Source organism: Marmota flaviventris, chromosome X (genome assembly GCF_047511675.1).
Source record: "Marmota flaviventris isolate mMarFla1 chromosome X, mMarFla1.hap1, whole genome shotgun sequence".
In the NCBI taxonomy this organism is placed as follows: domain Eukaryota; kingdom Metazoa; phylum Chordata; class Mammalia; order Rodentia; family Sciuridae; genus Marmota; species Marmota flaviventris.
The window spans coordinates 111,773,058-111,917,236 of NC_092518.1; the positions used below are offsets into that span (position 1 = coordinate 111,773,058).

Genomic DNA, 144,179 nt, shown 5'->3' on the forward strand with positions numbered 1-144,179 from the left:
AAATCCCGGTGACTCGAGAGGCTGAGACAGGAGGATTGGATCATGAGTTCAAAGCTAGCTTCAGCAAAAAGCAAAGCACTAAGCAAGTCAGTGAGACCCTGTCTTTAAATAAAATACAGAATAGGGCTGGGATATGACTCGGTGGTTGAGGGCCCCTGAGTTCAATCTCCAGTACTCCTTCCCCCCAAAAAATCAATAGTCTCAGTACCATTTAGTGAATAATCCATCCTCTCCCCACTGATCTGAAATGCCACATATTTTGAATATCAATTTTCCATATATGTGCAGATCTGTCTTGAGGCTCTGGATTCTGTTCTATTGGTCTATTTCCATACTACGTTTTTAATTATATAAGTTTAAAGTCAGTTTTGATATCTAGTTAAGTATACATTCTGGAGCAAGTATATAAAACAATTGAAGCATTTGGGAAGAATATTTTTGTGGCTGTCAACAAAGTAAGAAAGTCAAAGGGGAGATTAAAGCCAATAGAATTTATTCAGGAAAATGCAGCAACCCAGATAGGACATCAAGGGCTTACAATTAAGTGATGGCAGTGTGAAAGGAGAGAAAAAGGATCAAAAAGACATTCCAAAGAAAATATTAACAAGGCTTCTTAACGGTTTGGATACAGAGATTACGAGAGGGAAGAAAGCATGTGGTTTTGAGGTTTCAGGGCTGGGTGGCTATCTGCAATGATGAACTTGTTTTGTCACACAGTGTTCTTTTGACAAAGTGATATATTAGGTAAGAGGTCTAGGTCAGGGATATACACTGGAACTTTGCTTGCTTAGAGGTGACCCAGAGGGAATGCAAAGAAGGAGCAAAGGTCTGAGGTTTGAGAAATATTTCAATTTAGGAGTTGGAAAAAAGAAGAGGAAGGGTAGAACACCTGATAAGTGAGAAAACCAACACGGTACATCATAACTTTAATAAGGGTGTTTTTTCTTTTGTTTTTGGCTGTATGATGCGGATTCTATTGGTCCAACATGTTTGAGTTCCCTCATAGGTATGGCCGTGTTCTCTTTCTATAGAATTTTCAAAGTCCTCTGGTGCATTTGAAATATATTCCTTGCTGGATGTGGTCAAGAAGCCCCCAATCCCTTGGGTCACTGGCTGTAGTTCCCCATGTTGGCCGCAGGGGGCGGAATCTGCGGCGGCCTGGAAAACTGGCTGGGGCGAAAGGCGCCGCTCTCTCTCTCTGGTCAAGCTCTCGCCTCCCGGCTCCCAGCTCCGACGCGGAGCTGTTTCTCAAACAACGCGCAGCAGAGGCGGGTTGGTGTCAGGACGCTGGAGGCAGTGTCGTTGGAGCCACCCGCAGTCCGCAGCCCCACTAAGCCTGCAGGCCTCCGGGATGGAGCCGCCGCTCCCAGTCGGAGCCCAGCCCCTTGCTGTATCCGCCTAAGAGAAAGGGGGAGGGGAGGCCGCAATGGGCCGGGGGTGGGGGTCTGGGGGACTGCGGAACACCGCAGGGCGGGGGCGCTGCGAGGCCCTGAGGCTGAACCTAGCAGGGGAGAGGGCCAGCACTGGAGGCGATGTTTGCGGGGGATGGGGAAGGACGGCCAGGGGGGCGGGAGACTCCCACCGCCCCACATCACGTTTCCCCTGCACAGCTGCCCTTCTGAAAAGAAGACCCTTGACTAGCGCCTGCATACTATCGAGGGTTTGGAGATGAAGGGTCCTCTCCGGGAGCCCTGCGCCCTGACCCTAGCCCAGAGGAACGGGCAATATGAGTAAGTAACCACCTGATTCCCACAGAATGGAGCCTTCCATTACCTCCCAAGCTTTACCCGCGACAGGCCACCCACCGTCCTCCCACTGAGGCCATGCGGGCAACAGGTTCATGCCCCAGGTGTGAAGTGTGAGTGCTCTCTAACCACGGGGCTTTGTCCCCAAGTTGCAAGCCAGTAGATTGCTCCTGGCAGAATGGTTCAGTGGAAAGACTCAGTGGGCGGGGTAGCAGGAAGCCTGGGTTCTTAGTTCCTGCCCCTGCAACTGATGTATGTTGTGTAACCTTGGGCAAGTCGATAGGCTTTTTTTCTGCGCCCCAGTTTTCTCATCAGTTGAATAAAAAAAAAATCAACTACCTTGCTTTATAGCCTTTGGAGGTATATCTGGGGAATAATAAATGCAAACGTTTACAAAAGTAAAGGTCTATGGAAATGCTGCATTGTAAATGTTACAGACTTGTCTTAATCCCATTCAACTGGTTCCTCCAGTCCCCCCACCCTTTTATTCCACTTGTTTGAAGGCATATTCATTAATTCAGTAGTGGGTTAGTGTAGCCCAGTAACTGCCTTACTTGACTGTTGGGAAGAAAAGGTAATGAAATAGGTAGAAATATAAATTATATTTGGCATTCTGTCAGTGAGTGCTACTTCCCATTTGTCCTGAACATAGGAGCTCAGTATATACTGTTGACTTATTGAGCAAATGATCATTTTGATGAACTATCACCATAGTTATTCATCTTACTTCCTTGCCACCAGCTCTTCATCTTTAAACTATCCATGATGACCATTACATTGTCATAGGGCCCTATCCCAGTCCACTTCCCTTGGTTGTTCACTGGTTTCTTAAAATCACATATTTTCACGGTTTAAAAATGGATAATCAGTTAAATCTTCATGTCTCCTAATATTGAATTCTTCATAAAAACTATTTTCTCAATCCCTACTTTTTAATCCTCTATTTATGCAAATTTATGTAGAAGAAATTCCCACTAGCCTAGCCTAGCCTGCACTTAGCTAAAACTATTGGTGCCACTATAATTGGACTTCAACTGGTTCTATGAAGTAGCTATTTCCTAGGTTTTGCTTGGTCAGTTCTGTTGATGTGAGAAATTCATGCTGTTTTTCCCAGATTTCATCAAATCCTTGAAGACCAGTGTAATAAAACTAAATTCAACAGGAAAGTGAATTGAAGAGTGAAATACCACTTCCACCTCTAGAGTTTAGAATGGAGTGGAAAGATGTGACCTTTGGGCAAACCAGTAAATTTTTTTGTGTCTTCTGTAAAAACAAAATTGCAAGTGATGAATAGAATAGCTACATTGTTGAAATGATCATAACCAAATATGTAGTCTCTTGGTTTAGTAGGTTTGGAACTCCATTCAGCCAATAAAGAGTGAGCAGCTGGCCTGGACATAAGTGCCTCATCCTATCTGGGCTCTTGTACTAAAAGAATATCTCAACTTGGAGGGGTAGTTCTCCTGACTATTCGGGTCCTTCCCACAGAGTAATTGAATTCTTGAGTTCTAATTTTGTTAACTTATGAGAATGTAGCAACTATTGACAGTTGCTTTCTTCATATGGGCAAGATACTGTTTAAGGCACTTTGTATTAATTAGTTAATTTAACTCATAATTTTATCATCATCACCCCCCCTTTTTTACAGATACAGGAATTGAGGCACAAAGAGGTTATCACTTGTTCACAGGAAGTATCATAGCTGATATCTGAACCTGTGCAACATATTTCAGAATTACATTGAGAAATAATTTACTGGTGACACCTAATGCCATACTACCATCTATAATCCTCAAATTATTTTATCTTAAGTGCCTTCTCTGGCTTGGGTGTCCAAAACTTTTTGCTTTTTTTCCATTTTATTCTGGGACTTGAAACCTGTCTTAATTTTTAGATCTGTGGTTCCTACTATCAATGATAGAAGAAATTTACTTAGATACCAATTACGAATAATTTTTTTAACTAATCACACACTAAGATTCATTTTTTCAAGGCTAATAGTTTATGAGAGAACCTGTTATTTGACCTTTAACCTTTATTGAACAAATCTTAGGGATAATGCTGGGTTGGCATTCATAATTTGCCACTTTTTTCTGTTTGAGAACTCCTAAGTTTCTATTTCTATTGTTTTGCCATATGCCTATGTATGTATTTTTTGTGGTACTGGGAATTGAACCCAGGGATGCTCTACCACTGAGCTAAATGACCAGAACTTTTTATTTTTAATTTTGAGATAGGATCTCACTAAGTTTCCCAAGTTGGCCTTGAACTCTTGATCCTCCTGCCTCAGCTTCCTGTCACTGGGATTATAGGCATGTAACCCTCACCCACCTATGTCTATTATTTTGAATCACTCTGTTTGTAAATGAATAATTATGTTTCAATAGATTTGTATGTTTCTCCCTTGCCTTATTCTTTTGCTACAATTTATTTAGTGGTTAACATACAGTGTATATTCAATAAATGTTTGTGGAATTCACTTAAATTCTCAGCTTATCTTTGTTTGTGGTGTTTTTAAATAATAATAAAGCTTAACTGCGGAGAGTTAACCTTTACTACTGATGATCACCACCTTTTCTAATCTTCATATTTTGAGATTCTAGTGGTTTGTATTTATTTTCCTCAAAATAAGCTCTTCTTCCTTGACCCATGTTTCTTCTCAGCCTTTTATCTAGTTTTGGGTCTCTCTCTGGGTTTATAGGACTCTGTTCAAACCACAGACTTTCTTCTCAGCCTTTTATCTAGTTTTGGGTCTCTCTCTGGGTTTATAGGACTCTGTTCAAACCACAGACTTTCTAAGTTGAAAGAAGCCAGCCCCAAATTCCTGTAATCACTTTAAAATATAAACTCTTATAAATTAGGTAGACAGTATCAAAGCAGAAAAACATCATTAATACTTGTATTTCCCTTAGTTCTATTTAAGCGATTTCCCTGTGTTATCCCCTTCAGAGTTGACACATCTGAAAAAAAAATCCCCAAACAAGAATAAATCCCTCATAAAGTCAAACAAATAGAAAATAAGGCCTTCAAAACAATGACATTTTTAATGTTGGAAGTTGAAGAGTTATATTTAGAAATTCGCCTCTGTTAATATCTTAATTAAGCTAGTTCACTTACTCAGCCAGTATTTATTGAGCATCTGTTAGGCTGCAAACAAAATAGAATATGATAGGACCCTTGCTTTCAAGGAGCTCAAATCTTTGAGTAAGTGCTCAATTAGAAGGGCAAGTAAGTTGGTCATGGTGGCACATACAGATAATCCCAGCCGATAGGGAGGCTAAGGCAGGAGGATCACAAGTTCAAGACCAGCCTCAGCAACTTTAGCAAGGCTAAGCAACTTATTAAGACCATGTCTCAAAATAAAACATAAAAAGGGCTGAGGATGTAGCTCAGTGGTTAAGTGCCCCTGGGTTCATCCCTAGTACAAAAAAAGGCAAGAAAAGTGGATAAGGCCACTTGTTCTACTTGTGGTTGTCAAAGAAAGCTTCACAGAGGAGGTGATATTTGAACTGGGTCTCAGGGGGAAAAAAAAGAGTGTTCCAGGTAAAAAGAACTGCCTGAAGAGTGCTTGACTTTGGAGAAGCTAGTTAATATTCAGAATGGCTGTTTACGCAGTAGTTTATACCTTTATTCTTGGCCACTAATGATAAGTAATAAGTGAAAATTAGTATTTTAGGAGTATAGGTGGACTTAGAAGTCTTTCATTTCACCTGGGGAGCCAAGTTCAATCATGTTTACATAGAAATACCAGCATGAAACTGGAAACCAGAGTAGAAACACAGGGGATGTGAAGACAATCTGGTTTTGACATCTGGTATGTTGGTCACTGGAGTTATTTTGACTGATCCAGCTGATTGGGTACCCCTTCATATTCCTCTGTGAACCTGCATGTTTGTTTGAAGAGAGAACCATTCTTTGGTATAAAAAAAAAAAAACATAAGGATGAAATTTGAAAGCTAATGTATCACTTTTGAAACTTATTAACACATGTAAGTGTCTTTAATGTGCCAGACTCTGTGTTAGATGCTAGAAATACTGTGATGAAAAGACAGCTGTAGCCCTCACCATTGTGTAGTTTACATCTAGCTATCCATTCTTCACTGGTATGCACACTCTGAAGGTATATACTTTGCACTTCATGCTCTTAAGACTGTGCACCATTTTTAGGACATAGAATATTATATGTTCTTTATGGCATATAGGACTCTATGGGTGTTCAGATATTGATCACCATAACATCCTTTAACCCCAGAGAAGTATCTAGCTGTTATGTTGTTCAGATCCAGGGAACTAGATGCGGAAAATCTAATAAATGCAGATTAGATTTGTATACCAAGTCCAAACAATATTTTGTTGTTAAACATTTGGATTTTTCAGTAGGTATTCATTGATGCATTTTTCTGTTTCCTAGGTTAATAATCCAGTTGCATGAGAAGGAACAGCATGTCCAAGATATCATTCCTATAAATAGCCACTTCAGATGTGTTCAAGGTACTAGCTTTAATTGCTTAACTAGTTTTATGTTTTTCCTTCATTGTTATTACATTGTATATGCCATACAAATTTAAATTTGTCACTGCAAGTAAAATGAAATATATTACTCTTTGCATAACAAGTTTACCTTACTAATTTACCACTGAGAAGATAAGTGATTTGTTTAAGAGTGCTGAAGGGTTAATATTGAAACATATATAGATACCTACACCTGTTTCCCTAGCTGGGATTAGAAATGTATGTCGTCTATTACCTGTGTAGGTAGTCTTTTATGTTTACTGACCTATATGTAGATTTAAAATTAAATACTTGGCTTAATGGACACTCAGCTCATTATAAAGTATCAAGGTCATTTGGAGTCACAAACATTCAGTACTTTGTTCCCAATTTAAAATTAAGACATTTGGCAATATGCCTTCCAAACTGTAATACCTTACACTCCTATGTTGATTCCCAAAACTTAACGTTGGTAAATCAGAAGTAAATCAACTCTGGAGAGGAAGTATTTGGCTTTCCGCCCTCAAATATGGGGACTGAGCACAGAAAATCTGTTACAATGAAACTCCAAAATTGGGAGATTTGTGTAGGATGTGTTGCTTCTGTCATCTCACGTTGCTTTAGAAAGGGAATTGATTACTTGAGAAGAAATGCATTATGTTTCTATCATGTCCAGTGGTTTTATCAGGCAGAAGTATTCTGTATCAATGGTAGCTTCTTGGAAAGCTTTAATCCTACCTTGCATAGATTCTTTATATTGACTTTTTAAAAATCAAAACAGTAATATATGGGTATATACATAGATATATACACATATACTGTCTAAATATAATATATATGGTACACAAACACACACTCTCTGAAGTTTGGAAAGAAAGAACAACATAAAGAAAATGAGTCACATAAATTTCCATCCTTGAGATAAATGCCTAGTATTTTCCTTTTTTTTTTTTTTTTACACATATAACCTTCAGGGTAAGTGGGACTTATATTTTAAATATTTTTGTCTGTCCATATGCAATTATTATTATGAGTGCTTTCTATGCTATTGATGGCTATATACTATTGTTTTAAAAATGTAATTAATCTCCTGTGATTGACATTTGGATTATTTTTCACTAATATATATGGTAATGTGATGAAAATCTTTTTATAAAATTTTCATGCACACCTTATTTTCTCAAGATTTATTCTTCTGGGCTGGGGATGTGGCTCAAGCGGTAGCGTGCTCACCTAGCATGCGTGCGGCCCGGGTTCAATCCTCACCACCACATACAAAGATGTTGTATCCGCCGAAATCTAAAAAATAAATATTAAAAAAAAATTCTCTCTCTCTCCCTCTCTCTCTTTTTTTTTTAAAAAAAGATTTATTCTTCTAACAGAAAATAGCAGGTGTGACTTTTAAAATTATTATTTTTTTAATTTGGTCTAATTAGACAATGACAGAATGCATGTTTACACATCATACATAAGTGGAGTATAATTTCTCATTCTTCTGGTTGTACATGATGTAGAATTACACTGGTTGTGTAATCATATATGCACATAGGGTAATAATGTCCTATTCATTCTACTATCCTTCCTACCCACATACCCCTTCCCTTCACTCCCCTCTGTCTACTCTCAAGTATCTCTAGTCTTTCCTAGCCCTCCCCTTATTGTGAATTAGCATCTGCATATTAGAAAACATTCTACCTTTGACTCTTTGGATTGGCTTATTTCCCGTAGCATGATATCCTCCAGCTCCATCCATTCACCAGCAAATGCCATGGTTTCATTCTTTTTTAAGGCTGATTAATATTCCATTGTGTATACATACCACATTTTCTTTATCCATTCATCTACTGAAGGGTATCTAGGTTGATTCCACAATTTAGCTATTGCGAATTGTGCTGCTATAAACATTGATGTGGCTGTGTCCCTATAGTATGCTGTTTTTTAAAGTCCTTTGGGTATAAACCAAGGAGTGGGATAACTGGGTCAAATGGTTGTTCCATTCCCAATTTTCCAAGGAATCTCCATACTGCTTTCCAGATTGGTTGCACCAATTTGCAGTCCTACCAGCAATGTAAGAGCATGCCCTTTTCCCCACATCTTTGCCAACACTTATTGATGTTTGTATTCTTAATAGCTGCCATTCTGACTGGAGAGAGATGAAATCTCAGTGTAGTTTTGATTGCCATTCCTCTAATTGCAAGAGATGTTAAACATTTTTTCATACATTTCTTGATCTCGATTGTGTATCATCTTCTGTGAAGTGCGTTCAGTTCCTTAGCACATTTATTTGTTTTATGGTGTTAAGATTTTTGAGTTCTTTATGTATCCTGGAGATTAACATCTATCTGAGGTGCATTTGCTAAAGATTTTCTCCCATTCTGTAAGCTTTCTCTTCACGTTATTGATTATTTTCTTTGCTGTGAAGAAGATTTTTAGTTTAATTCCATCCCGTTTATTGAGTCTTGATTTTACTTCTTGCACTTTAGGAGTCTTGTTAAGGGAGTCAGTTCCTAAGCTGACATCTTGGAGATTTGGACCTACTTTTTCTTCTGTTAGGTGCAGGGTCTCTGTTCTAGTGCCTAAGTCTTTGATCCACTTTGAGTTGAGATTTGTGTAGTGTGAAAGATAGGGGTTTAATTTCATTTTGTTACGTATGGATTTCCAGTTTTCCCAGCAGTGCCATTGTCTAGTATGAGATAACTGTTATTCATGTGAGTTTGTCTCTGTGCTTCTATTCTGTACCATTAGTCTACATGTCTGTTTTGATGTCAGTACAATGCTGTTTTGTTACTATAACTCTGTAGTGTAATTTAAGGTCTGGTATTGTGATGCCTCGTGCTTTACTTTTTTTGCTAAGGATTGCTGTGGTTATTCTGGGTCTCTTATTTTTCCAAATGAATTTCATGATTACTTTCACTGTTTCTATGAAGAATGTCATTGGGTTTTTTTTAATAGGAATTGTATTAAATCTGTAAAACACTTTTGGTAATATGGCCATTTTGATAATGTTAATTCTGCCTATCTGAGAGCGTGAGAAATCTTTTCATCTTCTAAGGTCTTCTTCAATTTTTTTCTTTAGGGTTCTGTAGTTTTCATTGTAGAGATCTTTCACCTCTTTTCTTAGATTGATTCCCAAATTTTTTTTTTTTGAGGCTATTGTGAATGGGGTCATTTTCCTAGTTTCTCTTTCAGTGGATTCATCACTGATGTGTAGGAACACATTTGATTTATGGCTTGTTAATTTTATATCCTGCTACTTTGCTGAATTCATTTTTTAAATATTTTTATTTGTAGTTGGACACGATATTTTAATTTTATTTATTCATTTTTATGTGGTGCTGAGGATCGAACCCAGCACCTTGCACATCCTAGGCAAGTGCTGTACCACTGAGCCACAACCCCAGCCTCTGAATTCACTTATTCTACAAGTTTTCTAGTGGAATTTTTTGAGTCTTCTAAATATAGAATCATGTTGTCAGCAAATAGTGATAATAGCAGGTGTGACTTTTAAGATGGTATTTTGAAAAGAAAAGACAGTATTAAGAATTTAAAATACCTTTAATAAATAGTTTCTTCATTGTCTAGAAGAGTGAAGTCATAGCTATTTAGCCTGCCCTGTGTGAGTGAGACATATTAAGCAAGGTACCTGCATACCATAGTAAGTTGCTGTGGTTGCCTCACTTTTCAAGTTGTATCTCTGCACAGAAAAGTAAAAGAACTTGACTTCACAATGTATCCTATTTGTTTTTTACCTTTTTTACTGCTTCTAGGAACTCGTTTAGCCTGTTTCTCTTAGTATTATTTTTAATAAGAAGCAGACGGCCAGATTGTAGTGATGCTTCTTGGGATCTGGAAAATATGAGCAAGCATACACCATAGTTCCCCATGGAAAAAAAATGTTTTGTTCTTAAGTTTTTACTTCCTATCTATTTGGAAAGCTGAAAATGCTCAGGTTTTACAGAACTAAAAGGTACCAAAGAATAGCCATGAACATGTAATACCTATGTCCTGATGTCCAATTTGCTTCATCATTGTAGTAATAGTGTTGAAACTTCATTGTAATACTAAACAACTTGGCTCCTTCACAGTTACTTCTATTGTACCTGAATAATGAAGTTAAATATAAATTGAGTCTTGTGAAGAAGCTAGAAAAGTCTGAGGCTACTCCATCTTATCAGCAGAGAACCAGGCTAATCCCAAGGAGCTAGTACCCAAGGTTCAATTAGCTAGGAGATTCTGGTAGGGACTGTTGGTCAAATCCAGAGAAGTCAAAGAGGAAGTTGTGTGTAGACACTAGAGGCAAGGAAAGCCTTTGAGAGAAAAGAGAACTCTGAAATTTCAAACTGCTTTGTGCTAGTTTTTTCTTCATTGACACATAATAATTGTATATATTTATGGGGTACTCTGTGACAATTTGACACACATATATAATGAGTAATAATCAAATCAGTAATTAGTAGTTCCTTGTGTTAGAAACCTTCCAACTCCTCTCCTCTAGTTACATATAATAAATTGTTACAATATGTAGTCATAGAGCACTAGAACTTATTCTTCCTTTCTTACTGCACTTTAGGACCTATTATCCAGCCTCTCTATCCCTCCTCTCCCTATCCTTTCTAGCCTCTCATGACCACTATTCTACTCCACATTTATAGGAGATCAACTTTTTTGGCTTCCACATATAAATGAGAACATTCAGTATTTGTACTTCTGTGCCTGTCTTATTTAACAAAATGTCTTCTGATTCCATTCATGTTGCCACGAATGAGAGGATTTCATATATTTTATGGCTGAAAAATATTACATTGTGTATATATACTACATTTCCTTTATCCATTCATCACAACATGGATACCTCAGTTGATTCCATATCTTGGCTATTGTGAATAGTACTCAATAAACATAGGAATGCAAGTGTTTTATACTTCTTGTTAGGCGTGGTAGGCATTGGAGCCACAAGTGTGAACTTTAGATATTCTCTGCTACTCTACTTTTATATAGGGTGGGAGCAGAAGTAATGAAATCACTGGGAAATTTTCAAAGACTGTATCTGAGTTGAGAAAATAATTCAACTTGAGGCCTGCAGGGTCACTCCTTGGCTTTTTATAACAAGTATCTAAAGGACACACATTATATTAAATCAGTATGTTATAGTTGAGGGGAATTAAACTTGTCTTCATTTGAATTAACATTGTGTTATATTCCCTATTATTAATTTGTCACTCTTAATTTGCTTTGAGGAGCTTCATTTAGTACTTATTCATTTCATTTTTCTCTTAGTTAAATTGCTCAAGTCTTTAGAACCTAGTGCTACTAATATTCTTTTTGAAAAAAAATGCTCAACAAAAAAGGAATTTTTAATGTGTTCTAAAACTGAGGAGTAGTGACTGAGAGAAGCAGTTATTTAGTTAGGCGTATACTTCCTTTGATTGTGATGAATGATTTTATCTTCCCTTATCCTGTTCTTTTTTCCCCCTCTCAGAAGCAGAAGAAACTCTTTTGATTGACATCGCTTCAAACAGTGAGTATCTTTCCTAATGAAGTTGATTTTCATTCAATAAATATTTATTTGAATGCTCACTGTATTTAAGATACCTTTTTTGGGTACATTTTCTATTTTACCATCTTATCCTGTAGTTTACATTTTCTTAAGAAAACCATAAAAATTAGCAATTGTCTTCCACAAACATTTAGGCTGAGTCTGAAGAAAAGCATGTGACTGATAAGAATCTTTACAAAAATTGAAAGTATGGTTTGCTTTTCTAATGCTGAACTTCTTTGAGCTACCAGTATTATTGCTGTTAGTTTAATCATTGCTGTGGAAACTGATAATTGTGGGAAGGGCTAGTAAAATGTTTTTTAAAGCACTTAAGGTTTATGGATGTTTTTTTGGTTACTTAAACTGCTTTATGTTTTAAGGTTTTCTCCTGCTCTCGTTATTTTTTACGTTAAATGATAGTGTTTTCATTTATCTGTTATATTATTTTGGGAGGCTACAGAATCCCTTCAATTGCTTCTCTAGGCATTCTTTTTATTTCTTAAAATAATTTTGGTCTTTTATTTAAGCCTCAGCCCCTCAAGGCATCCCTTTATCAGAGGGAACATGGTCTTCCTTTCCACTGTTTCTGTTCTCTCCTTTTTATCTGTTTGAAGCAAATCATCATCCACTTTCAGTGCAAGCTGTTCTTTGTTTATCATCTAATTGTACTGTGTTATGGAGAGGAGAAAATGAGCACTTGACTGCTACTGTGACTGCTGTGTGGTTGCTATGGAAAAAGAGTATCTGACCACATGAATCTAAATCAAATGGTTGTCTTATCTCTTGGTTGAGTCCTTGTTGAGTGGGACTTGGCACTTAGCTTGGGGCTACAGGTTATACATAATTTTGTTTAGATGCAGTTATTCCCCTGGGCACTATTAATTTGTACTGAATGATTTAGGTAGGCTTTTTCTAGTTTGGGTTTTATTATTCTTTCCTTTAATCATGGATTTTGGAAATCTTAAAGACTGATCCTGAAATTCTAAGTAAACCCAGCTGCTGGCTTTTGTCACAGGATTTAAAAAGAAAACTCAATATCTATGTTTTATTGTACTTAGGCAGGAGAAGACAAAACTAAGACTAAAAAATGGAAAATCAGAGGAAAGGCATTTCTACAGGGACTGATATTGCTGTTGAAATAAGATATTAAAACATCCTGTTCTTGATGTAGAAAGGTATTTGATCCCAAACTGAGACATTAAAATGAGCTGTATCTTTTCTCTTATAAACACTGAATTTATGGCATTGGTTTTGTTGTAACTTCTACATAGAAATTGGTCATTCATTTCTGTGTAGAGTTCAAGTTACTGGATCATAGCAGTAATATAATTAAGTGACTAATTATAAAGTCTTTTGGTATCTCTTCCTATTTAGTAATGGGCTTCATACATAAACGCTTAGAGCATTCAGTGTATTACAGAAGGAGGACCCTGAGTTTATCAGATAGGTTTGATTTTAGTGTAAATATGAATTTCCCCATTGTCTGGTTATTGGAAATAAACACCTTTTTCCATATTTTTATTGGTGCATTATAATTACATGTAATGGTAGGATTTGTTATATATTCATACTTGCACACATGTTTTTTTCTGATTATAGAGTTAATGTATCTTCATTATGTATAATTTATAAAATCAGAAAAGTTTAAAGTATCAAATTAAAGTTATTGCCTGCAATCTAGAGATAATCATCGTAGTTAACGTTTTTTTATATATTTTATTCTGGTATTTTATTTATATTTTTGCATAATTAGAATCCTTATATATAGTTTTTGTTGTTGTTTTGTGAGGGTTTTTTCACAGTGGGAACTAAACCCAGGGCTTTTTGCATACTAAGCATGTGCTCTACTACTAAGCTATACCCCCAGCATTTTACATATAATTTTTATCCTACATTTTAATTGAATAGTATATTGTGACACTTCCCATGTCATTTAAGCTTATTTTAAGACATTTTAATGACCAGAATTTCACCATATATATGTCAAATATATGTATTTATAAAGATGTTATTAAATTAACATATTTATAAAATAAAGTCACTGTCAGGAAACATTTTACATCTCTCTATTTGGTCCTGTTTTATATTTTTCAGTAGAATTTTGTAGTTTCTTCAATATCACATTTTTAGGTTAAATTTTTATGGTAGATTTTGTTTGCTGCTTTTATGAATCAATTTTTTTCTGTTCTCTTCCAGTTGTGTGTTATTAGTATACAGAACAAGTAATGAGTTGTAGATACTTAGCTTTTATCTGTCCATTTCACTGTTGATTTAGTCAGCTTTTTCACTTCTGTAACCAAAAGATCTGACAAGAACAATTATAGAGGAGGAAAAGTTTATTTGTGCTCACTGTTTCAGAGATCTCAGTCTATAGATGGACAACTCCATTGCTCTAGGCCAGAGTTGAGGCAGAACATCATGGCAGAAGGCATGGCAAAACAAAGAAGTTCAGGACATTACCAGGAAGCAGAGAGAGAGGTGGGGGGCATCCTCTCATCACATACAAAAGGCACACCCCAGTGACCCACCTCCATCTGCAACCTACCTGCCTACAGTTGCCACCCAGTTGATCCCTATCAAGGGATTAATGCACTGATTAGGTTAAGTCCATAAGGCATCATTTTACCTCTAAGCTTTCTTGCATTGTCCCACATGTGAGCTTTTGGGGGACAACTCGTATCTAAACCAAAACAACTGTATTTTTACTACACTTGGTTGTTTGTTTGTTTTTTTCCATTTTGGTAAATAGCCTTAATCATCTGTAAATTATAATTAAGTCTCCTTTCTATTAGCTATAACTGAGTTTTGGTTCATGTCTCAATACACCAGTGGCATTTTAGGGGACCAGTATTAAATCCTTATAAATACACCCCAAATTCCATGAGAATTGCTTCGGTGGTGCTTCACAGTTAAGGACATTTTTGCCTGCTGATTTGGCAGGTTTTTTTTTTTTTTAAACAAAGCCTATATTAAGAAATTCCATTTATTTCAAGTTTGTGTGTTCTTTATTTTTTGTTAGAGAAAATAACTTTTATTATTGAATAAGCATTAAAACAGAATGTGATGCACATCACAGAGGATTAGCTAAGAAACTACAAAGACAGAAATAAATCTTACTCATTTATGTATCCAAACAGATACAACCCATGATGCACATATTTGCAAGATAAACAATAACTAATTTTCAAGAAAGAGAACTTGATGGTATCACATATGTCACACAGTTCGTGCTAATTTTACCTGGTAGTTTGAGTGACTATCTGCATTATTTGACTGACTTTATCCAGAGGAAAAATAAATTTCCCATATTTTTATTGGAGGGGCCAGCTTTGCAATTTGGAGCAAAGTTCCCACAAAAGTTAGACTCAAAGACATGTCTCCTTCTTGGTCATATTGTGTGTTCTTTAAAAATCATGTATGTATACTGAATTTTATTTAATTTGTTTTCATTATTTTATGGAGATGGTTATATTTTCCTTGTTTTTCTTACCTATTAATGGACTGTATTGTACTAACAATGTTTTTTGTTTGTGTGTTTGTTTGCCATCCTGGGGATTGAACCTAGGGGACTCTACCACTGTGCTATACCCATAGTTCTTTTTATTTTATTTTGAGAGATTGTCTCATTAAATTGCTCTGGCTGGCCTTAAACTTGTGATCCTCCTGTCTCAACCTCCTGAGTAGCTGGGATTACAAGTGTGCAACAATATGCCTGGCTACTCTACTAATTATTAGTATTACCCTTCCTAATTTATTATTTAACAAATATTGTTGAGTACCTTCTATTTGCCAGGCATGGTTGTAAGAGCTTCAGAATCATCAGAGCACAATATAGATAAGGTTAGTTCTCCTGCTTTGGTTCTTCTTGTGTGATATTTGGTATGACAGCCACATAGATACCTATAATTCATTAATCCCTTCCATAAAAGTATGAATACATTTTATGGCCAGGCACTGTGCTAGCTCTAGTGATTTAGCAGAAAACAAGAAAATCTTGATAAATTGTGGATTTTAATACAGGAAACAGACTTTAAACTGATAAGGTACAGACATTAACATGATTGCAGTTTTGATAAATACTGTTAAAAAAGGGTATAAAGAGTATGTAAGCGGGATAACTAGATTAGGAATGGTAGCTAGGGAAGGACTCTTTGAAGAAGACATTTAAAGTGAGAGCAGGGGGGCCAATAACAGACAGATGCATACAGGAGAGAAAAAAGTATTCCAGGTAAACCAAGGTGGGAAGTAGATTCACAGTTTATTGGAAGTAAAAGATGACCAGTATGCCTGGGCTTTAGCACCAAGGCAAAACAGGCTAGAGCCAGATGCAGCTGAATCTTATAAGCCATACTGTTGAATCAGCATTTTTAGGTTTTAAGAAATGAGAAGACAGCAACTCGGGAGGTCAAGACAGGAGGATTGCAGGTTTGAGACCAACCTCAGTAACTTAGCAAGACTCCTTCTCAAAAAAATTTTTTTTTGTGTGTGAACACTTGTTTTCATTTAGTTATGTAAATACTTGCATGGAGACAACTTTATAAGAAACTCTTGAACTGTTTTTCCAAAGAAGTTGCACCATATTGAATCCCACATTGATTTCCAAGAATTCTGTTTACTCTGAATTTTTTAAATTTTTTTAATATTTAATTTTTAATTGTAGTTGGACACAATATCTTTATTTTATTTTTATGTGGTGCTGAGGATCGAACCCAGGGCCTCACATGTGCTAGGCGAGCGCTCTACCGCTGAGCCACAACCCCAGCCCCTTTACTCTGAATATTTACCAGCATTAATAATAGTTGGATTTTTTGACATTTAATTCTCTCTTCTAATTTTGCAGTAGTATTTAATTGTTGTTTTAATTTTCATTTTCCTAATGATAAATGATGATGAGTATCTGACACGCTAATCTGCTCTCTCTCTATCTTCTTTTTAAAAAATTTGTTCTAATCAGTTATACATGACAGCAGAATGCTCTTTAATTCATTGTACCCAAATGGAGCACAATATTTCACTTCTCTGGTTCTTTTTTTTAATATATTATTTTTTAGTTGTAGATGGACACAGTATCTTTATTTTATTTTTATGTGGTGCTGAGGATCAAACCCAGGGCCTCGCATGTGCTAGGCGAGCACGCTACCGCTGAGCCACAACCCCAGCCCCACTTCTCTGGTTCTAAGACACCTTCTCAATTAAAAAAATTCCAGCAGCTTGAGAGGCTGAGGCAGAGGATCATGACTTCAAAGCCAGCCTCAGCAACTTAGCATGACCCTGTTTCTAAATAAAATACAGAAAGGAATGGGGATGTGGCTCAGTGGTTAAGTGCCCATGGGATCAATCCTCAGTACACCCCTCAAAAAAAAAGAAAGAAAGAAATGATAAGAAAGTGACGGATTTTGTGCTGAGGTATCATAATTTTCATAGAAACAGAAAGACAAGCAAGTTGGGAGACTTTTTCAGTAGTATAAAGTGGAAGTATAGTGGCAATAGATATGGAGAGAAGTAGAGCTGATAGATGTATATGGAGGTAAAATCAATAGAAATTGGTTTGGGCATAGGAGTTACAGGAATAGAAAATGTCAAAGATGAATTCCAGGTTTCTGGCATGAATGTGGATGATGGTACCCATCATTTGCATAAATAGGTTACAGAAAGAATGAGTTTTCCTTTGAGAGAGTGTTATGAATTCAGATTTAGCTGTGTTTAGTTGAGACAGTTGACTGTAGATGATAAACTGGCAGCTAAATGTATGCATCTGAAGCTCAGAAGAAAGATTTGGGCCACTAGCACATAGATAATATTTGAAATCATGCGATGGCTGGGTACCATGGTGCATGCCTGTAATCCCAGTGGCTCAGGAGGCTGAGGCAGGAGGATCTCGAGTTCAAAGCCAGCCTCAGCAACTTGGTGAGGTCCTAAACAACTCTGTGAGATCCTGTCTCTTAACTGAATACAGGAAAGGGCTGGGAATGTGACTCGATGGTTAAGTGATCCTGGATTTAATCCCCGGTACCAAAAAAAAAAAAAAAAAAAAAAAGAAATGAGAGGACTGAGGATGTAACTTACTGGTACACTGTTTGCTTAGTACTGGTTCTATCCCCATACTGGAATTCCAAACAAAGGTGGTCTTGGTAGGAAGAAGTTTCTTTCTTGTCAGAAAGGAAAGGAGTACAATATGTAGTTTTCCAGGTGATGGCTTCTTTTTTCTGAAATATGAGGTGAAACAATCTGCTTAGAATGAGAGGGCATGAGAAGAGAAGATAAATGAGAAGGTTAAATAATTATTCCAGGTAGTAGTGGAAGACTAGTGACTGTGGAAACAGATTGCCTCCTAGGATAGAGGGCCTCGTTGAGGTTGGCAATTAAGAATTTATAATGATAGCGTGTGAGTGTATACACATATGTGTTTACTATCTGTGGTTGCTCAGTTATAAGAATAGAGAAGGCAATTAGTTGGGTTTTTGAGGGTTGGAATTTGGTCAGGTGGTGCCTTGGGTGACCATGGGTAAGGCAGTTGTAGGTTTTTGGACAGTGAGAAAGTGGAAGAATCAATGGGCTGGAGGTTCCCATGAGGGTAACGAACAATTACAGTGGGGATAATAAGCAAGTAAACAGGAAGGATTAAGAAGTCGGCTTGGGATATTTGTCATTGTGGGTTTTTTTTTTTGGGGGGGGGTGGTACTGGGGGATAAATCCAGATGAACCCAGGGATGCTTTCCCACTGAGCTGCATCCCCAGCTCATTATTATTGTTGTTGTCGTTATTATTTTGAGACAAGCTCTCACTGAGTTGCTTAAGTCCTCACTAAGTTGCTGAGGCTGGCCTTAAATTTGCAATCCTCCTGTCTTAGCCTTCCAAATCTCTGGGATTATAGGCATGCACCACCAAGTCCAGCTGGCATGGGATATTTGAATTAGAGATTTGTGAAATGGTGATGTTTCTATGATTAAAAAAATCCAGGTTATAACTGATGGAGTCCCAGTAGGGACTGAGGGAGTGGTGGCTGAGGTAGAGAGGGAAGGCCATTGGATGAAGAAGTTGAAAGTGTCCACAGGGTTTTCTGTGGTAATTTTAAAGAGACCCAAAATAATGGCAGGAGTTTGAGAAAGGAAAAGATCTTACATATTGAGTATTAAATTCTAGATTCCGAGGTTTTTAAGAGGTGGTGGATGGTCTTATAGAGGAGGAAAGGCAAGAAGATGATTCAATCCAATGGGTAAGCACCAAAGGAGAAAGGGTTTTTCCTGAGGAAGGAGAAGATGAAATGGTTTGGAGGTGGTATTACAACAAATAAGGACACCAACTTTAAATTCCATCCAGTGTAAGCCCAACAAGGTGATACGTGCCTATAATCTGTGTGTTTGTGTTTGTTCCATCAGGTGTGAAAGAATATAAGCAGCCTCCCCTAAGAGGACCACAGGGGAAGTGCCCCTCTTAGAAACAAGCCAGTTTGCAGTTGACTCTGATTTTCAATCTGGATACACAGTAGAATCACCTGGGGAGTGTTTTTAAAAACTGCCAGTGCCTGGGATTTATGACCAGAGATTGTTTTAATTGTGTTGGGTGAGGTCCAGGTGTCAATATTTTCTAAAATGCCTCTGATTATTGTAATGCATCCATGATTGACAGGTACAGGGAATGTTTAATGAAATTGAAGATATAATAGGGTTTGCTGTTCACGGAGGGTCTGAAGAGCTTTGGAAAGGGAAGAGAGTAAAGGCCAGGTTATGGGATAATTTGTGCTCTTTTCCAAGAAACATGGTGAGAGAACATCCAGTGATATTTTATAAGCAATTTCTGGCTATTAAGTAGGTCAGTTTTATATTTTCTAAAATACATCTTTCAAGACTTGTGGGAGAAAGAAAATGTGTATTCTTGTTCTAAATTTCTATCTGGTAGAAGCTGCTCCTTTTAAACTATTTTGAATAAAAAAATTATCTGAGAAAGGGAGGACTTAGTATGCCCTAAAGGAGTTTTCCTCTGTATCTTCAAGGCTGCTCCTAATTGACACTCTATTCATTCTCCTTCCTTTGTTTTCCTCCTTAGAGGCGCCCATTTGGATGCCTTCTTTCACATTTTTCTTAATTTTTACCTTTTTTTCCTTCTTCTGATCAGTAATTTAATTTTCCTTTTAAAAACTCATTATATGAAAATAGAAACAACAACAACAAAAAAAAACAATTAGAGGACAAAAGAGAACCAAAGGTTCAGAAGTGAATTTCCACCACACACACACACAAAAAAAAAAAAAAAACTAGGATTTTCTTTTCATTTCATTTCCTTTGCAATTTACAAGTGTGGAAGAGTCCAGTTCAATACTTATTTATTAAATGCCTTTTGTCTATGAAATCTGACATCACTATCACCAGCAGAATAGTTTGCCTGGGGTTTTCTCAGTTTTAACCTTGAAATGTTGAATTGTAGGATGTTGCTTAGTCCCAGACAATCCTGAGACAGTTGGTCACAGTAGACCATGGAAAGTATTGGGTAACCTGTATATGCAGCCTGCCCTTTGTCCTTAAGGAGCTCATAGTTTGGGGAGGGAAGGGGGAGCAGGAATCAGCATACCTAGTCAATTTGTTAGAATAAGAATGTAGCAGGGCGTGGTAGCTCACTCCAGTAATCCCAGTGGCTCAGGAGGCTGAGGCAGGAAGATGGAGAGATCAAAGCCAGCCTCAGCAATTTACTGAGGCCCTAAGCACTTCAGTGAGACCCTTTTCTCTAAATAAAGTACAAAAAAGGGCTGGGGATGTGACTCAGTGGTTGAATGCCCCTGGGTTCAATACCCAGTACCAAAAAAAAAAAAAAAACCAGAATGTAAACCAGTAAGTATATAGTTTTCCTGACTCACTATATCCAAATAGTTAACTTAAATAATAACTATGGGGCATCAGAAAGAGGAAGATAAGATGTTATACCCATAAAACATAAAAGCCCAAGGTAAATTTGTGTCTAGTTGGCTATATTTGGACCAAACCTCTCCTGGACATAGATCATTATATTGCTTTTGTAAGTTCATGCAAAGCATACATTTTTCAGTTGAGAATGAGATGTAGATGCTTCTTTTCCACATACTTCAGGCCAATTCCACTATTTTTAATGAGTTCATAAATTTAATTTACCCTGAACCTATAAACAACCATTTTATTTCCTTTATCCTCTTCATGCTTCAGATATTCTTACTATATTATCTGGATTTAAAATGGTAGGAATTTTCTCTTGTGAATAAGAGGAGAGTGATTGAGGAATTTATCTTTTCCTAGAATTTGGATGTTTCTGCATTGTCATCTGAGAGAGAGATCAGGTTTTAGTGTGTCTATCTCTAGATCTGGCCGATCTTTAACACAGTTGTCATCCCTGAGAGTACTGTCTTCTTCCCTTAGGCTTCCCTTCTTGATTCATCCCCCACCACCACACCAAATCCCTTGTACATGTGCTTCCTATGTTAGAGGTCTGGAATCTTTTGATATGGACTTTCTGATAACCTGGTAAGTTGAGAATATGATCTCAACACAGTATTGTATCCTATGACTGTCTGTGTTTGGATTTCAATTCTTTTTAGGTGGCTGCAAAATTCGGGTTCAGGGGGACTGGACCAGAGAGCGTCGCTTTGAAATCCCTGATGAGGAACATTGTTTAAAGTTTCTCTCAGAGGTCCTTGCTGCTCAGGAAGGTAACACAAGACTCAGTAATTTTCTTTCTATTATTTTAATGGGAGTGAAATACTGACATGTTGGTTCAGAGGCAAGTGGCCTTTAGCAAAGTGCCTCACCCTTGAGCCTTTATAGTTAATTTTTTTCTTCAGGAATGAACCTAGGAATAAGTTAGGGAACTTGTCTATTTAGCTATAAGGGCACTGAGCCAATTTCTAGAACCTTCAGTGTTATGTCATGCAGTTTACCACACATTGCAATCTTCCTTCTGCCCCCAGATGACCCTGGAGCTGCCCTTATTTCCTTAGTCTCTTCTATTACTTTAAGAAATTGTGCTGGCCCTTGCATTTGAGGAGTGTTGAGTGAATTGCTTTTGCTTATGATAAATTTCATTCAGAGCCTGGCTCTCCAGTTTCTGACAATGACCCTTATCTTTCCAGCTCAGTCACAGCTTCTTGCTCCAGAGCAAAAAGACTCATCTAGCTGGTACCAGAAATTAGACACTAAGGACAAACCTTCTGTTTTTTCAGGTACTGAAAGGATTCTTTTCTCCCTGGTTGCTGTGATCATTTCAGATCATTTAGATTTTATTAGGCCAGATGAGATGATATGGATTAAAGCCAATGTCAGATACAGACTCCTGTGGAGTGGTTTTATTGAGTTTGTGGCCACTGACTAATGTTCACTCCTAATCCTTTATGTGGTTTAGTAGCTCTTCAGGAGCCAGCAAAGTGGTAACAAGTACAAACTCCAGAGCCAGACAGCCTGGGTTTGAATCTCAAGTCTGACACTTACTAGTTATATGATCTTGGTCAAATTACTCAACAACTCTGAGCTTCTGTTTCCTTTTCTATAACATGGGGAAATTCTTACAGTGCCTACCTTTAGAGGTTTTGTGACGATTAAGTGAGGTAATGATATAATCACTGTCAAACAGTGCTAACTCTTTAATAAATGTTAGCTGTTATTATGCAGGTTCCAAATTAATGTAAACATCTGTTGTTCTAGTTAGTGTGTCAGTGCTTCAGGGTTGATATCCTTCTTCCCCCAACCTAAGTAGTTATGACCTTTTCTGTTCAGTAGTACTGCTGCAAATCAAAGCTGTGTCTACCCTGGCTATATGTTAGCTTTTTTCCCCATTTGACTTTGGGTTCTGGTCCTCAGGGCTTCTTGGATTTGAGGATAATTTTTCATCTATGAACTTGGACAAGAAAATAAATTCACAAAATCAGCCTATGGGGATTCATCGGGAACCCCCACCTCCACCTCCTTCATTGAATAGAATGTAAGTTTTACATTGAGGCATTTCCCCAGTAGGAGACTTATATTTTAGGTAATTTTACTTTGAATTCCTCGTTTATTTGCTAGGCTTCCACGTGAAAAAGAAGCTTCTAACAAAGAACAGCCCAAAGTGACCAACACCATGCGGAAGCTCTTTGTACCAAATACCCAGTCTGGCCAGCGGGAGGGTCTCATCAAACATATCCTGGCAAAACGAGAAAAAGAATATGTCAACATTCATACTTTCAAGTTAGTCTCTTTTCTACTTATTGAGTCTAAAATGTTAGGTATAACATGGTCATTTGATTCAAGCCCCTGCCTCGATGCTGGTCAATAGTATGATATCCAAAATAATGTAGAGGCTACAGTTTCTCTTGGTTTTTCTACCTATTAATAATGTCACATCTACTAATGTTTCTATCCACTCTTAGGGAACAAAATCAAGCTCTCATATACTAGTGAATTGTTCCCTAGAACATTTCATAAGCAAGTATGTATATTTATCTGGCCTGCTGAATTTTTTTCCAGTTAATATTGGAAAATTAAAGTTCACCATTACTTCTTAACTTACTTTGGTAAATTAAAGAAAGTTACTCCCAGTCTTCTTGGTTAAAAGGTCTATCAATGGGATTCTTTCCTCTGTATTATTTTTCATTTCACCTTTACTTGTTAATATACTCTTCTCTGGACCTGATATAGGTGATGTATGGCATCTATCCCTAGTATGTGAAGCAACAACACCTCTCTTTGTTATTCATGAAGAGAATGTCCATGTAGTCTAAGACTCCAGTTCCATCTGCTGTCCTATTATGTCTTTATTCTAATTCAATCATAACTATATCCTTATGAAAACTTTCAGTTCCTCATATTCCACACGAATATTTGTATGTAAACACTTAAGACAGCCCTTCTGCTTTCCTCCCTTAATACTATATCTGCCTCATCAGAATTTCCTACGCAGATGTCCTTGTAATCCTTTGGGAAGTGAGTTTTTGGATGCAACTACAGCTCCTTACAGAACAGTTATCCATATTAGAATAGCTTGCAACATGAAGATACCCCTTTGCCATCCATAAGCTCTCCATTCAAGTAAGACTTTGGATGGGTTTAACTGAAAGAAAATGTGGTAGAGCAATTAACTTTGTGTTTTTAAATTAGAGACTTGGCTCCTGTTGTAGATTCTTTCAATGTAAAATTTAGGGAAAATAAACCTACTGCCTTTGTACTCTACATGCAAGAGCTTTTTCTCGTGTGTGTGTGGCAAAACACTTTGAGGAATTATGTTGGCTTATTGTGAATATACCCTTGTGTAGAAATGACAAGAGAAGATATCTGTTTGTTCATACTTGACCCTTTTTTTCAAATTATTTTTGGTATTATGTATTAGATTTTTTGTTGGAACTTGGAATGTGAATGGCCAGTCTCCAGATAGCGCGTTAGAACCCTGGCTGAACTGTGATCCGAATCCTCCTGATATCTACTGCATTGGGTAAAGAACACTTCTAGAACTCCCTTTTGGCTATGTTTGGTGTTAGTTTACATAATGTTTACCTTCTTTTAAAACATATTTTGTAAAAACCTACTGTGACCATATAGATGAGAGTTACTGTGGATCATATTTGTGAAATCAGAATGAAACAGATACCTAACATGGTGTAAAGAAGAACCTGGTCCTCTTGAAATTCATAGAAAACTATATTCTAGATAGAAAACAAGACTTGAGGTCAATTCTAATAATGATTTTTCCTTTGTTATAAGAGCAAAGCTCTGCCAATATCCCTTGAGGGAGGTTTGATTTGTTTTCTGTATACCTTATAAATAACAATAGTGGGGATTCATTCTTTAGGTAAAAAAGCAACTTACTTAACTTACTGATAATCTTACTTGTTTAAATTACTGATAATCTAGGTCAACAGAACAGTTCTATAAAATTTCTCTTTCCCATTCTTTATTGGTATAATGTCTCTCAGCAAGGAAACAGGACAGGTAGCCAGAGATAATTCGGGAAAGGTATAGATCTCATTTCTTCTGTCTCTCAGATTCCAGGAGCTGGATTTGAGCACAGAGGCCTTTTTCTACTTTGAATCTGTGAAGGAACAAGAGTGGTCCATGGCTGTGGAAAGGGGTTTGCATTCCAAAGCCAAGTATAAGAAAGTAAGCTGCATTTAATAATCTTTTTTAGTATATGACTAAATAGAACTCACTGAGAGTTATTCCATTATCTGTAACTTCTTCTAAAAGAATGATTTAATTGAATTCTCTCCTGTGTGATACTAAGATAGGGCAGACTAATTATTCATACTTATTTCCTAAGAAAAAAGATTTCCTTAAGTTTTCTGACCCAATATTTTCATTGCTTAGATAGGCTTAAGGAGAAAACAGTTTTATTTTTCTCATATTGATAATTAAAAACAAATACACATTAACACAGTGCTGTCATTCCTGAGCTCTTTAAAAGGAGTAATCTGAGTAATTACCTCTCTATCTTTTAGCAGTTTATATAGGAAACATAACTCCTAAAGATATTATTCTTCTCATATAGGTTTTTGATTAGTACATCTCAAGGGCTAGGAATGTGACTTAGTGGTAGAGCATTTGTCTAGCATGTGCAAGGCCCTGTATTCCATCCCCAGCACCACCAAAGACAAACAAATAAACATCTTACACATATTTCCAACTCTTGTTCAGAGGTTAAAAATAATCAAAGGAGGGCTGGGGTTGTAGCTCAGTGGTAGAGCGCTTGCTGAGCATGTGTGAGGCACTGGGTTCTATTCTCAGCACCACATACAAATAAATAAAATAAATGTCCATCAACAACTAATTTTTTTTTAAAAATCAAAGGAAAAAGAATTATTGTTTATAGATTTAAATTTAATAGAAAATTAGAAATCAGAAACTAAGAAGGAAAAGTGGAAGGAAGAAACTGGGATAGCAGCCTTGTCTTTGTTATTTCATTTTTTTAATATTTATTTTTTAGTTGTAGGTGTACACAATGCCTTTATTTTATTTTTATGTGGTGCTGACAATCGAACCCAGTGCCTCATGCATGTTAGTCAAGCGCTCCACCACTGAGCCACAACCCCAGTCCCTGTTATTTCAATTTTTAATGGACTCTTGGTAGGCTAAACAGTGATTAATAGATCTAGAGTTGAATGTACTTGTTGTCACTCAAGGTTTTGGGTGTGTGTGGGGAGGAGATACTGGGGATTGAACTCTACCACTGAGCTATATCCCCATCCCTTTTTATTTTATTATTTTGAGACAGTCTTGCTTAGTTGTCAAGGTGGACTTTGAACTTGCCATCTTCCTGCTTCTGCCACCAAGTCTCTGGGATCACAGGTGTACACCACTACACCTGTTAAGGCTTTTAACTCTTATTAGCCAGCCTTATTAGAGCTTCCCCAGAGAATTTTGTTTTCTACTTTATGGGATCTGGTGAGAAATCAGAGGATTGGATTCAGATTTAGGGATCAGTATATCATTTTGGTGAAAATATTTATTTTGGAAAGTCAAATATGCAGTAAAAAGTGGTATTACAAACCCTTTTAACTCCCGGGCATTCATAGGTTCAATTAGTTCGCCTTGTTGGGATGATGCTCCTTATATTTGCCAGAAAGGATCAGTATCGTTACATCCGTGATGTTGCTACAGAAACAGTTGGAACTGGAATCATGGGGAAAATGGTGAGTTACTTTGGAAATGAAATTGACTATTGTTTATGTCCACAATAAATTCAATTTCTAGTTGTTGTGCTAACTGAATAATTACTTTTGCTAACAGGGAAACAAAGGTGGGGTAGCTGTGAGATTTGTGTTTCACAACACTACTTTCTGCATTGTTAATTCCCACCTGGCTGCCCATGTGGAAGACTTTGAGAGAAGGAATCAAGATTATAAGGACATCTGTGCAAGAATGAGTTTTGTGGTCCCCAATCAGACCCTTCCACAACTGAACATTATGAAACATGAGTGAGTGGCAAATCTCCCATGGCCTTTGAATATAGACATAAGAAGAGATTAAATGTGGGGAGAAATCATAGAGCTATGAAGAATAAGGGATTTCCATTTAGGAATTGGGGTCACAAAGAATAGAGGATCTTTTTTAGGAATAGCAGACTCATTGAGGTAGAGAAATTAGATTTGCCATCAAAAGAAAGGGTAGTGGAATTAGTGGAGCATCTAGAATAATGCTGAAGGGATCTGTTGATTCAGTCAATTTTTGTTTTTATTATAAAATAGAAGTGTTCATTGTGAATGTAATAAAAGATAAGATTAACAGTAACAATCCCTCATTTCTCATCCTTTACTCTCCCCAGCCATCCCAATCTCCAAAGGAAACATTCTTAACTGTTGGGTGTATATCCATCTATATCTACATTGTCCAATATGATAGCCAATAGCCATATGTGGCTATTGCACACTTGAAAATGGCTCTCCGAGTTTGAGATGTGTTGGAAGCATGAACTGTACACTGGATTTTGAAAACTTAGTAGGGAAAAATGTATCCCATTTCAACAATTTAAATATTAATCACATGTCAAAATAAAAAATTGGATATGTTGGGTTAAGGGAAATTTTTTTTCATTTGTTTATTTTACTTTTTAAATGCAGCTACTAGAAAATTTAAAATTTTATTGTGACATGCATTATAATTAATTCCATTCAACAGTGCTATCCTAGACTTTGTACATATATAAACACATACATGCTTATTGTATGTGACCATATCATTCTGTTTATTATGGATTTCTCTCCAAGTCAGTGCATACAAATACACATTACTATTTTTAGTGGCTGTGATTATTAATAGGGATGGCAGAAAGAGGTTAGTGAAGAATGGGACTTAATAGGGATAGAAGCAGAAATTCTTTGAGGAATTTATGGGGTGATAGTGGAAAATGATTAGTTAATACTGGTCATTAAATTTCTGAGAGTGTGATTTGGGATAAGTTTGAGATGGAAATTAGGAAAACAAAGGATGATTTAGGGGTATTAGAATCAGTAGAGAGGAGGATACTTGAGGAAAGATTAGGGAAGGGTAGTGGTATTGGAATATTTCCATATTGTTTCAACAGTTAGGATCATATATAATTCTGTTTCAAAGTGGTAAAGTCAAGGCCTTGAAATTTATGCTCATGAAGTTGCCCCACAATTACATAATTTATTTCCTCATTATCTCAAAATTTTCACATTGAATTTGGAATTGGTGCATTACTCATTGGGAACTTGATAGCTCACAAGAGAATCTGTTTTGATTTGATAATTTTAGGGTCTCCCTTTCAGCACATCTCAAAGGCTTATCACTGTCATTGGGAGCTAAGTATCCCATGGGATTCCAGTCTCCTTCTTAACTGCAATTTGGCCCTCAAATCTTGGGCAGGTGTAGATAGGTTGGCTATACTGGAGAGCCCTGGACCTAATTTTCCTACTGGGTCATCTCAGAGAGCTGTCCTGACCATGCAGACCTTAGCAGAGTCTGAAGAATCTCAGAGCTCTGAGAGTCAAAAAAAAAAAATGTTCAGTTCTCTTCTCCTAAATACCTGGCAAGCAACCAGGCAAAACTTTGAAGCTAATCCAGCAAATAAACCGTATTCTTCTCAGTCCATTAACTCCTTGGCTGCTGAATCCTGTATGTATACTATATTTCCCAGTTTTGTTCTTCATTTACGGAATACCTGTTTTCCCACCTATTTTATAATCCTTTCTCTCTCAGGTGTTGATGGTACTTGCCCCCAAAGGGTTAATGATAGTTTTAAACTTTTATAATGATGAATGAATCCTTGTAAATAATCTACTCATTTTCTTTTCTTCATTCTACTCTGATTTTTATGCTGATCTACTTCTGTTCAAATATTTCTTGGTCCTCAGTGTTGTAATTTGGTTGGGAGACTTGAACTACAGACTTTGCATGCCTGATGCCAGTGAAGTGAAAAGTCTTATTAGTAAGAATGATCTTCAGAGACTCTTGAAATTCGATCAGGTAAGTAAAGTTTCAATGGCAGAGATTATTAGGAGTATGAAATAGACACATGACAGGCATGTTTTACTCTAGGAAGAGATGGAAAAGTCATACTGTCTTGCAAAAAGTGTGACTAGTGATGAATTGAGTACATACTGTATTTATAGTGTTTTGATTAAGTGTTTGGATGGGAAGAGGGGAAATAACATTGGTGATAAAAAGTAAATATAACATTAGCAGGCAGAGATTTGTATAAATGAGTTGGAGAATGGGTGGGGTTAATTGGAGAACACTTCCTGGAGGAAGTGGGCCTTCATTTCTGTTGCTGTGGTTTGGCAGATGGAACAGGGAAAACTGTTCTATGAATACTTGGCAGACTGAGCAACAGTTTGGAGGTTATTTAGAAAAAAAAAAAAAAAAGGAGGTCCCATGAGGGAAATTGGGAAGCACCAAAAAGAGATTTGTTTGCTGGGGCTGGGGTTGTGGCTCAGTGGTGGAGCGCTTGCCTAATGTTTGTGAGGCCCTGGGTTTGATTCTCAGCAACTCATGTAAATACAAAAAATAAAGGTCCATTGACAACTAAAAAAATGTTTTAAAAAGAAAGATTTATTTGGGAAAAATAGCATAAGCTATAATCTGATTTGAACTGATTGATAAGTTGGGCCTTAGCTTGTATATAGCTGTTTGTGTTAAAACCTGTGGAAAAGGCACCAATTCTGTAACATTCAGGTAAAACCTGATATTCAGGAATCCAGTTCCCATATATGTGAGACAGTAAGTATATTTTCTGCTAGATCCAGCATGTGACTTAAATTTTAACTTCAGTGTATAGATACTGGCTATTACAAGTTAGTGATTTTTTTTATGGTGGAGTCCAGTTTATTCCATAAACATATTTAGATTCTGGTAAAATAATTCTAGTTAGAGTCAGTGTCAAGTAGAAAGAATGAACACATTTTCCTTTGTCTTGAAATTTTCCTTTTTGAAAAATCTAATTCACCCAAGGAAAGGATGATTGGTTACCTAAACATCATTGAAGAATGAAATCCTTTCCAAGATTGTTTTTATTGGTTTATCCAAATGAATTATACAGAATGGTGGGTTTCATTGTGGGATATTTGCACATACATAAAAACACAATTTGATCAAGCTTTTTAATTTTTTGATTAACATGCATTTATTGTATATATTAATAATGTTCAGTGTGATATATCAACACATGCATGCAGCATGTACTAATCAAATCTACCCTCCCCTCCACCCTCCCCAGCCTTTAGTATCATATTTTATATTGAGGTTGCCTTTTTTTTTAACTTCCACATATTAGAGACAACATTTAGTATTGTCTGTGTCTGGCTTACTTCCCTTAACCACATAACGACCTCTAGTTCCATCCAGTTTGTTGCAAATGACATGATTTATTTCATTCTTCATTATGGCTAAATAATACTCCATTGTGCATATATATCACATTGTCTTTATTCATTCATCCATGGACACCTAGATTGATTTTGTATCTGGTATTGAGAACAGAGCTGCAATAAACATGGGTATGCAAGTATCACTTTGATATATTGATTTTATTTCCCTTGAATAAATACACAGAATATCACGATACTAGCATAAGAATGAATGCTTCTTATTGAGAAAAGAAAATGTTTTCACTTAATTCACATGTCTTTAAATCTTTGTGGAGAACCATTTTGGCCTTTAGACATGGTCAAAGTTCAGATGTTTTACTGTAGTATGGTTTTTGTAGGGAACCTTTCTTGACTGTTTACCTTTGTATTGAGTTTGGCTAATTTCTTTGCATTTCTTCCTCTTTCCTGCCTCCAAAAGGAGTACAGTTGGAGTAAATTCTGAATCTTATGTAACTCTGGTAAAATAATTGAGTGAGGATAACTTTCAAAACAATTTGTAACTATTCCTGAATTCAATTTTTGGAATTATCCATTTAACAATTGTTTGTTTATATTTAATTATAATTTTGCTGGATTGTTCTTGCCCAGCTCCAAGGAACTTATGATTATTCAAATTTCATGTTTCCATTTTACCTCTAGCCACTATTAGTGATAAAACAAATAGTGATGTGCAAATAATGTGTATCCTATATGAGGGTGAATTTAGATGCTGTGGGAATGCCAATATTTAAATCATAAGATACAGAAATTTTATTTATGTAGTCCCCCACAGTTGTAAAAGCTGTGGAATTGGATACTTAGGAAGGGAAGCAGTAGCCAGGCATGGTGATATATGCCTGTATCCCAGCTGCTGGGGAGTGAGTGTGAAGCAGGAAGATCTTTGTGGCCAGCCTCAGCAGCTTAGCAAGACCCTGTCTCAAATTAGGAGAGAGGAGGGATGGGAAAGGAGAGGAAATACAGAATGAATTTGACAAAATTATGCTATGTGCAAGTATAAATATACCATGGTGAATTCTACTTTTAAGTATATCTATAAAGCACCCATTAAAAACAAATAAATAAATGGAAGGTAGACAGTAGAGAAAGAGGGAATAGGAGAGAGGAGGAGGGGAAAAGTTGGGGAACCCAGGAAGACTGTAATGGAATAAATTAAATTCCATGCATGTATGATTATGTCAAAATTAACACAATTATTATGTGCATCTTTAATACACTAATAAAAGGGGTGGAAAATATTGGGGATATAGCTGAGTGGTAGAACCACCCTGGGTTCAATCCCTACTTCCATGAATAAAAAAGAAAAAAGAAATGGGAGTAGTGACTAATCAACCTGATTATCACTTACATTAAGAGAGTATTATGCTTATGTGATCTTATTCCTATCTTTAGCTAAATATCCAGCGCACACAGAAAAAAGCTTTTGTAGACTTCAATGAAGGGGAAATCAAATTTATCCCCACTTACAAGTATGACTCGAAAACAGACCGATGGGATTCCAGGTAAAGTAATAAGAACCTCCTCACAGAATAAGTTAAGTCTTAATCTTATATTTGTCTCTCCTGTGTCAGTAAGAGACTACGAATTTTTTAGTCCATACCATGAGAAGAGATAAAAACCTAATGGCTCAGTGCTGTTGCTAGGGTGTTTTTAATTTCTGTGTACTCAAAGGTGATCCTATCTTAGGAAAGTATTATTACTTTATGTCAGAGCTGGTGAAGTTTTATGGGTTGCCTGTAGTATGTATTTTTATCACCTCAACATACTTGCTTAGATTTTTAAAATATTTTTTTAGCTGTAGATGGACACAATACCTTTATTTTATTTGTGTATTTTTTTATGTGGTGCTGGGATCAAACCCACTGCCTCACACATGTTAGGCAAAGTACTCTACCACTGAACCACAACACTGGCCCTTGCTTAGATTTCTGACTTCTAATCTTGCCCCTGTTTCTCACCTTTTGCCCTCTTCTGGTCCTTTGTACCCAAAGTGCTTCTCAGCTGTTTAATGCAAGATACCAAAAGGTAAAAACATAGAGCCATGAAAGGTTGTTCTAGCACAGTAGTTCTTAACCCTGAGAACATGTTAGAATCTCTTAGAGAGCTGTTTAAGATACTGATGCCTGGACTCCATATCTGCCACTATTGGAGAAAATTAAGAATGATCTAGGAGACCTTTTGATTGCCTAATCACCCCAGTGAAGTGCTCCTGTCAGTAAGTTCTTGGTAATTATTTTTCTTCTCCCTACAATCTTTGTTTCTTATAGTTTACTAGCTGGTTGAACACAGAAGTTTGAAAGAGAAAGCATCCCTGGGCATACTCAGCTGTTTCCTTCTCTGAGAACTCTGGGGCAGCATGGGGTGGGAGGAGTCTGTATTCCTATGTTCCAATGGAGCTGGTCACCAAAAGAAAAGTGACACTAATGGATGATGTATACTTTACCTTGTTTCTTCCACTCACCTCACTTGAGATCCAGCTGTAGAGCTACTGATAAGAAATATTCATGTCATCTTCTAGATCAGGTGTACAAGGTGTTGCTTATTTTACTAGAATGATGAATAGGTTTCTTCCTACTCTTAGTAGTCTATGGATTGTTGCATACTCAGTCTTAAATGCTTTGAAGTTAGTTCATATCTTTCAGAAGAAGCTACATTTGTCCATAAAAGTTCAGGTTTAAGGAGAAATCTCTTATTAATCCTCTCCAGAGATTAAGCCTAGTTTAGGAATAGAGGCTTGGATTTTTAAACCTTATTAGCTATCTGTATGTTGCAACATAGAGCAAAGAAAGAGGAAGTGTTCAGAATAGAATCCTGACCTTTTGAGGCTATTTTAAGAAAATTGTTGAAGATGTAATCCTAATCTTAGAAGAACCATTTATTCATTCATTAGATAACTATTCATTGAGCAGCCACTTTACACCAGATACTATGCTTACATGCCAGGAGTTCCATGGCAGACAAGCAGACACAGTCTCTTAACAGAGCTTGCAATGCAGTCAGGTAGAGATGATAGGGGTCCTTTGGAAAGGAATACATGGCTATTTGGGAGCATATAACAAAAGGGCCTAATGCAGGTCTTAAACCAGTGTGGTAGGTAGATGTTCTTCTGTGATATGTTCTCACTCTACCTCATTTTTTTTATTTACAGTGGAAAATGTCGGGTTCCAGCTTGGTGTGACAGAATTCTTTGGAGAGGAACAAATGTTAATCAGCTTTATTACCGGAGTCACATGGAACTGAAAACCAGTGACCACAAGCCTGTTAGCGCCCTCTTCCATATTGGGGTGAACACTTGTTTGTTCATTCATTTCTGTGTTAAGTATTTCTAGAGCATTATTTAGACTCAGAACAGATTAGTATTTTAGTGAGCATTAATGTTCCATAACTGAATAATCATTTGCAGGTGTTGAAAAGTTAATACCCTCAGTCCTCCCAATTGCTGTCCTTATAGTCTTCATGTGCCAGACCTTTGTGTGACACAGAATTTTCTCATGGTACCTAATGATTGGGTGGTGACCTGAACCTCCTAAAGTCAGTACCATAAAGAAAAGTTGGAAGCTACGTATTAAAGTACGACTGACTTTTCATCAGATAGTAAGGAAGGGAAGTACCAGGAGTAAGATTTGGGGTGGTGAGGGTTGACAGCAGGAGAAAAGGCACAGATGATCAGAATGTGACCAAATCTGCATATTAGCTTAAGAGGTATATGTGGTGCCATCCCTACTACAGTAAAGTCTTCCTGTCTAGGAGCATAGGTTTTAAGTTATTCTTTAATGTTGTTGCATCTTGGGCTGAGTTAATGGCCATTTATTTAATTTTTTTAGAATCTTTTTGTGAGTAAAGTTTTCTTTTCCCATTGTATGTTTTAGCTGTGTGTTATTAATATACAGATTACGTTTTGTAATCTTGCTGATTTAATTTATTATAACCAGTATGTTTACAGTATTTCTTGTGGGTTTTCCACACTTGTGGACATGTAATCTGTTGATTTATCTAGTGCAGGACTCGGTAGGATGAACTTTATAGTAGCCTGCTTGAATTTGCATTTCAGCTCAGCCATTTTCTAATTGTGTGGTCATAGAATGTAATGTCCCAGTGTCTCAGTCTCCTCCTCTATAAAATGTGGATAACAATGGTACCTACTTATGCAGGTTAATGAATTCAAACTTGTAAAGAGTATAATAGGGTAGATTTCATTCCTCTATGTTTATATCAATTTTTTTTTTTTTTTTGCTTCTGAGATAGCTATCACCAGCATTGCTTATCCCACTCCTCTTTTTGAAAGAATGACCTTAGGACTTTTCCTGGAGGAACAAAATTAATTCCTATTCTTTTTTAATAAAATGTTTGTTTAGCTGTAGATGGACACAATATCTTTATTTTTATTTTTATTTGTTTATTTTTATGTGGTGCTGAGGATCGAACCCACTGTATCATATGTGCGAGGCAAGCACTCTACCACTGAGTTACAACCATAGCCCAGTTCCTTTTTATAAAAAATTCATTTATTTATTTTAATTAGGTATATATGACAGCAGAATTCATTTTGATTCATTGTACACAATTGTAGCACAACTTTTCATTTCTCTGGTCTAACACAATGTAGTGTCACACCATAGATGCAGTCATACATGTACCTAGGGTAATAATGTCCATCTTGTTCACCATCTTTCGTGCCCAGCCCAATTCTTGTTCCTTGAATATATTTTAAATTTTATCAGGACAGTCATCATTTTGGTTTTTGTCTATTAGAAAATTGTATTGTGGGATTGTTTTTGTTTGTTTTGTTTTTATTAGTGCATTATAGTTATATAGAATAGTGTGTTCATTTTTTTAAGTTTTTGATATTTTATTACTTTAAGTAGCAGTCGGTCCAGACATCACACATATAAAAAGGAAAGTTATAGCATTTCTTTGCAGCAGAAGCAACTATTTCACATGATTTTTTTCACCTCTATACTAATTTATTATTAATATGTTTCTCCCAATGGCTTTTCCTTGATTTTTAATGAGTTTTGGTAGTTGGGTTCATTTTGACAAACTCATACATATGTGGAATTTAATTTACTCCATATCAGTCCCCGGTGCCTCCTTGCTTTCCCTCCTCTTCCTTCCCTCTATTCCCCTTTCTCTACTCTATTGGTCTTCCTTTCACTTATTTTTTGTCTATTTTTAAAAATATTTTTTTAGTTATTGATGGCCCTTTATTTTATTTGTTTATTTATATGTGGTGCTGGGAATTGAATGCAGTGCCTCACATGTCCAAGGCAAGCGCTCTACCACTGAGCTACAACTCCAGCCCCTATTCGTCTGTTTTTAATTGGCACTTTATAGATATACATAAAGGTGGAATATTTATACATGCATATAGCCTGATTTTTGTCAAATTCATTCTGTATTTCCTCCCCATTCCTGTTCCTCCCAATCATCTTCTTCTACTACAGTGATCTTCTTTGTATCTTTATTATACCTGATCCCCCACCCCTTTTTCCCTTACTTTGCTCTAGCTTCCGCATATGAGAGAAAACACTGGACACTTGATTTTCTGAGTTTGGCTTGTTTAACTTCCATCTATTTACCATAAATGCCATAATTTCATTCTTTTTTATTTATTTATTTATTGGTACCAGGGAATGACTCCAGAGTCTCTTTAATACTGAGCCACATCCTCAGCCCTTTTTAATTTTTATTTTGAGACAAAGTCTCACTAATTGCTTAGAGCCTTGCTAAATTGCTGTGGCTGGCCTCAAACTTGTTATCCTCCTACCTCTGTCTCCCAAGCTGCTGGGATTACAGGCATGCACCACCTGTCTATAATTTTGTTCTTTATGGCTGAGTAAAACTCCATTATGTGTATATACCACATTTTCTTAAACCATTGATCTATTGATGGGAAATTCTGCTGGTTCTATAATTTGGCTATTGTGAATTGTGCTGCTGTAAACACCTATGTGACTGTATCACTATGGTATGCTGATTTTTTTTTCCTTTGGGATAAATACCAAGGAGTGGAATAGTTGGGTTACATGCATGGTTCAATTCCTAGTTTTTTTGTGGGATATCCATATACTTTCCAGAGTGGTTGTGCTAATTTGCAGTCCCACCAACAATGTGTAAGTGTTCTTTCCCTCCAACATCCTCACCAGCATTTATTATTATTTGTTTCTTTGATAACTGTCATTTCGACTGGATTGGGTGAAATCTTAGTGTAGTTTTAATTTGTGTTTCCCTGGTTGCTAGGTGTGTGTGTGTGTGTGTTGCTGGGCTTTGTGCATGCTAAGCACATACTATACAACTGAGTTATACCACCAATCCCCATTTGGAAATCATTAAAAAAATAATGAGTAATAATAGTAAGTTAGTAGCCGTGTGCCAGGAACTGTGCTAGGCAATTTTTACATATCTCACTTACTTCCCACAACAATTCTTTGAATTAAATATTTCCCACTTAGCAGATGAGCAAATGGAAAACTTGCAAATTAAGATAAATTCTTTGAGAGTATTTAGCTAGAAGGAGAACTGAGATTCAAATCTTAAGTCTGTTTAACTCCCTAACCTATGGTCTTTCCACTACCCCACAATTCCCGTATTCTAAAGTACTTTTTAACTAAATCTGCCTTCAGATCTTACTTTTAGCCCATCAAATTCCATATTGTAATTGGAAGCATACCTCTTTTCTTCGTTTGAATTCTCTTAATCCATTTTATGAAGATGTTGTTCCTCAAACACTAACCTCCTTGGTTTAATCAGTTATGCTTGGCTTTTTGTTGGTGTTTATTTTCAGAACCTTGAAATATTGTTTTCCAGCTGTTGGGGATTGAACCCAGGATGCTTTAATACTGAATTCCATCCCTAGCTCGCTCTTTTCTTTCCTTTTTGAGACAGGATCTTACTAAGCTGCCAAGAGTGGCCTCAAATTTGCAATCCTCCTTTCTCAGCCTCCCAAGTCACTGGGATTACAGGTGTGCACCACCATGCCCAGCAGAACCTTGAAATATTTTTAATGCTTTATTACACATTAATCCAGAGCTTTCAGTAGGATATTTTTTTTTAAATTTATAGGCTTTTTGAGTGTCTTTAACAAAAGACTACTTTTCTACTTGTTAATAATTTTAAAAATTATATACCAGTTTAAAATAAATAAAAATTAAAAAAAGAATGACTTTAAAAAAATAAAAGTGCTTTTTCTTTAAAATAATAATCTAAGCAGAATTTACAAATATGCCTGAAGTTCTTCAATCCCTGTCCTCATCTCCTACTCCCAACTTTACATAAACCCCCTTCCCAGCCAGTCCAATGCCCCTTATAAGTTTATATCTTCCTAGACCAGAATTGTCCACTAGAGCTTTCTGTGATGATGGAAATATCCTATGTCTGTGCTGTCCAGTCCAGTTGCTTCTAGGCATAGGTGACTATTGAGTACTTGAAGTGTGGCCATTGTGACTGAGAACTGAATTTTTAACTGGGCTCAATTTGTAGCAATTTAAATTTATATGTCCCCCACATGTCTAGTGGCTATTGTATTGGACAGTGCAATTCTAGACCTTTGCATGTGCTTTTTTGTTTACCCATAGACAAAATACTGTTTTGTGTATAACTTTGCATATATTGTAAGTAGTCTCATGCCATATGTGTTGGTCTGTGACTTGGTTTTTTTGACATTTAATAGCATGTCTTCAAAAGCTCTCTATAATATATTACATAAAGATCTAGCTCATTGTACTTTTTTATAATTCCTAATTTTGTTGGTAATTTGTTTTTCTGAAATGAATATAGCAGATGGTGAATTCTTTGGTTTTCCCAGCCTCATTATCCTTAATGTGCCATTAATTCATGTTAACCCACTGAGGAAGTGTTTGCTTTTATTGAGTAACTACTCCATATTTTGGACTCTTGGGCATGCTATGATTCGAGGCTTTAAAAACCACATTATATTTTCACCACCATTGGCACCAATGACTTGTTAGCAAAGAAGCCAAATGCTCTTTGGCCATTTAATTTCAGAACACTTGCTGTGGGCTGACTGAGATTAAGGTGAGATAGGGTTCCACCCCTGGGCTTGGTACTGTGATCTGTTGATTGATTCTCAGACTTCTAGGGACAGAATTGTCTATAGAGAGCTTTAAAAATGTATGGATGCATGGGTACCCCTGAAGATTGTGATTGGTAGGCCCAGGCACCTGTGATATTTAAGACTTAACCAAGTTAATTCTTTCCAATATTTAGTATTTTAGAAAGAGTCCAGCTAGAAGTCCAGCCATCACCTCTGGTATACTCTGGCAGTGAGCAAGTTTTGTATCTTGATGTTCTTAACTATCAGAATATTCCTTGCTTTGAAAACCTTGCAGGTTATTGTCATAAAAAGACATGTAAAATACTTTCTTGAAATAAAAAGTTCACAAAATTTCATGAAAGTATAAAATTCATCTTAACACTGTGTATAATATGGAACCTGGTGACACTAAAGTGATTAATCCTCAGTTCCCTAAGAGTTCTGGTTCAAATATGTAAAAAACTTCTCCAGTCTGAGATCTTTGGCTCAGCTTTGATGTTCAGTTTTCCACATCTGTTTTAGAACTTTTTCTGTATACATGAATCTTTTTTAAAAACATGGAATATTGTGCAATTTTTTCTTCTAAGAAAGAATCTGATGTCTCAGTAAGTTAAAATGCTGTTATTTATATTAACTTTTACCATTGGTTTGTATGAAGTTGTAGCATTTTTTTAAAAAAGAAATACGGCTACATCAGGAAGTTAAAGTGCTGTATCAGGTGGGAAATATTTTGATTAGTCCAGATGATTTGTTTGTTGCCATGGTTTTACTCCAGAACATTATGTGTTGGCCATTTTCTAAAATGGCCACAGTTTCCATTTACTAACATACCTTTGCTATTATATAATCTGAGCAGTGTTATTATGATTCTTGGCATTGTGCATAACAGCTAATGGAGTTAAATGCTTTAATCATATTTTCTGCTGTTTCACTACTTTATGATGATTGTGAAAAACAGTAATGGGTATATTTTGGCACTGTCATTATGTACAATGCAGAAAATCGTTTTTACCACAATCATCACATTTTCTCAAGTACAAAATAAATTAACAATGGAGCAAGAAAATTTTCTTCCCAAATATTTATTATTACCAAGCTTTTTAACTTAGAGATTTAACTTTTCTAGAAAGTTAGACAATTAATTAACCTTACCTTTACTTTAAAGTGTATGCTTCTATAATACTTACTAGATTAATTTATGTTTGCTTTAGTAACATTTATTTTTTTAACTATTTTTAGCTGTAGATAGAGACAATACCTTCCTTTCTTTCTTTCTTTATTTATTTATTTTAGAGAACCTTTGGAGATACAGAAGACTAAAATAAAGATCTATTTTCTTTCAGAGGAAAGTCGTGGATGAAACAAGATATCAAATTTTTAGGATGTTATTCATATCACAGTTTTTTAAATGATCGCTTTAATGACCGATTGAATTGTTAAATAATCTCAAAGGGAGATGAACTGGGAGCACGTAAGACTGAAAAGAGGGTTTGTTTTCTTTTAGGTGAAGGTAGTGGATGAACGGAGGTACCGGAAAGTCTTTGAAGATATTGTACGCATCATGGACAGAATGGAAAATGACTTCCTTCCTTCCTTAGAACTCAGCAGGAGGGAGGTGAGCAAAATACACAGGCTCCCTGTCTACTGCCCATTGTGATGAGCACAAAGGAGACTATAATACTTAGAAAAGGCATCAAGGAGCCAGGCAAAGGTAAAGGCCTATAGTCCCAGCTATTCCAGAGGCTGAAGCACGAAGGTTGAAAGTTCAAAGCCAGGGCTGGGGCTGTAGCTCAGTGGCAGAGCACTTGCCTAGCATGTGTGAGGCACTGGGTTCAATCCTCAGCACCACATAAAAATAAATAAATAAAATAAAGGCATTCTGTCCATCTACAACTACCAAAAAATTTTTTTTAAAAAGGAAGTTCAAAGCCAGCCTGGGAAATTTAGTAAGACCCTGTCTCAAAATAAAACAAAGGACTGAGGCTAGAGTTCAGTGATTGAGTGCTTGCCTAACATGCAGGAATACCTGAGTTCCATCCCCGTACTAAAAGAAGAGAAAAGAAGGGAAAAGAAAAGGCAATAAGGCAAAGTGGTTAAGAGCACGTGTGCTGGAGTTAGAGTGCCTCCATTCAAGTCCCAGTACTGCTGTTTATTAGGTGTATGATTACAGGCAAGTGTCTTTCACTCAGTTTCCTTCACTAGATTAGGGGTTAATTGTAAGATGAGTTAATATATGGAATAGCACCTACCTGGCACCTGGTAAGGCTCCATATTAGCCACTCTTTTTTAATATTTCAGAGTTTATGGTTCATATCTTAGAAACTAAGCTTTGGTCATAGAATAAATGCACTGGACCAAGATGGGTTACCCTCTTAGGATCCCAGAACCAATCAGAGTAGCCTAGAGAAGCAGTAAAAGCCACTTAACTCCTTCCCTGCTGTTGTGAGTTTAATAATGTATGATAGTGTATGATGTGAAGTCGGCTCAGTTGGTGAATGCATATGGAAGTTACCTGGTTAATAATTGCCTTATTCTTTATTCATATTCTCTATGGAATAATCCAACTGACTTACTTCCCCTACTAGTGATGCATGTTTGTGTCTGTCTGTTATTCCCCAGTTTGTGTTTGAGAATGTGAAGTTTCGGCAGCTACAAAAGGAGAAGTTCCAGATCAGCAACAATGGACAGGTTCCCTGCCATTTTTCTTTCATCCCTAAACTTAATGACAACCAGTACTGCAAGCCATGGCTTCGGGCTGAACCTTTTGAGGGCTACTTGGAGCCAAGTGAGTGTTCCCTTTACCATTGTCTTTGCTTGTCATGAACAGTCTCCTCAATGCTTCAATACCCTTGGTTTAACTTCTTGTTTTCTAACCACATGTCTCTTACCGTCCCTGTCATTATATTGGTTATGCCTCCTTTGTGTGTCCAATTTCTTTGTTTTTGTTGCTTGGTGATTTTTTTTTAGAGGACATTTATTCTGTTGGCCTCATACCCTTTTACTTTTCCTTTTGAAGTTTCTATGTTATGTATCATCTGTTATATTTCAGATGAGACAGTGGACATTTCTCTTGATGTGTATGTCAGCAAAGACTCTGTGACCATACTGAACTCAGGGGAAGATAAGATTGAAGATATTCTTGTCCTTCACCTGGATCGAGGAAAAGATTACTTTTTGACCATCAGTGGAAATTACCTCCCAAGTTGTTTTGGTACATCCTTAGAAGCTTTGTGCCGAATGAAAAGACCAATCCGAGAAGTTCCGGTTACCAAACTCATAGACTTGGTAAGAAACACCCAAAAACAAGCCTTCTGTACATATACTCTTCGTGATACTTAAGTGATGTCCTTATCTCTGTGCTTTTTGTTTTTAATCAGGGGACTGTCAAGTGCTACAGAAGAGTGTCACTTTAGCACTTCTTAAGCCTAAGAAAGGAGAGACTTAATCTGTAGTTAGCTCTTAATGGGAATATAATAGATAATATTAAGCTCACCAAATAAAATTAAAGGCTCCCTTTTCAAAGATACAATGCATATTTGTTAAGGTTTTCATGTGCTCAAGTCACTTTTGTCTCAGTCGGCATGTATGCGAGGCATAATAAGTGGTGCAAGTGGTTATTGTCCTTATGAAGCATATGAGAAAACTGAGGCACAGACATCAACTTGCCCAAAGTCAGATAAGTTAGTGACAAATTTATCACCTGGGTTTTTCTCACTCCTGCTCTAGTATTCTTCCCTATTTTACATTATATCCAATCACAGTAAAACTTCATCCACTGCTAATAGAAGCCTATAGTAGAAACCTGCATCAGAATCCCTGGCAGTTCTTATTATATTAGAGGTTCCTCCCACTGCTCACTTCTGGCAGCAGAATCAGAATTTCAGGTTATAGGGCCTCGAATTATGTATTTTATCATCATCCCATTGAGGTTTGATACTTAATGTGACTCAAGAAAAGAAAGGAGGATAATTCTTGCCCCTAGCCAAGTTATAATATCAGTGTCCTTATGAGGGAAATGCCCATTGTTTTAGTAACATAAATCACCTTAATAACAAGTTCATCCTATTGAGAACTTTTCTTCTAAATGAAAAAAAAATATTGGATTTGTGGGCAGACTTCGTGGGGCTACAAAAGTATATTCTTGATCTTTACCCAAGAAAGTAAAGTCAAGTGACAGCCAAACCATTAGTATTCAAATTGATTCTTTTGGCATAGCTAGACCAAGTGATCATATCATCTAGTGGGGAGGGCCAGACCAGTGAGCCAGGCTGCTGGCTTGTCAGAGTATGATCTGTTCTGTTGCCATGGAGTTGTTTTAGCTGTGACTCAGATAGCAGATTAAAGCACTTGAGTCCAGTCACAGCATTCTTTCTTGGAATTATACTTGTTTCCCTAGAGTCCTCATGACTGTTTTATCTCTGAGAGAGAACCATTTTCTCCAGAAATTCATATCCTGTCATTCTGCTGTTTCTCATGATAATTGTTTTTTTCCTCTACACCATATTCCTGCCTTTTAAATTCAGTGTTTCATGTTTTAGAATACATTTGGATTAATTTTTTTCCTGCCCTCTTCCCTTCATATCCGATACCCTTTACCAGTTTTCTTTGTCCCAGCTTTTTTTTAAAGAGAGAGAGAGAGAGAGAGAGAGAGAGAGAGAGAATTTTAATATTTATTTTTCAGTTTTTGGCGGACACAACATTTGTTTGTATGTGGTGCTGAGGATCTAACCCGGGCCACACATGCCAGGCAAGCGCGCTACCGCTTGAGCCCCAGCCCCAGCCCTATTTCTTCTTGACATTTGTTAAATTATCCTTGTATGCTCTCTTTTCCCCTTTTATTTCCTATAAACTGAAACCTAGCTTATTTTTGGTCAGAATTTGTAGAGGCATTATTATGGCCTTTGTAATAATTTTTCCTTATTAATTCTGGAAATGGCTGGAAGGATGCTCAACCAGCATAAAAAAAAGTTTATGTAGAATTATTATCAGGTAATTCTGCCACATTTGCTTATAAACATCCAAAATCATTAGAGAATTAATGATTCTGTAGGAAGCCCTCTTCTTTTTGTGTATCAGTTATTCAGTGTTGAAAATAGAAATCTAATCACTTTTAATTACAGAACTTCTCAGTTTTTATTAAATTGGTGTGTTCACCATTTATTCTTTTAACACTTTTATTTTGTAGATTTGGTGTCCTTATCCTTTTAAAGTCTGTTGCATTTCAGTGTTATTAAATTTCTGTGTCTCATTGATGAGGAAATTACCCATATTAGCATGGGGCAATAAGCAAGTAATCTAAAATAATCAGTACTCCATTCTTAATTCCTTTGTACTCTGTTTTGACTAAATTAACGATCTAAAATGCTTCTTTAGGTTTAATGTTTGTATTTTTTCCAAGACCCAAGATGATATTTCAAATCCCATGAGATGATGCCGTTTAGAGTGGTACCCATCCTTTATTTTGTTATGTACTTTTAAAATTATAATTATAAAACTAAAGAAACACATCAGTCCAGTGCATGTGTTTTCTCTGCATGTACTGTTGCAGAAAGATTCTTGTGCCATATCTTTCTCCTAAGAATGAAATAACTGGCATAAATACTTTTCATTTTTCTTTCTCTTCTCAATAACAGTCACTCTGCCACTCCTAGAGTAGTTTGGATTAGCACAAATAGGAAAAAGATGACAATCATCTGTTTGTAATTTTCTTTATTCTTTTCCAGAATTGATAAATTTTTCTGCTTATTGACTAGCATATAAGTAGCAAATAGTAATCCACATTTATTTGGTACACACTGGATATAAAGTAGGATGAATTTTATGTGGGTTCCATAATTTAGTGGTTATGAAAGTATACTTGGATATACAGTATGGCTAACTTGTGAATCATGGTTAGTAGTTTGGTTAGAAATAACCTGAACATTAACTATTTTTACTGTCCAATGTCCACTGTATTTGGTAAATCAATGTTTTGGAAAGTCATTTAAAGTGAATGTTATAGAGCTTTTGGTTTGTATTAACAATAGACTCCTTTCCTGTGCTGCTTACTCAAGCCCTTATATGCTATAAGGGCATATTGATTGACTTGTTAATCTCTGTAAAAATCAATCTCAAAATCAGCCTATTTGGGTCTTAATGGATATTTGATACATGTGACATTAACCTGGCCTAGAAATAAGTTCAGTACATGTGAATAAAGTAAATTAGGAAAGTGATTTGGTGTTAGTCATAGAAGTATTTTCAATCCAGTTCAAGTACTTAAGAAGCATATATTCATATATCAGATGAACAAGCTCTTCCAGGAGCAAGGGACATCTTGAATAAAGGATAAAAGGTGAAAGTGAAAAGACTACATATGAAAGATTATAAAATTTTCTACGAGCCAGGTGTAGTAACCCATTCCTGTAATCCCAGTGACTCAAGAGGCTGAGGCAGGAAAATCACAAGTTCAAAACCAGTCTTAGCAACTTAGCAAGGCCCTAAGCAACTTAGCAAACCCTGTCTTAAAATAAAAAAGGGCTGGGGATGCCAGGTGTGGTGACACACACCTGTAATCCCAGTGGCTTGGGAGGTGAGGCAGGAGGATTGTGAGTTCAAAGTAAATCTCAGCAAAAGCAAGGAACTAAGCAACTCAGTGAGACCCTGTCTCTAAGTAAAATACAAATTAGGGCTGGGATGTGGCTCAGTGGTTAATCCCCTGGGTTCGATTCCCTGTTTAAGAAAAAGACTTTCTAGGAAAGAATGATGGTTAAGGATAAAGAACTTGTAAAACTGGTTCTTTAGGATAGGGGCAAGTGATAAAAAGCCACAAAGTCAGCAGATGAGCTTCTGCTTGAGCCAGAGGGCATCCAGAACCTTCAGAAGGCTTTGAGGACTAGCATGTTATAAATCAACATGTTGGGAGAAACATTCTGGTATTGGTTATAGAATAATCTAATGGAAAAGGGTATAGCCTTGAACTGTCAAATCTGGTTAAAATGGAAAAAAAAAACTGAGGAATGAGTAGGGAAATAACATTTATTGGGGAAATGTCTATTAGGAGAAGAATATAAAAAATTTCAAATAACAGGAATAACAACTTAGTGATTAATTTGTCTCTGGTGATCTCTTCACTAGATGTTTACTTTATCCTACTAATGTACCCACTCATTTTTATCTGTTAGGTGTCTATTTTGTTCTCTATATTTCATATGGACTAATCATTTTGAGAACTTCAATTTTCATTCAGTTTTCTGCTTTTTAAGTTTGTATCTTCTACCTCTATATAACTCTTTTTATATTATTTTAGCTGCATGTACTACTTTGGAATGTTCTCCTAAGGGTAAATGTTGGGGTAAAGAATGATTTGTATTGCATTTCCTATTTGCCAGTATTGCCCCACTGGGGAAATCCTGATCTAGGTTCCTTCTTTTATTTTTATTTTTTTAATATTTATTTTTTAATTGTAGTTGGACACAATACCTTTATTTTGTTTATTTATTTGTATGTGGTGCTAAGGATCAAACCCAGGGCCTCGCATGTACTAGGGGAGCACTCTACCACTGAGCCACAACCCCAACCCTTAGGTTCCTTCTTTTTAGATTTTTTTTAAGTTGGAGATGGACACAATATCTTTATTTTTATTTATTTATTTTTTATGTGGTGCTGAGGATCAAACCCAGGGCCTCATGCATGCGAGGCAAGTGCTTTATCACTGAGCTACAACCCTATCCCTAGGTTCCCTTTTTAAATGTGATCAAAACAGCCTGTTGCAAAGAGTGGGCATCTCTACCCTTTAAAGTTCATTGAATTAAGTATATTAGTAACCTTTAGCCACCTTTGAAGTAGGCTGTTTATCAGTGGAGGTTAAATAATGTTTCTGTTTTCAACATTGAAACTAATGTTGGTTTAAGTGTTTTCTTTTATGTTTCATCTATTTTCTTTAATCTTGTATCCAGAGAAGTAAACACTCAATGTAAATTTCCTGCCCCTCCATCAGTATATAATCAAAGTCCTTTTGAGTCTTCTTTTAGAGTTTTGTCTTTCATCCATTTTTTTTCCTAGTGCTGGGGATGGAACACAGAACCTCACACATGGTAGTCAGGTGCTCTATGATTGAGTTACATCCATAGCCTGTCCATTGATCATTTTTTAATAATTATTTTCCCATTATTAATTTTAAGATTTGACTCTCTCCTGCTTGCCTTTAGTGTTCTCTTTACCTCTGTCTCTGCCCTTCAATTTTTCCTTTTCAGAGCTATCAGATTGATCTTTATAATACTTGCTTTGTGGTCTATCACTTCCTTGCTTAAATGTAGTTCCCCCATGCCTGCTGAATACAGTCCAAATTCCTTAACCTCTTATTCAAGGTCAGATTTATTTCCCACTATTTTTCTCAATGTTCTCTAGTCACCTCAGCTTATGGTTCCCACAAGCTAGATGACTAACTTCTTCCAAATCTTATCTTGTGATTTATCTTTTCTGTGCCTTTCTTTTTATTAACAGAGGATAATCATAACTCATTTTATTACTACTAATAAGTTTACTGTGGACAAACAGAAATAGTAAAAATTGCATAAATATAAAGACATAATTTTTCAAGATAATTCTGTGCCTTTCTTTATTTCTGCTTTTCCACATATTTTAAAGTCTGGCTATGTTACCCAGGCAGGCCCTGAACTCCTGGGTTGAAGTGATCCTCCCACCTCAGCCTTTGGAATAGTTGGACTACAGTTATTGCCACCAGCACCTCACTTTCCTCTTCTACTTGTGATATCCCCTCCTCATGTCTACTCCTTAAAATCCTATGAATCAGGGCTGGAGTGTAGCTCAGTGGTAGAACATTTGCCTAACATGTGCAAGGCCTCAAGTTTCATCCCCAACACCATACACACAAAAAATCCTGTGGCCATAAAACTTTTACATGTGAATTGGAATGGCATCAGGTCGTAAATTCTGAGACTCCTTACCCCAACTCAATGGCAAACCAGGATTAGGAACCAACCACATCTTTCTTCTTTATGTATCCTCATTTCTCATTGCCCTCCCTGCAAAGGTATTGAGCACAGTACCTTGTACTAGTAGATGGTCACCACTCAAAGATCTTTCAAGACCTGGTTTGACAGGTTAGTGCACCAAATTTCTGCAAAAATCTATTAGGAATATTCTCTCTTTGTTAATAGGTACACCTACACCTAAATTTTATAAAATGTTGTCCAGAATTGTATTAAATTAGATGTTTGACACTCAGAATTTTATATTAAAAACTATTACAATACTATAAATAATGTGTACTTTATAAAGCACTGTTGCTCTGATTATTTCATGTGGTATTTAAGAGTCTGTATAAATCCACAAAAGCATGTTTAATTTGTAATGTATCTAACAATACTAAAAAAACCTAATGGCCATATACAACAACAGTTTAGGGGAAATGCATTCAACCTTACCACTTACAATGTCAGGGAATACATACTTGCCACCACTCCCAGCCCCTATGCATCTCAGTAAGATTGGATTTCTCCTTTTACCTAACAGATGTTATTCATGTGATTTATACTTGAATTCTTAGAGACCCACTGCAAGATCATGAGGAAATCAGTAGGGAGGTGCTGGGAGTATGCCCCACCACCCCTTGAATTTAGGCTGTTTCACTGTACTCTGAGATGAATGCTGTTATCCCTGCTTTAGACATGAAGAAACTGAGGCAATATGAAGTTTGATAACTTGCTAAGGTCTCTACAAAACTAAGGAGCAGAAGGAAGATTTGTACCCAGGGTCATCTAACATCAACACCTATACTTTTTCTATTAATCATGTGGCCTTGCAAGTAAGGGTATCTCACTATCTTTAGCCTGTAAACTGAGAACTGCATTCTCACTTTGCTTCTTCCTCTCCATCCAGGAAGCAGTTACCTTGCCCTCTTTGAGTTGTCTGAGGGAGTATGGTGATAATGACCATGGAGTTACTCAGGCCTTGAGTTCCAATCCCAGTTCTGCCACTTATTATATAAGTGTGACCTTGGGCAAATAATTTAAACTCTCAGGGTCTCAGTTTATTCATCTGTAAAATGGGAATAATATCTGCTTTATATTCATGTGCCGATTAAATGACATCACTTAAAAATCACTTTGCATTGCTCCTGGTACATTGCAGATGTTCCTTAAGTGGTGGTGGTGGTGGTGGTGGTTATTGCTGCTCTTACTATAATTGAATTGTAATAATTCAATTGTAATAATCATAATAATTGGATTGTAATAATAGCATAAATACAGGAATGATATAAAAGCTACTTTCTTCCCTCTCTTCTGCTTCTCTTTTTTTTCTAATATCCTCTAAGAAAACAGAAAGAGGATAATGATCCACAAAGGTCTGAAATGAAATTCATTTACATTTCAGAGGAACCTTCAAATCTGAGGCCTCTAGGGGCCTTTGAGAAGGAGAGGTATGAGGAGATTGAAAGGAATTTGGGACACTGTTCAGGAGGCTAGCTAGAGTGAGTTGTATGGCAGTGGAAAAGAATGTACTTTATCATTTGCTTCTGAATGGTCACTGTTGGGCCCACACCAAACTCTTCCATTGAGGTTGCATTATGGTGAGGTAAGAAGCTGCATAGTGTAGCAGTTGAACAGGAAGAGACATCAGTGGGTATTTGGTTGGGCCAGACTTTGGCACAAAAGTCTAGTCCTGCACAAATATGTTTCTCCAGGGATATTCTCAGTAAATTGCACAAAAATTTAATATGCATAATAGAGAAATTTGCATATGGAGAATGTGTTCCATTTTCAACAATCATAATTTATTTGAAGAATTCAAAGGTTTTAAAAGAATATGAATTTAGTAAGCTAGTGAGTTCTAATACTGATCTGTTTCCAATTCTGTAATAAAATTCTAATCATTTTCTATCTGTCAATGACTTTTTTCCTGCTCTGCTCTCAGGAAGAAGACAGCTTCCTAGAAAAGGTAATCCAATCCATTGGTGGTTATGAGAGTTTCCTTGTGCTTGATTAACACTTAACTGTGGTCCCTGGAATTTGTCCCTAGGTGTTCCTATATCAGAGACCTCTGACTCGGTGAGAATCCCCTAAAGTCCTGCTAGCTGTATGTAAATGTATTTGAAGTATAGGAAAGATGTTACTGCGTCAACCACATTATTAAGACACAGTACATAAAAGCAATACAACTCAAGATTCCAGATTTGGGGTGGGGGGTGTTTGTGGGTTTTGTGATGCTGGGGCTCAAATCCAGAGTCTTGCACGTGTGAGGCAAACACTATCACTGAACTGGTCCATCCTAGAGCTGTCTTGATGTATCTGCTCATGAGTTGAAGGAGGAAGGTACCACTTAGCTGTCCTATTTCCAAAGATAGTAAAGCCAAACAAATACAATTCTGTTGCATTGAGTGGTTTTGGGTTAATGGTAATAGTGATTAATTACTAAAAGAATACACAGTTATGGATAAGAAATAAAGCAGGGACTAGAATTGTGGAGCTGAACAAGGTCATAAGAGATCATCTGATGTGGGGCAGTAGGCACTAGAACCCAGGTTTCCTGCATTCCCAGTAAAGTGCTCCTTCTTCAGTGCCCCACAGCCTTTCCATCTTCAATGGACAGTGGCCAGCTCTACAGAGGGCTGTCAAGTAGAGGAGCATGGGTTTGGTGAACAGTCTCCAGCACTTTCATATAGTATCTAATGGGACGCCTCCCTGTTTGGTGGCATCAAATGAGTTTTGACAGTGGGGATGCTGTATTGTTTTGTGCTTTAATTGTTAGCACTAAGGTTATAAAAAATCGACTTAATAGACACCAAATGTGACTGTTGAAAGAAGGCAAAGTCCCTTCGTTTCCCTTCAAAACTCAGAATAAAAGATAATTTGTAAAATTTTTAAAAATTATTGTTTCTTTCTCCATTTTCTTACTGTGTCTTTCTCTAGACTTCAGAGATGCAAGTATGACATTTTGTATTATCTCACATGAATTTGAGAATGGATAGTGGATGGGACATATAACCTACTGACATTTTTTAAAAATATTTTTATTTTTTATTGTAGTTGAACACAATATCTATTGTTTATTAATTTATTTTTATGTGGTGCTGAGAATCAAACCCAGGGCCTCACATGTGCTAGGCAACCACTCTACTGCTGAGCCACAACCCCAGCTCCTAACCTACTGACATTATTATTAACCTTTTTAAACCACTGAGATTTGAGACAGCTCTGCTTCCCAGTCCTTCCCTGTTAAGAGTAGTCTAAACTCTGTCTGTTCCTCTTGGTCAGTGTCCTGTGTTTGCCTCAGGACCTTAGTACATTTTCATAATAAGACTTTGGATGCTAGGTGTTTTAATATTAAAATACATGAATCAGTGTTGAATAATTTATATATTATGAGTTCAGAGGCATTTGCTAAACAATATGTACATGTGTTGCATTTGGTCCAGAAAGAAGAGTACATTATGGACAGTGCTTTGGCTCAGACACCATGTGGATACCTGCACTTAATACTTGCAACCAGAAAGAAGTCAATGGTTGAGCCACTGATGGAAGTTCTGGCAACTATAGGGAACATTAATATCAAGTGATAGAATCCCAAGGGAAAGAAAGAAAGGAAACAAAGCAAATATAAATATATATATAGACTTTAAATGGTAACCAACTGTCATGCTTCCTTCTCTTTCTTATTACCTTAGAAAGGCACAGTGGCCTCAGAAGATCATCAGTGCTTATTAAAGAACACAGTGTTAAGAAGAGACCTCAGTGCTGCTATAATATACATGGTCTCTGTGAAAATAGTAAAATGTTTATTTTTTCCCTTAAAGATACATGGATAGGGGTTGTGGATGGAATTTACAGGTTACACAATGTTGTTTCCTAAAGTTGAATATATATAATGAGCTAAACATATGGGAGAAAGGAGGATGCCAAAGATTGATCAGGATTTCTTCACCAGGATTTTTCTGAAGGCTGCCTTCAGAAGCCTTTTAACCTATTTCAGACATCTTTTTCATATAATTTCTGTTTTGCTACATACATAGAAGGTTTTTCCTTTTGGGGGGTTTTTGTGTTTTGAGTGCTAGGGGATAACTAAGTTTATTTCCTGGCCATTTTCAAGCTCAAATTTATTGATCTAATTGAAATAACACTTCTGGATTTTTTTTCTCTTACATTCTTTCAAAAGAATCAAAAAGATAGTAGAAAGGTAGGTGAAAGGAGTAAAATCTCCTAGAAATCTTTACTGAGTTATGAGTATGAACAACAACTTCTGTACTTAGACCCTAGACTTTTCATGATATTTCTGATTATTCACTTGCTGTATTTAATTTACTATTTTTCGTTCTTAAGGTTTATGAATTTAGTGCCTTAAGATAAAAACTTGTATTAATCCTGAAGTATTTATGCCTGTGGGTCTAATGTGGACAAAGAACCTCCTTTAAAGCAGCAATGTTAAAATTTGTGGTAAAACTGAAGGAAGAATAAGTTAAAAGTAAACAGAAACCTACCTATAGACATGGTTTCTTAAAAGTACTTATTGATGATTGTAACAATGTTCACAAGTCAAGGGTGGACCCTATCATGACTGTTTTGCTAAAATATTGATTCTCAGTGTCACCCTTGAAAGGATTTATAACACAGAATGCATCCATGTATTAAAATCTAAACCCAAGTGAAACACTTGATGACTGAATGAAGCATTTAGGAAAGGAGATCCTTTAACTGTGGGAATCTGTGTCAAGGGGTGTCCCCAGTGAGGAAAAAAGTGAAACATCCTAAGATATACAGATCACATTGTACCCAGCATGAATAAAATTCAAAAGAGATTAAGTCTTTATTCTGAGACCCTTTTAATTCTCATCCTTTTGCATCTATTAGGAGAAATCTCTTCTGCAGATGGTTCCCTTGGATGAAGGTACCAGTGAAAGACCACTTCAGGTACCCAAGGAGATCTGGCTTCTAGTAGATCACTTATTCAAATATGCCTGTCACCAGGTAAGTAAGAGTAGGCCTTCCTTGCAATTTCAGGTGTATGTGCAAGTCTCATAGGAAGTTCTAAGACCTCACATCACCATAGTTTTTTTTTTTTTTAATATTTTGAAATACTTTTATTTATTTATTTTTATGTGGTGCTGAGGATTGAACCCAGCACCTTACACGTGCTAGGCAAGCATTCTACTGCTGAGCCACAACCCCAGCCCTATCATAGTGTTTTTAAACTTCCTCAGGCCACCTCCACACAGCAGCACTGTCAGATTGCCTGCATGGGTGGAAGCATCCCTATTAACAGATGTGACAGCTAAAGTACCTGAGCTAAGTGGTTTACCTAAGACCATGGTCTAAGTACAGTGGCAGAGCCAGGACTAGAACTGAGAATGCCTGTCTCCTGGCTCTGCACATTTTTCTGAGTACCTTAGTTTGTAATGCCCACTTTAGCTGTCAAATAGCCTTATCGACTTTAAAGTCCAAAGCAACTTTAAGCTCATTTCTTTAACTCGGTCCTGATATTTCTTTTAAATCTTTTACATCAGATCTAAAACACTAGCCACCCTGACCCATTACTCCCAAAAGGAGAATTCTTTTGGACTGAATTGGATGGTAATGTTCTCTTATCTACTGAAGAGTAATATAACATGAAATCAAGGTTAGCACAGATATGGCATTTACTCCTTCCCAGCATTTAGTAATGTCAGTATTTGAACATGGTTATGCTGTATGCACTCTGCCTTGTCCAGAGGCTGTCAGGGGGACACCTAGTTTCCTGATCTGGCCACTATTCTTTTGCCCTGTCAGGAATAGACTAAAACCACTGAAGATCTTTTTCTTGTTTGAAATAAAATTTTACATGGATTGTAGAGATGATTTAGAGGAAAAGTGCTATTTTTAAACTTCCATTCCTAATTATTAATATACATACCACCCTCCCTTTTGCTTTCTGCTGTGATCTTCAGAACCTAGGGGATGATTATCTTGCCTTGTTCCCTTCATTCTGACTTCTTTGGTAGGAGGACCTGTTCCAAACTCCTGGAATGCAGGAAGAGTTACAGCAGATAATTGATTGTCTGGATACCAGCATTCCTGAGAAAATTCGTATCCTTTCTATCCAAGCAAGGCTTAAGAAGCTGGATACCCATCCAGCTTAGCCAAACTCTTCTTCCCACCTACATTTGATTTTCATATTTCTATATTTATTTTCCTTGTAGTTGTCTTTTATTATAAGATAATCACTAACTATCCAGTTGTTTCTCAATTTCTTTCAGTAAATTTTGACCTCTCTGTGTGTCATGATATTAATAAGGGGAATCAAGGGTAGGTAACAGTGAATTTTAATAAGCATAGAACATAAGAACCACAGCCCCATGACTGTTTTCCTTAAGCCTATCCTTCACTCCTGCCCCCATATGTACTGTCATTAGGAGAGGAAGAAGAATGGGAAACACTGGCAGTTAGTTTATAGGATTGTTCCAGTGGGAACTCCCATTCTGTTGTCTCTAAATTCCCCTGAGTCTGAAATTGGGCCAAGTCTCCCAGAGTCTTTGACCAATTCTGTAACAGCTCAGTTGGAGGGTACCTGGATCAATAACATATCAAACCCAAGTTAGGTTTGGTGTGACCTGAATTCAAGGAGGAAAATGTCCCTTCAAGAGTTTGCTGAAGGCAGCCAGCTGGGACTCTGAATGGCCTTTTTCCTGGAGCCCCTTTCCCTTGACTTAAGGTGATTCAGCGGGCAGTAATCACTCTGTGGCTGAAGCACTGCTCATTTTCCTGGAAGCCCTGCCAGAGCCAGTTATCTGTTATGAGTTATATCAGCGATGTCTTGACTCTGCTCATGATCCTCGAATCTGCCGACAGGTGAGTTTTATTGATCTGAGGATATGTTTGGGGCAGGTTCCCCCACAGAGAAATCATCAGTTTTACAAAGCCTGAGAGTCATCCAGCTGCATGGTAGGATAGGTCTGGGTCTGTTATTCAAGACAGGACACCAGCATTCAGAGTTGATAAATTTTAGGTTATTTCCGATTATATTTGCCACTTTTTTTCCCAGTTGGCCTATTTCTGTTAACAGAAAACATAGTGAAGTGGAAGCCTCTACTCTGAGTTAAGATTGGTGAAGTTGATTTTACATGGCATTCTGATGGTTATTACCAAAAAGGGTGGGTGATATTTGGAAGGAAGTCTTGAGTCTTCTTGGTGTATTTTTAATCTTAAAGTGACCTTGATGCACAATAGCTGATACTACCTATACATCAAACTAGTGAGTGTTGGGGGGAAATCCTCAGTGATGCTATTGTAGAGAATAGCATTCAATTTGGCTACCTGTCTGGAGAATGGGAAAAGAAAGGATTAACACCTACCTTCTTTTGGGGGGAGGGGTTTATTTAATTTTTTAATTATTATTTTTTTTAATTTGCTCCTTTTAGATACACACGACTATCAAGTGTACTCTGACATATTATACATACATGGAGTATAACTTATTCTAATTAGGATTCCATTCTTGTGATTGTACATGATGTGGAGTTTCACTGGTCATGTACTCATATATGAACATAGGAAAGTTCTGTCCAGTTCATTATACTGCCTTTTTTTATTGTCAACCCCCCCCCCTTCCTTCCTTCCTCTTTGGCTACTCCAATGAACTTCTACCTTCTTTTTTTAATTCAAATTCTTTTTTTCTAAAAATTGTACATATTTGTAGGGTATAGTATGTTAATTCCATATAGGTAGAGAATGCGTAGTGATTAAATCAGTATAATTAACATTGTCATCTCCTTAAACATTTATCATGTCTTTGTATTGAAAATATTTGAGTTCCTCTCCTCTGGTTCTTTAGAAAATGTGTAATAAGTTGTAAACTCCAGCCACCTTACCGTGCTATAGAAAGCTAGTACCTACTGTTCCTATTTTAACTGTATCTGGTCAGATGACCTCCCTCTGTTGCCCCACCCCCACCTCCTTCCTGGCCCCTGCTGACCACTATTCTGCTCTTCCCTTCTACGAAATTAACTTTTTAAGTTTCCACATATGATCTTTTTTTTTATCTTTTTTTATTTTATGGGTACTTTTTAGTTATACATGACAATAGAATCAATTTGATATAATTATACAAGCATAGAATATATCTTATTCCAATTAGGACCCCAGTCTTATTGATGTACATGATGGTGAGATTCACTATAATACCTACCTTCTTATGTAGAACTGTGTGCATATAAATCTGTGATGACTATATAGCCTGGTCATTGAGTCAGGGACCAAACAATATGACCATTCTTACTTAGAAGATACAATTTGGAAGGTATTATGTTGGTCATGAGTAACTAACGGAAGGCAGTGACAAACAGGGTCTACAAGGATTGGATTATAAACTGCTTTTATTGAACCTATAAATTCTTTTTACTCCCTTCTTCCACCTGTTTTCCTCACTGCCCACCCCCTTTTTAAAAACAGGTAATTTCTCAGCTGCCAAGATGCCATAGAAATGTTTTCCGTTACTTGATGGCATTCCTTCGAGAACTCTTGAAATTCTCTGAGTACAACAATGTCAGCGCCAACATGATCGGTAAGGGTACTTCATAAGAATGGTTACATGAGGGTGTTTGTGGACAATAATCTGTGTATCATTTATATTTTATACCTTATGGATGTTCAAGCACATGACAGTCATTTCATTCCTACTGTCTTTGTTCCCTGGCCTGCCATCCCTGAGGTTTTGCTCACATCATATCTGACAAAGCTTTTCCCCTTTTCTTTCTCTTGCCCTCTAGCCACTCTCTTCACTAGTCTTCTCCTAAGGCCTCCACCCAACCTTTTGGCAAGACAGACTCCAAGTGACCGCCAGCGTGCCATCCAGTTCCTTCTGGGCTTTCTGCTTGGGAGTGATGAAGACTAAGTCTTTTCTTCTCCAAAATTCTAGAGGAGAAAGATCTTGGGCTCCAAGTATTTCAGAATGATTTGAGAAGGCGTGCCACAGGAAGGGTCTATTGCAGGATCTCAGATTCTGTTAATAGTGCAAAAGAAAGAGAGTTTCTTAATCCCTTCTTTACCATATTCTACACAGCAAAATACTTTTAGACTTATATTGCCAAGCCAAAGTTACCATATTTTGGTGTTTTTGTGTTTTCTCTTTATAAGGCAAAGAGGTCTGTATTTACACTCCTTTATCTAGGGATATGTTTGTTGCCCTTCAACCCAGTTGTCATGATTGTCCTTAGTCATAGGCCTAGACTCTGAGATGTTTCCGTTCTAGGCCTATAAGCACTACTTCCTATATCTCAGACTTGTCTGTAGTCCTTCGTATAATGCACTTTTGACCCACTCCTCCCCATGTCACTCCTTTGCACTCCCCTTCACTCATTCTATGACTTCAAAGGAAGCCTGGTTGAGGCTAATGACTCCTTGGATGTCCTTAACAGTGAGTTCAATGTTTGTAAGTGGTCATTACATGCATTTGTGCATTTCTACTACAATGGCATCTATATGTCACTGTTATTGGCCTTTTTGTGGATCCGCACTGGGTGGAACCATTTTTCTTGTCTCAGATCACATTTAGTAACATAACTTTAGGAGTTATAGAGATGGCATCACATTGATATAAGAGAATCACAGTCAGAGTGGAAACACTTTGAATATTTCAGGAGTGAGAGTATTCACATTTGATAAGTCCTGTTTCCTACTCTCCCTTTCCTAGTATTATTTACATTTTATATGAGGATCAATCCTGGGTACTAGGGGACCCATCTCCCACTTGGAAATCCACCTCTAATGGTGGGCACAGTGGTACATGCCTGTAAATCCCAGCAACTTGGGAAACTGAGGCTAGAGGATCGCAAGCTTGAGGCCAATCTCAGCAACTTAGCGAGACCCTGTCTCAAAATTTAGAAAAAGACTGGGAATGTAGCTCAGTGGTAAAGCAACACTAGGTTCAATCCCCAGTGCCAAAAGAAAAGAAAGAAAAAATCACCTCCAGAGCAACACTTGCCATTTTCACTACATTGTAAGAGGGAGTCTGTGTGCCTCTAGCAGCCCCCTCTGGAGCTATTGCTCCACCCACAGCAAGGATATTGAGGATAACCCTTAGAACCCTTCTTCAATCTTCTGAAGTACCAAGGGACATGTGTTACCCCACCCCAGCGGGGCTGACTTTGAGCTCCATATCTGGCTCCTTCAAGTAAAGGATGTCGAAGACTCCCTTTGGCTCCCAGTCACTGTATCCAGTACTGTGTAAGAGAGATTGATCAGTGAGACCAACCATAAACCTTGCCTTGCTCACCCAAGATAACTCTCTGAATGTTTCATTCATTCAAGCTTTATGGGACAGCCTTTTAAAAAATGAATTTGTTGATTGACAAACAAGCCACGAGCCACTGACTGCAAAACTCCCTGATGCAATTGACTTCCTCCTGGTTTTCTTTCATTAAAACCACTCCAAGCTGATTTACTCTGCCCTGTTAACATTAGATTCCAGGAGCATAATATATAGACTGTGCAATCTTGGGCTTTGATTCCTTGACTCTTCTAGAGCATCCAATGAGAGGGCCAGGGGAAACTCTACCACTGAATGGTTCTTCGATTCTTCAATCTCTTGAAAGTTGAGTTCTTTGGGGGAAGAAAAGGTATGTATACTGTGATATACTGGTTAAACCCTTTCCTGATTGGGACTGAGAGAAATTAGAGTCAAACTACTGGTGCCAGATACCTTAAGGTCTACTAGGTCAGGGCTGGGTGGTGAACTTAGTTAATGGAAGACTGAGAGCAGAACAGTTTTGTCATCTCCAGTAGTCCACAAAGTGATCACAGAAAGAGGCAGGTAATAGGAGCTAGATAATAGGAGCTGAGACAGAGTCCTAACACAGGGAAGTGGTTTTGGGGGGCCTGTTTTCTAATGTGTTTCCAACTTGGGGTCTTTGGGTGACCAAGGGTATGGTGAGTAGGAGCTCTGTGCAGCACACATATAGCTCTCTTTCTTAATCAGGTCAAAGCACTAAGTGGTTTACTGCCTCAACCTTTTTTCCAGCTCATCCTGGGATATATACAGGGTTGAGGGTTTTAGACAATCTCTAGGTAGAGGAGAGAAGACAGACCAGACATAAGAAATCTGTTTTCCTCCCATGCCTGTCCCAGCATCCCACCCTCTAATTCCTAAGTCCACCAAGGTACTATTTCGTAGTCTCTCCAAATTAAGGATTTCAGATTCAACTGGTAGGGAGGGACTCTGCACCTGTTGTTTTAGGATGAAATGGTTCAAACCCCTGAGGTGACATTGCATTAGCCTCCCTTTCACTGTTTTCTGATTCTTATTCTGTAATTGTTTGTTATATTTCCCCCAAAACGTCTTAATCACTAAGCAAAGCTGCTAGTGGGATTCTGTATTTTGTGTCATCTTTTTTATTATAATTTATTGCAAATTCTTTTCTGAATAAATATATGTTGTGTGAAAAATCAAAATGTGATATTGGTGAAAAAGAACTGAGGAGGGAAGCTTATATCACTGGGTCTCACTTGATTTTGTTGTAGTCTCCATCAGATATGCCTTTGCTGTGATCTTCTATCTTACAGGGAAGTATCATTTATAGGAATTCTCAGGCTGAGACTGTAGCTCAGTGATGAAGCATTTGCCTGACATACGCACAGCCTTGAATTTGATCCCTAGCACTGAAACAAACAAACAAAAATGCTTTTCAGTGTATTTGCTCACAGAGATGAGAAGCCATGTATTTTTAGAAGCCAATAAAGAAGTAACACTGGCCAGGGGTATAGCTCAATGGTAGAGCCCTTGCCTAGCATGCTCCAGGCCCTGGGTTTCATCCCCAGCATTGCAAAACACATTTTAAAAAGTCATATGCTTTCACTGGCCAACCAGATACCGTTATTTTAATCCTAAGCACTCAGGCAACAAAAGGAAAGGATGTAGATCATTTTGTTAGATTGGGGCTAGCTGTGTTGCCCAGACTGGCCTTGAATTCCTGGGCTGAAAGGATCCTTCCTCAGCCTCCTTTGTAACTGGGACTACAGGTACATGCCACTGCACCCAGCTGTATGTTGAAGTTTAATGCACATAAATTTCACACTAGGTCAGATCCATGATCCTTCCAGCCTCAGAAGTTTGACAAACTCTTAGCATACATATTTGGAGAAAACCCAGTTGTCCTTGTTGACATAACCTCAGTAGGTTAACCATGACTCCAAAAGAGCTTGTTTTCACATAATTCATTTTGCAGCTTTTGAAAGCCAGCTTTGAATTTTTATTATCTTTTGGAATGATGAAGTACATAAATTTAGTACTTTGGGAGTCTCTAAGCTAACACTTAGAGAGGATACCCTGGATCTGAGCAGGGTGCCATTGTTTCCCAGCAAATCTCCATTATGAATTTGTAGTTCTGATTTCATTCCCTTTGAGACTGAAGAGGCCTCAGTTGGAGGCTTCTTCACAACCAGGGCACTCTTCCAGTTCCTTCCAACTGTGAGCTTGACCCTGATGAATGTGCTGACTCAGTGTTATCAGGAATAGTTTTTCTAACCCCACCCAAATGCTTGGCAGAAGAAGGTGTTTCATTTTGAGAGTGACCTCCCCCTCAGCAGCATTTTTCCCCAGTACTGGGGGGTTGAACCCAGGGGTACTTTACCACTGAGGTACATCCCCAGTCCTTTTTTATTTTGAGACAGATTCTCTCTAAATTGCCAATGCTGTTCTCAAACCTGCAACTCTCCTGCCTCAGCCTCCCAGGTCACCGGGATTACAAGGTGTGCACCACTGCACCTGGCAATGCCCAGCAGTTTTTACACAGTGACTGGCAGTGTGGCATAGGAGGCATGATAAACATCCTTTCCTGAGGTTGCAAGAAACTACATCCTGAATATTGGGTTTCTGTTACAGGAGATCCATTAGGGCCTGTCTGATATCAAGGCAAGTTGAAGAATTGGCTCTTAGTGTTCCCTAATAATCCAAAGCTGAACACTGTAACTGTGAAATCACAAAATGTCTGGGAGAGAAATTTAGTGCTGACCTAATTCAATCTCATTGTTTAAATGGGGAAAGTCTTGGGACAATGATTGACCTAAAGTCACTTAGGTTAGTGACACAGTACAGCAGAGTGGGAAAAAAAAAGCTTGAGCTTTGAAGTTAGATCTGGTTCAATGAACACTCTTAACCTAAACTCCCCACTTAACATTTTGCCATAATTGCTTTATCTCAAAGGGGTCTGGTTTATTGCATGTGACTTTGGACTAGCTAACCTCTTGTTTTCTTGCCTATAAAATGGAATAGGCATAATATTGATCTTACATGACTTAATTATGTGAGTCTCTTCATTTCCTTGTTAAAAACCTTTCAGGGGCTTCCCAGTGCATTTAGAATAATATCAAAACTTTCCCATGGCCTACAAGACCCTGCATTAAGTGAGAAATAATTAAAGTTCCCAGCATAGTATCTTGCACATAGAAGATGCTAAATAGATTCCCACTTCCCCAGCTTTCTCCTCTGTTATATTGACTGAACTTAATACTTTAGATCTCCCTTTTGATGATAACCTTGTCAGGTAGGTAAGATCAGGCCAATGGTCAGCCTGTTCAACTCCCCTACACACACCAGACATGCCATCACATACTTTTTATAGTTCTGTATTTTAGAATTTTCCCATAAACCTTTTTGTTAATGAGGGTGAGGTATAAGTCAAAGAATGAATAACAGTTTACTGTCACCAACATGTGACACCTGGTTGTTGTCCAGCTTCAGGAGCCACACCAGCTGCTCTGCCCATTCTTCCCTGCTGGCCTTTTGTTCTTTCCTGTGGAGCTTTGCCTTTTCCTGGGTGCCTAGCTTCTGACTTGCCTTGTGAGTAAATCCCTCTTTCATTATGACCTTTGCTATTTGGTCCTTGTCTAACTTCTCACCTGAATTGATTTTTTACCTAGCCAGTGCTACCTTCTCTCTCATCTCCTCCTGGTGATGAGATCAACCCCTCCAGATCTTAGAGCAAAGAAGAGGGGCTTGCTTGTTCCTTGATGCTTTGAAACTGTGGTTTTGTGTTGTTCACTTCCCCCATCTTCAATTTAGGTGAGTGGTTCTTGATCCTGGCCACTCATTACAGTCATCTGGGGCTGTAATTGCCTCTGATCCCCAAACTGGCAGCATCAGCATTACCTGGAAACTGTCTAAGTCAATGGTTCTTATCATTGGCTGCACAACAGAATTTCCCAGAATACTTAAAAAATAAGGAATAAAGTTTTATTTTGATTCAGTTCTAGAGACTGAGAAGCTCAGGAGCATGACACTGGCATCTTCTTGGCTTCTGGTGAGGGCGTCCTGCTCCTTCAACTCATGGCAGAAAGTGGAAGGACAAGAGAGCATGTGCACAAGTGAGAAAAAGGGGCTGAACTCCCATGATAGCTAATCCATTTCCAAGAGAAGTGCATTAATGTATTCACAAGGGCTTCATTACCATGGCTCAAACACCTTCCACAAGACCCCATCTCCTAACAGAGTTATACTGGGACCAAGTCTCATCTTGAGTTTTGCTGAGGACAAACCATATGGGGAGTGGTGAGAGTTTGCATTTCTAACAAGTTCCAAGGTAATGTTGAGGCTACTGGTATAGGGACTATAGATTTTGCCAATTCGGTTACTGACTTCCACAACACAGTTGTCATTACCTAGTTCCCAGTTGTCCTCTCTATCTCAATACCCCCTGCCATCATCCTTGGTGACTTCAGTGTCTACATTAATACCACTGTTTCAGAGGCCCTGAGACCTTCACTTCCACTCTTCTAGCTATCAACCCAGTACATAGCTTTTCTGCAAGCCTAGCCACATATTACCCTAAAAGGGCCAGAGCTCTTAAATCAGCCACTTCTACTTTTTCATGCTCTTTAAGCGTCTTCTTCGTCCTAACTAGGAAGTCCATTTTTTCAAACAATTTCACTCTGCTTGTCCATTAATTATTTTCATGGCATCTTATCACTTACAATGACTTTAAATGCCAGCTCTAATGTCCCTGAGTCCAAATGTGTATTTCCAACTGAAAGCTCTCTTCTGAGTTTCTGCCCAGTATGTCCAATTAGCTAGGTGACATCTCCCCTTGGATAAGTCATAGGCATCTCAAGCTTTAAATATACATAATAGATTTATTTTATTTTGAATTCTTCTAACTTCACTGAACTCAGATCCTCTATCAGTCATCCCTCATCTCAGAGAATGTCAGTGTCATCTACCCAGTTGCTTATTCTAAGCATCTAGGAGTTAGCCTTGGTTTCTCCCTGTCCCATCAACTCCACCTTGATGACAATGCCTGACATTCATCACCTCCACTGCTAATATACTGATCCAGGTCACCATCATTCCTCACGTGGACAGTTGTAATAGCCTTCTACCTTGTTGTCTGTCTACCTTTGCTGTCCTTCATTCTACACCAGGCAGCATGACTTAAGAGCATCAATATCACCATTCCTCTCTTGATAACCCTTCAGTAACTTCTCAGTCACTGAATTCCTAATGAACATAAATGTCATAGTAGGTCAGATTTACAATGCAACCTAAATTTTCCCATGGTCCTCTAGGCCCTGCACTGGTGGGTGCCAAATCTCTGAATTAGAACAAGATATATTTCATGCTTGCATAATTATGTCAAAATGGATTCCACTGCCATATATAACTAAAAAGAACCAATATTTTTTTTTTTTTTTAAAAAAGAATCACCTGGAGACATTGTTAAATGGGTCCCATGCCCCATGTTTCAGTCAACTTTGTGCTGATGTGACCAAAAGACCTGACAAGAATATTGTAGAGAAAGAAAAGTTTATTTTGGCTCATGGTTCAGACATTCAGTCCATGGTTGGTGGACTCTATAGCTCTGGGCCGAAGGTGAGACGGGACATCATGGCATAAGGGTGTGGCAGAGGAAAGCAACTCAAGACATACTAACCAAGAAGAGAGAGCTCTGCTCACCAGAAACAAAATATAAACCCCAAAGGCACACCCCCAGTGACCTACTTCCTCTAGTCACACCCTACTTGCCTACACTTACCACCCAATTGGATTAGCAGTGAATTAATCCACTGATTAGAATACATTTCTCTAATCATTTCACCTCTTGAAATTCTTGCATTGTCACACATGAGCTTTTAGGGGATACCACATATCTAAATCATGATACCCCACTCTCTGAAATTCTGATTAAGTAGGTTTGAAATGAGGCACAGGAGTCCACATTCTGAATAAATACCTAAGAGCATCTTGATGCAAGATTGCTTGGACCACACTTTGAGAAATATTACCCTGAAGGATCCTGTCCCTGTGTACTAGTAACCTTTCCCCAGCCCTGTCAATATGACACTCTTCTTGTACCCCTTCCAGTGAGCTGAGAGCTCTTTCCCAGTTCGGAGCCTTTGTACATATCTCTACCAAAAAATTAATTCCCTACCCACTCACCTTTCAGGATGCCTCAGCCCCCATCTTTGCTATACATAATCGTATCACCCACCCTGTGCCATTCACTTTTTCTGCTCCCATTCCTGAGCCTTTTTTTATGGCTATCTGGCTAACTGCCCCTGGGCCTACCATATGTGGTTGCACAATTCTCCTTTTCATCTCTTGCTGAATGTTCACCTACTTGCTCCACTGGGACTTGGGAGGCAGGAAACTGTAGTGGCTCTTCACACAGGCTCCAGGAGCTAGAATGAATTCAAATACCAGCTCTGCCACTTCCCAGATGTATGATATTGAGCAAAAATTAATTGACCTCTCTATGCCTTGATTTACACATCTTTTTTCTCTAGCTTTATTGAGGTATAATTGACAGATGAAAAATATATATATTTATCCATGTCTTAGTCTCTTTCGCATTGCTATTAACAAAATACTGGTGGCCAAGTACTTTATATTAGAAAAGAGGTCCATTAGCACAGTTTTGGGCATCTAGTGCCAGCATGTGGGCAACTCTGGTGAGCACCTTTTGGTTACATCACAACAGGGTGAATGGCATCATGGCAGGAGCACTCCAAAAGAAAGAGATCACATAGCAATGCAGGAAACGAGAGATTCAGGGGCCACTTTTTATAAAAAACAACCCACTGTTATAATCCAAGTTCCTCAAGAACCATATCAATCTCCAAATCACTTAAATCACCTTCTACTTTGTTTCACCTCTTTGAGGTTGCTACCACCTCAACACTGCCACACTGAGAATCAGGCTTCCAGTTCATGAACCTTTAGGGTACACACTCAAACCATAACAATCCACACCTTATAATAAAAGTAATAGTATCTTTCTTCAGGATTGTCATAGGATGAAATCAGTTAATATATTTAAAGAGCTTGGAATAGTGCCTGGTGAATAAATAGTAAATGGCAGCAAGTATATGTAGCCCAAACCCTCTATTGGCCTCATGGCTCAGACCCCTCTCCTACTGCCCTTCAAAACTCTACAGGTGACTACACTCTTTAATTTGTGAAAATATCAAAGCAGTCCAACAGAAGCAGTCCTCTCCAAGCACTGCCCTGCACATCAGAATGCCTCTAGCTTCACCTTCTTTCTTGCCACAGCCAGCACTTCCATATTTGAACCCTTCTCCCACCCTTGCCAAACTTTCCCTTTTCAACCATCACCCCCTCCTCTTGCATCTTATTAACTATTTATGGAGTACCTCCTATATATGCCCAAGCTGTTCAAAGTGTGGGGATACAGAAGTAAACAGGACAGAATCACTGCTCTCATGGTGCTTTCATTAGGGTGGGACAGGAGTGGAGGTAGAGATGTGCAAAAAGCAGTACAGGAGAAAACCACAAGTCATCACAAGTATTATGAAGTGAACAAAGCAAGGTGAGTATGAGATGATACAGCAGATGGACTTGGTCAGGCAAGATTGCTATGAGGAGGTAATATTTAAGCTAAGACCTAAATCTCAGGAAGCCAAAACATATGATATCTTGATTTGAATGGTGGTTACACATTATATACCAAAACTCAAAAAAGCCAGTAAAGATCCAGCAAAGAACATTCCAATCAAAGGAAAGAGCAAATGCAAAGGCCCTAAGGGAGCAAAACAGTTTGTCATGTTCCAGGGACAGCCAGGCAGAACACAGTGAGGGGGAGGATGTGCTGGACAAAAGGTGAGCAGGGACAGGATCACAGAGGGCCTGAGGGGACAAGGGCAGCATTTTGCTTGACATGCAACAGGAAGCCATGAGTGCCTTTTCTCAGAGGAACGATGTGAACTGATAGGTTTTTTTTTCCCCTATATCCTCTTCCTAACTTTAACAAAATAACTAATAATTTTAGCTATCATTTATTTCAGGTTCTGTAATAATACATTTACTATCATTTTTAGCCTTCAAAACAACCCTAAAAAGTACTGCTCTGGGGCAGGGGTTGTGGCTCAGTGGTAGAGCACTTGTGTATCATGTGTGAGGCACTGGGTTTGATTCTCAGCACCACATATAAATAAATAAAATAAAGGTCTATTGACAACTAAAAATATTTTTTTTAAAAAAAGTACTGCTCTATCCTCAATTTTATAGATGAGGATATTGAGGCTCAAAGAGTCTATGTAACTTGCTACTCAGCTAGTACTATAATATGATCCCAGAGCCCAAACTGTGCTCTTAAACACAACCATTACATCCCCAGCTGTACTGAGGGAGAAGGTGGGTATGTTTGTTTTATGTTACTATAATTAAGTGCTTAAGATAGTTAACTTAGAAAGGGTTGGTTTAGCTCATGGTTATAGAGATTCAGTTTGTGATTGGGTTTCCCCATTGTTTGGGGTTTTTGGTGGGGATACTGGATGGCTATGGTAGAAAGTGTGTGGTGCAGCAAAACTGCTGAGCCAGAACCCAAAAAGGAAGAAGAGATCAGGGTCCCTTCAAGAGCACACCCCTCATGAACTAACTTACTCCCACTAGGCCCCACCCCCTAAAGATTCCACCACCTCCCATAGCACCACCCTGAGGAGCAAGCACTTAACACATGAGCCTTTGGGGAACATTCAACATCCAAACCATAGCAGTGAGGATGCTCTTTAAAATCCATATCCCTTCTAGCTGTACCCAAAGTGTCATGTCTACTAGATAACCTGTTCACAGCTCAAATTCAACCTGTCTTAGACCCTGACAAGCTTCTCCTGGCATCTTCCTCTCTCCTTTCACACAGACCTGAATCTTTGCCTATTTTTGGCCCTGCTCCACTTCTAATCATTTACCAGTTGCAATTCAACAAATATTTATGAAGCACCTGCTAACTATGGGCCACTGTGCAAGGTTCTGAAGGAAAGCAAAATGGGTAAGATTGGAAATAAGTATATGGTATTTTGTTTTTAAAGAAGAAAAAAAAGATTGCTGGAAGAAAAGGGGTTGAGGGAGGAAGGGTAGGGAAAAGGAAAGAGGACAGACAGAGGGAGAGAAGGAAGAATTAATGGGAGGGTGGAGAGGAGAGGGGGAAAGATATGATAAGATGTCCAAGGAAAAGGGAAAGGATCAGGACATTTCACTCCATCTGGCCCCTCCCTATCCCTACTCACTTTCCACGCCTCACAGAATTCAAACCCTCATTACATCAGGCCTGGGGTAATAAACCTAAGGTAATCTAACCCTTTTCTAATGAATTCCCCAGCTGCCAGTTTCTCTGCATTTTAGTCTATCCTACACATCACTGCACTCTTTGATGTCACTCCCCTACTCAGAATCCCTCTGTGCCCCCCTTCCCCACTTACCACAGAAGTTCCAGTTTTTCAGTCTGGCATTCAAAGCTCTCATTAGTCTCTATCACCCATTTCTCTGGCTGAGTCTCCCCCTCTCTACTTTCTCATGCCCACTCCTTCCCTAAACTCAGGCACACTCTTCTCTGGCTCAGTCTGCAGCAGCCACTTAGAACTCTCTAGTCCTTCCCTCTCTACCTATACAAACCCTATCAAACCCAAATGTGACATCTAAGAAGCCTTTCCTCATGACTCCTGCCTCCTGTGAACCCCTAAAACTATTCCTTTGTACGACTATTTTAACATACCACACACTAAATAGTATTGTTGCTTCTTTGGGACTGGAAGCTTCAAGATAGTAGAAAAACTAAGCGTATTTGGGGTTTCCCTATGATGCCTTGCAGACAGCAAGTGCTCAATGATGTTTGGTTGGCAAATAAAGATTGTCCCTCAAAGCACTTAAAGATATAAGTGTATGCAATAGTTATTCCTAAAATGTGTATGCAATTATTCATTCTGAGCTCTTTTAACTTCAGAAGAGTGTGTGTGAGAGAGAGAGAGAGAAAACTTCATGAATTATATTAATGTAGTCCAAGAAGATAATTTTTAGTAGCCATACAGTACTGCTATTTGCTATTGTTTTTAAGCAACAAAACCAGCCTTGCTGAATTTGTCTTTTTAAAGTAATTCTCAAGATTCCTCAAAACACTAAAGATAGAACTACTATATGATCTAGCAGTCATATCTCAGGATATACATCCAAAAGAATTGAAAACAAAGTCCTGAAGATATGTTTACACACTCCTGCTCATAGCATGATTATTCACAATAGCCAAAAGTGGCAATGAAATAAGCCAGTCACAAAGAGACAAATACTCTGGGGCTGGGGTTGTGGCTCAGTGGTAGAGCACTTGCCTAGCATGTGTTAGGCACTGGGTTCAATCATCAGCACCACATATAAATAAATAAATAAATAAATAAATAAATAAATAGAATAAAGGTGCATCAATGTCTTAAAAAATTTTTTAAATGTTTAAATAAAAAGAAATACTCTATGATTCCACTAATGGGAGGTAGTCAAATTGATAGAAAGTAGAATGGGGTTCTTAGGAGGTGAGAACAGGAAATAGGCAGTTATTTAGTGGATATCTAGTTTCAGTGTTGCAAGATGAAAAAGTTTTGGGATCTCTTGAACAACAATGTGAATATACTTAACACTATTGAACTCTATGCTTTAAAATGACTGAGATGGTACATTTTATGTTATGTGTTCTTTACCAAAATTAAACTTTTTTAAAAATGTGTAGTAATTCTCAGAAAGCAAATCCAACCATATCACCCCTGTTTTAAACCATCCAGTGGTTTCCTAAAATTATCATGGGGATCCACAGGTCCAGTTAGCCTGATTGTCATGAACTAAGACTCCTTTCACACCGTACCACCTACCATGCTTTTGGCTTCAGCCAGCTTTTCCTGAACTGGTCTCTGCGCCCTCTCACCACAGAGCCAACTCCTCCCAAGACCTCAATCTCAGCAGAAACATCACTTTCTCTGAGGATCCTTCTGTTGCCACTGCCCAGCCCCAACTAGATCCCAACCTTGTCACATACTCTTCTCACACCCTTTCCTCTCTTTCAGCTTGTAATTACATATTTATTATTTGATCAAAGTCACTCTCTCCCACCAAGTTAGAAACTCTGGAGGCAGAGACATACTTTCTGAATTTTTCCTTAATATCATATCCCTATTACCTAATTTAATGCCTGGTGTCCAGTAATCTTTGTCATCTATTATTTCAGTGTTGGCAAAAGTCGGGGAAAACAAGCATGCCTGGGCCTTGTAAAAGGGTAAATGAGTGTCATTTAGCAGCAGTGTGGCAATGTGTTAAGAACCTAAAAACATTGACTAGGGTTGTGGCTCAGTGGTAGAGCATTTGCCTAGCAGGTACAAGGCCCTGGGTTTGATCCTCAGCACCACATAAAAATAAATACATAAATAAAAAAGTATTGTGTCCAACTACAACTAAAAATTTTTTTAAAAAAAAACATTGACACTAGTCATTCTGCATCTAGGAGATGATCCTAGAGGAACACAAGGCATAAGTCTGTGGATGTTTATCCCAGCATTATTCATTAGAGCAAAAATCTGAAAAAAATATTTACATAGTCTTCATAACCAAAAGATTGATGAACACATAGTGGATTTTTATAGATAGAATATTATGGGGCCTTTACAAATAGTATATTTTTGTTGTTGTTTGTGATGATGAGGATCGAACCCAGGGCCTCATGTGTGCTAGGCAAGTATTCTACCACTGAGCTATGTCCCCAACCCCAAATAATGTTCTTTTTTTTTTTTAATTAGAGCAGTATAGTTATACATAGTAGTTGTGTTCATTTCAACAAAGTCATACATGCATGATATTTGATTTATTCCCTTTCAGTCCCTGTTCCCCCACCTCCCTTCCTTTCCCCACTTTTCCTCCTCTCCTCTCTCCCCTTATTCTTCTTTCTCTACGGATCTATGTTTTGCTCACTTATTTATTTATTTTTGATTGGTACCTTTTACATATAAATAAAGGAGGGATTCCCTGTGGTATATTTACATATGTGCATAGCATGGTTTTGTTAAATTCATTCTGATTTCCTTCCATTTCCTATCCCTCCCTCCTGCCTGATCTTCTATCCCACTGATCTTCCATATATCTTTTTAAAAATATGTATTAGTTGTAGATGGACACAATACCTTTATTTCATTTATTTTTTCACGTGGTGCTAAGGATCAAACCCAGTGCCTCATACATGTGAGGCAAGCGCTCTGCCACTGAGCCACAATACCAGCCCTCTTCCATATATCTTTTTTTTTTTTTTGAGAGAGAGAGAGAGAATTTTAATGTTTATTTTTTAGTTTTCGGCAGACACAACATCTTTGTTTGTATGTGGTGCTGAGGATCGAACCCAGGCCGCACGCATGCCAGGCGAGCGAGCTACCACTTGAGCCACATCCCCAGCCCTCTTCCATATATCTTTATGATATCCAACCAACCCCACCCTGCACTTTTTTCCCCTTATTTTGCTCTAACTTCCACTTATGAGAGAAAATGTTCAATCCTTTATTTAATCTATCTGGCTTAATTTACTTAGCATGATGTTTTCTATTTCTTTATTTTTTGTACTTTTTAGATATATATGACAGTAGAGTATATTCTGACATATTATACATACATAGAATAAGATACATGGAGTGTATCTTATTCTAATTAGGACCCCATTCTTGTGCTTGTACATGATGTAGAGATTTACTCCAAATGTTTTTGAGAAATTATGACATGGAAACAATGTTAGGATATAACATTCAGTAGAAAAGGTAGGATATAAGTAGGTAGGTACTAAATATTCCTAAAGTCAAAAGATCAAATGTAAAGATAATACAGAGGCAGAAAGATAGTGGAAGTTCATGCTCCAAGTCATTGATAGCAGTCACCCTTAGATGGTGGCATTATGAGCCATGGTGGCTCTGGAATGCCATATAGGAATGCTTAGAAGCCATTAAAAGGTAAGCTGGGGGGGCTGGGGATGTAGCTCAGTGGTAGAGTGCTTACCTAGCATTCTTGAGGCCCTGAGTTCAGTCCCCAGTAGTGCAAAAACAAAAACAAACAAAAAGGTAGGCTGGGTAATTTTGTCTCCAGGCTGCAAGCTGCCTTTGCATAGCAAACAGTTCTACCTTAAACTGTATGTGTATTCAGAATGAGTTTGGGGTGCTCATGGAGGTTATGGCAAAACATCTTCAAGCCACTCTTTGGTGCCAACTGCAATGATTTTTTTCACTTGTATATTTTTCTCATTTTGTAAATATTTTACAATGAACATGTATTACTTTTCATAATCAGAAAAAGATCAAGGAAAACATTATTTCATGAAAGAAAGAAATGTTTGTGTGTTAGGATGAATGAACACAGTGTCCTGGTCAGCATGGAGGCGGCTGGAGGGGGCCTTGCCAGCCCAGAGCTGGCCACTCACCACTGCTCCCTCACATTGCAGCCTTGTCCTTTATCTCACATCCATGGGCAGTTCCCCTCCCGCTCTTACAGAGAAACTCAGCAAAAGTATTTTTTCTTTTCTTTTTTTTTTTTTTAGTTGTAGGTGGACACAATACCTTTACTTTATTTGTTTTATTTCTATGTGGTGCCAGGGATCAAACCCAGTGCCTCATGAATGCTAGGCAAGCTCTCCACCACTGAGTCACAACCTCAGCCCCCAAAGTTTTATCTTTTATGTAGTTGTTTAGTTTTGGTTTTGTTTCTTCTGCACTGGGGTGAACCTAGGGGTGCTTTTCCAATGAGCTACATCCCTAGCCCTTTTCATTTTTTATTTGGAGACAGAGTCTTGCTAAATTGCCCAGACTAGCCTCAGATTTGCGATCCTACTGCCTCACCCTCCTGAGTAGCTGGGATTACAGGTGTGTGCCATTGCACATATCAAGGTCCTTTCTTGACTATGCCCTTCAGAGGGAGCTCCAAGGCACATTACCTGCCCCCCCCCACACACACACCATGCACACCTCCCACCAAGGGACTTTTTGCAACCATGGGCCACTCCTCTACCTGTAAGAGTGGCCCTGGCTTCAATAAGCAAGGATCAATTACTGATTGTAGCTATGACCAGTAGATGGCAGAGGAGAATGACTATTCTCAGTTGTAAAACTGGCATTTAAAATGCACTTTTCTTATTTCATGATCATTTCTTTCTATTTTGGGGAGTACGATAGACTATTTTCCTTACAGTCTCCTACCTATGACCCTAAAAGTCAACAAAAGCAAAACATTTTCTCAGGACTAGATATAACCTGTCTAAAGCCTATGGAGTTTTCAGTCTTATCTTTCACTGAACACCAAACTAAATTAAATAATGTTTTTCCCTGCCATTCTCCCTCAATATTTCAAGTTATTTATAAAGTGTCAACAAAGCTTAAGAAGTAATATTGCTGCTGAAAGCTAATGGCTTAGATCTTCTCTGGAGAGGGGTCAGCTGGGCAGGAAGGATAGAAGTGACTGGGACAGCTGGAGGAGGAGAGGAAAGCACGTATGTGAACTGGAAAAGAACAGAATACCCCTGGCCAGATGATAGGAGAAGGAAGTGAAAAGAAAGGAAAAGAAAAAAGAGCATGAGGACTGGGGGCTGAGGCTGTGGCTCAGTGGTAGAGTGCTTGCCGTGCAAGCATGAGACACTGGGTTTGATCCTCAGCACCCATAAAAGTAAATAAAGTTATTTTTAAAAAGGGAATGAAGACTGTTATGGGTTGGACTATATCCTCCCAAGTTCATATGTTGAAGTCCTTAACCCCTAGTACCTGAGAACGTAGCAAGGTAAATGAGATGATATTGGACAAGGGTGGGCCCTACTCCATAATTACCACAGATATCCTTGTAAAGGAGGGCACTTTGGGACACACACACATGGGGAGTGCCATATGAAAAGGAAAGCAGAGATCAAGATGATGCATCTGTAAGACAAGGAACACCAAGCAAACCACCAGAAGCCAGGAGAGAGAAGTGGAACAGATTCTCCTCACAGCTCTCAGAAGGAACCAATCCTGCTGATTTCAGACTTCAAGCCTGCAGAGCTGTGAGACAGTAATCTAGTATTTAAGCCTCTCACTTTGTACAGTAGACTTAGGCTCTTTGGGTTTATGTAATAATAGCAGAAAGGGAATGAAATTCTTTCACTCACACCCAGGACTGTTTGATCTGAATAAAAGGAATGATGGTTGAAGGACCTACTCCACAATCATACTTCTTAGAAGAGTTGTCTCCACTTTCTTTTAATTTTTTTTTTAGTTGTAGATGGACACAATATATTTATTTATTTATTTATTTTTATGTGGTGCTGAGGATAGAACCCAGTGCCTCACATGTGCAAAGCAAACACTCTACCACTGAGCCACAACCCCAGCCCCAAGTTGTCTCCACTTTCTATTCCCATTTGTTCACCTTTCACTCACCCTCAACCTCCTCTAGCCCAGCCCTCTGACATGACTCTCATCAAGATCACCAGCAGCCTCCATTCTGCCAAAGGCCATTTGTCAGTCTTCACCTTATCCGACCTCTTAGCAGCATGTCATCCTTCTGGAACACTCTCTTTACTGGGTTGTCAGGATTCCATACTCCTGGTTTTCCTCCTACCTCACTGACTGCTCCATCTCAGTCTCTTTTGCATGCTCCCTTTCCTTGTTGGCCCTACCACTAACTGATGCCCTGTGCTGAGGTTGGAGCTTAGGTCACTTCTTACTTGACATTCTTTTCCCATCAACCCTACTCACTCATCTGTCTGTAGTCACCAACTGTGTGCTAATGAATCCTCAAACTCTGTCTGAAGCAGTGTTCATCCTTGCTACCTCCACTTCAGACTCATTTGCTGTGGTGTCATATCTTACTCATATCTTACTTACTGTTTATGTTCTGAAGTCAATTAGTTAAGGCAGAAACTGAATATGCCCAGAAAAATATCCCTTAAATACCCCCTAAGTGAAATAATGCCTCCAGGAGGCCTCTCTCTTGCTCTGCTCCCCCCCCACACTGTCATCTTTAGAATGTCTTCAGTCCAGAGAGATGATCATACCTCAAAAGTTATATTCGAACCGAGAGCCACTGAAGGAAGAGCAGAGCTACTTTCTTCCATCTCATACTCGTTCTAGAGCACATGCTCACTTGGCCAAAAGGCAGTTGGAACTGCAAGAATATTTTCCACTGTGATTTTTCTCTTTCTTTGAAAGCATGAGCAAAGTTGAATATAGATAAATTGAATGTTTGTGTGCCACTATCTGCTGGACATCTCCACTTAGATGTCCCATAGACATCTTAAACTCAACCTATCCCAAACTGAATTCATTGAACCTCCTGGATTTTCATTGAAGGGCAGCACCACCCAACCCTGGCAGTCCTCATACCCCTTCTCTCTTTTGATGGGCAGCATGAGTGAGCCCAGGATTTGCTGGTGATATGCTTGGAATTGACCAGTGAACTAACACAAAGAGGTTGGTGAAGGCAGAGGGAGACATCTCTCTGGAATGATCCTAATTGAGGTTTAAACTTAATTTAGGGATACCCCTAGGAGATCCGGAATAACATCAAGGCTATGAGAGTACACTAACTATGAGAGTAGACACAGGACATACTATTGAGGGAACACCTGCCAGAAGCCCTGACCATCTACCTAGACAAAAAGGCCCACCCACTTAAGATGTCCAGAAGGACTCTCAATGACCCTATATTTTATGACATTTTCCTGACTAATGTATAATTAACCTCTGGACAAGTCCTCTAGAATTATATCTCAGTTGCTCTTAGGGATTGGCAAACACAGGTCCATTGACCAAATCTAACCCTTTGTCTTTGCATATAGGGTTTTTTTTTGCAACACAGCCATGATCGTTTCTTTTCATGTAATCTATGGCTGCTTTTATACTAAAACAGAATAGATTGGTTGCCTCAGAGACTATATGACAAGTCTAAAATATTTACTATCATCAGATCCTTTCCAAAAGATTGCCAATCATTGATCCTGTCTGTGGTTGTCTGAGCCCCTATCAGGTCAGGACCCCTTTATATAGCACCTATAAGCCTAGAAATTGATCTTCATAGTAAGTGCATATCTTTATTTTAATATGTCTTTTAGTTGTAGATGGACACAATATCTTTATTTTATTTTTTATGTGGTGCTGAAAATTGAACCTAGTATCTCACGCATGCCAGGCAAATGCTCAACCACTGAGCTACAACCCCAGCCCAGTAAGTGTGTATCTTATAGCATTAGACTCACAAAATTCACAATAAGGACCCAGAACAAAAAATAAAGGAGATGAGAACAATTTACCCCCCACACCACTTATTCAGTGAGCTCATACCTAGAGTGATCATGAGATCAATGGGAATTGTGAATGTACTCATCCTTTAATCTACATGCTTCTTACTGTACAAGCATCTCACCATGCTTAATTAATTCTAATGTTTACTATTTATAGGTGGCATTGGGACAATTGGGTAACCATGTAGAAGAATATAAAGTAGGATCCATACCATATACCTAAACCCAGATGAATTCCCACAGTTGAAGACTGAGAAACTTCTACTGCCTGAGATCATTGGCAGGATAGTCAGGTTAAGAACATGGAAGATGGCTTGTGGGACTCGGTGACTGCGGGAAGGTAGGATTGATGGAGCTGGTCTACAGCAGGCAGACCTTTTGGCTAGGCCAAAGGAGGCTAGGCACTTCACCTTGGTCTTCCCACTGCGTACCTCTGAAAGCTACCCAGGAAGTAGGGCTAAAGCAAACAGTCTAGAAGGGAAAAGGAGAGGCCAGTGGCTCATATAAGGAGTGTATTTTGATGACACAGGCAGACCAAAATTCCTCAGCCAAGAGGTTGGCAAGCTGTTGGGGTGTTGCACAACCCAGTGAACATGATTATGGTGCTCCTTGATCCACAGAACCCTTAGAGAGTTTTGCATTCTGGAAGACTCACAGCTGATGAAGTTGGTCCAGGAGCTGAGGTAATCCTGGAAAAAAACGGACTGATCCCTGTTTTATTTTTCAAGTAGACAACTGAAGACCTTGTGGGAAAGGAAGAAAGATTCAGGAACTTCAGACCCAAGCCAGTATATAGACCTTTGTAGAGAGTAAATCTCAGACTCTTAGAGGTATTAGAAATAATTAAACTAATAACAGAATAAGCATTCGACATGTTTTAACTCATTTTGCTTCTATGACCACCTTGTGAGGTATTATTCTCATTTTATAGATAAGGCACATGGTAAATTTTATCTCTAGTGTTTAGGCTCAAAAAATAGAGGTCAGGGCCCCAAGGGTACATTGTAAAGACAAATGGCCAAAACCTGATAGACAGGAGAGTGCATGTCGTTCCTCTCAGCCAGACACAGAAGGAAGACACTAGCAGAGGGTCAGTGATAACCTCAGCCTCTGCACCACAGCCTGGGTATCCCCTGCCCCCTGGAGTGTGAGGGAAAGGGAAGAGCTGAGTTTTCTGAGCCAGGGACCTTTAGAATTCTTATTCAGGTGCTCCAGAGAAGCCTTGAGTACCAGCCCACAAAGTCATCTGAGACCTGATTGTCTTAGCTTCCACTCCTTGGGGCATAGTCCCTTGCCTCTTGCCATATGCTTTCAGGCTCCAGTGTGGAGGGGATATAGGGTGGGAAAATTTGATGTTTATTTTTTCTAACTGGCTATGACCCCAGAGAGAGAGAGGTGGTATATTGTAGAGTTTGGCAGCCACCAGCCTAGCTCTCTGGCATAGTGACATGCCCACCATGGGGAACCTAATTATGAGATTTCCCTCCCAACCCCACCCCAGTTTTCTGGGTGGAGGTATTCACAACTAGGTGTGGGTGGGTCCTCAAAAACATCTAGATTTCTTTGTAGGCTGGTATCTATGAAATCCAGAAGGTGGAAATTTGAAAGACTGAACAGTTCAGCCTGGAGCATCTTCCTGGGTCCTGCCAAGAATGAAGACCTCACAGCCTGATTGATTCTTTGAATGTCATCTTAGGCCACTTCTTTACCAGCAGGTCCACTGAACAAATGTGTGACTCATATCCTTAAAAGCCAAGGAGTGCCAAGGGCACTATTGATGTGTGGCCAACTGCAGGGGCAAAACCCCTGATTCTTCAATGTGAAGCTTTCTTAGTGGTCAACAAACCGGTCTCCTGTCTCACCTTGAGCTGCAGTGTGCTGTATGACCACTGGGAGGCACTGTTGGGACGCAAGAAGCCTGAAGAGTCCAGACTGTCTTTTCAGTCCCAGCTTTCTGGAGGTAAGAAAGCCCCTAGGGAAACTTATAGGGATCTGGGACTCTCGGATTTCCCTCCCTGACAGGAAGAATCTGTCTTAGTCAGCAGTGGGGCCTGAGCTGCATGCCTCATGTGCATTATTGTTAAGAGTGGTGCAAAGAGGCAAGGAACAGAGACCTAGAGGAGCCCCAGCTTCATTGTGGTCCCCAGACCCTGACAGATGACCTGGGCCAAGCAAGGGAGGACCATAGTGTAGAACCAAGCACAAGATGGAGCTGAGCAGAGGAGGCTGAGCTTGAGAGTGTCTTGGCTCCTGCCTTCAGTATTTTTCTTGGATATTTTAGGAAGGACCTGGTCAGTGTGAGGGTAGAGTTGGAGGACCTAACCCAGAGCAAATAGCCCAAACTGGAGATTGGATGTCATATTTGACACTTCCCTCTCTTTCATGGTGCCACATCTATGTCATCCCAAGTCCTTTTTATCTCTATAATATCCCTTGACTTTTTCTACTTCTATCAGAACTCTAATACCTTCACCTTAGTCTAAGGTGTTGTCCTCTCTCCTTGATGACTCTAAGATAGGGATGCCAGATAAAATAAATGATGTCCTGTTAAATTTGAATTTCAGATGAACAGAATAATTTTTAGGATATCTTGTGAAACATTTGGGATATTCTTATACCAAAAAAAATTCTCTATCTGAAGTTCAAATTTAACTTAACAATATGGGTTTCACATTGCTTCTTTAATTTTGTTTCTCAACATAGCAACAGAACCAATCTCTCCAGCCCTGTACCTTTACAAAGCAGCCAGAATGAACTTATAGGAGTTCAGATCTAACCATGTCACTGTCCTGTTCAAAGGCCATTGATGATTCCCAATCACTCAGGGATTATATTCAAGCCCTTTGCATGGCACACAAGACCCACCACTCCCTGACCTCCCAGCTCTCACCTTCTTTTCCTACTGTTACCTGAAACTTGCACTATGCTCCCATCATACCAAACACTCTACACTCCCATAAATGTGCCTTTACAATACCCCCTTCTGTACATCCACCCAAATAATTCAAACTTAGTCATCAAACAACCACCACCTCTTCTTTCCAAGCTCTTCCTGACATGTCCTCTGCTTCCCCCAACTTTAGCACACCCTCTTTGCACTGCATCATGGCCCTTTACAGAGCATTCCTTTGTATCAAACCAATCTGCTTATGTGTGTCTTCTCCACTGGACTGTGATCTCCTTCAGTGAAGGGTCCCAGTGCTGTTCATCTTTGTAAACTCCGTGTAAAGTACAGCACCTGGCCAAGAGTTGAGCAGTAAATAGAAGTTTGAGGCATGTTGGGTGCTTGGCACATACCTGTAATCCTAGCAGCCTGGGAGGCTGAGGCAGAAGAATCAAGACTTTAAAGCCAGCCTCAGCAACGGTAAGGCTTGCTAAGCAACTCAGTGAGACCCTGTCTCTAAATAAAATATAAAAAAGGACTGGGGATGTGGCTCAGTAGTTAAATATGCCTGGGTTCAATCCCCTGTACCAAAAAAAAAAAGTTTAGGCCATGAATGAATGGGTGAATGGATGAAGGCAAGTTACTGATTTTTAAATATGAAAACTAGATGGGCCACAGGAAGTAACTGCAGTGACAGTAGGGAACACCAGGGGGCAGAATAGCCTTAGTTTTCTTTTCGTGGGCAGGATGGAGGTAGGGGTAAGATGGGGAATGGTACATTCTAAGCTCCCTTTATTTTGAAGCAGAGGCATTTTTGATGATTTGTTTTGTTTTGTTTTAAAATCAAGGAAACAGGAAAAAGACCTTAAGAAAACCTTTGGACCAAGTGTCTGCTTTCATATAGTTTGAAAAAGTATTTCCATTTCTATTTAACTACCAGCTTTCAGGTAGTTTAAAACATTCTTTGGAGGTGGGCACCATGGAACATGCCCAAGAGACTGAGGGAGGAAGATTGTAAGTTTGAGTCTAGCTTCAGCCACTTAGTAAGGCCCTGTCTCAAAAAAAGGGGGCGGGGGAGGCTGGAGATGAAGCTCATTGGTACAGTGATTACCTAGCATGTGCAAGGCCCTGGGTTCAAAATCCAGTACTGCAAAAAAAAATCATGTTATAGATAAATCACACAGAGATTAGGGAACTTGCGTCATGTTACACAGAGAGTGAGCCTAGACCTTTGCAGACATGACCCCATATCCTTCCTGCCAAAGCCCTATGAAGATGGTGCTATCATTATCTTACAGATGGAGGACAAGCAGAGAGAGGTTGTTACCTGGCTGGATCACATAGCAGTAGAGCACAGGAGGCTTGGGTGCAAGTCTCCACTCTTCCATTTTCATGTCCTTAACTCCCTCACACAGAACTTCTTGGATTTGGGATGGAGAGATGAGGGGTACTGCTTCCAGGTGGTTTTGCTGCAGGCATCCCCTTGACATCCTTTGTGGGAAGCCTGTGTATTCTGGGTCTGCCCATCTGAGTCAAAGGTGGCTGCTGGGCTAGCCCCAGATCTCTAGATCCTCAGCACCCAGTCCCAGAATATCCTTATGGACCTGAAAAGTTCCATGAATCCCAGGGGAACCAGAACCAGTGAGCTATGGCCCAGGACCTGTGGTAGGTATAATTAGGGTCTGCACAAGGGTGAGGGAAATGAGGCCCCTGGGGTGCACAATTAAGGGAGATGCTCACTCACAGGGCTGTGCAAGTGGAGGGTGGGCGTGGGGCCTCTCTTGCCTCTCTCTAGTCCTGGCCTGAGACCCTGTTCTCCCTTCCTCCAACTGCTAGGCCAGCCTACACTTGAAAGGCCACCAGGAGGCAGGGTGCTGCTTGAGCTCCTTGAAGGAAGGTGGGAAGGATCACGGGTAATCAAGGACTGGGTTTCAACTGTGTAATTGGTTCATCGTAGAGTCTCAACACACTGTGAGTTGCTTCTACAGTAACTACCCCCATCTTTGAAGGGTCAGGAAGCCTTTCCATTTCAGAGTTCCCTGATGTGGAAGATGTTATCCCCCTACTTCCTCCAATCATTTTTACATATACCTGCCCCTCACTAGTATCCTCAGAGGCCTTTGCTCCTGGGATCCCTTGTGCCTAGCAGCCAGTCCTCTTGGATAGAATAAGGTAAGATAATTCAAACATACTGCCTCCCTTCTAAGGTGTCCTCTTGACCACAGGAAAACATACACTGCTAGCCACAGAGCTGCTGCCTCTACTCAGCCGTCTCTCCACTTCCTCTACACTTCGCTGTCACACATAGGCTCACGGGGCAGAGCCATAGTTCTGCCACGTAGCTAGGAACGTGATGCCATCCTTTCCTCTTCACAGTCTAAACCCTACTGATCTCCTTCCCTGCCCTTCTTGATTACATTCTCTTGCCCCTCATCTGGCTGGGGGTATGGGGGAGGGAGAAGCCACAATACTAGATCAGAGTCTCTTGATCCCATAAGGCCCCGCCACCACCTCCTGCTTATATAACTGGGAGGGGAGAGGGTGGAAGCAGTAGAGCCCAATTGGGAGGCCTTGGGCCCCAATTATTTCCTTAACAGTTGTCTCTTGGGGCTTGTCCTCAGCTTTGAGACCTAGTTACCTGTTCTAGGGGCTACAGAAGGCCCACTTACATCCTGTTGAATGTCAACTGCATAACTTTGTATGCCTCTGCTCCAACTCCCAAGGACTGGAAATAAAATGGACTGCCCTTATTGATCTCAGCTATCTTAAATTGAGTGGAAATGAGGCTTAGCATACAAAGTTGCCAAGAGAGGAGGAAGTGATTAGCAAGGACCCATTTCTAAGAAAGAGACATCTTGGGGCAGAAAAAGACCAATTCATTGTCACACATTGTATGCCTCTTACAAGTCATAGAATTCTCTGAATATTAGTTACCTTGTCTATAAACTGTGGCTAACACAAATGTCTCAGGAATGTAGTACAGATTCGATGAGATTATGCAGACATACTATATTAACTGTAAAGTCCTGCTCAAAGGAAAAGGGCTAAGTATTAATCGGAAGAAGCCATCCCTGCCCTCCAGAGCTCTCAGGCTGAGCTGTAGGAGGCAGCAGAAAGCAGTGGTTAAGATCATGGTCCCTGCATCAGAAATGTTTGTTTTCCAGCTGTGCCATATATGCTAGCTGTGCAACTTTGGCTAAGTCCCTTTCCATCTCTGATACTCAGTTTCCTCAGATGTAAAGCAGGGATGATAACCACACCACCCTTAGAATCTGGGAGTGTCAAATGAGACAGCGTAAAAGATAAATGAGCTAACTCGGGGCTCTTTTTACAACCAATAAATGTTGGTTGTAGCTAGTATTATCAGTAGATCATCAGGCATTATGAAGGGAAGATTTCCTAATGGAGATTAGGCTTGAGCTTGATCTTGAATGAGGAAAAGAGTTTGGAATGTCACATGGAAGAAGACACTTGTAGGTAAGTCTTGCCAACCATTAAAAACAAACAAAAAAAGCCAGACTTCAAAATTTCACTTCCTTCCTTTCTCATGGATGGTCTAAAGAGATGCTTATTGGGCTGGGGATGTGGCTCAGTGATAGAGCACTTGCCTCACATGTGTGAGGCACTGGGTTAGATCCTCAGCACCACATATAAATAAATAAAATAAAATAAAGGTCCATCAATAACTAATAAAACATTAAAAAAAAAAAGAGATGCTCATGGAGTGGCATGACCCAAAAAGGACACATCAGTGAGAAACAACAAAGAAAATGACGTGGGCCTCCTACTCTGGATGACATTCAAACCTCCAGGGGCAGTAGAAAAATAACTCTGGGCCAAGATGTGCAGTCTGTCTCCTACTTTGTGGCCCAGGGTGGTCCTGAGGCCCTGGACCTTTCCCTCCATCCCTCCCCTGAAAATCAGCTCTTAAGAATGTGCCTCTTTGTCATCAATGGATAAATATATGACCCCTTCCAGGGAAGTGGTGTACATCTCAATGGGGGCTTTCTGAAAACAATGCCTTACCTTCCAGTGTTTCCTAACTTTTTAGCAGCTGGAGTTCTGGTTTTCTTACTTGAAACTTCACTGGATTTCTTGAGCACTTTAAATAGTCACTGTTTGTTTGCTGAATGCCAGGACACAGGAAACACGGTTTGTATCTATCTTAATACCTAAGATTCACTGGGTCCACACTTAGTTTTGGGGGCAAGCTGACCCAACAAGGAGAATATGCATCTATTTTTTGGTCTGTTCCCTGCCAAATTTACATTGGTCAGGATAGACTGGGTTATGCTGCAATAACATAGAAACCCTGAAAAGTCTAAAACAGGAAAATCTTCTTTCTCGTTCACACATAGTCTAGCTCATGTTGGATAAGAGATAAGCTATCTGAAACAAGTGACCCCCAAGAGCTCCAGGGCAAGGGAAGAGAGACATGGAGAAGCACATAGTCTTAGTTGGCTCAGGCTGTCATAACAAACTACCAAAGACTGGATAGCTTAGACAATAGGAATTTATTTCTCACACTTCTGGAGACTGAGGGGTCCACAACCAAGACACTGGCAGAGTCAGTGCCTGTTGAGGATCCTCTTCCCTGTTTGCAGGTAGCTGGTTTCCCCTTGTGTCCTTAGTGGTAGAGGGAGAGAGAGAGAGAGCACGCACACGCGCATGAGCACGCGTACACATGCACTAACCAGCTCTCTCTTATGAGGAGGCTAATCCCACTAGATCAGGGCCCCATCTTTGTGACCTCATTTAACTGTAAGCACTTCCTTACTCTAAATAGTTACACTGGGGATTATGGCTTCAGCATATGAGTTGGGGGGGGCATAATTCAGTCCATAATTAGCACATCAACTCTTAATTGTTGCAGCCCCAAAATGATGCACATTATTCCCATTGACTCTCTTGGTTGGAATTTGTCACAGGCCTAAATTTAACTGCAAGACAATCTGGGAAATTTAGGGGAACAAAAGAATATTTATTTGAGTGCAATCTTTGCCATACACTATCTCTTGGTCTGAGCCTTGCTGAAGAAGAACATCCTGAAGGTCAGAATGACAGTTCTGCGATGTCAGAAAGGAAACACCCAAAAGTGTCTGCCAGGTAGGTTTGAGGACTCAAGACCTGGAACCTGATTCTGAACAGGATTCTTGTTGGAAGTGGGGTGAGTAGGAAACTTGTCCTTGTGTTTGGTGTATTTTGAGGTTTATTACACCTCCTGCCCAGGGTGTGTAATAAATGTTTCATGACAGATATATCAATAGACACTCAGGAAATTCAGATGCATTGAGCAGAGACCAGGCTTTTGAGACACTTCTTAAAATTGATATATTAACTGTTTCTCATTAAAACTATGTTTCTTATTTTCTGACAATTATTTTTTTCACATCATATCAATGGGAAGAAGGCTAACAAAATAGTGCCAAGTAGGAGCGTTCAGGAGCCTGCTTTTATGAAGAGATAAACCTGACATGCAAGCCATGTGGTCTTGGCTAGAGAGCCTGTTCATTTTAACAGATGAACTTGGCTGTTGGGAGGCAGGATAGCAAAGTCATTGTCTTGTAGCCCAAGCTCTGCATGAATGCAGAGTTTGAATTGGCCCAATCCAAAACAAAGAAACCTTACTATTCTGAAATACCCTTAACTGTGACTCGAAAGCGGGGGACAGGGTACCATATCTTTATTCTAAAATATAGATATGATAGGGCAATGAATCCTGGTGGGTTGCTTTAGGGAATGAGCTTAGTTGCATGAGACTATTATGCTTACAACCCTGTGCTCATGCCCTTTCAATGACCTTCCCTCCCTACCTCGTGGGGCATCTGGCATGATCAGACCGCATCTGCCTCTCCAACCTCATCCCTCTTTCCAATGACTGACACACTGGTCTTCATTCTGTTATAGGAGGCCCCAAGCCCTTTGCTTTCATGTAGGGCTTTTGTATTTGCTGTTCCCTCTGCCTGGGATGTTCTTGCCCCTGATCTTTACAGGTTATACCCTTTTCATCCTTCAGGTCTTAGTCCAGATACCACCAGCTTGTAAATTTCTGACCATATACTTAAAGCCATAGTCTCCCTGCCTCTCCTGGAGGCCCCAAGGGCACACATACTCTTATCAGCACCCAGTTTCTTTCTTTGTTAACAATGATCATAATCTGCACCTACCTTGTTCAATTTCTGACTTACTTGTGAATGGCTTGGAAGTGTCTTCTTGGAGACCTCACAAGTTATAGAGACCTCAGTTCCTATTTGCCCTATAGAAACTCATTGTCTTCTAGCCCAAGCTCTGCATGAATGCAGAGTTTGAATTGGCCCAGTCCAAAACAAAGAAACCTTACTATTCTGAAATAACCTTAACTGTGTCTGGAAAGTGGGGGACAGGATGTCATATCTTTATTCTAAAATATATATATGATAGGGCAATGAATCCTGGTAGGTTTGTAGAGACTGAGGTCTCTATAACTTTTGTGTTCCCCACAGTACAGAAGAGACAGTGCTAACTCATAGTTGAGACTACTTGAGTCCTAAGGTAACAGTGGAGTTACCAAAGTCCTAGGTAAAAGTCACTCATGAGCACCTACTGTGTGTAAGTTTAGCACCCACGATGTTCCAGGGCTCTAGGCTGTCATGGTCCCTGCCTGCCTTCCTGGAACTTGCAGTTTCTATGGAAAAAAAACATAACTCAAATAATCACACTAGTACTTTCAGATATCATTTTGATAGGAGTAGTAATAGCTTACACTTCTATGATGCTTATATGTTTTCTGCAGGGCATATAGATGAGGGATATGGATCCTCTCTGGAGACATTTATTGTCTAGAAAAAAATACAAATAATAAGTGACATTTGGATAATGCTTATTGTGTACTGTGTATTATTCCAAACACCATCCATGTATTAACTCATTTAAGACTCACAGTGGCCCTATGAGTTAGGTACTGTTGTAATTCCTGTTTTTATAGATGGGAACACTGAGGCTCAGAGAGGTCAACAAAGTTGATTGAGGTAACACAGCTGGTGAGTGAAATGAGCTATTATTAGTTACCAGCCTGGGGAATTCCCCTGTTTTTGTTGTGGTTGTTGTTGACCCAGGTTGCTTAGGAAGTGCTACATCAACTCCTATTGCAGTTTAGATCCTGTCTGCCAACAGTTGAAGTAAACAAACAATGACCTAAACACTGCTGAGAGTTCTCATTGATCTTGTATGTGATTGAATTATTTCAAATAAGGTCCATGAGGCCTTTCTTCAAGAGTGAAGATTGCAGTAACTGATCTTGGCAAGGAAGTCACGTATACAAGAGTTGGTCTTTGTTCTAAGTTAGATTTCATACTAGCCAGTTTAATGGATTCTATATAGGCTATGTTCCCAAACACCATGCCTTCCCCTAAAAATGGCTGAAAATAAGTTACAGTATAAATATGATCTTGTTTTGCATAGTGTTCACAAGTAATTGAAATCAGTGAATTCATTCATCCAGCAGCTACTTCTTGAGCACCAACTATGTACAAAGTAGTACACTTGGTCCTGGGACTACAGCAATGAACAAAACAACCTAGAACTCCTACTTTCATGGTTCATAAAATGTAATAGACTCAGAAAAAGAAAAGAAATACATAATCAAATAAGTCATTTTCTGATAAATGCCACTGAAGAAAAATAAATCATATAAGAGGAACAAGGAGAGCAGTAGATATGTGCAGCTTTAAATAAAGTGGCCAGAATGATAAGAATTCAGTGATAAGACTCAGCTGGGGGCACTGGGGTTGTGGCTCAGAGGTAGAGTGCTTGCCTAGCATAGATGAGGCACTGAGTTCAATCCTCAGCACCACATAAAAATAAAATAAAAATTAAAAAAAAAAAGACTCAGCTGGGAATGGATGGGGGCACTCAGTGACAGAACTGTCAGGGAAGGCCTCTCTGAGAAAGGGGACTTAGTAGCTCAGACCAGAGAACCATATCAGAGGCTACCAGGAAAAGGTCTGGGGTGGGGAGAGGGAGACATTTAGGATGACAAATGGTCCTGAGGCATATAGAAGTTCAGCTCCTAGGAGAAACAAAGAAGGTCAATGTGGCTGCAGTGGAGGGAGGGAGGGGAGAAGGGAAGAGATGTGGCCTAAGAGGCAGTGGGCCAGGACCTGCAGGGCCTGGACATGGGCAGAACATCTGTTTTCACTGTGGCTAAACTAAGGAGACTTCAGAGTGTCCCAGACTCTGGCCTCTGAGTGAAAATCAGCAACCAGATGACCACTGGGGAGGCTGTTGGAGAATTCCAGGGAGAGATGGTGGTGGTTTCACCAGGGTGGCAACAGGGTAGGAATTGATCAGATCTGAGGTGAGACAGTTTCTGAATGTACAGCTGAGGGGTACATTGGTAAAGTGGCTGGGGAGGGTGAGTGAGGCAACAGTTTATTTTAGATTAAAAAAAAAAGTATCTACACTGCAGGTTCTGTTCTGAGAACAGTGCTCACTCACCTGACCCTCTTGCCTCTCTGCCAATCAGGCCTACCCTACACCTCACTGCCTGATGAAGAATCCACATGAAGAAGGACCTTAATAGCCCAAGCTATACTTGGGGAGTCCAGGTAAAAACACAACAGTGTGGTCCAGAAACCAGGTTCTAACTTTGATATCCATTACCTTGTGAGAACTGTCCTCAAGATTTTAGCTGAGCATTAGGTGAAAGGTAGCATAGTTACTGAGAGAAAGAAGAGACCAGGGCAAAGTGGGGTCACAGTTGATTCAAATACTGGACAATGATGCTTCCTCTAAAGGGCTTCTGTTAGCAGGGTGCAGTGAGTGGCACATGCCTGTAATTCTAGCAGCTTTGGAGGCTGAGGTAAGAGGATTGCAAGTTCAAAACCAGCCTCAGCAACTTAGGGAGGCCCAAAGCAACTTAGCTAGACCCTGTCACAACATAAAAAAAATAAAAATAAAAAGGGCCAGGGATGCTGCTCAGTGGTTAAGCATTCCTACATTCAACCCTATCCAAAAAAAAAAAAAAAAAAAAACAAGATTTATGTTAAATATATGTGTGTATGAGAAATAGACCTGTCTTTAGCAAATGAGTGTGGATCTCAATAAAAAGACCAGAATAACCTTCCACCCATTGTCCCAATAATGTAAGAGAAGGCTAGGAATAGACACACCATGGGGCTTCAATTTCTACCCTAAATAACAAAAGAAAGGGGGAGTTCAGCGCAGTGGAACTTGGGTTAGGACTTGGGTTCAGGGGCAGCAGATTGGGGAAAAATTAATTGGCCAGGGTAGGATTTACTGAGGAAGCAATTCATGAGCAAAGATATGAAGGGGCCTAGGATGCCTCCAGGAGCCTAACCTGAAGCCTTTGTGTGCACAAGGTTTTAGGCATTGGCCTGGCTTGTCCTAGGTGGATCTCTTCTTTCTGACATTTATTCATGTCTGTCAGTGGTTGGGTGAGGCTTGGCATAGGAGCTAGGCCCAAGCTGCTATGCTGAGTAATCCCCCATACCCTTCATGTGGCTGAAAGGAATAGGCAGACAGCCACAAGTCTCCTAAAAGTTTTTTTTTTTTTTTTTTTAATTTTGTTCTTTTTAGGTATACATGACAGTAGAGTGTATTCTGACATGTTATACATACATGGAGTATAACTTATTCTAATGAGGATCCCATTCTTGTGGTTGTACATGATGCAGAGTTAACACTGGTCACGTATTCATAATCCTAAAAAAGTTTTATAGTAGCTTTCTCAGTGACTTCTCAGTTTCCACAGGACCTTGGCTATTGCCTCTCCTTGTGGGCTTGTGTTTTAGTGTGAAGACCTTTGCCTCTAACCCTCAATGACTTATGTTCTGCAGTCACTTCCCTGCTGAGGGTTGCAATGTTTGCTCTAAAGAGATGTTTTCCAAGCCCAGGGTGTGTCTGTGTGCGTGCGTGCATGCGTGTGTGTGTGTGTGTGTGTGTGTGTGTGTGTGTTGGAGGGGGAGTGTATCTCAGATTCTCACATTTCATAGCTTGAGGACTTTTGCTTGGACCATAGGGCTAATGAGGTCATTGTCATGGATTCCAGTTCTTTTATTCATTTGACACTGTAGCATGGGGTTACCAGCCTGATTCAAGCATTCAACTTGAACTTGAATGCTAGCCCAACCATATACTTGCTGTATGACCTGAGAAAAAGTCCCTTCATCTTTCTGAGAATTAAAATCTATAAAATGGGGGCTAAAATACAGTACTTACCTGGTAGGGTTGTCAATATTTTTGTGGGATACCTAGGTACCTAGGCTACTACTGGGTCTGCCACATAGTAGATGTTCCATAAATGATAGCTGCTACTGCTCTTCATTAGCAAAGGCTTGCTAAGTACCCTCTGTGTACTAGAGACTTGAGGGTGGGGGATTCAAAGATGACTCAGACAAGGTCCACCTCACCCAAGAGACCTTGAAAATAGGTATGTAAGTACCTGATATGAAGTTCACAGGGAGCAGGTCAGAGAATGTTTTGCTGGCTGGCTTGGTGCAACATCCATAGTCCAGTCCCCAACTGAGTTGCTGAATGTGAGGTTCACCCCATGGGACATGGGGTTCATTTCCAGATGTGCCTGGGGATAGAGGGCCTAGTACTAGTGCAAGGAGCTGCTCTGCAAGCTGGACACTACATAGTGGAGGAGATCTGAATTGGATCAGCATTTGTCTCTATTCTCCCCAGCTTCCAGACTCTTCCTATAATCTTTTGTGTCCCTTTCTTTTGCCATCTGCCCATTCTCCAATCTCTTTCCTCAGTTACTACTAGTTTCAGTGGTCAGTTGATCTCCATGTTGATGGAGAAGCCCACTGGATTATATCACTATGTCTTACTTACACAGGGCATGACCCATTGAAAGGAAGAAGGGGAGAAGAAGAGAGAGGAAGGGATGGGAGGGGAGGATTTGGCCTCTGCCCTGCCTGATGGATTGCATTAGCTCATGTAGGAGGGTGTGGGGAAACCCATGGGCCATACAGTGAACAGCCCAATGCCAAACAATGCATCCCAAACTTTCTGTTGTCCCAGAAGAGGGGAAGGGCAGTGAGGGCCACAGCAGAGGAAGTGGGAGTCAGGTTGGACTTGGAAGGAGAGGAAGGATTGGGATGAGGTGAGTAGACTTCATTCCAGGCTTGCTGGGATGTGATCAGCTATCTATTGACAGGGACCATTAGGCAATGAGAAGTACAGGAGATATCTGTCAGGTTCAAACAAAAGGTCAAATATGTAAGGTGGGGGTCAGGGAGGGAAAAAAGAAAGGCAAAACGTGACTTTTGGGCAGATTATTGCAGAGGCTATGGGCATAGCCCTGGCTCTTCATCTTTCGTTCTGTTCTCTTTTTGCCTTTATTTTTTACATCACTTCCCTAATCTCTTTCCCTTCTTTAGTTCTCTTCATCCTCCTCCTCCTTTTTTCCTGAATCTCTGCTATTTCATTTGTAAAATAAGGGTGCTTATATTGAAAGCCAGAGATGTTGGCTCTCCTGCCTTCCTTTCTAGTTCAAGGATTTGAGTCAATAAGAACTACTGCCCCAGGACTACCCTCCCATATCTGGCTGTGTCAGCTCCCATGAGAATGTATGCCCCCTGAAAAGAGAGACCTGGGGATCCAAGCCCTGGATTCCTTGCCCCTACTTGCTGGGGTTGTGGACAGGCCTGTTTCACTTCTCTCCCGTGCTAGAGACAGGTGAGGGTGCCAAGTCTAGACATTGCTTTGCTTTCAGAATCAAATGGCTTCCTCTCTGCACCACAGTCCCTTTAAGATGAGAGAGAAGCTGGAAAAGAAGATCTTTGATGTCTTTCAATTGAGAAATCCATCATGAGGAAGCAAGCCCGGAAATGCCGGAGTGAAGGGCTCCATAGTCCTGTGCATTGGCGGGCCCTGCCTGGACTTTGTTTTCTGACAGCAAACGTTCCCCGACATAAACACAGGCAGAGGGGGATAACAACATACAGTCCCCAAACAAACAAAACAGGAATGGGAGCTGCCTTGTGCGGGGGCTGGCTCTTGCTGCAATGGTGCAGCTCAAGGGGCCTTCACTGTGGAATTTCCTGCCTTGAGCATGATAGATTTTCCATTCTTGTCCTTGAATGAGCACTGGCCTTAGAGTTTAGTGGATGGTCAGTGAGGCTCAGGGAGGCCATCTGGGAAATAGACAGCATGGTCTCTGCTGGGCCAAGCCAGAGGGGCATGTCTCCTTCCTTGAATCAGGCCTGGGTTGAGTGCTGCTGCTATACTCCTCAAAGCTCCATGAGACCCTTTGTCCTCAGGTACCTGAAGACTTAGCTTGAAACTACTTCTTTCCTTCCCACTCTTGGACTACTCCCCTTCATACATCACACACTCTAACCATACCATATATATCTCTGCTTTCCCTGAGGGGCCGTGTGTTCTTCTATCCCTGACTCTGCTTATTTTATTCCTAGCTTGGACTAACCTGCCCTCACCCCATTTCTTCCCACCTGAAAGGTAGTATGGCATAGTGTTTATGAACATGGAATCTGTTTAATTCTGGCTTCCATCACTTATCATCTGTATGGTCTTTGACAAGTAATTGAACTCTGTGCCTCCATTTATATATCTGTGAGAATTACATCTATGGTCACTCTGATCATATTGTTCTTAACTTTTATAATTTTGATTATACAAGTGGAACCCTGAGTTACCAGGGTTCCACTTAATATTTAAATGACATTGCTTTGAGCCCTATTACAGGCAAGGCTAACCTCCATCCATCCCCATGATGTTAGATGCTGTAAAGTTTACCAAAAATTCATGGTCACTTCAAACCCACAGAACAGTCATTTTTTGCAAGGTGTGGCACAGGAAAAGAACAGTAATTATATAGCAAAGTAGTTAAAAGTACATGGGGGCCAGGCGCAATGGCACACACCTGTACTCCCAGTGGCTCAGGAGGCTGAGGCAGGAGGATCATGAGTTCAAAACCCGCCTCAGCAATAGAAGACATTAAGCAACTCAGTGAGACCCTGTCTCTAAATAAAACACAAAATAGGGCTGGGGATGTGGCTCAGTGATCAAGTGCCCCAAGTTTAATCCTGGATACCCCCCAAAAATGGACCTTGGGGATGCTTGAGACCACTGAGAATATAGCTCAGCGTCTTGATGGAGCCCGATTATGGCCTCAATGAATGGTGAACCTAATTTGAGGAACTGCTGGATGTTTCTAAAGTCCTTGACCAGGAGGGAAAGCATCTGGAGGTCCAAGTTCAACAAGGACTGAGTAATGACATGCATTTTCATGACAAGAAATGTGTAGTGTTTCTCTGCATTCAGAATTGACCTGGATCTACTGTAGAGCCAAAACCCTGGGAAAAGAGTGGGCATACAGCATACAGCATACAGGGTGCTTCATGTTTACTATGAGGGGACAACATGGTAGAGGCTGCTTGGTATATCCCTTCACTATTTTCTCTTTCTTAATTTTTTTGGGGGTACCGGGATTGAACCCAGTGTTGCTTAACACTGAACCACATCCTTTATCTATCTATCTATCTATCTATACACACACACACACACATATATATATATATATATATATATATATATACACACACACACGTATATATATATATATATATAATCTCTCTCTCTCTCTCTCTCTCTCTCTCTCTCTCTCTCTCTATATATATATATATATATATATATATATATATATATATATATATATTTTTTTTTTTTTTTTTTTTTTTAAGAGACATGATCTCACTGGGTTGCTTGGTGCCTCCTGTTGCTGAGGCTGGCTTTGAATTCACAATCCTCCTGCCTCAGCCTCCCAAGCCTCTGGAATTACAGGCATATACTACTGTGCCTGGCCGCCATATACTTTTAATTACTCTGCTATATGATTTCTGTTCTTTCCCTTTGCCACACCTAGCAAAAATGACTCTTCTGTGGGGTTTGAAGTGACTTTTTGGTAAACTTTATAGCATTTAAGATTGTGGAGATGAATGGAGGTTAGCCTTGCCTGTAATAGGGCTCAAAGCAATGCCATTTAAATATTAAGGGGCATGGAGGAGCCTGGTAACTCAGGGTTCCACTCGTATAATCAGAATTGTAAAAGTTAAGAACAATATGATCAGAGTGAACATAGGTTTAATTCCCATCTTCCATCTCTTGATTGAACAATTGAACCAAAAAAGATTAAGGAAGCTTCCAAAAGATTCCTCCTGTTCCTTTGTAATTGTATATATTTAATAATATATTTAATTTGACTCAATATATCTAAAATATTATTTTTACATATAATCAATATAAAAATATTGATGAGGTTATTTACATTCTGTTGTGATACAAAGTCTTCCAATTTTGGTGTATACTTTATCCTTGGGGAACATCTTTTGCACTGGACACATTTTAAGTGCTCCATAAACATGTAGCTGGTGGTAATGGTTTTGGTCTAAATTATTTCTAAGCACCTTTTTCTTTGCTATGGTTTGAATGTGTTCCCCAAAAGTTCATCTGTTGAAACATTAATTCCCAATGTAGCCATGTTGGGAGGTGGGGCCTAATGGGAGGTGTTTAACAAGGACTCCACCCTCATGAACAGATTAAGGCCTTCCCATGGGAGTGGGTTAGTTCTGGTGAAAGTGGGCTAGTTCTCATTAGAGTGCCTTTGTTATGTGAGTGGGCTCTTTTGCACATGCTCACTTGCTCTCTCACCATGTGATATCCTCCAACATGAGTAAAGCCCTCAACCTCTTTCCAGACATTGTGTCCATGTCTTTGGGTTTTCCAGTTTCCAGAATCATGAACCAAGTAAACACCTTATTTTCTTTATAAATTACTAGTCTGTGGTATTATGTTATAGCAACAAAAAACAGACTAAGATACCATCTTTCCCATTGAAAGGCTCCATGTGTCTGTACCTCCTGACATCTTCCTGTTTGTCTTCAGGAGCTGCAGCCCTTTTGTCTCTGGATCTCTCTAGCTAGTCCTCTTTGGATCAGCATCATCTTTTTGGTATGTACCTAGAAGGTGGTGAGCAGGTTGATTCCTAGTGTTCAAGAGAACTTGAGCCAAACATGAGTGTTGCTGCTGTTACTACTGCTACATGCACAGCCCAGGTGCTGGTCTCTGCTGCAGTCTGCCATCCAGACCCATCATCACCACCAACCCACGTTGGCTGAGGCATCTGTAGAGGACCTCTTGCTATAGTGTGGACCTTAAGTGTCCTCCAAAGGCCCATGTGTTAAAAGCTTGGTCCCCAGCTTGACACAATTGGAAGGTGGTGGAACCTTTAAGAGGTGGGGCCTAGTGGGAGATCTTTAGGACATTGAAGCATGCCCTCAAAGATGATTGTGGGATCCCTGTCTCCTCTTCTTGTTCTCTTTTACTTCCCAGCCATGAGGTAAGAGGTTTTGCTGTAGCATGCACTTTTACTTATGATGTGGTATCAAGGTCCAAAGCAACTTCTTCTTTTTATAAGTTGATTACCCCAGGGATTTGTTACAGTGACAGAAAACTAACTAATACACCTCTCCTTGAAACCTCTCTCATACAATAGAATTTCAGAGCAGGCTCTGGAAGGCTCATTTCTGTGAACAACTGAGTGAAGGCAGATTGGTTAGAAGTCCTTAGCTTAGCTTCCCTGTGCTGAAACCTTGAGCTGAAACTGTTAAGGACCACTAAGAGGTGTGGCGATGCTTACTACAAATTGGGCAGAGGCAGCTAACACCCCCAGTATGCCACTAGAAGTATGCTTAAAGTGTGTTACAATGCAGGAGACATTGAAGAGTTCTGGAATGGGGTACCAAGGTGAGAAAAAAAATAAGAGGGTCTTTAAAGTGAGAGGCTTCCATGGGCCCAGTGCTGTTTACAGAAGTATCCAAAGAAGATTTGGAGGTTGAGCAATGCCCAGTATAATTTGGGATGGATGAGTCTCAGTGAGAGACCAAGAAGGCAAGCACCTTTCCAGACCCAAGTGCCCTCAGGTCCTCTCTTGGCAAAGGCTGGGATAGAGCTATATGATAGAGGTCTATCACCCCACACCACCCGCCAACTGCTAACCTTTAGGCCTAATACATTGCTGTGGGCTGAGGAATTTGCCTGCTTTCCTCTGGAACTGAGAGGGTGACTGAGAGTGGAGGGAGCTGACTGGGGCCCTACAGCTCCCAACATCGAGAATGGCCATTTGGGGCCAGAGGGAAGCTGCTGCTTTTGCTTTTGCAGCTGCAGCGGCAGTGAAGAAAGCAGGAGGGCATCCTGAGGCGGGAAATGCCTATCAGTGTCATCCCCAGCTGCTTCCGGCTTCTTCCTTCAAGAATTCCACAACTTCTCTGTATCCCAGCCAACCCCTTTCCCCTGCCCCAAGTTCTGGCAGGCAGCTGTGCACCCCCCTTCAGAGCCCACGTCACAGGTTCTCTGAGGGGCTGTCAGCTCCCCATTGTTCTCAGGGCTTCTCCGGCATTCCTTTGGCTTTTGAAGGGAAATGCCTGAAGCTTCACCCCACCTCCTCAATGATGTTTGGTGTAATAGTCATCAGCACTCCTGGCCTCTCAAGGGACACTACTTCAGAGGATCCAGTTACGTTGACCACACTAAGGACACCTACTAGAATCCAAGATGGAATCTGAAGGGCTAACTAGGCCTCTGTGCCTTGGGCTCACCCTAACACAGCTAGGCATCTTTCCCTTCTTCTTCCTGAGTATGAACGCACAATTACCCCTACAGTTACACACAGTAAGATTGCCTCATTCCCCACTCTCAGTGTTATCCATTTCCACACAGGTCCACATACTCTCTCATATGCATACTCCCACCCAATTCATTCTTCCAGAGAGGCCATCAGGTATGGCAGGACCAGACACTAATTTTGCTATGAGTGTAGGAATAAGAATCTGCATGGAAACCTTCCCTGATTGATAGGCAAAACTTTCTGGGTGGAAGCTGCCCCTGTCCCCACCTACTATGTGCCAAGCTCATAGGCCCTGGGAATATAGTAGAGAACATGGCAAACAAAAATCCCCACCCTTCTGGAGTTTACATTCTCATATGGGGAGAGAATAACAATAAACAAAGAAGTAAAATGAATACTATGACATGTGGCAATAAGTGGTATGGATAAAAATAGAGGAAGATAGAGGAATAATGAGTGAGAGGTGTTTGCAAATATACATATGATGGGTAGAAATGGTTTTATTCTGAAGGTGCCATTTAAAGCAAATACCAAAGGACATGAACAAGTAGACCTTGCTGATGTCCAGAAGAACATTCTGGGCCAAGGGAGTAGCGAGTGCAAAGGACCTGAAGTAGGAATGTGCTGGCATGAACAAGGACTAAGAAGGAAGTCAGTACTTTTGGAGTGGAGGGCTTAAGGGAAGAGTAGTAGGAGGTAAGGCTGAGAACTAGTGGGAGCCAGATCCTGGAGATCCTCATTTGCCATTGTAATGAGGGAGATGGAGGCCACCAGATGGTTCTGAGCAGATACCTGGCCTTAGATTGTAAATGATTATTCCAGCTACAGTGCTGACAATAGACTGAAGGGGAACAAGGGCAGGAAACAGAGAGACTGAAGAAGTTATCTTACAATAATTCAGATGGAAGTTGGTGGTGTCTTAAGCCATGGCCATAATGGTGGATATGGTGAGACATGGGAAGAATTTAGACCTAATCTAAAGGCAGAGTCAACAGAATATGCCAATGGATTTGATAAGAGGCATGATGTGAAATAGAAAAATTAAAGATGACCCAAAAGTTTTCCTCCTGAGACACTTTGGAGCTGTCCTTTACTGTCATTTACTGCAGAGGTAGGGGACAGGTTTGTGGGAGGTGAGGATCAGGCACTAGATGTCTGTCATATTACTAGACATCCAACGGAAGATGTTGAATAGTCAGCTGGGGGGTGAGAGTCTGGAGCTCTGGAGAGAGACTTGTACCTTTTTCCTGCATGTTTTTATACTTTTACAATGCATTGTATCTATTAACAATTTATAGGATTGCTTTATGGATATTTGAAATTTATAAAAACAATATCTTTTTGCAACTTGCTCTTTTTGCTGAATATTAGGTTTTTGAGACTTATTATATTGAAACCTCCAGCTTTTTCAATATAACTGTAGTTTTTCTGTTGCATAAATATGCCCCAATTTTTATCCTTCTTCCTATTAAGAGAATTTCATTTATTTGAATATCTGGAAGCATTTTCTATTTCTCCAAACTGTGATGCAAGATTTTACGATACAAGATATGCAGATAGTAAATGATTGTATATTTCTGTTCACTTCCATCTGTGTGCCTGGGATCATGAGTTCCAAGGAAATGGGGAACACACCTTATCTCTTGATTTCATTGTGCCCTATTCACTAAATTGGACCCAGCCTGATTTCCCTCTGGCAATATTTGGTTAATCATGTTGTCCAAAGTCCTAGAACCTTCAAACTTAACAACTTAAAAAATAATCATTTATTATTTTGGGTCTGGGTGTGGCTTAAATGGATCCTCCATCTTGGAGTCTCTTACAAACTATAGTCATGGTGTCAGCCAAGGCTGTAGTCACCTCAGGGCACAACTGGCAGAGAATCCACAAGCTCACTCATAAGGCTGTTGGCAGGAGCCTTCAGGTGCTCACTGGCTATTGGACTAAGAACTTCAATTCCTTGATGGCTGTTGGAAGACATCAGTCCCTTGCCACATGGAACTCTCCAGAGAGCAGCTCATAATATGGCGGCTGGTTTCCTCAGAGCAAGTGAGAGTTGGTGAGGGATTATGATAAAGATAAGTATTATTATCATACAATCCAACCTCAGAAATGACACCCCATCATCTTTGCCATATTCTATTTGTTAGATTCATAGGTCCAGTCCACACTGAAGGGGAGGAGATTAGACAAGGATGGGAAAAGCAGGAAGTAGGGGGGTCACTGGGGACCATCAGGATCAAAAGGACCCAATGCCTTCAGCGACATCAGAGAAGATGATAGGTGAAGAGGGGCAGGAGTAAAAGAAAGGCAGAGAGCAGGAGGAGGATGGTCAATGAAGGTGTCTGGCTAGAGACCATTTGTTTCAGAACTTTGGTGGTGGAAGTCAGTGGAGAGACAGGGATGTTCTGAGCACATTCAAGGGCCACGGGGAAGGAGTCAGTGGAGGGGAGAACACTGCAGATGATGGAGGGGCAGGGGAAGGTGTGGAAGGCAGACTACTAGGAGAGAAGGATGGGCATCTTGTCACTGCCTGCCAAGCATTTGTGCAAAACACTGAAAGATGAGGGCACTCTCACATACACATTCTTAACACAAGCCACATATTGCCCCAGTGAAGTTGGTAGAGCAGGTGATAGCATCATCCCCATTTCATAGATGAAGAAATAGGTACAGAGAGGTGAAGTGGCTTTCCCTAAGTCACATAGGCAACAAATGGCTAAGCCAGGACTAACAAATTCAAGTATTCTATCTCCAAGTATTTTAAGTCCAGAGCTGGTTCCTCACTAGGCCCCAATACTTTCAGTATGCTGTTCCCAACCAATGTTGGATCACTCCCTCATGCCTGTGAGGTTGAGGAGGAGCTCTCCCACCCCACAAAGAAATAAATGAGGAACCAAGGTTTGGGTTCAAACAGGAAAGGCTACAGCTGGAAATGAGTAAGAATTCCTTGGGTGTCAAGATGCTGTAACTTAAATTGGGAGGCTCTGGGGTGTGAGGGTGATGGGTGGGGAAGCCCTTGCAGACTGAACTGGTGAGATGCAAGCCATATGGCCCATGGAACTCTGATAAGGCCTAATGAGAAGTGTATGGGAGGGTCATTGTGGGCCAAGCACAGCCCTAGGGGAAGGCAGGCAGGCTAGGAGCCTGGCTCTCACTTCAGTGGAGAGGTTCCTATTATTTCCTCTTGCAGTTGCTCAGCACCACCAGGAAGCTGACGAGCCTAGTGAAAGAGTTTCTATCCAGGCCAAGAAGGCCCCAGCCAGATCTGGGCAGCTGCTTTCATCCAGCCTTGGCAAGGCCTGTCTTCCCCTTTCAGCTGGAGTCCAGCCTGCCTTGGGCAACATTTGGGAACTCACTGGAAAGATAGAGGTCTCCCTTCTGGGAATCCCTGCCTCAGGCCCCATGCCTGTCCCGGCTGGGGGCCTTACCCCTTTCTGAGGAGTCCTGGAGTACCTTGAGGCTGGAGACTCTCCCAGCAATCAAGGAACCCAGGAATCAAGCCTCCAAGCCCTGCCCATTGTGACTCCTAGGTGACACACAACTCAGTCTTATATTGGGACAAAGAGCCAGTGACAACCAGTCACTACAGCCACCTGCACTAAAAAGGGCCTCAGAGACTATCCAGTCCCTCATTGTCTAGATAAGGAAATTGAGGTACAGAATCGGGAGGGGTGTGGTTCAAGATGTCAGAACCACTGAGTGGCAGAGAGGGGTGGGCCATAGTTCAAAGGAGACTGTGCTAAGGAAGAAAAAGGACTGTTGTGAAGCTAAGATAGTTCTTTGAAACAGAGTTTAAAGAGCTGGTCCAAGCAACACTTAGAAAGCATAGGAGTAGTATATAGCAGGTGCTCAACAAATGCATCAGAAATAAATAAATGGTACTAATTGTTGCTAGAGGAGTTGGGGAAAAGACTGGGCCACGGGTAGAAAAATTTCCCCTGCTCTAGGTCCCAATCATCAAGAATGGAGTGGCTAGTCTGAACTTTCTTCCCATGGAAAAATAGAACAAATCTGACAAGAAACTGGAACAGTGGTAGCAATGGGAGGGGAGTGATAAGACGGAAGGATGCCCCACACTCAGGTAAAGAGTTCCCTTCTTGACTCCCCCTTCAAGTTTTTGCAGTGCTGGGGATGGAACCCAGGACCCTGCCCATATTAGGAAAGTGCTATACTTCCAGCTGTTTCCTCTTCAATTTTTATTGAGTGCTTACTTGGTGCTAAGCATTATCAGACATACCCAACACACACACACACACACACACACACCATTAACACAAGAGCCCGGTGAGATAGGAACTATCGTCACCTCCATTTTATAAATGAGGAAACTACCTCAGAGACTACAGTGCCTTGCCTATAGTCTCACAGCTGATAAGTGGCAAAGCTGACATCAGAACCAGGGTCATCTGACTTTAATGTCTGGCTAGATTGTCTTTTCCCTATGAAGGGGAACTTGTAAATATAGCTTCTGTTCCCACTGGTCAAAGACCCAATCACTCACAGCCACCCTGCTTGAAGATGGCAAAGCGAGGCATGAGTTTGGATTGACAGAGGCCCACACACCTCCATACCACCTCACCTGTCATGGGGCCTGACGCCTCCCTCCTGGTCTCCTTTAGAAATGGAGGGGCTATCCAGGCATAGTGGCACATGCCTGTAATCCAAGTGGCTTGGGAGGCTAAGGCAGGAGGATCACAAGTTCAAGGCCAGCCTCAGCAAATTAGCAAAGCCCTAAGCAACTTAGGGAGACCCCTGTCTCAAAATTAAAAAATAAAAAGGGGTAGGGGATGTTTGTCAGTGATTAAGTGCCCCTGGGTTCAATCCCTGGTACAAAAAAATAAATAAGAAAGAAACAAAAGAAATGGAGGGGCCAACTAAATCATTAGCTCCAGTGAGGGCTTTGTCATGGATCTCTGACCTTTGTAGGGACACTAGGACCCTAAAAAGACTGAGCCAGGGTGAAGGAATGGAGGAGGGATGTATAGGAAGATGGGGCTACATTGATGAATCAGAAAGTCCTGTGTCTGCAGTCACAGAACTCACAGCCTAGAGGGGGACAACTAGCTCACAGACTACAGAGACAGAAACTGAGGCCCAGTGAAGTCAAATAACTTGACCAGGAACATAGTCAGTGAGTCACAGAGCTGAGACCCAGAGTCGATGCTCAGACTCCAATCCAGTGTCATCCTCACAATGGAAACAATGCAAACAAATTTAAAAAGGGTGCTGCTGTAGAATGAAGGAGTGGTGTTTGATAGGCAGGGTTAGGCAGAAACTAAATTTTTTTGTACTGGGTATTGAATCCTGGAACACTTAGCCACTGAGCCACATTTCCGGCCTGTTTTGTTTTGTCTTGTTTTGAGACAGGGTCTTGATAAATTGCTTAGGCCCCTCTAAGTTGCTGAGGCTGGCTTTGAACTCATGATCCTCCTGCTTTGGCCTCCAGAGCTGCTGGGATTACAGGCTTGCACCACTGCACTTGGCAGGAAAGTGACCTTATGTGAAATAGAGTTCAAAGGAGAATGCTATAAAAGTGTCCCCCTCCAAATTCATGTGTTGTAACTTAGTGGCAAATGTGACAGTATTGAGAGGAAAGGTTTTGTGCACTAAGTCATGAGGGTGGAGTTCTTATGCATGGGGTTAGTTCCCTTATTAAAGGGCTTGAGGGAGTGAGTTTGCTCACTTCTGCTGTCCCACCATGTGAAGATCCAGCACTCCTCCCCTCTGGAGGACACAGGAACAAGGCACCATCTTGGAAGAGAGAGTCCTCACCAGACACTGGACTACCTGCACCTTGATCTTAGATTTTCCAGTCTCCAGAACTGTAATAAGTAAGTTTCTATGGTTTACAAGCCACCCAGTCTCAGACATTTTGTTATAGGAGCACAGACAGACAAGAGGGAAAGAATGTTAAGGTGGAGGGGTGCAACCTGAGAAAACTCAATGTCCATTGAGTCCCAGTGAAGTCACACTTGAACAGTTCCTGGGCAGCCAAAGGAGGGGCCACATCCACCAGATCCACAAGTCTTAGACATAGCCCAGCTAGGCTACATACTCAGGAATAAGGGAAGTAACTGTCTGTTGCTGCCCCTGTCTAAGGAAATAGTTACAGACCTTTTATGTGACATGGTGTTTGTGACACCTTCCTAAGTTTCTATGGTAACCAGATATAACCACTACCACCCCTACCCCCATCCCAACTCACAAAATATTGTGCCTGTTGTAACTAACAGCTGTGTCATGTTGTGAATAAATAACATGCATCTCACCTTAGAGATGGGATTTTCCTTACAGTCACCCATGGCAGGGCATTAAAGGACATTAGCTGGGGGACAGGGGTTCTAATACTGGCAACCCAGACATAGGCCATGGGAATCCCCAGCTGGAGCTTTCAAGGAGGCATCCCTGCTGAAGAGATATTCAATGTTCAATATACCCAAGCTTTAGTTATCCCCTGCATTGGGCTTCCTTTTTCTTACCTATTTAAAGGAAGATAATTATGCCTGTTTTGATACCTTGTTATAAAAAGAAACTAAGAGGACAAAAAGCATATCCTAACATAAGGCTTACACATAGTAGGTGCTAAAAATGTCAAATCTGGAAGATCCAGTCTAAACTTTTTAGCCTGCCCCCACAATGAAATCTCCTTTCTTACTCAGATCTTCATTATAAGCTCCATGAATAGATAGAAAGGCAAAAGCCCCAGTGGTCCTTGGGAAGTCAGAGCTCACCCAGAAGTTCATAACATCCTGATATATTGGGAATGACCCTACAAACACGAGAGCCCTGGGTTTTGGTTCTGGCTATTCTAGTGACTGGCTGTGGGGCCTTGGGCAAGACTCTTGCTGTCTCTAGTTCTTTTATTTAATAATGTTTGTATAACTTTATTTTATTTATTTATTTATTTATTTTATGTAGTGCTGGGGATCGAACCCATTGCCTCACATGTGCTAGGCAAGCTCTCTACCACTGAGCCACAACCCCAGCCCTTTCTCTGGTTCTCAGCCCCTCCATCTGGACTATAGGTGGACTGACCCAGAGCTGACACTGTTCAAACTTTGTTCCACAGAAGCCTAAGTGTCTTGGAGGACACTGGAGGGGAGAGGGACAAGATTGAATAGGTGACACTCACAGCACCTGATCCTGCTTTGATGGAATATACATGTGCCATAGCTTTAAAAATACTTTGAAAACTCTGACCCCATGCTCCTGGCTTTGCTAGGAGGAGATGGATCCTTGATTGTGTCCTCAGCCCCAGAATGCATGAACCCAAATGGCATGGGATCAGGCAAGAGAAGCACTTGATCCCAAAGCTCTCCTCAAACTTCATTTTCTCCCATGCCAAACTGATCCCTGTTCCTGTCACAGACCTTCTTCCTGACAGTCCCAACTGCCCAAACCCAGTATGCTTCAGTATGATACCCTGAGGAGCAATGTGGTGAGGGGGTTTGGGCAGAGAGTAGGCCCAGGAGGGGAGCAAAGCCTGCACTTCTCTTCCCCTTGGGAGGGAATGGCAGGGGCCAAGCTCTGAGGACACTGAGCCAGTGGTCTTGCCTCCCAGGGTGTTTTTGCTGAGTGTGGAGGGTGGGGGCCTAATCTGCATTTGGGACAAAGCCTACCGGGTGCTTGAGTATTGTTGTCATGGAGACTCAGAAAGGTGTTATTAGCATCTTTTCAACTCAGTAGCCCTGTGTGGTCCGGTCCCGTGCAATCTTTGCAGTAACGCACCATCACCCTGGCAACCCATTAGCCTAGTGTTGTTACCATGGAAACCCCGCAAGGTCGATCAACCCAGGAACTTCCCAGAGGAGATATGGGCTCCCTGGGATCCGCCCATGACAGGGTCCACTCCACAGGTCTTCCAACTGACGGTGCCCTACTCGGAGGACACTAAAGGTAGTTTGGGGTCTTTTCTGGAGCAAGCTCAAAAGTCTCTGTGATAGAAAAGTATTTGGCTGGAAGAGGGGCAGGTCTATGTCTAGTTACCATGGAAATGCACTTTTAAGGATCTCAAAGCATGATGCAAAACCAACTCAGGAAATTGAGGCTAGTGGGAAAGGAGGCTGTGAGCCTGTATTTCATTCACTTATTCATTTCTTCAGTTAGCATTTAGTGAGCACCTATTAATATCATGGGCACTGTGTGTGCTTTGGATTCTAACTGGAGGAAATAATATCAGCTTGCCCATTCTCCTCGACTGAAAGAAAATGAAGGTGGAGAGAACCATTTTACTTCCTGCTTCAAACTCCATTTAATGAAAACAATAGAATTCTAAAAAGAGTGGGATCAGATTGGTACAAGGAGAATTTTTGCTTTTGATGACTTCCTGTTTTAAGACTATTCCCTGTTTCAGTCTCCAGAAAACTTAGATCGTTGTGTGGTCTGGATCTCTAAAAGCTTGACCAGACCATGCCAGAAAATTTGAGCAAGTACCATTGTGTGGAGTCAGAACAAGCTTCCTTGAGAAGTAATGAGCTCCCTGTCATGTGGAGCTACTTAAGCAGAGACCAAACAACTGCTCAGTGAGGTTATATGGAGACCATTAAAACATAATGATTAAGAGCACAAGTTCTGGAGTCAGGCAGCCAGGCTCTAAATCTTGGCCCAGTTTACTAGCTGTGTGAATAGGCAATTTACTTTAGTTTACTGAGCCTTACTTTCTCCATGTGCAAAATGGGGGTGATAAGAGTCGTTGTAGAAATTAAATGGGTATTCCTTATGTAAAGCACTCAGAATAGTACCTAGCATATATGTGCCCCCAAAATGTTAGCCTAAATTATCTAATGATGTCTCAACTAAAGTCCCTACCAAGACAAGAAGGCTATATGCCTATTGGTTGTAAGACTTCTTATACACCTGAGGAATATAAAAGGGATTCTGGCAAGGGTGGGGCTCTATGTTGACTGGGAGCTGCTGCAGGGAGTACTTCAGAGCTTTGAACTTCCCACTTGCCTACTTCTGGCATTGATTTTCCTGTTTTTGGGGGTTTTTTTTGGGGGGGGGTACTGGGGATTGAACTCAGCGGCACTCTACCACTGAGCCACATCCCCAGCCCTATTTTGTATTTTATTTAGAAACATGGTCTCACTGAGTTGCTAAGGGCCTTGCTAAGTTGCTGAGGCTGGCTTTGAACTCTTGATCCTCCTGTCTTAGCCTCCCAAGCCACTGGGATTACAGGTGCCACCATTCTGGGCCCAGCATTGGTTTTCTTTTCAAAGTGCTTTTGGATCCAGTGTCTTCATTGAGCCTAAGGACAGCTGCAAGACATACAATGATCATCTCCATGTGATAGATAAGTGAAATGAAGCTAAGTGGGGGTGAGTGACCCAGCTATCGAGTGGCAGAACTGAATGGAAGCTTCCCCTCTCAGTCCTCAAGGCTGCCCTATGGGGAGGACAGATGTTTTGGAAGGGACTTGCCATGGGACGGACAACAGAGGAACTGTGCCCAGTAATGGTTACTTGGGGAAGGCAGCTCCCACTTCTCCTACTTCAGCACAGAGGAGTCAAGGCCGAAGCTAAAAAGCAGAAAAGGGTATTTCCTAGAAATGCTATGGGTGTGGCTAGTGTGTTCCACCCACTGGCAAAGGACAAGGCAAGGCCTGTGCGTGAGTACTTACTTGAAGTTAATTACTGGAAGCTGAACTTGGCTCCTTTAGAGCTCCCATCCCTCTGAGCTCACTCAGAAAGCTTTCCCGTTGGGCAGAGTCCAAGTGGGTAGACTCTGATCCTGCAACAAGGACTTAGACTCTTCATTTTTGCCTGCAACTGATGGGTAGCTAAAAGCAGGATTAAAGATTTGGCTTCTCTGCCTCCATTTTGCATCTTTTTTCTTTGCTCTGAGTCACCTTGGATTCCAGAAACAACAGGTCTGATCAATAAACATCTTGTGATGAGTGGAAGGCAGCCTCCCCCTGCCTGCAACAGCAACTTTCTTATGCCAACAAGTCCCTGCCTGACCAATCCGGAGATAATGATGGACCAGACCACACCTGACCAAAATCACCTGCCTTGGCAGCTGTGCAAACCCTCCAGCTATGCAAACCCCTGACCCTTGCCCCTGTTTCCCTTTCTATAAAACCTCAAAGTCATTGTCAGTCCTTCAAAGACAGAGCTAAGGACATGGGTCCCCCTTGTCTTCTTAGTGTAGCTATGCTGATTAAAGTTCCTTTCATGCTTTTCACCATTTTCTTTTCTGTTTGATTTTTGATACAAGTGTCCAGATCTGGTTTGTGGGATCCACAGAATCAGGCCTCTGGCCTAGAACTCCAGTAATATTCCAGAAATTCTGTTCAAAACCTAGTGACTTGACTGATGGCTGCTGGCCTCACCAGTGGATTTTGCTTGATGAGACCAGCAATTTGGGCTAATATTTTCATGCCATTTGGAGAAACGATTAAAAAGGCTTGATAAAAGTGGGGGAGAGCTTTTTTGGGGCTTGAGAACAAGAGCAATGCCCTGACTCATGGCCTCCTGAAACTCTGGATTAAAATATACACATTACTTAGGAGTGTGGAAAGTAGACAGGATGACATCTTTGAAAATCTTTGATGAGCAGTATGGCATGGGCATTGACTAATTGGAATGTTTGCTGGCCAAAAACACCCTGCAAGGCTGCACTAGCACAGAGGAATTGTGCTGAAGTGGGCCTTGTCAGGGGATGGAGATGCTTCTTAAGACCTCTCCTGTGAGCGCATGCAGGAATGAGATCTGCTTACCTCCTGCAGCTATGAGATTGCCTGCAGGAGCTGCAGGGGTGCTGGGATACACCTGGCAGGAGGAAGGTTGGTGGGAACATGGAATTAGCTGAAGGAGGAACCCTTGAGGATAGGCAGAGAACCAGATCACCTAGGACAGTCCCATAAGGATGCAAACAAAGGACGCCCAGCTACTGCCCTTTGCCACCAAAATCTTCACCCCTGGAATCCTTGGGTGGCAACTTCTCTCCCTTTTCCACCTACATATCATGCACAAGCACAGTCAGCATACCTAGACACTGTAATAAGATACACATCAGAAACAAATGCGCAGCCTTTCCGTGCGAGGCGCACCCATGTATTTCCGGGGCTGCAGTTCCAGTTCTCAGCCAGAAGGGGACAGCCTCTCACGACACACTGGATTTCTCCCCAACACTAAGCACGCTGACAGAAGAAAGTGAGGCTGAGCTACTGCAAGGAAAGAGGAACGTACAAGAAGCTTTCAAAGTGTGACACCAGCCTGTGAGTTGGCCCAAGACCACAGCAACCACCCAGTCCTGTGAGTGGGGAGCCTCCGCCCCTGCTGAGCAGCTGGTGAAATTGACAGAGCATTGGGCATGTTAGCAGGAGAGAATACTTTAACTACCATAGCGAACCCTGCCTGCCAGCCTAGAGGCCGAAAGGGAGTCAGCCAAAACTCAGTTCAGTGGGATCACTCATAGGTCAAGTCACTGCCTCTTGGGGCCTGCTCCCTCACCTGGGAAATGGGTTTAAGAATAAAGAAGTCTGCTGGGCATGGTGGCACACATCTGCAATCCCAGCGTCTTGGAAAGCTGAGGCAGGAGGATCATGAATTCAAAGCCAGCCTCAGCAACTTACTGAGGCCCTAAGCAATTTTGCGAGACCCTGTTTCAAAATAAAAAATAAAAGGGGCTGGGGAGTGGTTCAATGTTTAAGTGCCCCAGGGTTCAATCCTGGGACCAAAGAGAGGGTGGGGAGAAAGAAGATAGAGCAAGGTAAGCTCCTTCCCTTATCTGTGTTTGGACATGCATCCTGGCCCTTCTCTTTAAAGACCTCCCTTCCTGAGGTCTCAGCTCCCACTTCTCCTGCAGGAAGTCTTCTCTGACTCCCTCAGCTCCAAAGTACCTGGTACACTTGGTGGCAAACTGCCTAGAGTCCTGGGGTTTTCCTCCAGAGGCCTTGCCACAGCTTCTGGTCAGACATTCATTGTGATATTTGAATAATAACTGTCTCCCTCTCCAGGTTTAAGAAATGTGGTACATAGTAGGCACTCAATAAGCATTTGGTGAATGTTGACAAAGAACCCTATTTCTCTTTCTTTCTTTCTTTTTTGGTGGGGGAAGTGCTGGGGATTGAACCTAGTGCCTCATGCATGCTAAGCACATGCTTTATGACAGAGCTACATGCCCAGTCTGAGAAAGGAATTTTTATAGCCCTTTATAGAGATGCAGAGAGAGGCCATTTTTCTCCCTGTTTTATACATGTATGGTGCATGGCACTCTTGATTGTACCAACCTTTTTTTCTTCAGGAACTCCAGTTGCTATAAGCAAACAAAAGAGCTAGGGATTCTTATTGCCATTTTAGAAATGATAAAATTGAGGCCCCAAAAGGGGAGGTGACTGACCCAGGATTGGAAGGTGGAGGGGCCAAGATTTTCAAGTTTCAGCATTTTGTGCTGGAAGGTGCACATATTGTCACATTCATCATGGTCATACTCATATTCAGTCTGGCCAGGATGTGTGTTGTTGGCAAATACAAAGGTTGGGGGGGGGGTAGAAGGAAAAAGCCTGGGTTCCAATCCTGGCCTCACTTGCTGGTTGGCCTTCAGGACTAGGGGAGCTTTGGGTTTCATGGGGGAGGCAGCCTTGGCTTGTACTTGAAGGACTGGGAAAATAGGGAGAACCAGAGAAGAGAGATCTGGGGAAACTAGAGGACAATTGGGCCCTACTATAGTTTGGATGTGAGTTGTCCCCCAAAACCTCACATGTGAGACAATGCAAGAAGGTTTAGAGGAGAAATGGTTGGGTTATGAGAGCCTTAACCCAATCAGTGAATTAATCCCCTGATAGGGATTAACTGAGTGGTAACTGAAGTGGTAGGTTGTGGCTGGAGGAGGTAAGAATTGTGTGTGGCTTGGGGTATTAATTTGTATCTGGCAAATGGAGACCTCTTTCTCTGCTTTCTGATTGCCATATGAGCTGCTTTCCCCTCTGCCACATTCTTCTGTCGTGTTGTTCTGCCTCACCTGGAGACTTGAGGAATAAAGCCTGCTTTCTATGGATTGAGACCTCTGAGCTTTCTATGGATTGAGACTCGTGAGCCCTCAAATAAACCTTTCCTCCTTTACAGTTGGCCTGGTTGAGTCCTTTCGTCAGATCTGCAAAAAAAGCTGACTAAAACAGGCCCATACACAGGGTTAGGACCAGAGTAGAGATCTGGATGGGGGTGGGGATACAGAGCGCACTGTGGTAGCAACAGACTGAGAGGGTTGTCAAATACAACATACCTCTTTTCCCTGGAGCCTCCCAGAGGCAAGGTGAGGAGCAAGGCTCCTTTACTGTCCCCCACATGATGTCCTGCATAGGGTAGGCAAATCTCTTGCTGATTGTCCAGGATGTCAATTATCATGGGTGAGGGCAAGCACAAAGGACTTTTTAATGCTTGGGTTCTGAATGTTTGGGCATAGGTTGAAGAAGGTGGAACTCCTTTGGAAACTTGCACAAGAACTGGGACACAACCAGCAATGATCCCAGCAATTTGGAGGCTAAGGCAAGAGGATCACAAGTTCAAAGCCAGCCGCAACAATTTTGTAAGCCCCTCATCAATTTAGCAAAGTTCTGTATCAAAATAAAAAAATAAAAAGGACTGAGGATGTAGCTCAGTCCCCAGTACAATAAATACATAAATAAATTAAAAAAACACACAAGCAAGTAAAAAAGAACTGGGACTCAAACTCAACAGTCCATTTGGGAATGGAGATGAAGATGGGGAGGGCTGTGGAGCTGAGTTGGAAGGTAGCCTAGAATGGGGATGAGTATCAAATTGTAAGATCTCTGAGGTGCTGAAGATGGAGGCTGAATAGGGATACCTCTCTTCCACCCATTTCCATGCCTCGCTCAGTGTGATTTCTTCCCTCCTTGCCTTATATGTCCTCATTTTCTTTCCACATCCCTCCCACCTGAGGAGTTGGGGGTTCCCAAGGGAGGGCAGAGGAACGTGCGTCTGTGAAAAAGTTTGGCAGCCTAGAAACAGGGAGGAGGACACCCCCCGCCACCCCATATCATATGCTAGGCTCATTAGCCCCTATAACCATACTTGCCTGAGAAGGAGCCAGCGACATCTCTGCTTAGCTGGAAAGATGGGAAACTTCTTCCCAGCAGGCCTCCCACCACCCTGCAGATAGAAGCCATTCTGCTGTGCTGGGAATGAAGGTGCCAAAACAAAGCTTCTCTCCTATAATCGACAGGTGACTGCAACCCTGGAGGGAGTGCTTGGCAATTCTGCAGTGCCTTTGCCTTCTTTAAAGCAATGCCACCTTGATTCTTTGTATTCATTAGCAAACCCCATGGAAGATCCTAAAACTAACTAGTTAGCCTTTCAGTGCTTCAGTTTCGTCAACTGTAAAATGGAGTTGTGATGGGGTCTGAGTCAGAACAGGAAAAGTTCATTGAATAGTGTTTGGCACCTGAGAAGTGCAGTATACAAGTTCAGTGGTATTATCTAGATACATCCCTCTAAGTGGATCACTTTTCCTTCCCAAGTCTGACTTCCTTCATCTGCAAAAATGAAAGCGTCTGAGGTACTGAATACCTTCCCAGGCTCCTATCAGCTCTAACCTTCTAGGACTTGAGAGGGCAAAGGTGGTTGGCCCATGAAAATAGGTGAGGAAAAACTGGGAGCCCCAAAAGATGAACTGACCTGACCTGGCTGGAATCACACAGCCAAGTGGGGTTTAGGATCTAGAGCTCTGAACTTGGAGTTTCGTGTCACTGGGCTAGCTCAACTGTTGCCTGCCAATTCTTTAAACCTCAGCAAAGATCAGAAAGGCTTTGGTTTCTACAGTATAAGAATATGAAATGGAGGTTCCAGAAGCCCCTGAGGTAAAGGGAAACTTATGCAGACCCATATAACCAAGCAGTGGCCTTCCTCACTGGCTAAAGTTCCCATTTTCCTGCCAAATGCCTATTTCTTCTCCTAGAATTACTCCCCACAGGCCCCTGTGGCAGGCCCTGAACTCCCTCCAGAGGTCAACCTGAGGGACCCCCACTATTTCTGGGACCACAACAAGCCTTATTCATCATTATGTACTTCACACCCATCCACCTCCCCAAGGTGGCCTAGGAAGGTGAGGAGGCTGAAGTCCAGAGGACAAGGAAAGAATTTGCCAAGTTGCCAAGCAAACTATTGGTAGAAGCATATTCAGGACTATAACCCAGGTTTCTGGTACCCCTAGTACCTTGTAGATCTTCTGGAGCAGACTCCTGGCTCCACAGTTCCAGACCAGGGTCCCCAGATACAGTACTAATAATGAGCACATCCAGAGAGGACTCTTGGGCTGCTGTCCAAGCAAAAGCTACCTCAAGGGAGAATGAGGTGGGCCTAATATGTCCCTGGAGAAGCCTTATGTGTTGTCTAAGAGACTACAAGTTCCCAGTGACCAAGGCATATTCAGTATGGGGAAGCAGACTCCATGCCAGGGAAGGGTGGCTAATCCAAGGCAAGACTGGACCCAGGTCTGAAGCTTGAATCACCAGTTAGCAGCTTTGCTCATTTGAACAAGCAACTCCACCTCCCTGAGCCTGTTTGCCCTGTCCTGAGAATTTACCCCATCTGCTTCTCAGGACTAGAGTGGGGTTTGGCAGAAATAACAATGGCTTCCACTTAGAGAGCTGGTACCATGGGCTGGGCTATACGCCAAGCACTTTACTTGCACTATGGTGTTCAGTCCTGACTATGGCAAAGCAAACTTGGTAGCAGCATCATGCCTAAAGAGAAAATGCAGAATTATCCAGGTCAAGACACTGGCTTCGAGGTCACACAAATGAGTAAATGTACCAGAATTTGAATCCTTGTCTGACTCCAGACTTCCCTCTCCACTGAAAGCCCTTTGTTAGTCTGAGTATGGTCAGATCCTGGCATAGAGGCCCAATCATTACCAGTTTATTAAATTCCCTTAACTCAAGACCTTGCTGTACAATGTAAGTCTTCCTCTCAGGTCCCGAGTAAGGGTTCAAGGGCTGAATTGAAGGGCTTGTTGATGCCTCGTTTGAGAAAGAGTTGGGCAAACTATGGTCTGCTGCCTGTCTTGATAAATAAAGATTTGTTGGAACACAGCCATGCCTATTGGTTTATGTATTGTCTATGTTGCTTTTACATGACAACAGACTTGAGTAGTTGGGACAGAGCCTAAATGACTCATAAAATAGGAACTACTATCTTTCCTATTTTATGGAAATAGGAAAAAGTTTGCTGACCCCTGATTTGAAAATTCAAGGCTCAATAGGGGGAGTTCCTTGCCAGGATCCCCTCCAAGAATGGATCACTACAAAGGGCAAACTGGATTTTCAAAAGCACACTGAAGAGACTTTTTCCTTTGGGGGTTCCAGAGAAATGCTGGCTGAGTTGGCAGCCCTCTGGGGCCAGAAGGAGAAGGCACTAAGTCTTCACCATTTTCTTTGGCAGTTAGCTGGCACAGGCTCACTCTGGTCAAAAAATAACCTTGGATTGAGAAATTTCAGTGGAACAACCTTTAGGCCACAAAATGGAATTATATAAGCACCTCAGAATGGCCACTCAAGCCAGGTCCCATGGTTCCCTTGGTTTGGAAGAGGAGCCTTGCCCCAATTTGGGCTTACCAAGTCAGCCAGACCAGGGCTTATGGGAGAGTCTGAAGTGTTGGGCTTCAAAGCATCTACGGCTCATTTGACACCGCACCTGGGTTCCTGAAAAGTCATGTGTCTCTCTAATCTCTGTCACTTCAGAAACTTCCCTAATTTCCTGATGGATTTGAAGCAGTGTTGTTTTTCAGGTTCTCTGCCCTCACCCTTTAACCTCAGTCCAAGACCTCCTGGCCAGAAACAATCAGTTAAGTGAACTTCGTTTTCTTTTTCTAAAGCTCAGCATTTTGAGCCAGGCATGGTGGTGCACACCTGTAATCCCAGCAACTTGAGAGGATCACAATTTTGAGGCCAGCCTCAGCAATTTAGCGAGGCCTTAAGCAACTTAATGAGAACCTGCATCAAAATAAAAAGGGCTGGGATGTAGCTCAGTGGTAAAGTGCCCCTGGGTTAAATTCCCAGTACCAAAATAAAAATAATTAAAAAAAAAAAAAAAATAAGGCTCCGCATTTTGACAAACAGCCCTGCTCAGATTTTATTGTATTTATATTAGGTCAATCCAAGATATCTCCAAAGGGTCCCACCTGTATGTCCTGCTTTCTTTTGGTTTGATATCTAATTATCTTAACAGAAGGCTGCCAGCTTTCCTTCCCCTCATCCCCTGTTTGTGTCCACCCACTAGGATCTAGTTGACTAAATATGCCCCATGGACCCTGGTGGCTAATCCAGCTTCCTTGTGCCAACCCCCACTGCCCACCATCCTCCCACCAAACTTAGCCAAACGTTACTGGATTTTCTGGGGCCCGTATTAACTGCTCAAACTCCACTTACTTTCCCCAATGTCATCAGGCCACATTGTCTTATCTTGTACCCCCAATTTTTTATTTGTTCTAATTAGTTATACATGACAGCAGAATGCATTTCAACTCACTGTACATAAATGAAGCACAACTTCTCATTTCTCTGGCTGTGCACAATGCAGAGTCACACCATTCATGCAATCATACATGTACATAGGGCACATCTCATTCTACCATCCTTCCCACCCCTACACCCACTACCCTCTCCCCATTCCCCTCTGCCCAATCCAAATTTCCTCCATTTTTCCCTAGCCACCCCGCATTATGGATCAGCATCCTCATATCAGAGAAAACGTTTGGCCTTTGTTTTTTGGGGGATTGGTTAATTCTGCTTAGCATGATATTCTCCAACTCCATCCATTTACTTTCAAATGCCATGATTTTATTCTCTTTTAATGCTGACTAATATCCCATTGTGTATATATACCACATTTTCTTTATCCATTCATCTACTGAAGGGTATCTAGGTTGGTTCCACAGTTTAGTTATTGTGAATTGAGCTACTATAAACATTGATGTGGCTGTGTCACTGTAGTATGCTGTTTTTAAGACCTTTGGGTATAGACCAAGGAGTGGGATAGCTGGGTCAAATGGTGGTTCCATTCATAGTTTTCTAAGGAATCTCCATATGACTTTATAGAATAACTGCACCAATGTGCAATCCCACCAGCTGTACCCCAAATTTCTATTGCACTTATTGAAAAAATAAAACACATCTTGTACTTAGTTTTTTTTTTTTCCTCTATGATTAGGGGACTTTCCTTTCTACTACTGTAGAAAGAGTTTTCATTTTAGAATTAGCAGACTAGATTTAAAATTCACTTGCAAGCTGTGAGACTTAGGACCAGCTGCTTCCCTTCGTAGTCTGTTTTCTCATCTGTAAAATGGGGATCCAAGGGTCTAGGATTGTAGTTCAGTGGTAGAGCACTGGTCTAGCACATGTGAGGCACTGGGTTCAATCCTTGGCATCCTATAAAATATAAATAAATAAATAAAATAAAGGTTTGTGTCCATGTACAACTAAAAATTAAAAATATATATTTTAAAAATTGGGATCTGATAGTGAGGTTTTTGGCTCAGTTGTTAGGAAGATGAGTTAAGATTTTTCAAGAGCTCTGTAAACTGTTAAAGGCCTGCATGCTTATGGGTCAGTATTAGATTGTTCTGCCCTGCTCCCACCCCTTTTTTTCTTGGTTTCACATGAAATTAGAGCTTTGAGGGTGATTAGGGAAATAACAGGCCAATCAGAGTAAAACCAGCCCACCCAAAACCTCTGCCTAAACCCAGTTCCTCCAATGACTAGTTTGTCCAAAAGTCAAACTAGTAATTTTAAAATGAGACATTTTGCACCAATTTTCCTAAAAAACACTTCAAACATGTCATATTTTTAAATCACTATGTCATAATTTGCAGCATTTTGTCAATGGTGAGATAGTTTTATATGCTTATGGGTGACTTCTATTTTATCTCCTATTGGTTTTATGACTTTTTAGCAATTTTGTCTGAAGGCACTTTCTTTAAAGTTATATATTGTGGCACTAAATACTTGTCAAATCTATAGAATTCCCCCACAAGATTTATCAAATGCATGCATTTTGATCACTCCCATCTTCATCTCATTGGGTTTTACTCTGCATAGTGTACGTCTGTGTGCACCTAATGTGTTTATTAACCAAATTAGCATGTACCCAATGTTCCTTTCTGTTCTGGAAGATATTGACATTTTGACAACAAGCATGAAGAAGTGAGACAGATGGGGTGGAATTTTATTGAACTCCTTGCATTTTATTTTTCAGTCTATCTCATTCATCTTACAACTCCACTTTGTGAAACATAAAATGATACAAGCAAAGTCATTACCAAATGTATTTATTGCTGAAAACATAACATTTTTTTAAGAAAGGCAAACTGGCTAAAAAGTCCCAAAAGTGTTCAAAAGTAGATAAAATAGAAGACACCCACCAATACAAAACTTTTAGTAGAAATCCCACTTTTAATCAGCATGTTAAATAAATTGCTTTTTTAAAAAAATCCTTTAAATGACACTGCTGCCAGACAAAAATTAGGACATCCAAACAGATGCCAAAGACTAAAAAGCAGGCTGAATTTTGTGTGAGCTGGCCATTATGCATAGATTGCTTTTGTGAGCCTGTGGCAAGTCGGTTTCAGGACACTTGACCTAGAACCAATTTGGGATGCAAGCACTTACCTCCCTGAATGTGCAATCTGTGGGCACAGGGACAACCATGGCACTGTGTGGGGGAAATGCCCCTTCTGAACATGACCTCCAAGAGTAAGGGCAAACTGTCAGCTTTTAACTCTTTATTATAAAGACATATTTACACAGATCAATCTTTACAAACACAGCAAACACAATTACAGGAAGGGGACAATTTCTTAATGGAAAGGGTTTTAATATCTTTGTATAAATTAGTATAAGAATCATACACAACCACTTTAAATAAGAGAGCACCCTTAGCCCACCCACTACCCTCCTCTGCCCTCTGTCTCCTATCTCTCTCAGCCATCCTCCCTCTCTTCTTCCCTTCCCCATGGGGCTGGGTTGGCTATAGGTCATGGCAGGCTGATGAGGCAGGAGACGCAGGAAGGAAGAATAAGAAGGCAAGGTCCCTACTGGGGGGACCAGTAGCAAAAGAGACTTTGTGGACACTGGCCAGACCCCACTCCATGTCTGGTGGGGTGGGGAGGCTGTGCCCAGCTTGGCTCCCCAGGGTGGGCCTTGAGGCAATGGCGGCAGCAGCAGAACAGCAGCAGCATTAGCAGCAGCAGAGGGGAAAGGACTTGAGGGGAGGTGGGCAGGTGAACATTGGGGTTATTGTGGGACTTGGGGGGCCCTGACTCCCCCTGCCCCAGATATATGTAAGTGGGCATCGAGCTTCTGTCTTCCCTTTTCTCCCTCTTGGAAAGCATCTGGGAAGGAAATCTGCACAGGCAAAGGCAAGAGGGTCCCAAGAGGGAAGGGCTGAGAGGCCCCTCAGGAAAGACAGGCCCTGGTGAATGGAGTGCAACCCTACCTGTACATCCTCCCATCTCTCCTTCTTTGCCTTCCCTTTCTTTGCCACTCTCTGCCCTCTGCTCCCCAAGGAAGTCCACTAGGAAAGAGGGTCCAATCAACACGAAGGGGAGGCCATTGGGTTCAATGATTTAAGGCTACTTCCGGCATTTGACAACCAATGTTGGGTCTGAACATTAATCCCAGTGCCTGAGCTCCCCTGTTAAAGGCCCCCAGGCATGGGAGTGCTGTCAGAAGAGGGGCAGCTGGCCAGTTATGGAACCATATGGCCCAGGTTGGGAATGGAGCAGCAGGGGAAGGCAAGAGAGGTGGGAGCAGCTCCATCCCCACAACGGGGCAGCTCACAGCCAGCTTGCCTCTCCCTTCCCTTCCCAGACACTCCCAGCCGTAACCCCAGCAAAAGGCACTACATTTGTTTTGAAGACATCATTAAGAGGGAAGAGGACATCATCAAGTGGGAATCTGGAGACCTGGTCCCCATTCTGACTCAGCAGAAACCCTGAGCAGGTCACTCCTCACTCCAGGACTCTGTTTTCACAGGCTTTGGCATAAAGAGGTTGAGCTAAGTGATCTCCAAGGGTCCTTTCAGCTCTGATATTCTGGGATTCTTGGCAAAAACAACCTTCCTATTTGGCATTCACTCCTGGGAGGGTACAGAGGCACAGTAGGCCCGGCACCCTTCCCACGTGACCTGGAGCTTGAACTAGTTGTAGAGGATAGAGAGAAAGAATGTGTTAGGAGACAGAATAAGGTGACAGAAGTACCAAAGTACTTCAGAGAGCCTCTCCTTCTTTTCTTCCTGAATGAAGCCACAGGGATGAGGAAGAGGCTATTCCTGTTTTGCAGTGCCTCGCCCCACTTCACCAGAAGACCATTTCTCCCCATTTCAGTTTCCCCAATGTACCTTCTCTGGATCCCAACACCCAGCCCCTCTAACTAGAATCTCTCATTGCACATCTTTGTATTCCTCTCTGGTGGCTGAGTGAGCGTCCGACTGACAAGAAAATACGGATCTGCAGGAGTCCACTGAAGAAGAGAGTGTTTCCATCCAGATTCCAGGGCAGACTTGAGGAGGGAAGAGCTAGCTGAAGGGTGGGGGCATTAAATAGGTAAAGTAGGGACGAGGGTGTACAGCAGGCCAGGGAGAAGCTGGGTCTCCAAAATCAGTCCAGGGAAGGGCCAGAAAGATGGACTACATGGATCCTTATGAGAGAAATGGAATCATCTGAATGAGGAGCAGGACCACACCATTAGGGGAAGCTGGTGGGCTAGAAGAGCTGGGACTATCAGCAGCTAGAACAGGTGCAAAACGACAGCTGAATGGATGTGAGGGCTCCAGAGAAGCTGATCAAACTGTGGAGTAGAGAGAACCGCAGGGGGTGGGCACCTGGGGGCCCCTTCAGTCCTAAAGAAACAAAAAGTAACAAGAGAAATCATGGACATGTTCTAGGTCAAAGGACTCCCCCACCTCAGGAAAGGAAAGGACAGCCTTCAACCCCTTCAACCCCTGAACCTAAAGCCCAAGGCTCTGAGTTGATGTCCCTCTGTCCCAGCTACAGAGGGATGGTAACAGTCCAGGCCTCAGGGGCAGCCTTAGCCCCTGCTTTCTCTGCAGCTACCTTTGATACCTGAAGCTCTGGAATAGCACATCCACAGCTCTCTTCCTGCTCTCTGCCTCCTTCGTTCTCACTCCTAGACCTGGACACCTATAGGCACAATCTTTGCACCTCTCCCCAGTTAAGCGCTGCTGGGACTTCCAGTATTCTCCAATTGTCAGCCTGCCCAACCCCAGGCAACAGGGTAGAGGGGATGTAACACTCAGTTGTTGGGAAGTCCAGATATCAGTCCCAAGTGTCAAGCCCTTCTCTGGGACTCAGTCTTCCCCTCTGTAAAATGGAAGGGCTAGATGATGTATTTGGCCAGTGGTAAGAAGCAGGCTTATTAGCTTCTAGGCTCTCCCTCCCCTTCCCATTGAGCAATGCCCACTGAGCAGGGGATCCAGTAAATACCTGCTTCAGAAAGGCATGGGGCCCTTGTGGGAGAGGCGGGGCCGCTGGCGGCGAAATTTCCTCCGGCCTCCCTGCCAGGGTCCATTCCTCGAAGCCCTGGGCTGCACCAGGTAGCGAACATTGCCTTCCTCCAGCTCCTTCCCGTCAGGAGGCTGCATCAGGGGCACTGCAGAAAGGAAAAGGGCTGTTAACTAGGAAGGCTGATGAAAATGGCAGATGGCCAAGAAAGGGCCCCACAGACCATAGGCCCACAGGAGAGGACAATTTCTCCATGAGGTGGCTGGCACTCCTCATAGCTTTTTTGTTGTTGTTGTTTTCTATCCCAATAAAAAATCTGCCATTTACACACTGTCCTGGGGCAAACAGAATGCACTACTCACATCTTGCCATAGAGGTAGCTGATTCTATACATTTTTGATGATTGTATCATGTTTTTGACAGGCACAAACAAGTTCTTCTCTTTGGAAAGTCATGAGGGGGGGTGCACTCTGGGGCATCAGGCCTGTACTTGGCTGGGGTGCAGGAGGCAGTAACCATGGTGCCCCAGTAACTGGTGTACTTTAGACATTTCAAACAGACACCATTACTATGACTCCGCCTCCATGGATCCATCACCCAGATTCAATAGCTATCCAGATGGAGTCACATATGCTCCAGTTATCCCTTTTCTTTTTTCTTGGCTATGGTATTTTAAAGCAAATCCTGGACATCATCACGTCATTGTACTCCTACATCCTTTGATGGGCAAGGTGACCCACTTACGAATACTAGAGCTCCATGCCTCACCCATAGGCATCTCATCAGTGGTTAGGCATCTCAGACTCACATTTGCTCCTGAGACTTCCCCATGGGTGTGGCTGGGCCATCTGTGACTCAGCCTGTGAACAGATTTAGAGACTAATAAATATTGCATGCATGGTACAAGGGTGGATACATGGATGGATGAGTGAATGTCTATGCACTATAGCATGTGTATGCACCAGGAGAGTAGGCTGAGGCAGTTGGCACCTCCCTGCCAATATCCTATCTCCTGTCATTCCCAGATCACATCTCCCATCCTGGGTTGATGTAAATTCCTTCCATTCTGACCCTAACTGGTTTCTGTTCTGCTCTCCCAGGCTGCACTTGACATCTGCACACATGGGGCTCAGAGTAGGAGTCTGCTGATGCCAGTCTGAGCCCCAATGATGGAATCCAAGTGGTGCTGGGTGTACTTGGGCACGATGAGGGAGAAGGCACTCTTGTCAGTTCTCTCAGAGCCTAAAGTCAAGCCAGGGAAGCCAAGCTGGCATCCAGAGTCAGGCTGTGTGATGAGATGAGATGGTGCTGGGAAGAGGCAGATGGGCAGGGTGCTTGTGAAATGCCTAATATGGGGCCAGTCTGCAGGCCACTGATGATAATGAATACCATTCTTTCTCCCCGTCACACCATTAGATTTGCCTTCAGCTATATCTTGTCTCTTGAGCCTCATTGCCATTCACTCAGGAATCCCTAATAGCTCACAGTTTCCAAATAGCCTCCCATAGGCTGCTCCTCATCCCCCAACCCCACCTCCAACATCCCCAGGCTCTGGTTCCTTCCTTGGCTCCTGTGTCCTCCTCTGCTTGCACACAGTTTCCAGGCATTTAGTTTCCTCTTAGGCCAAAAGCAGGTAAGGTTTGTCCTTTGGGCCTTCTTTGCCCAGCCTCTGGGGCCTGTTGTTCTTTCTTCCTGCTCACATCCAGACACATATGCCCACCCCACACATGCTCATCTCTAACCCTGCACCTTCCTTTCCTTATCTCCAACAAAAATCACCAGGCCCACTGTTAACTAGGGTCACTTGGTTAATGAGCCACACTTCCCTGCTAATGATCAAGGTGGGTTAATGTGTCAACTGAGCCCCTAAACTCATAACCTATGAGAATTAAAACAAAAATTAGCTGGGCACAGTGGCATATGCCTGTATTCCCAGTAGCTGGAGAGGCTGAGGCAGGAGAATCACAAGTACAAAGCCAGCCTCAACAACTTATGGAGGCTTTGAGCAATTTAGCAAGACCCCATCTCAAAATAAAAACAAACAGAAAAGTCTGGAGATGTGGCTCAGTGTTAAAATGACCCTGGGTTCAATGTTCAGTACCAAAAAGAAAATTATATTTGCATTTTGGAATAGGAGGTATAGCTGGAGTGGGGGTGCTGCTTCTACGCTATCTGATCTAGAGATTTCCTCTTGCCATTTCCTAAGAGGCTGGCACTGGGGGTAGAGGGAGAAGAGGGAAGGACTTTCATTAAGTTCCCATCCCAGCAGTTCCAGCTTATGACCTGAGTTTTGGGGTTCCCGCAAGGCTCACTCTGCACACTGAGGATAGATCTGAATGATGCTGATGAGTAGTTATTATCAGAGACACACTCAGGGTTCAGGGCAGTGATAACTGTGCTAAGCACGAGTCCAGGCATAAGGGAAGGACCCTAAGGGCCTTAAAATGTAAGTGAAACCTTGGTTCTAAAATCCATGCCTTCAACTACTTGGGGGCAGGGGCAATAACACAGGTCACCGAACCCTAGGGGTGATCAGGCATGGGAAGAGAGGCACAGAGCCAGAAGGGGAAGAATATCATCCTCACATGTTCAGCATCCTAGACTGTGCCTGTGACATTCATGAAGGGAGGGCTGGGAAGGGTCCCATGGAAAGAGAGGTCACAAGCCAGGATGGGGAGCAGGGATGGTGGCTCAGACGGTGGCCAGGAAGATGTCTAGACTCTAGGCATACAGAGAAGAGTAACCCTGAACTCACTGAGTATCAACCAGGCCCTGGAGAATAGCCATCTTGAAGCCCCTGGCCTCTTGCATCCCATTGGATGGAGGCTTATTGTCCTCTGCATTGCTGGAAGTCTATAGGCTCCTCCTGCACCCTAAACCCATTCACCCACCTGTTTCCTACTTTTGATGCTGAGTCTGGCTCACCGTCAGATAAGCTGACACCTGAAACTCTACCTTTGTCCTGTCCAAAGGGACAGATTAGAGACTATTATTTCTCAACACTGCAGAGATCCTGTCTGTACAAAAGAACTCCCCTTTAGAAATAGGGGCCTCCCAAGTTCACCTCAATATTTTCTTCCAACTCATGTGCTACTTACAGGGAGATGGGCGATCCTTCAAAGAATCTCAAACCTAGAGGGATTAGAACCATTGCTCTCTGAAGTGCCCTGAGTCATGAATCTGTAGCATCTCCACACTGAGAACCACAGTCAGGGGAGAATGGGATTTGATTTTTATGCCATCTGAACTCCAACCCTGCCAATGTACAAAGAGGTAAATGCAACTTTTCAAGAACTTGCCAGCCTCACCAAGAATGATGCACCTGTTTTCCCTCTGGTGGTTTGGCCTGTCTTGTGATTGCTTTAAAGCTTACACTCATGCTCTGGTAGGGACCCTGCTGGCAATGTACCCCCTGCCTCTGCTGCTCTGTAGCACTGTGTCTGTCTCTGAGATGAGGCAACTTTCCTTTGTCTGCCCACCCTCTCACCCCAGTCGCTTTCTCCAGGACCCTGTGCTATCTCCTCGTGCCAGCTCTGAAGTCCTGGACACACCAGGCTCTGGCAGCCTGGCCCTCCACTTGACCTGTATTAGTCCTCTGCTTCTGAGAGGCCTGGCTCAGGTTCCATGGGCACTTAGTGCTTAGGATTGGGAATGGAGTGGAGATGTCCCCCCACTGGGGGGAATTCAGTAGGCTGTCCTCACACTGCCACTGACTGCATATTTTGAGCAGGGGTTGGAAAGGGGAAGCCAGAGGGGAGAAAGGGAGGTACTCAAAGACCAAGGGACACTTGGTCTTTGCTCTCAGACTCAGAAGAGCAAAGTGTATCCCAGGTCAGAAGGCAGTGGTGGAGTGTTGTTGAGTGGGAGAAGGGATTTAGGGGTGGGGGTGAACATCCCATGTCAGGAGAGAATGTGGAGTGAGAGGAGAAAGCATAGTTTTCAGGCCTGGAAGTTTTACTGGGGACTCTAGCTGAAGAGAGTGCATGTAAATCTGGGCCAAGGACAAGATAGTTCTGGGGTCCCTGTTTCTAGGGCAGGACAGAAAGCAGGAGGAGTGGGGCATGTATACTTAGACCCTTGGCTAGTAGCCACCTACCCTCCTTGGCTCCAGGATAAGTCAAATGGTGGAAAAGCAGCGGGAGCTTTGGAAGTTTCCAGTGCTAGGCTTAAGCAAAATATGAGGGCAACAATGTCCCCAAATCAGGGTAGGCAGATGACATATGAAAAAGGGAGAAATAAAACAAGAAGTGGCAGGGTCTGGGCCAGAAGCACACAGTGTTCTGGCAGCATGACCAACTTCTCGTCCTTTGAAACCAGCTCTTCCCATCACCAGTACTGCCACAATAGCCAGACTCCTCATAGGCTCAAGTGGTTTCTGTTGGCCAAGGGTCTCCCTGTTGCTTCAAAGGGAGCATTGAGTGTGCTGATCCCAAAACCTCAGCTTCCTCTAGGACACCCTTTCTGCACCTCTTCTTTTTCTCTGAAGGCAATGCCATGGACCATTTGCCTGTGGTTCCTTGTCTTGCCAACTCTACTGGATGATAGCTCCTGGGAGGTGGGCCCCTGTGATGTGTCTTTATTTGTTCCCTTCCAACCATTGCCTGCCTGACAGGAGTTTCTGAGAAGAAAGATTACTCTCTTCTTCCCAAGGAGGTGACTGACTCAGTGCTGGAGTCTTTTTAAAATATTTTTATTAGTTATTGATGGACCTTTATTTAATTGCTTATATGTGGTGCTGAGAATCAAACCCAGTGCCTCACATATGCTAGGCAAGCATTCTACCACTGAGCCACAACCCCAGTCCAAGTGCTGGAGTCTTAAAGAGGGAGATCACTGGACATCCAGCTGGAGTCAGGAGGTGCCACACCCAACCAATGCATCCTCCTAAGAAGCTCAGCAGTGCTCCTGGGACCAGGGCAGTGCCAAAGAACAAGAGCAGAGAAAGGAGGTTGCCTATATAAAGAGGTCGGCAGAGTTGGCTGGACCCCCAGAGGCTCCTGGGCTGTAAGCCATCCTTGTATTGGAGGGTTTGGAATCAAGTCCAGCCCTATGTTCTTCCTCTAGGAAACTTGCCGCCTTTGCCCTCTCCTTCCCTCCAACCTCATTTTCTTGTGACGCCAGCCTTGGCACTGGCATCAATCCACCTAGTCTTGGCCTTCTCCTTCTGGTGCCAGGCAGGCAGCAGTGACAGCCAGATCACAGGACTGTGGCAGTTGGAGGTGAGAGCTGGCAGCCCAGGGAGACACTGACGCACAAAGGACAGGCAACATGGGCAGGAGCTGCAGAGGCATGGATAGGGACCAGGTTTGGGGCAGGCAAGGGAAGCCAGTGCCAAGTATTACCAAGTAGGGGTGTGATACAGGTAAGGGCAAAAGAACGCCCGCCCCCAGACCTGCATGGAGATGCCAAGTCAGTGCCTGTTTCCTGGTTTGGTGCTTGGAGACACAGGGGTGAAGGAGAAGCATGCACATGCCTGGGAAAAAGTGGAGGCTGGAAGCCAGGATATGGAAGTAGCATGGAGGCTGTGGGGAAGGCGTCCTGTGTAGGAGCCGGGGAGCCCGGAGGAGACCAGAGAGGACCTTGGAGTAATGGAGAAGACCGGCGGGGGCAGTCTGGGGGAGGCCACCTCTGCTCACTTGTAGGCTGAAAGTAGCAATAGCTGGGATCCACGCCGCCGCCGCCCCCGCCCCCGCCCCAAGCTCTTGCCTATGCAACAAGTGTCACGTCGGCATGTTGGCACATCATCCCCAGTGGCCTGCGGCCCCTAACCTCCAGAAGCCAGAAGACCTTCAACGCGGGAGACCAGCCCACCTACCTCAGGTCAGTTCCCTCCTCTGACCCACGCGGAGAGCTGGGCAGGCCCTCATGCCCCCACCACGTGGGGTGCAGGGTACGGGACACGAGGCGCACGCCTGGGGCCCTGAGCTTCTCGGGATTGAGAGGGGCAGTCAGAAGGGACAAGGCTCCAGATTGGTGATGCTCGAGGCCATTCGGAACCCTCACCCCCCAGGAACCGGTCCCCGCGGCCGCTGCCCCTGGCTGTAGACGCCCTGTCAATCTGCCGCTCGGCGCAGCCAGCGCGTGGCTGCTCCTGCATGGCTCGCGCCGGGCTCTCTGGGAGGCCGAGAGAGCGCGAGTGGGGCGGAGGGAGGGGAGCGCGCCGGCTGTAGCGGGGTAAAGCAAAAGGAAGAGCGGGTGAGCGGGAGGGCGCGCACTCACCTCCATACACTGCAGTCAAGGAGAGCCAGAGCAGCAGCAGCGCCTGCACGCAGAGCCGCAGATTCATGCTGCTCTTCGAGCCGCCGCTGCCCTGAAGAGCCGGCGTGAAGGGGGGGAAGCTGGGAGCCCTGAGGCACAGGAAGGCGCAAGCCGCGGCTGGCGCGTGCCGGAGCGGGGCTCGCGGGGCTCCCGGGCCGCGTGAGTGAGTGCGCAGCAGTCTGCAGCCGCCGCGCCGGCTCTCCCGCAGCCTCTCTCTGCCGCCGTGGGGCAGCACCGCGAAGCCGGGCTCTGCAGCGATCTGTTTCCAAGTGGCTGGCTTTGCTCGGCCGCGGCTGTACTGCTGTTGGCCCAGGCTGCCAGCGAGAATGCTCCCCGCTCACTCCAGGGGCTGCATTTTGTAGCTTGTGGCTTGGCCGCGAGCCCACTTGGTCATGTGGTCATCGGGAGGACTGGAGGGGGGGCCAGGAAGAGGGAGAGAAGCGAGCCTCCCGCACCGCCCCCCTCCAGGCACGCACTCTGCAGCCTCAGGCCGGGTGCAAGAGGGAACCCCGAGGTGGCCCCATAACAAAGACTGAGCGACTGAGCTCTCGGACAACCCACAACCGCTCCCCGGACAATGCCAGCCTGGCCAGGGGCCAGAGAGTTTGCAAAGACCTAAAGGATTTCAAATACAGGAAGCATTTAGGGCGGTGGAGGGGCACACTTAACCCTTTCTCACCTCGCTTCCTTAACAGCTGTCAGGAAACTTGGGCACTCAGGGTAGGACCCCTTCCGGACTGCCCCCACTTAGACCCTGCACCTCAGACCCTGACCATGGTCATTTCTCTTGCCACTATGCATCTCCAAGGGTTTGGTCAAAAACCGACCCCCACCCCAGAATTTTGGTCCTCTCTCTTCTTCATCTTCAATTGAATTTGAATTGGGGTGATTGCCAAGGGTTGCACCCAGCACCCTCATTTCTCCTACCATCACCCAGGAGGTACCCTCTACCTGGGATACCTGCACCTCACTCTGCCCATTAGCTCTTCATTTTTGCCAGCAGTCCCGCAAATCCCATCTCATCCAGAGTCTTCCAGAGGTAACAATAATCCAGTAGAGGCTGTCTTTCCTTTCTTCCTCACTCTTGGGACATGGGACAGCTCCTACAGTGTCCCTTTTCTTGTTCCCTGAAGGTGTCCCCTATCTAGTTCCCCATCATCATCATAAGAGGGGTTAGTTTACCCAATTCCACACAGTCTAGGCTGAATTGGTTGTGCATATACTTGGGATTCCCCTTTTGAAGTGGGTCCTGAAGTTTGCCTCTCCAGACTACACTGTAAGCTCCTTCTGCAGTCTGGAAGCTCCCAAGGAAAGGGCTGCCTCTTGCATCAGACTGGGAATCCCCTAAGATAGGACCCTGTCCTCTCAGTCAGTTGCATCTCTCCAAAGTCCCCAATATCGCACTCTGCACATAGGTGGCACTCAACACATGTTAAAAGACTAATTCAAAAGGTGTTTTCACCTTTCAGCAAGCCAGGCAGTTTGCTTGAAGTGCAAGTCCAGTTTTGCACAAAAGGTACATTGGACAGTGTTTATGTGTGTCATAAAAAGACATGAGAAACCATGGTGTATTATTATAGAACATTACAAAAATCCAATATATACATTATTTATTATTAGTCTGCCTCTACCAGAATTTCAGTGCCACAAAAGAGATCTTTATTTTGTTTATGGTTGTGTCCCAGAACAGTGCCTGGGATATGATAGGTGCTCAATGTGTAATTTTGAATATATGACTGAAGTTTTCAAATGCATCCCTGTTGCCTAAATCAAGGAAGAGGGAAGGGAATATGATACAGTTCTTGGTAATGGTTCATGATCCCATTAACCACAATCAGGTAGAAAAAGGGAATATGAAGCAAAGACTCTCTCTTATTCAGGGAGACCCAGACTGTAAGCAGTGGGCATAGGTAACATGAGATCATTCTTCCTTCACTGTTCCCTGGAAAGTGTCCAATCAGGAAGAGAAATACTTAGCCCCTAGGCTCCACCATTATCTTCTATAGGCCCTTGTTATCCCCTAGATTCATTGGATCCTGTGGGAATGATAGTCTCTTCCCTACCCATTTCAGGGCTGTTATGGGATTGAATGAGGTACTATGCATGAAAGTACTGTGCAAGTCAGGAATCACCCCTTGCTCCTTTTGCTCTTCTGTCCCTCATTTTTAGGAAATTTGGTGCTCTGACCCTTAATTGAACAAGCACATGCATACCCAAATAAGTACCCTCCATATCTAGATTAATAGAAGACTTCATATTTAATTGTACCACACCTTTACTTAGGGTCTCTATGGGCTATAGCTAAGTGGTGACAGCAGTGTTTTCCTATACAGTAGCTACTAACCATGTTTTAAGTGAAGTTAAAATTTCAGTTCCTCCGTCACACTGGCCATACTTCTGTTGCAGAGTCACATATGGCTAGTAGCAACTGTATTGATCATCTCAGAATAGAATTTTCAATCATTGCAGAAAGTTCTATTGTATGTCTCTGGGTTAAAGCACTGATCTATTCTACTTTTTCCTATTATCCTTTTCCCCAGCTTACCTAGTTTTCAAAATGTGCATATAAGGGGGGGAGCCCCAAAAGTAGCCTGGGGTGTGCCTCAGTGGTAGAGCACTTGCTTAACACACACAAGGCCCTGATTTTAATCCCCAACACTGCAAAACACACACATGTATGTGCATTTACATACAAGTAAGTGATACAAATTAAAGCACAGCAGCAGTAAATTGAAGGTATTTATTTGAGGCAACATTTAAAGAGCTGAACACTTGGGAGAATCATTTTAAAACCTAACTTCTCTCCACTTAACTAAATTGTATAAATTTTCCTAGTCCCAGATCTAAGATCTCCTCTTTCCTCATAGGTACTTTTTCCCACAGTGACCTTGCCCTCTTGTGCCAGCTATGGGTGGTACCTTTCATGGCCTGTTACTCTTGAAAACCATTGAGAGCACTTCTGTATTGTCATGTCATTCTCTGGACCTGCTGTGCTTAAGAGAAGGTTGAACACCACTGTATCCCTGAAATCAAGCCCCATGAGGCAAGGAGTACAACTTTGATTTCTCACTTTGGACCCCTTGCAGACTCCTATATATCACAATATCATGTTCAAATGACCAGCTTTCCTATTCGTCTCCATCTATCCAACTTTAAGATCACTGGAATGATAGCACCTAGCACCGTGCCTGGCACATAGGTGGCACCCTGTAACTGTTTGTCAAATAAATAAATAGCTGCAACAGAACTCTGTGCTGTCTCTTGTTCAGGAAAATGATACTCTGTCTCTGAAAGCCCAGGAAACTAGTCACACTCCCTGCTCTAAGGCTGCAGGCTGAGGTGCATTGTTGCCCTTGGGGCTTGGGGCTATAGTCAAGGACAGGACTCAGTCTTTCACTCTCCAGGATGGTGAGGGACAATCCTGAGAGCAGGGGTAGGATTTAGTGTTTTTTGGGGGGATGGAGATGAGATAGATGACCTACATGAAACCGATTTGTGGACTTGTCCCCCTCATCGGCACTATCACAAGCTATTCAGTTCTGCAGAGTGTCCTATGTCATCGCCACCAGTTACTGCTGCTCAGTTAATTTGTCCACCTCTCTATACTGTGGGTTTATATGAACAATGTAGTGTATTAAAAAATTCAGATTTTTATAACTGATTTCTGCCCCTCAATCCCATTCATTAGTTGTGTGACCTTAGGCAAGTTGCTTAGCCTCTCCAAGGCTATTTCTTCATCTATAAAATGAGCATAGTAATGGTACCTACCTTATTATGTGCTATGGTTTAAATGTATATGTCTCTCCAAAATTCACATGTTGAGACCTGGGGTTGTGGCTCAGTGGTAAAGCATTTGCCTAGCATGCATGAGGCACTGGGTTCAATCCCCAGCACCATGCAAAAAAACTAAACAAACAGAATTCATATGTTGAAACTAAACCCCAAGATAATGGTATTAAGAGAACAGGCCTTTTGGATGGTGATTAAGTCTTGAGAGCTCCACCCTCACAAATAGATTAGTGCTCTTATAAGGGAGGTTTAAGGGAGCAGCTGTTTCCTTTTTTGCCCTTCTGATCCTCCTGACATGTGAGGACACAGTATTCATGACCTCCAGAAGAAGCAACATCCAAGATGCCATCTTGGAGGCAGAAAAGAAGGCTTGAAAGCTCTCACCAGACACCAACATGGCAGTGCGTTGATCTTGGATTTCCCAGCCTTCAAAACTGCAAGCAATAAATTGCTGCTATTTATGAATTACCCATCCTTGAATATTTTGTTATAGCACCAGGAATAGACTAGGACATTATGGTTGGGTGATTAAATGAGATAATGCATGTCAAAATACTTACTATAGTCTGCATCCATGATAGTTGCTTATTCAATGTTTTCTCCTTTGCTTGACCTGCCCTTCCCCCTACCTTTGAGTCTGTCCTCTGGCCTCCTGGAACTGACTGATCATGAAGGAAGGACTCTGTATTTGTCCTCCTCAATTCACATCTGTGTTCTTTGAAGTCATCAAAACTGCTTACTATCTTATTCCCATAAAACACCAATATTTGTTGGACTCATCTGATGAATATGCTTGATTACGGAGTTCATACATGATAATTTCTGGGAGTACTGAGGGTTTAACCCAGGAGCCCTTTACCACTGATCTACATTCCCAGTCCTATTTGTTTTATTTTGGGACAGAATTTCACTAGCTGAATGTCTGGCTAAATTGCTGAGGCTAGTCTCAAAATTCTCCTGCCTCAGCCTCTCAAGTTGCTGGGATTATAGGTGTGCACCACCATGCCTGGCTATGGTAATGGTTTGAGGTCATGCCTCTTAGCTATGATATTCATTCTAATAGGGCTTTTGGGAGACAATGTCCTACCCCAAGGTAATATCAAACTCTGTCTTTTCAAGCAAGGAGACACTTCAATGAATTTCATTGTCTTCTTTACACATAGCTCGCCTATTTCATAATCAACTAAAGAAGACTATATAAAGCACTCAAAAACTACACCAAAAAAGTAAATAACCCACTCAATAAATGAGCAAACACACTGAACAGAGACTTCTGAAAAGAAGCACAAATGGCCAACATGTGTTTTAAAATGTTCATCATTTTTAGCCATCAGGGAAATACAAATCAAAACTACATTGAGTATAACTTATAACCACAAGAGTGGGACCCTAAGTAGAATAAGTTATACTCTATGTATGTATAATTTGCCAAAATACATTCTACTGTCATGTATAACTAAAAAGAACAAATTTTAAAAGTTAAAAACCACAGAAATGTCATTAGAAATAATGCATTCAAAATGTAACCGCTTTCCATTAATGAAGAACATTTTTAAATAATTTAATTGAAAAGTACTGAATTTCCCAGCAATTTCAGCTGCAACCATATTCTTCCTGAATGTTATCTGTTATTTGTTGGGGGGGGGGGCGACTGAGTAATGCTTGATTGCAAAGAACTAAAAAAAAAAATAACCAAAACTACATTGAGATGAGATTCCACCTCACCCCATCAAGAGAAGACATCATGGCAATCATCAAGGGTACACATCATGTTCAACCACAAGAATGGGATCAAAATTATAATGGGTTGCACCCTATGTATGTATGTCAAAATATACCCTAATGTCATGTATATCTAAAAACAACTAATAAAAATAAATAAATAAAGTACAAATAACAAGCCAGGTTCAGTGGTACGTGCCTGTAATTCCAGCTACTCTAGAGGCTAAGGCAGGAGGATCGTAAATTTGAAGCCAACCCGAGTAATTTAGCAATCCCTGTCTCAAAATAAAAAATTAAAAGGACTGGGTATATAGCTCAGTGGTATTGCACCCCTAGGTTCAAGGTTCAATCCCCAGTACTGAAAAAAATACACACACACACACACACACACACACAACAAGGATGCAGGGGAAAGGAAATCATCCACAATGTTGGTTGGAATGTAAATTAGTACAACCACTATGGAAATCAGTATGGAGTTTCTGCAATAAATGAAAAATAGAACTACCATATGATCTAACTATACCACTCCTCAGTATTGATCCAAAAGAATTAAAGCCACCATACCTATATTTATCACAGTGCAATTCACAATAGCCAAATTACAGAATCAACCTAGGTGTCCATCAACAAAGGAATGGATAAAGAAAATGTGATATATATACACACAACACACACACACAGTAGAGTATTATTTAGCCATAAATAATAATGAAATTATGTCATTTTCAGGAAAATGGATGATACTTGAGGTCATTATGTCAACTAAAATAAGCCAAACTCAGAAAGTCAATGTTTTCTCTCATTTGTGGAAGCTAAAGGGGAAAAAGTCATCATCATGAATGTGGAAGGGAGACCATTAATGTAAAAGCAGGAGATTAGGGGACACAGAGGGGAAGGGAGGGGAAGGGAGGGGAAGGGGAGGTATTGAGGAGTTAAATTGATCAAATTGTTATATGAATGTATGAATATGCCACAAAGAAACCTATTGTTTTGTGTAATTAATATGCACCTAAAAAAATAAACCTAAGGAAATGAATCTCTCTGACAATTCACAGCCCAACTTACAACCTGCAGGTCCAGCCACTGAAGCCTCAGGCTGCAATCTCATTGCAACACACTCCTTTCTGCCTTTCCCCACAAATAGCGATGATGATGATGATGATGATGATGACGACGACGACAACGACCACGACGACTACTACGACAGTGTTGGTGATAGCTAAAATCTACTGTACATGTGCTCTGTAATAAATGCTTCTTATGTATTAACTCATTTAATCCTCACCCCTATGAAGTAAGGCCCATTCTTTATGACCTCTGTTTTACAGGTGGGTCAATTGGGGCTAACAGAGGTTAAGTAATTCTCCTAGTTCTGCTTAACCTGAAAGTCCTCATTCTCCCTTCATGAAGCATCGAGAAGCTATTTCTCACTTCTTGGGTGCACATATCCTTTTATTTGTACCTCTAACATCTAACACACTCCTGAATTAGAATGTAGTAAAGCATAGTGGGTAAGCACCTGGGTTCTGGAATAAAGCAGCTCTATCACTTACTAATTGGGTAACTTGCAGATGATTAACCATTTCTGAGCTTTAGGTGCTTCATGTAAAGAAAAGGCTAGCACCTAGCTCCATGGGTTATTAGAAGGATTAAATGGATTAATGTGTATAATATACTTGGCACAGTGCTTGGTTCTCATAGGTGAGCACTGTATGATTGTTATGTACTCTCACAGATATAGTCTTATCTCATATTGGCAAGATATATATCTTATTCATTTTGGTATTTTCACCAGCAGTGCTGTTGTCCAAAGCAAATACTCACTGAGGGAAAGGAGGAATTGTGTAGATTTATGATACACATCAAATGTTCTTATTTGGGAAAAATTATTACAAATTATCCAATAGATTTTTTAATGGATCAACACCAATAGTTAACAGAAATACAAAGATGTGTCCCCCATCCCCAACTGTAGTAATGCAGATAATAAAGTGGACATCTGGAGAATGATGAGCCTGGCCAGCAATCAGGGAAATTTCATATCAGAAAGAGCCTCAGTCCCCTCATTGTACAGATGGAGAAACAGACCCAAAAAGGAAAAAGCAGCTTGCCCAAAGTTATACAGAAAGCTGGTGGCAGACTCAGGACTGGGATCTAGTTCTGACTAACTGCCATCTCTTGCTTCTCTCTATGCCTGCCTAGTATAAAACTGGGGCTCACTGGCCAACTGTACTACCTCTAGTCACACCCCCCAGCTGGCTATACAGACACTCACAATGACTGTGGTTAAGCTTGGGACCCTCATTCCACAGTTTAACTTTTCTTGAACATGTGATGAGATTCTCCAATATTGCTCATGCAATTTGTTCCTTAATACATAGCTAAATTAATGAGCAAAGAAGTTTCATAGCAGGGAAATTCATTAAAAAAAATAAGTATTTAAGAAAAGCCTCAAAACTTCCCCTGTGTCTGGAGCTACTTAATAGGAACTTGGAGGCGGAAGACTGGAACGTCAGCAGCTAGTTGATGCCTTGCTAACTGGATCCATGACAAATTATCTTTGCTTGATTAAGAATAGGTACAGAACATGAATTTGCCCTGTCTAGTTACGCACTATGTCTTTCTGATTCTATTGACTAAACTTGCGCTTTCTAAATCCACAGAGTCATGGGCACAATGCTTGCCATGGAGTGGTAGATGCCTAAGCCAGTTCATGGATTAACCTTCCCCCTTTGGAGTGTGAGAATATTTGAATCAGAGAACATGATATCAATTATGGGGAACCTGACCTAGAACTTACTCTCTGAATCAAAAGACCCTCGCGGCCATACAGAGGAAATAAAGTCATTGTTGGGATTTGTTGGATTTTGCCAGAGTTTCTTCAACTCACTGTATGATTCTCCCCTTATCTTTGTGTCCAGTGTCTCCTAATCCTCATCTTGCTGAGTCCTAAACCAGACCACACTTGCCCTTCTCCAAGAACACAGAGTCTGGTACTAACCATCATAAGTTATTCCTTTTACAAAAATTAGAGAAGTAGCTATTTTGCTGTGTAACTGCACTACCTCTAAGCTCATCCCTGGTATTTAATATTGTATTTTAGTCCCACTGCATCCTAATTCCTTCCACAGGGTGCCTTTTCAGCCACTTTAGAATGGCCTCCAAATAACCTGGAAATACTCATTCTACTTGGATTTTGTGTTTCTTCCAACTTTTTTGCAAACTATATCCTTTCTCAGGTTCCCACAGATACAACTCACTTGACCAACAGTCATGTTCCTGAAAAATGTTATTCAGCTAATTGGTCATATTTCAAATGTCTGTGAAGGATCCACTGTTCACTGACTGGATAGGTTGTCAGAGGGATCCTCCAGGAAAATGAAGAACCACTCCTCTGTCTCTTCTCCCAGCCCAGCCCAGCCCAGCCCCCACTGAGGTGCCCCTTTTTCACTGCATCCTGCCTAATTCCTTCTGATCCTTTGGCTTCTTCCAGAGCCACACAGGTCCTGTTCCTCCTGTTTGTCTTTCAGAGTAGTTTCATTTCCTCTGCACATCCTCTATGACGTCTCCCAGGAGTCTCCATCCTTCCTCTCCCCTAGGATTTATGAATATTCTGGTAGTCAGGGGAGGCATGCAAATTCTTTCCTCAGCCAGCAAGGCCTCCTGTGCTGGGATGGCCATTCCCAGATGACAAGGTTTACCTCCAAGTTTCAGTGGACTGTTGAATCATTCTTGGTCTTGCTTTGCCTAGTATTATCATTGCTTATATCAGGGAGGGTATTTTATGATCTGGAATCTGGAAACTTTTTTTCATTTTTATTGAATCTGGAAACTGTGTGTGATGAGCCAGGCAAAGATGTTGGGAACTGGGTCTAAGATAATGAGGTCAAGGTTAGAGAAGATGCATCAAAACCAGAAAGATAATGAGGTCAACTTGGTTCCATCTCAAATCCAAGTTCAGGGCTGAGGATATAGCTCAGTTGGTAAAGTGCTTGCCTCACATGCACAAGGCCTTGTGTTCAATCTGCAGCACACACACACACACACACACACACACACGCAAAAAAAGAAATCCAAGTTCATATCCTTAAAGTGATCAGAGATAGGCACCAGTCACTACCTAGTTACAGACAGATTTTTGGGGGTTCTCATTTTTTGTCTTTCATACATTTCCCACACATAAAAACAGAGTCAAGCATTTTATTAATCTTTAAAAGATATCACTCTTGGGGGAAAAGAAAGAAAAAGAAAAGTAGTCATTTAATAGCAAAACCCCACATACTAGTTTCCCAGTGCTGCTGTAACAAATTGCCACAAACTTGGTGGCTCAGAACAACAAAATAAAAATTATTTTTTTCTTTTCTGGAGGCCAGAAATTTTAAATCAAGAAAGAAAGCACTAAGGTAAGAAATTGATGATAAGTTGAATACATTAATTAACTTGATTGGCTCTGCCTCCAGTGTATACAGAGATCAAAATACCATATTGTACCCTAATAAATATAATTGTCAGGAAGGAAGGAAGGAAGGAAAGAAAGAAGGAGAGAGAGAGAGAGAGAGAGAGAGAGAGAGAGAGAGAGAGAGAGAGAGAGAAGGAAAGAAAGCAAGCTCAGTCTAGGAAACAATCCTTTCTCGCTTCTGTCAGTTTCTGGTGGCTCCAGGGCTTAGGGCTACATCATGCCAGTCTCTGTCTCCATCCTCACTTGGCTTCCTCCTCTTCTGTCTGTGTGATATCCTTCTGCTTCATTCTTTTTAAAAATATTTTTAGTTATAAATTGACACAATGCCTTTATTTTATTTGTGTATTTTTATGTGGTGTTGAGGATCGATCCCAGGGCCTCACATGTTCTAGGCAAGTGCTCCACCACTGAGTCACAACCCCAGCCCCTGCTTCATTCTTTCTTTTGGTGGTGCTGGGGATGAAACCCAGGTTTCAAAGTGCTAGATAAGTGCTCTGCCACTAAGCTACACTCTCAGTCCTCTTCCTCACTCTTACAAAAGACCCTCACCATTGGATTTTGGAGCCCACTTGGATAATCCAGGATGATTTCATCTCTCAACTTAGTTACATCTTCAAAGACCATTTTCAAATAAGTATGTCACATTCACAGTTTCCAGAGGATAGAACATGAACATATCTTGGAGGGACCACCATTCAACCTACTATACCCTGCAATCTCCATTCATATTCCTGACATGCTAGAATCAAAAGAGCATGAAATTTCTATTTTACTTCCCAAATCTCTCATATCTATACTTAATATGTTTCTGCTGCCCCATGCTAATTCAAGCTCTGCCATCCCTCACACATTGTTCTTCATAGCAACCAAAATGTTCATGCCAGTCCCACTCAGCTTGAAAACTTTCTGTGGCTCCCCATTACTCTTAGTATCAAATACAGCTATGGTCTGTGAGGTCTGCATAATCCAGCCCAACCCATCGCACCAGCCTCCTCTCCTATCTCTCACCCTCCTTCAATCTGCAGTGCCAAGTCCCTCCTATCATAATACCTTCCCAATACTCTTCCCTCCTTCTGGAGGATTTTCTTCCTTGCCCTACTTGTGCCTGGCTAATTCCCATCACCTATCAACTCATCTGAAGGTCCAGTAACTCTTCCTCAAGAGATGCTTTCCTTGACCCTCAGAGTGGCTGAGATTCTCTTGTAATGACTTCTTTCATATTTTATGATTCGACTTGTGTTGAATTATGTCTGGGCCCCCACATTCAACTAGACAGAGCTCTATGAGGGCAGAAGCTATGGCTGTCTAGTTTTATTAGTGCCCTCAGTACCTACTTGTGTCTGACACATAGTAAGTGTTCAATAATTATTTGAATAAATATACGAATGAATGAGTCTGAACATCTCTGTTCTGGTGGGTCATGTACATCTCCTAAAATGCCTATCTCACAGGCTTCAGTAAGGATCAAAATGAAATAATGGAGATGAAGGGGCTTTACAAACCATGACATGCTTTAACAAATTGAGGACTCATTCTGATACTGGCCAATGTAACCGGCTATCTGAGGACTAGGAGGTGTATTACGCATGGCTTAGAGGCAGCAGAGAAATGGAGATAGAGGTGGAAAAGGATATTTGAGGTCTACATTCCTCTCCATAAGAAGTTTCCGTGACTCTGTTATGTAGGATACAATTACAAGAACACTCAATTCCCCTGCTTCAGGCTTGCAGCTCATAATTTATCACCCTCTGGGATCAAGAAGAAAATGCCATTCTCCTCAGGTGTAAATATTGCCTGCAGTCAGCTCAGGTATTTGGGGTTTTCATTGTCTTCCCTTTAAAGTGTCTGATCCCCAGTGTAGGCTGGGGATAGGGTAACAGCTTCCTGGGCTGGGTCCATCTCTGTGGTGCTTCCTGTGAGGTGATCCATCAGCAGTGGCACTGGCTTAAAGCACTGCCCAGCTGACAAATGACTTTGAAGCGTATCTCTTGGCTTTGCATTCTTCTACTTCCTCGTCTTTTTGGCTTTCACTGTTAACAGGCAGGGAGGGCATCACTTCCTTCCTCTTGCTCTTCCAGCTTGGCCATCTATAAGGTATCCCTGGAGGTTTGACATTCCAGGTCTTTAATTTCTTACATTTGATTTCCCCAGACCCCATCAAATCATAATCTCCTTTCCTGCAGGGAAGGAGCACTTCCACCTCTTCCTCCACATCCTCTTAGCTCCTTGCATTTGGGTCAAGAGACCTAAAAAGGCCATTTCTCATTTCCATCTTGTCTTCCATTGTTTTCTCCCCTGGGATGTCTATGCATTCAAATCCCAGAGATGCCTCACTGATCTGGAATGTCCATGGCGAGCCAATCCTCTGAATCAGAGACTTAAAGAAATTGGAAAGAGCAGTACTCATTAGGCTGTCATTTCCCCAGTTTCCTCCTCTGACCTGGATATCTTCCCACTAGCTTCATGGTATGTTTCTCTACTCCGTCCCACTGGCTTTGGAGGCTCTGTCTACACAAAACTAGGAGGTAGATAGAGGCATAATTCAAGCAAAATCCCCAGTTTTGTCTCAAGAATTTGGGCATCCCAGGACAAAGCACTGTTTTAATAGAAGTTTTCAGGATAATTTGCTCTAATAGGTACCACAGAGCTAGAGCTGGAAGCGATGTTATGGTTCATCTGTTTAAAGACCCCATCCTTTATTTATTTATGGCATTATGGAGGTATAATTAATGTACAATAGCCTGCAAAATTGCATGCAGTGTACAATACTGTACAGTTTACTAAGCTTTGACTTATACATACCCCCATAAAACTAACGCCATTGTAAAAGTTTCCATCACTCCTTAAAATTTCCTTCTGCTCCTGTGTAACCTTTCCCTCCATCCCCTTTCCTCTTCTTTAAATCACAGGCAACCACTGATCTTCTATTAATATATACTTTGCATTTTCTAGAAGTTTTATAAATGAAATAACACCATATGGACTTTTTGGTTTTGCTTCTTTCATACAGCAAAATTGTTTTGAGATTCACTGTTGTAGGTATCAAGTACAGTTTTATTTCTTCCTTTCTTATCTAGATGACTTGTATTTCATTTTCTTGCCTTATTGCACTGGCAAGAACTTCCAATAAAATGCTGAATAAGGGTGAGTCATTCTTGACTAGCTCCTGATCTTAGAGGAAAAGACTTCAGTATTTGACAATTAAATTAAATAAGGTTAAATTAGCTAACTATAGGTTTTCCATAATACTCTTCAAGTTGAGAAAGTTTCCTTCTATTCCTAGCTTTCTGTGAATTTTTTTTAGAAACAAATGTTAGATTTTCTCAAATGTTTTTATGGGTTTATTGATATAATGATATGATTTTTAAAATATTTTTGTTCATAATGTGGCCTACTACATTGCTTGATTTTCAAGTGTTAAGCCAAACTTGAGTTACTGGGGTAAATTCTACTTGATCATGTATGTAGTCTCTTTTTTACATATTGTTAGATTTAATTTGCTAACATTTTTGCATGTATGTTTATAGAGGATATTAATCTATACTTCTCTTATGACATCTTTTTCTGCTTTTTTTATCAGATAAATTATTGAAAAAGGAAAGAGTCCCTTCTTTTCAACTTTCTGAAAGGGTTTGTATAGAATTGGCATTACTTCTTTAAAAGTTTTGTAGAGTTCACCACTGAAACCATCTTGCCTTAAAATTATCTCCATAAGAAAATTTGTAATTACAAATTCAATTTGTTTAATAGAAGGATATTCATGGTACTTATTTTTGAGTTTTTATATCTTGTCTTTGAAGAAATTTGTCTATTTCATTTAAGTTGTCAAAGTTACAGGTAAAAAGTCATACCTACAATTCCCTTAGCATCCTTCTAACATCTGAAGGATCTGTAATTATTCACCCTGTCATTCTTCATATTGGTAAACTGTGTCTTCTTTCTTCTTGTCCTGATTAATCTGGCTAGAGGGTTTATCAATTTTAATGAGCTCCCAGCTTTGGTTTTAATAATTTTTATATTGTTTCCTTTTCTACCTCCTTGATTTATGTTCTGATCTTTAGTATTTCCTTTCTTCTTCTTTGAGTTTAATTTGATCATCTATTTCTAGTTTTTATTTTATTTTATTTTATTTTATTTTTTTGGTGAAAACTGAGGTCATTGAGTCCAGACTTGTGATGATTAATTTTATGTGTCAATTTGGACTAAAGGATGACTAGATAGCTGTTAAAACATTATTTATGGGCGTGTTTGAGAGTGTTTCTAGAAAAGATTAGCATTTGAAGCAGAAGACTGAGCTAAGATCACCCTCACCAACATGAATGAGCATCATATAATATGTTCAGAGCCTGAATAGAACAGACAGGTGAAAGGAGCAAATTTGCTTTCTCTACTTGAGTTGGAACATCCTTCTTCACCTACCCTCAAACATTGGTAATCCTAATTCTTAAGCCAACATATTAGGACATACATTATCAGCTTCCCTTATTCTCAGGCCTTCAGGTTTAGACTAGAATTACACCAATGACTTTCCTGGGTCTCCAGCTTATAGATAGCAGATCAAAGGACTTCTCAGCCTCCACAATCATGTGATCCAATCCCTCATAATAATTCTCTTTCTATATGTCTATAAAAATCCTATAGTCTCTCTAGAGAACTCTGACTAATGCAAGACCTTTGTTATTTTTTTTCTTTTTCCTTTTCCCCCCTTTTTTGCAGTATTGGGGATGAAACTCAGGGCCTCATGCATTTTAGGCAAGTACTCTTCCACAGAACTACATCATCAGCCTTTTTGTTACTTTTCATTTTGAGGCAGTGTTTTACAAACTTGTTGAGGCTGTTCTGGAACGTGTGATCCTCCTGCCTTAGTTTCTGGAGTAGCTGGAATTACAGGCATGCACCATTGCACCCAGCTCCTATTTTCTAACATAGACATTTACTGGCATCCCCAAAATTGTTATTTTGTGTTTCACTTTCATTCATTTCAAAATACTTTTTAATTTCCCATCAGATTTCTTTTTTGGCCAATGGATTACCTAGAAATATGTTATCTAGTTTACAAATAATTAGATATTTTCCAGAAATCTTCCTATTAATGATTTCTAACTTAAATTCATTATAGTAAGAGAATATACTTTGTATAACTTGAATTGCTTTTAGTTTACTGAGAATTATTTTATTGCCCAGAATATGATATTCTTTGGTAAATGTGATTATGCTCTTGAAAAGAAAGTATATTCTCCTGTTGTCGGTGAAGTAGTCTATAAAATATTGATTAAGTCAAGTTGGTTGATGTGATATTCATATGTTGTCTATCCCTGCTAATTTTCTGCCTACTTGTTCCATCTTTCAATTAGTAAGAGATGAGTCTTGAAATATTCAACTACAATGGTGAATTTTTCTGTTTCTACTTGACATTATATCAGCTTTTATTTCATTTATTTTGAAACTGTTATTATGTTTAGGATTGTTATATCCTCTTGATGAATTGACTCTTTTATTACTATGAAAATTACCTTTTTTACCTCTGGTAATAATTTTTGCTTTGAAATCTACTTTATTTCGTATTAATAAAGCCATTCCTGATTTCTTTTAATTAGTCATATATATTTTTCCATGTTTTACCTATTTTTAATTTTGTAAAGTGTTTTGCTTATAGGCAGCTTATAATTGGCTCTTCCTTTTATATCCATTCTGACAGTCTTAGTCCTTTATTGGAGTATTTAAACCATTTACATTTCACTTGTTTTTTTAAAAAATATACTTAACTTTAAATCTATCATTTTGTCATTTGTTTTCTATTTTTCCTATCTGTACTTTGTTTCCTTTTCTTCTGTCTTCTGTGGAATTAGTTGAATGGAATATTTTTATGACTCTGTTTTATTTAATTTGATTGATTGATTGTACTGGGAATTGAGCCCAGGGGCTCTTAACCACTGATCTACATCCCCAGAACTTTTAATATTTTGTTTAGACACAGAGTCTCACGAAGTTGCTCAGGACCTCACTAAGTTGCTGAGGCTAGCTTTTTAATTTGTGATCCTCCTGCCTTAGCCTCCTGAGTTACTGGAATTACAGGCATGTATCACCATGGCCTGCTCATATTATCTCATTTATTGGTTTATAAACTATGAATTTTTGTTTTGTAATTTTAGTGATTACTTTTGGGTTTATTGTAAATGTCTTTAGCTCATCATAGTTTACTTTCAAGTGATATAAACCACATTACATATACTAAAAGACTTCCCACGAGTATATGCTTATTTCTCTTCTCAACCTTTGTGCTATTGTTGTCATACATTTTGCATTTACATATATTATAAATCCCATACTACATTGTTATTATTTTGCTTAAATAGTCCTCCATCCTTTAAAGATATCTAAATACTATTTCTGGTTCCTTTCTTTCCTTTATGTAGATCCATATTTTCATCTGTTGTCATTTTCCTTCTATTTTTCATATTGCAGGTCTGATAGTGATGACTTCTTTGAGCTTTTGTATAACTGAAATGTCTTTATTTGGCATTCATTTTTGGAAGTGATTTGTCTTAATCTCTTTTGTGATGCTATAACAGAATATCACAGACTGAATAATTTATAATGAACAGAAACTTATTGATTCATAGTTCTGGAGGCTGGGAAGTCTATGGTTGAAGTACTGGCATCTAATGAGGACCTTCTTACTGCATCATCCCATGGCAGAAGGGCAAAAAGAGGGGGAAAGGGGGAAAGAAATTGAACTTGAACTCAAAACCTCAAGCTATTTTCTAATTGGCATTAATCCATTATTGATGGTGGAGCCTTCTTGACCTAAACACCTCTTAAAATGTTTTGCTTCACTTTCTTCTCATTTGCATTATTTATAATGAGAAATTTTATCTTAGTCTCTCTGTAGACAGTCTTTTTTCTCTGGCTGCTTATAAGAGTTTCTGTTTACCATTGGTTTTGAGCAGTTTCATCATAATGTATTTTGGTTTGGAAAACTTTTGGTCATTCTCTCTCTCTCTCTCTCTCTCTCTCTCTCTCTCTCTCTCTATTTGGTTGGTTGATTGTTTTTGTTTTTGTTTTTTTTTTTTGATACCAGGGATTGGACCCAGGGGCACTTAACCACTGAGCCACATCCCCAGACCTTTCTGTATTTTATTCTGAGACAGGGTCTTGCTAAGTTTCTGAGGTTGGCCTCAAACTAGTGATTCTCCTGCCTTAGCTTCCTGTGTTGCTAGGTGGCCATTATTTCTTAAAATATATTTTTTCTTTTCCTCTTCCTCACTTTTTCTCTTTCAGTGGCTAGGCAGACTGAATGTTGCCTATAGTTCATTTTTTATTCTCTTTTCTGTGTGTTTCATCTTAAATCATTTTTATTGCTGTGTATTCATGTTCACTAATCTTCTACAATGTCTAAACTCTTAATCACATTTATGTTTTGACCTCACATAATATAGTTTTCATCTCCATAAATTTGATTTAGGTATTTAAAAAATATCTTCTATGCCTCCATGTAGCTTTTTGAACATATAGAAAGCAGTTGTGTTAGAGAGGTTGAGGCAGGAGGATTGTAAGTTCAAGGCCAGCCCCAGCAACTTGGCAAGATGCTGTCTCAAAATAAAAAATTAAAAGGTCTGGAGTATAGCTCAGTGGTAAAGTGCCCCTGGATTCAATCATCAGTACAAAAAAAAAAAAAAAGAAAAGAAAAGAAAGAAAGAGAATGTAGTTATAATAACTTTTATTATTCTTGTTTTTTAATTCTAAAATCTTTTTCAATAAGGCATGGTAGCACATGCCTTTAATCCCAACCATTTGGGAGACTAAGGCAAGAGGATCACAACTTCGAGGCCAGCAGGGGCAATTTAGCAAGATGCTGTCTCAAAAATAAATAAATAAATAAAAGGACTGAGGTTGTAGCTCAATGGTCCAATCCCCAGTACTGCAAATAAATAAATAAATATTTTTTCAGTTCTGCTTGGCAATTGCTTGACTTATCTCCTCTTTTTTTAAGGCTGCTGTCCTGGGGATTAAACTCAGGGCTTCACATATGTCAGGCAAGTGCTCTACCACTGAGCTACATCCCCATTTACTCATCTCTTCCTTATTGGTCATTTTTCTGCTCTGTTCATCTTAAGTAATTTTTTATGGATGCCAGACATTGTAATCTCTACCTTATTCAGTCCTTCATATGTCTGTATCCCTATAATCAGTTATCCTCAACCAAGGATGATTTTGTCTAGTGACATTCTGGGTTGTTAATAACTAGAGAGTTCCAGCGGCACACAATGGGTAGAAGCCAGTTACAACAGTAAGCATACTACAATGCACAGGACAGCCCTCACAATAAAAAATGATCAGGCCCCAAATGTCAATTTTGCTGAAGCTTAAAAACCTTTCCCTGAATAATTTTCTTGAGCTTTGTTCTGAGATTCCATTATATTTCTTGGAAATTGACCCTTTTATGTCTTACTGTTAAATTTTGTTAAATGAGACCAGAGTGCTGCTAGGTCTAGAGCTAATTATTCCCAATACTGCAGCAAGATGCTTCTGTGTATTTACTTGTCTTAGTCTGAGCTGCTTCTACCCATTTTTTATTGTACTCTCAGGAGAGAGTAGGGAACTCTCTTGTCTTTCAAGGGCACTAATCCCATTATGTAGGCGCTACCCTCATGACTTATTTACCTCTCAAAGGTCCCACTTCCTAATGCTATCTTCTTGGAGGTAATTATTTCAACAAATAAATTTGGTATTGATACAAACATTCAGGCTATAGAACTACTCAATATTATAATATTAGCTGGTTGGAAACAGTCACTATTCCCAGTCTTGTATGAGTTCTGAACACAGTTAGTTCTCTCTAATAATTTGGGATGTTACTTTCCCAAACATCAGATAGTTTCCTTACATGTGGTTATAAATCTACATAGAGTTTGTTCTGTCCTCACTTTATCCCCAGCACCAAGGCTACCCCCTCAGGATGTCCTAGAGATACCTCAGACTCATTATTTCTACTCTCAGCCCAGACCTACTCCTCCTCTTATGTCTCAGTGAATGGTGTCAGCCCCCGAAGTTAGAAATCCTCCACTACTCCTTCCTCATCACCTCACCATTCAATCAGTCATCAAGTGCTGTCAATTTGTTCTTTCCAAAATCTCCTGCATCCTGTCCTTACTTTCCAACCCCACTGTCCTTGCCCATTCATAAGATGACCTCAACTTCCATCTCCAGTATCCCCTGCCCTCACCTCCAGCACCAAAGACTTTTAAGTAGGCCAAGCCCTTTTATAATTATAAGCCTTTGCACATGCTATTCCCTTTGCCTGAAATATTAAAAAAAATTAAATTAAATTAAAAAATTCTTTTTTTTCTGGAAATTCCTTCTCATGTCTCAAGAGCTGGGTTAAATATCAAGTCCTCTGTCAAGCCCTGCTAGATTTCTTGAGACATCTATTCATCCCTGACCCTTTGTGTTCTGCACTGCTCTATTCATACTTTATCATTACTAATCACACCTCTTAGACTGCTGTTTTTCACACTACAGTGGCTACTAGGGATCTATCCCTAGGCTTGTTATTGTCTCAGTGCCTCCCACTTTCATATGCAGAAGCCCTAAAGCCTCAATGTAACTGTATCTGAGATAGGGCCTTTAGAAAGTAATTAAGGTTAAATGAGATCATAAGGGTGGGATGCTAATCAGGATTGTGGCCTTATAAAAAGTGGAAAACATCTCTGTTTCTCTCCCTCCTGCCCTCACCCCACTACATCTCTCTAGGAAGAGAGCCTCCACCAGAACCTGGCCATGCTGGCACCCCAATCTCAGACTTCCAGACTGTAGAACTATGAGAAAATTGATTTCTGTTTAAGCCACCCAGTCTGTGGTAATTTGTAACGGTAGCCAAGCTGACCACTTTTGTGTGTGTATGTGTGTGTGTGTGGTACTAGGGAACTGAAAAGGTCCCCCATCACATACTAGGTAAGTGCCTACCACTGAGCTACATCCCTGGCTCAGGATTATGGTTCTTAATGCATGGTGAATGCATTTGTAGAGGAATAAGAAAGGAGTAAAGAAACAGAAGAAAAAGGAGAGGTGGGAACAAATGGAGTGAGAAGTGGAAATAGCTGAAGACAAGAGAATAAGAAAAACTCAGAGAACAGGACAAGAAAGGTAAAGTATGAGAGTGAGTTTATGAGGGAACCAGTATTTCAGTGGAGACTGTGCCCATGCTCAGGAACTTCTGCCAAGAAGGAGGGAGGAGAATACAGACCCCAGGCACAGTGCTGAGCATCCAGGCACAGATTATATACATAGATATAGATATAGATGGATAAACAGACAGACAGACTGACTATATCCCCTAGAGAGGCCACCTTGTGCATTTCTCAGAAGGTATGTGTCCTTTGATAAAGGACCAATGCTTGGGGCCTTTGGAAGGAGATAGGTTGGCTCATTGACCCGGCAACAGCTGGGTGCCCTTGTGGCCCTGGCCAACTGCAGGCGCCATCCACACACTCAGCTGCCTGAGAAACAAGGAGGGTGTTTACCCAATGGCCTAAGTGTCCTCAGAGGACTCGGCTCTCAGTTACACAGTTAACAGCTGGCTCCAAAGAGGCTGTGTCCTGGGCATGGCAACAGAGAGGCTCCAGCGATGTTTAAACCTCATGTTTAACCCTCCATCATGAAAGTGTTTCCTCCACGCCCCGCCTAAGAAGGAGCTGAGAACTGACAGGTGACATTAAAAAAAAAAAAGAAAAGAAAAGAAAAAGGAAAACCTGCACGTTCTGAGCGAACAGTGCCCCAGATGAACTCAAGGCTTTCTATCGCCCAGGGCTTGCGCAAATTGGCTTAACTCTGCCGCTCACTCGATGCAACAGGCAGAGGTCGTCTTTTCCAGTAAGAAGACATTTCCTGGCGGGGTACCGGGACAGATGAGTGGCGGCGCGAGGCTGTGCCAGTCTGGCCCAGGAAGATGACATGCTCGGTGCATGGAGGAGTGCAGCGCCAGCCCGCGCCTTTGCCCGTACAGCTGCTTCTCTCGCCCCAGCTCCAGGAGCCTGCCCTGGGCACCGCTGCCTGGCCAGGGTCCGGGAGGAGACGTGGGCAGCGCGCCTGCGGGAGCGGTACGGGGGCCTCCCGCCCCGACGCGGCTTCCCGCGCTGGCCTGCCGAACCCCAGAGCCTAGGAGCTAGGGGGTCCCGGCTCCACCCATCTGGCCCAGACCAAAGGATCAGGGCTCCTGGCCAAAACAGGGCGGACATTTAGAAACCAAAGAAGTCATAAAATTGGAACGCATTGGG

The 144,179-nt window shown here is 41.0% G+C and overlaps 2 protein-coding genes across 3 annotated transcripts; one reads left to right on the top strand and one right to left on the bottom strand.

Annotated features, from left to right (window-relative positions):
* Nucleotides 1-1,205: 1,205 nt before the first annotated feature.
* On the top strand, nucleotides 1,206-58,552 carry Ocrl (OCRL inositol polyphosphate-5-phosphatase). 2 transcript variants are annotated; one of them, XM_071606032.1, is made up of 24 exons: nucleotides 1,206-1,272; nucleotides 1,611-1,730; nucleotides 6,157-6,236; nucleotides 11,716-11,754; nucleotides 21,335-21,445; nucleotides 21,866-21,955; nucleotides 22,590-22,710; nucleotides 22,794-22,955; nucleotides 24,094-24,195; nucleotides 24,746-24,860; nucleotides 26,273-26,389; nucleotides 26,487-26,674; nucleotides 28,574-28,685; nucleotides 31,475-31,584; nucleotides 33,231-33,366; nucleotides 39,640-39,750; nucleotides 40,755-40,920; nucleotides 41,185-41,420; nucleotides 49,053-49,076; nucleotides 51,983-52,099; nucleotides 53,110-53,194; nucleotides 53,829-53,956; nucleotides 55,556-55,667; nucleotides 55,873-58,552. In XM_071606032.1, the coding sequence occupies exons 2-24, from the start codon at nucleotides 1,669-1,671 to the stop codon at nucleotides 55,995-55,997; spliced, it is 2,649 nt and encodes an 882-aa protein (XP_071462133.1). In that variant the 5' UTR covers nucleotides 1,206-1,272; nucleotides 1,611-1,668; the 3' UTR covers nucleotides 55,998-58,552. The 2 variants fall into 2 exon arrangements, with proteins under 2 accessions (XP_071462133.1, XP_071462134.1); XM_071606033.1 differs by lacking the exon at nucleotides 49,053-49,076.
* Nucleotides 58,553-113,918: 55,366 nt separating this feature from the next.
* Nucleotides 113,919-123,243, bottom strand: Apln (apelin). The gene is made up of 3 exons (XM_027940066.2): nucleotides 122,892-123,243; nucleotides 116,655-116,820; nucleotides 113,919-116,050 (listed from the first exon to the last, which is right to left on the bottom strand). The coding sequence occupies exons 1-2, from the start codon at nucleotides 122,956-122,958 to the stop codon at nucleotides 116,660-116,662; spliced, it is 228 nt and encodes a 75-aa protein (XP_027795867.1). The 5' UTR covers nucleotides 122,959-123,243; the 3' UTR covers nucleotides 113,919-116,050; nucleotides 116,655-116,659.
* Between the last annotated feature and the right edge of the window lie 20,936 nt (nucleotides 123,244-144,179).

What these genes read in the sequence shown, in the direction of transcription:
- Ocrl (XM_071606032.1), top strand. Translation starts at nt 1,669, where the DNA reads ATGAAGGGTCCTCTCCGGGAGCCCTGCGCCCTGACCCTAGCCCAGAGG. An exon ending in GACTCTTGAAATTCGATCAG is followed by an intron (nt 28,686 to 31,474) that starts GTAAGTAAAGTT and finishes TCCTATCTTTAG; the next exon opens with CTAAATATCCAGCGCACACA. An exon ending in ATCCTCGAATCTGCCGACAG is followed by an intron (nt 53,957 to 55,555) that starts GTGAGTTTTATT and finishes TTTTAAAAACAG; the next exon opens with GTAATTTCTCAGCTGCCAAG.
- Apln (XM_027940066.2), bottom strand. Translation starts at nt 122,958, where the DNA reads ATGAATCTGCGGCTCTGCGTGCAGGCGCTGCTGCTGCTCTGGCTCTCC. An exon ending in CTTGACTGCAGTGTATGGAG is followed by an intron (nt 116,821 to 122,891) that starts GTGAGTGCGCGC and finishes TCCTTTCTGCAG; the next exon opens with TGCCCCTGATGCAGCCTCCT.